General features: G+C 42.5%; 2 protein-coding genes across 5 annotated transcripts; one reads left to right on the top strand and one right to left on the bottom strand.

The window, feature by feature from the left end:
• Positions 1-51,770: 51,770 nt before the first annotated feature.
• Positions 51,771-100,995, top strand: LOC121283966 (porimin-like). Its single transcript, XM_041198814.1, has 5 exons — positions 51,771-51,950; positions 66,605-66,640; positions 81,718-81,897; positions 83,275-83,428; positions 99,751-100,995. The coding sequence occupies exons 1-5, from the start codon at positions 51,875-51,877 to the stop codon at positions 99,773-99,775; spliced, it is 471 nt and encodes a 156-aa protein (XP_041054748.1). The 5' UTR covers positions 51,771-51,874; the 3' UTR covers positions 99,776-100,995.
• An 8,212-nt stretch (positions 100,996-109,207) lies between these two features.
• Positions 109,208-143,807, bottom strand: birc2 (baculoviral IAP repeat containing 2). Of its 4 annotated transcripts, none has more exons than XM_041198812.1 (9): positions 143,678-143,807; positions 134,024-135,993; positions 132,294-132,393; positions 130,438-130,519; positions 130,289-130,334; positions 126,351-126,593; positions 124,693-124,947; positions 111,747-111,788; positions 109,208-111,447 (listed from the first exon to the last, which is right to left on the bottom strand). In XM_041198812.1, exons 2-9 carry the CDS (start codon positions 134,919-134,921, stop codon positions 111,254-111,256), a joined length of 1,860 nt encoding a protein of 619 aa, XP_041054746.1. In that variant the 5' UTR covers positions 134,922-135,993; positions 143,678-143,807; the 3' UTR covers positions 109,208-111,253. The 4 variants fall into 4 exon arrangements, with proteins under 4 accessions (XP_041054746.1, XP_041054747.1, XP_041054744.1 ...); XM_041198813.1 differs by having other exon boundaries at positions 134,024-135,272; positions 143,678-143,754; XM_041198810.1 differs by lacking the exon at positions 143,678-143,807 and adding an exon at positions 143,348-143,614.
• Between the last annotated feature and the right edge of the window lie 372 nt (positions 143,808-144,179).

Here is a 144,179-nt window from a genome sequence, read left to right as displayed (position 1 = left end):
GACTTCAAAGCTGAGGCGACTTTATTGGTTGGGATGGGTGGGGGGGGGGGGGGGGGGGGGGTGCGGGCGGTGTGGTGTGGGTTTGAGGGGGGAAAGGCTGCCCTGTGTTTGAAAATGGTGCACGTGCAGGGTGGGAGTGGAGGGGTTTGGCAATTTCCCCAGGACCAGGAGAGCCAGGATGCAAGAGCAATTGGATTTGCCCAGATCTCAAGTTTGTCACAGGTACAGGGTGCCATCAACCGCACTCACATGGTGCTCAGATCTCCGTCACAACACGTGGTCAACTATGTCAGCCGCAAGGAATTCCATTCGCTGAATGTTCAACTGATGTGCGACCACCACAAATGCATCCTGCAGGTCTGTGCACGGTTTCCAGGGAGTTTCCATGACTTCTACATTCCCAGTCAGTCACAGATCCCTGATGTCTTCCAGGGTCCAGGTAGGCTGCAGGGTTGGCTCCTCAGGGACAAGGGCTACCTGCGGAGGATGTGGCTGATGACACCCATGCAGCGGCCTCTGACTGTAGCAGAGCAAAGGTATAACGAGGCTCATGCAGCAGCTCACAACTCGGTAGAGCAAACCACCGGGATGTTGAAAATAAGGTTTTGGTGCCTGCACCCAGGGAGAACGAGGGAACTTTGTGGCACCTGCCCACAACGTTCTGGCAGCAATGACAAGCACCACAGAGGTGCAGGCATCACTGATGTGTACAGGGAATGAGAGGCCGGACCATCATTTTGGTCTAAAGGCTGCACAAAGCACAGGGAAGAGGCCCTGGACTGAGACACCTGTCTTTATCTTGTGCAGAAAGGTTTCACACCTGGGTAACACGAATGCTGTTCATCAGAACAAGGAGCCATAGGCAGGGAAACATTCTTGGGAGTTTAGTGACAATATTGTACAATATGTACAAGTGACTAACACGAGCGCCTAGGCTGTGCAACTTAACTTTTCTAACCCTGCAGCTACGTTTTGGCACTTGGTGTTCATAGATGCAATGTGAGGATCCTATGGTCTCCTCACTGCATCTCGTCATATCCTCCATAAATCTAGCAGCTATGAGGGCCTCCCAAGCATGCCTGCCTCATCTGGTCAGTGCAAGGGTCTCATCGCTGTCATTGTCACCTTCGAGGACCTCCTTACCCTCATCACCATCAACATCTGTGATGACCTTGACAGGCGTCTGCCGGAGGGCCGAGACCAGGAGGGCCCTGGCCTGCTTTCAGGGTCTTGCTCTGTTGCAATGGCACCCTCCTCGGCCTGTGAAGCTGGAGCTGCTAGGGTCACAGGAAGAGGGGACTCGATGGGCCGGAGGCTCCCCGAGTCACCTGGGTGGATGGCCCGAGGGTTTTCACCTGCTGATCCTCCTCCCTACGGGTGCCCAATGGCCCCTGGCTGACTCCTTGAGAAGGGGTAGTAGGAGTGAGGTCGAGCTGCCCCACACCCCTCTCGCATGCACACTGTTGGAGGCCAACTATGGCATCAGCGATGGAGTTAAGCCCGTGTAGCAGTGCAGGAATGACGTCCTGGACCAAGGTCTTCATGGCAGCCACCATCCTAGTTGACCTCAGTGCATTGGCATGCCGGTGCTATCACCTCAGCCTGAAGGTGGATGGACTCCTCCATCATGCCTTGCAATCTGAAGAGTGCAGGGGACATCCCTTCCTGATATTCCCAAGCTTGCCTTTGCAGCTCCAGCAATTGTGACATGACTGAGTCCAGAGGCTCGTCATCTGACTCAGACTCAGCAAATTTCTGGCCTCCAGCAGCCCTCTAAGTGTCAGAAGCCTAAGAAGTTCCTGCCGCCACCTGCTGTGGATCAGACAGTGCGATGTGCTCACCAGATTGTAATCCCAAGGCTACTCTAAAGCTAGGTCCCACTGGGGTGTATGTCTCTGCGCTGGTAGAGGGTCAGGGTGAGTGCTGTGACGGGACTTCAAGGAGGGTGGCTCCAGATTTCTTTTCAGAGGTTTCTTCAGGGCTTGATTGGAGGCCCCGGGTCGTGGATGCCATCAGCTGTTTGGCAGATGTGCCTGCAAAAGCAAGGGGAGATAATTAGTGCACGGCAGTGGCCTGTGAAAGAGGACTCATCACTCACAGCATGGTTGTCTGATGGATGTTGCACTGCTGGACTCTCAATTGGTAGAGAAACGCCGACTTCACCACCAGCACAGGAACAGCCCAGATCCTTGCCAGCCAGCTGGATGCCTCTGTTTGCAAAGTCTGGGAGGACCTTGATATCAGGCATTCCTCCACCAGTCTGCAACCTCTCCCTGTTGTTGTGTGCCAGCTTGTCCTGCGTGAATGGAGATGGGGAGAATGTAAGCAGGACACCTGCCAGGCCAGATGATAAGTGTGGCATGAATGGTGATGTCCCTTGAACTGGCAGTAAGGGCCCTGTGGATGTGTCATGGGTTTTGAGCGTGAGAGTGATGAGAAGAGTGATTTACCTTGGCAGAATGGAGGAGATCATTCATCCTCTTGCAGCACTGGGTGGCTGTCCTCTTTTGCAGGGCATTGGCACTGACCACCACTGCCAACGCCTCCCAAGCCAGATTATTGATGTTGCTGCCACCCATCCTGCAGCCAGAACAGGGGTAGAGGACATCACAACAAGCTTCCACTGCATCCAAACAGTGCTCGACGGATGCGTCACTGCATCAGGGGGCTGCAGTCTTCTTGCCCTTCAGGGCCATGTCTTCTGTGCAGCACTCCTGGGCTGGAAGCCCTGAGAGGTGTGCGTGTGGCTGCACTTTAAATATGGTGCCCGGCGTGATGCAGAAAATTTGAATAATTAATTTTTGTTGGACAGTCAAATAACTTATACTGTGAAACTCATCTGTTGATAGATGCTCTTATTTAGCCCCTCTGGTATCTCTGCCACATCTCAACACACCTTGCACTGTATATCCAGCATCTGCCACCTGACCGCTGGCTCCAGAGGCTTGTCATCAGTGTGGGGCTCAGCATCTGGGTCATCCTTAGCAATCTGACTGCCAGAGGCCTGATCCATCTCAGTCTCCAACAGCTGTTCGTGTGACTGTGATGTGCTATCACCAGTGTGTCTATCCATTACAGCTGAGTCACACATCCCCACCGGGGTCCGTGTAATCTGCACTGGTGCGGAGCAAGAGTATGACGCTGCACCCTCTGACATATCTTCCTCCTCCTCAGAGGTTAAAGTCGATCCCTCAGGGCTTTTCCCTGCAATTGCTGATATTGCACCTGTGGGGGAAGAAAACAGAAGAGTTAGGGAATCTTCATCCTTTGAGATGAGTTTGCTGAGACACACTTCCTCATTGCAAACACTGGAACCATTGGGAGATGTGAATCAGTGTTTGAACCTCACACCCTTCAACATAAAGGCACATCTTCCTCCCTGAATTCTACAAGCCTCCAAAGTCACAAACCATCAATGCTATCTTTCTGCCACCTTCCCTAGCTTCAAGCAGCCCCCCTCCCAAGCCCCTTCAGAATTGTTTGCCCGAATTATAAAATTGCGCCCTTGGAATCTCATGACCCCAGGGTCGTCTTCCTATTTTGCCTCAACCTATAGTCTGGCTCCATTCATTGGCAACCAACTCCAGGACATCCTCCTTGATGGGTGTCAGTATGGCCAAGTTTGGTGACCCCTTCCAGTCCTGGTCCTCTCTCAGGCACTGGGCACCCTCCTCCTGCAATTAAATAAATAAATTGCAATGATGATGCTGTGCTACCATCAGGCCTTCAAATGTATGGCCAACATGTACGTCCTCAGCAGCACACCTTTCTCAATGCTCTCCGCCAACTAACGTGTTACAGTTCCCCCATTCCACCCCCCGGCCTCTGATATGACCAGGTGAGAAGGGGTGAACTGGCTCACCTTTATGCAGCTTCCTCGGTTGGTCACAGCAAAGGTTTACGTTTATTTTCACGACGATATGCCTTTTCCAAATCAGAATGTGTTTAAGTATTTAAGCTGTGAGCAATAAAGAGCCAATCAAACAAGGTTTTCTTGAGTCAAAGAAAGAGCAAATTTACTAACCACTAAACCTGAGAAAAATAATAAAAGCGTGATGTCACACACACAGGTATCAAAAATAATGGAAATTAAAGTCCAATAAAACAAAGTTAAAAGAATATATGGTTAAGTGTCCTTTGTCTGTCCTTGAGGTGTAGCTATTAAGTGATGTGGCCAATTTGGATTAGCTGGTTTTGTGGATGTGGTCAGATGTAGAAGATGTTGCAATTATTATGAGATCTCAGTTCCCTGGTAGATTTCGAGTAAAGTTAGCTTCCAAATCGGGTCATACACTCATTCCAAAAGAGAGAGAGAGAGCCCAGCTTCTGTTGAAGTCTTTCTTGAAATCGCTCTGCAGTGGCTGTAGCCTGGCCTGTTATATGTCACCCATTATATTTCCAAGGGGTTTTGGGTGTATCTGTCTGTGGCAGCCATTGTTTCAATATCCAGCACTTTACATTGTAAAAGTAAAATACTGCGGATGCTGGAAATCTAGAACAAAAACAAAATACCTCGAAAAACTCAGCAGGTCTGACAGCATCTGTGGAGAGGGATACAGTTAACGTTTCGAGTCCGTAGGACCCTTCATCAAAACGTTTTAATGTCTCTTCCTTTGCACTCCTCTGAGGGTAATTTGTTTGTTTTTCACTTTCACCTTGGAAAGTGGCCTTGTATTTTTAAATAGTTTGTTCTGTCTCATTTCAAATTCCAAAATTTCCAGTCAGTTGAAAGTTTGCAAATCATTTTTCAAAAACAAGGGGCATAGCCTCTTGACACCCCTCATAATCCTGTTGCCATGCAGAGCAGCATATCTGCATCATGCCACCTTAGACATTTGGGGAACACACAAGACAATCCTATAATTGACCCACATTACACCTTTCCATATATGTCCCTCCCCAGAATGGTGACACACTCACCCTTGCAGATCTCAAAAGATCATTGAGCTTTTTGTGGCACTGTAGCCAGGTTCGCTGGATGACCCCAAGGTTGCTGACTTCCACTGCAACCTCTGTCCAGCCTGCCTTTGTCTGGCTAAGAGGTCTCCTCTTCCTATCAGCAGGCATGAGTACCTCCCACCTATCACTTACAGCCTCGAGGAGGACTCACAGAAAGTCATTGTCAAACCTTGGGCCATCCTGGTCTTGGGCCTTCCCCAGCTACTGGCTGCATTTTCTTGTCCACCTGCGGAGACACAAAGAAAGTTAAAGGGCTGATTTTGAATATCTCCCTAAACACTTGGGCCAGAGTTTTCCCGTTGGCAGGTGGGAACGGGGCCCACACGCCAACGGGTGAAATGACGTGCAGTGACATCGGGCGAGCGTCCCAACGTCATGGCACACCCTCGCGATTTTTAGGTGGGTGGGCACACGATGTTCTCAGATGTGCGCCCGCCATTAATTAATCAGCCAGCTAAGGCCCTTGAGGCAGCATCTGACTGCAGTTTTTCGGGTCCTATGTGATCTTCAGGACGTCTCAGGGGTGCAATGGGCAGGCGAGTAGGAGACATTTGTATAAGCCTCATTTGCGGGTGGGATAAGAGGGGTGAGTAGGGTTACGAATGTGATCTTCCAGGTATTTAAGTGTGAAAGTTACTTATACTTACCTGTGTTCAAAACTCATACCCGCTGCTTGGACAGGAATAACAGCCTTCAGGTCAGGACTCTATAGTAAAGGTCATTTTTGGGACCTGCAGCTTTCAGGAAGCCTTCCCTTAGCCTAGGAATGGGTGCTGTGCTCTCCACTGGAGGCACCTGCTCTGAGGAGGAAGGGAGGGCCAAAAGGGGGAGGAGGCCAGGAGTCCACATTCAGCCTCCAGGGGAGCCATCTTTGGGAGGAGAGGCGCAGGCACAAGGGCGCAGGGCCAACAAGGAGTGCAAGGCGGAAGGGGCCGCAGAAGACACTACTATCCTGCTGCCGGGGTTTACAGGCGGCGAAGCAGCTACCTCAATATATCTGAGGTGCAATGACGAAGGAGGCTTCATCTCTCAAGGGAGACAGTCACCTCCATTTGTCAAATGATAGGCCCTGAGATCTCCGTAAACTATGTGGGTGGGCATCCCATGCCAATGGCTCTGAAGGTCACAGCTGCCCTCAACTTCCATGCCTCCGGCTCTTTCCAGGGATTGGTGGGTGATCTCTGTGGAGTCTCCCAATCAGCTGTCCAACTTGTGTCAAGCAAGTGACAGATGCTCTGTTCAAGCGTGCATTGACTTTCATCCACTACCGCTGGGACGAGGCCAGCCAGACAGAGCGAGCCAGAGGCTTTGCAGTGATTGCTGGCTTCCCCCGCATCCAGGGTGCTATAGACTGCACACATGTGGCCATCAAGGTGCTAGCGGGTTAGCCCGGTGCCTTCGTCAACAGGAAGGGCTTCCACTCAATGAACGTGCAGATAGTGTGTGATCACAGGATGCAGATTCTGCAAGTGTGTGCAAGGTACCCAGGCAGCTCCCATGACACTTACATCCACAGACACTCCCAGGTGCCAGGGCTTTTCAGTGCACCAGCCCGGCTGAATGGATGGCTGCTGGGTGACAAGGGCTATCCCCTCAAAAGATGGCTCATGACGCCCCTCCGCCATCCAAGAGCAGAGGCTGAGCAGCGGTACAATAGGAGCTATGCCTCCACAAGGGCTGTGGTGGAGAGAACCATCGGCCTTCTCAAGATGCGTTTCTGATGGCTGGACCATTCAGAGGGCGCACTCCAATACTCCCCAGATTGTGTTTACTGATCGTGGTTGGATGCTGCGCTCTCCACAATCTGGCACTGAAAGGGGAGACACTGTGGACGAGGAAGACGTAGATGCAATTGATCCGGATGCACACGATAAGTCCAGCAGTGAGTCCGAGGATGAGCGTGCACAGGGAAATGCTGAGCGGCTAGATACTGACCCGGGTTTACTGCAGGAAGACAGGGACACCGGGAGGCTTTAATCCAAAGAACCTTCAGCTTGCCCACCATAGATGGACCTTCAACACACACCAGGGCTGCAGGTTCCACACTCGATACTTGAGGGCTAAATCTGCCTGGATGCTACCATTAACTAAGCCGCTTGTCAATAAAGCTCAATGTCAAACAACTCGCTCATAACATCATGGGTTCCTGTCCACTTACAGGAGTAAGGAATCACACTGAGCCATGGCAACATGTCAAAATTTATTGAGAGAACAAATGTAACTTCATAAGCCAAAAAAAAAAAGGTTCTGTCGAAGGGTCATGAGGACTCAAAATGTCAACTCTTTTCTTCTCCGCCAATGCTGCCAGACCTGCTGAGTTTTTCCAGGTAATTCTGTTTTTGTTTTTGTTTTGGATTTCCAGCATCCGCAGTTTTTTTGTTTTAAAAAAAGTGTTGGACATACACCAAGTCTTCAATAAACTACCATGGGCCACACAAAAGCACCAGTGAGAAACCGAGGTGTGCTTAAGATGCCTTAAATTTACACTTACCGGTGCTACGTCTAGGTGCTCCCCCCTCGCTGGCACCGGCATCTGAGACAGCTTGCTCACTGTGCTGTCCAGCTGGCCTCGATAACCTTGGCGGACATGCTCTGGCCCGTGAAGCCTTTGATGGCCCCGCCTGGGAGGGAGCAGCCAGTTCCACAGCTGGCATCTCCCCAGTCGCCGCAGCCTTATCGGATGCCATGGTCTCTGGCAGAGGGGCAGAAGAGATGCTGCCCTCATCTGGGGCGCCCTGAGAGGAGCCCGCAGAGACAGCAGGCAGCTCCTGCGCCAACGTGAGGTTGCTTCAGACCTCCCTGCTCACCGTAGATGGATGAGCACCAAGTTGGGATACATGGTGCCCAAACCATCCCCCACACGGCAATGACCAGCTGAGGTCAATGCTTCTGTGAGTGCTTGCAGGTTCCAGCGCAACCCCAGGAGGCCCTGAAAGGGATGACGCTGTGGACAAGGAAGACGTAGACGCAATTGCTTCGGATGCACATGATATGTCCAGCAGTGAGTACGAGGATGAGCGTGCACAGGGAAATGCTGAGGGGGTAGACACTGACCCGGGTTTACTGCAGGAAGACAGGGACACCGGGAGGCTTTAATCCAAAGAACCTTCAGCTTGCCCACCACAGATGGACCTTCAACACACGCCAGGGCTGCAGGCTCCACACTCGATACTTGAGGGCTAAATCTGCCTGGATGCTACCATTAACTAAGCCGCTTGTCAATAAAGCTCAATGTCAAACAACTCATTCATAACATCATGGGTTCCTGTCCACTTACAGGAGTAGGGATTCACTTTGAGCCATGGCAACATGTCAAAATTTATTGAGAGCACAAATGTAACTTCATAAGCCAAAAAAAGGGTTTTGGACATCACACCAAGTCTTCAATAAACTACCATGGACCAACACAAAAGCACCAGTGAGAAACCGGTGTGCCTAAGATGCCTTAAATTTATGCTTACTGGTGCCATGAAAGTCGCCATTCTCTCCATGGAGGAAGCATGGCACTTGGCTATGAGGCTCAATGCATCTTTGATGCTCCGCATGGACTCCTCAAGCATAGGCACCATGCCACACATTGTCTCATGTATCTCCGCCAGATCCTCCCGCATCCTGCTGCACTTCCAGCATTCGCTGCCTCACGGATGCCTCCAAAAGCACATCATCAGCCACTGACCGAGCATGTGCCTGGTTCCCAGCAGTCCTCCAACTGCCAGTGCTCTGGGCACTTTCTGTCTCCGCCCACACTTCAAGCGAGTGTGAAGTGCCCTCACCGCCGTGCCCCGGGACATTAGCCAAAGATCTAATTCCCACCGAGGTGCTAGTATCTGCGCTGGTGCCTGCCTGGCAGAGATGGTGTGATGCTGCTGAGTGGGTTTCCTCTGGGGCCTCAGGGGTGAGAGGTGGGGCCTCAGGGGTGAGAGGTGGGCCCTCTGCCTCCTCCTTCCGGCCCTGCTCCAGTGATGCTGAAAGGGAAAAAAGGACATTTGATTAATTACAGTGCAGACAATGTCAATGTGCATGCCTGTCCCCCGGATCACAATGCGCTCATCCTTCCATAATCAATGGTCAACCCATGTTGCTAACTTCAATCACTGAGCATTCAGCAGTGCCATGACTGCTGGGACACACATGGTGACCTCAGTGCTCAGCAAACATACTTCCCCGTGGCACCACAGCCTCACCGCCGATATAGCCCAGCTCTGAGTTGCAGGTGGCAGGTAATTAAAATGAGAGCTAGGAGATTGTTTCTATCTGATATCAAACCATTGCCAATTCACTGAAATGCCTGGTCATTCAGGAAGATACCATGCACATTTACATAGAAAAACATCTATGATTTCTGTGGATCAAAGAGAGAGGCCTTTAAAGAACCAAGTAAAGAGATCGCAAGCTGAATTTCATGTAGCTCGATGGTGAACGAGAGTCCGATCAGAAGTGCATGGATCTTTGACTCCCACTCCTGCCTTTAAAAAATGTCTCATAATACATGTCGTGTTCAATTAATGGCCACCTAACAGGAAGCTGGCCAATGGCAGCAAGCAATGGTGGGCAACGTGCACAATCAACTATGAAAGGCAGCAAGCTCATGGACAGAGGGGCCAGCTGTAACTGGAAGTGGGTCAGAACTGCCCATTGAAAGGCACTCCTGACACAGGACATGTGACAACTGTACCAGGAAGCATTCTTTGGATACTTAAGAATTTTGTGTTGAAGAATTTGAATTCCTGCAAATGACTGCAATATGCAATAGTTTGTTTATAAATGTAGACGACTGTTCTGCTAGCCTTTGTAAGCATTTAGGACTTTTGCCTGGGAAGAAATAACATTGGAATGCATCTGACCCATTCCCCATGGGGAGAATTTTACCCATGTCAGGCAGATCGAGCGGGAGTGGGTGGGGACCCGATCGCCACCTGCGATTGGGTCCATGCTGTCATTTTACACGGGCAGACCAATTAAGGCCTGCCCAGTGTATTTCACAACTCCTGAGGATAGCAGGAGTGGATGGGCAGCGGTGGGCGCGCTCAGCCCCTGCCGGGCCCAATGGCGACCCGGTGGCCTGTTTAAATGAAGGCCTGTCAGCCTTTGCAAGGCTGTTCGCAATGGCCAGGAGAATAGAACATCAGAGGCATAATATGCATCATGCAAGCCTGGAGGGTAGACCATTGGGGCAGGCCAGGCCGGAGGGTAGGCCATCGGGGCAGGGCAGCCTGGGGGGTAGGCCATTGGGGCAGGCCAGGCCAAAGGGCAGGGCAGCGGGGCAGTGTGCCACTCGTTTCTCTGACGAGTGCGTAGCTACCCTCCTGGCAGCGCGGCAGGAAGTCCTTCTTCCAAGGGATGGGAGGCAGAGACCTCCCCACCGGACCAAACGTGCGTGGGAGGAGAGGGCCGAGAGCTCCCATAATGTGGTGCATCAGGCATGGGTCCAGTGCCACAAAAGATTCAACGGCCTACTGCGCTTGGGTAGGGTGAGTATCATGTTGGCTCGGGTCACTTAATGCAGCCGTCATCCTTTCCCCCCATCACCCCCCCTGCCCCCCACCCCTTCCTCCCCTGCCCCCCTCCCCCACAACTCTGAGTACAGTAATGGCATTGAATCCTTCACGGCATGTATCCCTCGCTGGGTGGGCCAGCAGATATATCCCATGCCTAGTTCACCCTGAGAGGGTTGAGCTAGGATGAGTTCTGCATCTGCAGCATGTGTGACACTGACACCCAAATTATAGAATGGGGTTGAAGGGCAAGGATCTGCACCTAGGCATTGTGCTGGAATAGTGAAGCATGTCAAAGTCAGGGTGCTAACATGCGGGAGGGGGGAGTTTCCAGGTGGCGGGGCACCAATCCATCTGCTGGCCTTTGAGTTCCACGTGCTTGTGCTTCCTTGCTTAACAAAGTAACACCTTGTGGTGCCACATGTGAAGGAGGCAGCATTTGGACAAAGGGTGGGGAGGGGGGTGGTCAGCCCTGGCTTGTTTGAGTGAGTGTGTGGCAGCTGCAGGGTGATGAAGTACTGGAGTCCTGCAATGTCCCACTCTGGCAGGGAAGCAATGGGAATCCAGGTGCAGGCTGGACTAATCAATGCTCTTCTCTTCTTTTCAGGAGAAGACTTCACACAATTCCACCAAGGGGATGCGGACTGGCGGAGGCCAGGCCCAGTTGGCGATCCTAACACCTTACGAGCAGCAGGCCGTGCATCTGGAGAGGCGCCATGCAGGTCCACTTTGGCTCAGCACATATGCTGAAAGCAACTGGGGTTAATTTACACCTCTGCCATCTGAATGGCAACCTTGCAGAGTGGAATGCCCTCTTGCTGTAGGAATCAATTTAATGAAAACTGGGCTGTTTGTGTAAAACGTGGGCAACCCATTCTGCTAGGTAAGTATCCAGGCAGTGAAACTGAAAATTCCCCCCTCATATTCAAGGCCTTTTCCATAGAAATATGCCCAAGGAATCCTGAATTGTAACAATCCTCTTTTTTTCAGTCATGGTGACAGAATTCATAGTCTCCTAATGCCATGCACATTTTCTCTCTTTTATAATGGGCTGTCTTCTCTTATAACATGAGTCAAATGAATGAGGTTGCAACTGACATGAATCTCCACAGTGATACCCAAGTCAGCATGCTACCCAGCATGGGTATGATGATATATATGTGATGATATATGTGGGGGACAAATGACCTGGACTTTGTGGTCAGTAGAGAAGGAACAGCGTTGATCATTCTTTACACTTACACTTACCCATAGAATTTCTACAGGCTTTTACACTGGAACCTGGAGTTATTAGAAATCAAAAAAAGCCACGGTGCCCTTTAAAGGGGATCTGGGGCCTGTGCGAGCCAGGTGAGCAATTGTATGGCCCAGGTGTTCCAGTCAGTGGCCTTACCTTTTTCCGATGGAGGCTTATGCTGTTCCAATCCTGGCTGCTGGATTCACCCAATAATGAAAGCAGCCTCGAGGGGCATTGGCGAGGCACAGAAATGTCAAGCCATAACCCCTTTGACATCATATCGGAATGAAAGCTACTTGAGGTCGAGCAACTTTTCAGTCTTCCAGGGAGTTCTTTTTAACGTTCTTAATCATTTTATAACAATTTTCAATCCTTTAAAACTTTTATTTGCTGTTATGAGTTTGTATAACTCATAATTTAATGTAAGTAAATTGAATTTAGAAAGTTCTCCTGATGAGAGAAATGGTCAAGTGCATTAGGCATCTGAGCGCATTTTTTAAAAATTCATTCATTTAGCCAATGGAAAATAAGTGGATACAGCTGTACCCAAATGCATTTAGGTGAGGGGGTGGGTTGTTGCGAAGGTGATGAGTGGTGGAGTATCCTGAGTAAATTTCTGAGCAAGTTCAGGGATTCTTGCTCAAGTCTACAGTGGTGGGGTCAGTGTTGGGGGCAACCTTGGTCAGTTCAGTATTGGGGGAATCCTTGGTGGGGTCAGTGTTGGGGGCATCCTTGGTGGGGTCAGTGTTGGGGCCATCCTTGGTGGAGTCTGGGAAGCACAGCTCTGCACATGAGAAGTTTGGAATTCCTAGGTAAGTACTGTGCATGTGTGCACAATGGGAATGCCTCGGGGTCCCAAAGCTCAACAACAGTGAATGCCTGAAAGTTTGCCATTAATTCAATCCAAACATTTGGTCCTATATCTCCTTAACCAACTAGATTGAAGAATCCTTCCTAAGCTACGCAATGTTTGAATTAAGAAGCATAAGTTATGACAGTTAATTCAATGCCAAATCATTTACTGAAAGTACATAGCTAGATGAGAAATTTGGGCTGAATTCATGCAATGTCTGAGCAACTAAACAATTCCAGAGGAAGGCCAGCAGTGCTAAGTAAACACTGAAATATAACCAGGAAATGGCAGAGGAGCTGAATAAATATTTTGTCTCAGTTTTCATCGTAGAAGACACGAATAGCATTCCAAAAATATTAAACAATCAAGGGACAAAAAGAGGGGAGGAGATAAATACAATAACTATCACTAGAGACAAAATGCTAGGGGGAGGATTATCTCCTTTGTTGGGCAGATGCAAGTGTGCAGGCCCAGGAGTGGCTGCGAGGCTGACCGCTGCCCGCAATCGGGCTCTGACCACGATTTCACGCTGGCTGGCCAATTAACAGACAGCCAGCGTGAAAGGCACGCTAAGAGCCTCAGTGCTGCCAGGGTGGGAGTGGGAGTAGCACATGCATTGGGGAATGTGCACTGACAGCTCCCTGAAGGCAGAAAGCTGCCTCATGGAGCTGAAGGATTTTAAAATTAAAAATAAACTTTTTTTACATATGATATAAAAATGTCCCCTCATGTGACTTAGTCATATGAAGAGGGGCATGTAAAATAGGATGGTGAAAATTTTTTATTTTTTCTTAGCAACCATTGGAAACCTCATCCCACCTGTGGGTGAGGTTTTGTCACAAATGCAAAGGCCACCTGGCCTCTTCGCCCACCCGCAAACCGAACAGTTGAGCGGGCAGTGTGTTGGCGGTAGCATATTAGTATGGATATAAGATTGGCTAACTAATAGAAGACTGGGAGTTAGGATAACGGGGGCATTTTCAGGATTGCAACCCGTGACTAGTGGAGTGCCACAAGGATCATAACTGAGCCACAATTATTTACAATACATATTAATGATTTAGATGAGGGAAGTGAACGCACTAGTGCCAAGTTTGCGAATGACACAAAAATAGGTGGGAAGGCAAGTGGTGAGGATGACACAAAGAGTCTACAGAGGGATATAGACAGGTTAAGTGAGTGGGCAAAAACTTGGCTGATGGAATATAATGTGGAAAAATGTGAGGTTATGCACTTTGGCAGGAAGAATAGAGGAGCTGAATATTATTTAAACGGAGAAAGACTGAAGAAAGCTGCAGCACAGAGGGATGTGGGAGTCCTCATGCATGAATCCCAAAAAGCTAACATACAAGTTCAGCAGGTAATAGGGAACCAAATGGAATGTTGACCTTTAATTCAAAGGGAATGGAGTATAAAAATAAGGAAGTCTTGCTAAAACTATACAAGGCATTAGTTAGACAACACCTAGAATACTGTGAACAGTTTTGGTCCCCTTATCTAAAGAAAGATATACTGGCATTGGAGGCAGTCCAGAGAAGGTTCACGAGGTTGGTCCTGGGTATGGAGGGATTTTCTTATGAGGACAAGTTGAGTCGGATGGGCCTGTACCCACTGGAGTTTAGAAGAATGAGAGACGACCTTATTGAAACATATAAGATTCTTAGGGGGCTTGACAAGGTGGATGCTGATTATGGGAGAGTCTAGGACCACAGGGCATAATCTCAGAGTAAAGGGTCACCCATTTAAGACAGAGATGAGAAGGAATTTCTTCTTTCAGAGGGTGGTGAACCTGTGGAATTCTTTACCGCAGAGGACTGTAGAGGTTGGGTTGTTAAGTGTATTCAAAACTGAGATAGACAAATTTTTAATCAGTAAGGGAATCAAGGATTACGGGGAAAAGGCAAGAAAGCGGCATTGAGGATTCTCAGATCAGCCAAGTTCTCATTGAATGGCAGAGCAGACTCGATAGGCTGAATGGCCTACTTTTGCTCCTACATCTTATGGTCGTCTTACGTCCTACATTAACGGCCAACAATAAAAGTATTCTAAGGCAGTATTAGGGGAAGATAATCCTAAGTGCTATGTTGACTTAATACATTACATTCATGGAAGAAACTTTAACCTAGTAAGGTCATTAAACTTCACCCAACATTGCTTTCTGATGTGTGATTTATTTTCATGGTATTCACACTGGTAGCCAACTCCTAGAGTTCTTGTTGGGTAATAACCTGGAGAGTTCTGTAAAGAGTATACCTTTGAGTGCTTAACTTCCTATAGCAGAATTATTATTGCCTGGATGGAAAAAATGGGTGTTACTTGTGTACAGAATGTGTGTCGATTGTTGGAAATCATCAAAGAAACTCATAACCTCAGGAAGCCATGAACCATGAAGGCTGCTCCTCACATTTTGAGGCAGCAAGTGAGCATACAATGCTCAGCCAGGTGAAATCACAATGACAAGTATTTCCCATGCCAGATAAATGCAAGGGTCAGCATATGATGGATTGAGCTGATGCTTCTTTCACCTTAATACAGATTATGCAGGTTTACTGCTAATCAGAAAAGATAAATTGATGATAAACCTCAGTTGCTTTTATTTTGTGTAGTCTAAATCAGAAGAAGGATATTGACATGTAATAATGAAACAAACCCTCTGAAGCTGCAGGAATAATTCAGATACCTGAAGGCTAATGTAAATCTGAAAACTGTTAGGAGCATAAATCAAACTTACAACTTTCAGAAAAAAACTAGAATAGGTTGACTATGCAAAGAAAATATGATTTAGGTAGCTGTGATTTAGAAAATAATGGATTATAGGAAATAATGGCCCGAATTTTGCGGTCAATGGTGAAAGAAGAGTGGCAGCCATTCATTACATTTGCACTTACCGACAGACTTTCTATGGACTTCTGTGTTGGAACTTCCAGTTATTAGAAATCCAAAACATCATGGAGCCCTCTACAAAGGAACTGGAATCACTGTGAACAGTTTAAACCACTGTGTATCTTCTTAACTCATCAGATTGCAGAATATTTACTAAGCCATGCAGAATCTGAACCAGGACATGCAAGTTACAATAATTAATTCAATGTTGATTCAGGTACAGAAACAAAATGATGGGAATGAGAGAAAGAGGGGGTTAAAAGAAAGAGATAAAAGAGATGGGAAAAAATACTAAAACAATCATTTCAATCCTTTCTATAAATCTTAAAATCTGAAGGAATAAAAGTCCACACTTGTAAAAGTTCATTTTCAGTGCCACAGAGGTCGTTTGACAGTAATTAAGACTTTAAAAAATTACTTTAACTTCAGTGAACAAATTCTACTATTTTTAGCAGTTTCTAGTGGATAACTAGAGGGAAAGAATCGCAACATCATGCCCTCATAATAATTGCATGCTGAGCCTCTTGGCAAGATACTGTTTCAGAAAAAGCAGGACAACTGAGACAGCAACACCTTGATTCCTGGCCTTATCAGCACATGTATGGTCACTGGTGATTGTTGTCCAATTTACGCCTTAAAAATGGTGAGCCCTGATAGCCTCCCTGCTACTTTTACTGCAAATTCTGGGCTAATTACAGCTAAGTCATTTATAAACTGAGAAATGCTATTCTTAAAAAAGCTGACATTCAACCCCCTTGTTGCTATTGTAACAATGCATTAGCAATTGCTGTTGCTGTCTTTATCACTGCAGTACTTGTTCGTTTACATTTAAAAGTTTGCTCTTAATTATAATGGAACTAATTAAATCCCACTAAAATTAGGGTCTTCTAATTTGAACCTCAAGATTGCAAACAGGCTCATACAACCAATGTAGGGCCCCTAAGTGCAGATGCAAGCAACCACCTGCTTGAGAACTACAATAGATTTTTTAACAGCCTCTGCAATTTATTGTGTTATAAATTTACAGAACAAAGTATAATGAAACAAATTTAAATGTACCATTTTAGTAGCTTCATTTGAAGAATGAAACATAACATCTTATGAGGTACATACAAAAAATTTAATTAATGAAATTAATTTATGGCAGAAAACTGGTGCATTGTAATCTGAGTTTCAATGTTCTTCAAATGGAACACAGAAATAATTGGCTTGTCAAAACTAGCCAGAGCATATACTATTTAAGGCTGACCAGCAATATTCCCATTGAGTTGCATGGATGTGCAGCCATAGCACAGCCTTGAAGGTGCTGCACCAGTCTTGTTATGTGAAAATACCATCCGTGCCACACAAAAAAAGACGAAGGGACCGGGCCCTGAAAGATCTAGCCGCACACAACATTTTAAAGGAAACATAACTGATCAACCAACTCACAAGTAGTATAGACATGAATAAGTTAAGACTTCCGAACAAAAATGGTTTTAAATAGAAAGATAATTCTAGTCGGTATTATTGTAAGTCAAGAAAATCAATTAAATCTGCCTTAGGGACCACTTTGCCAAAGCTCTGCTCTACAAGAGAAAATATGAACTTCATGGAATAAAAGGGACAGTAGCAACATGGATACAAAATTGGCTGAGTGACAGGAAACCTAGAACAATGATGAGGTTAACAGTTGTTTTTCAAACTGCAGGGTCGTTTAACATGGAGTTCCCCAGGGGTCGGTGCTAGACCCCTGTTCTTCCTGATATGTATTAATGGCCTAGACCTTGGTGTACAGCACACAATTTCAACATTTGGAGATGATACAAAACTTGGAAATATTGTGAACTATGAGGAGGTTAGTATAGAATTTCATAACCACATAGGTTGATAGAATGGGCAGACAAGATATGAAATTTAATGCAGAGAGGTGTGAAGTGCTTTATTTTGGCAGGAAGAACACAGAGAGACAAAATAAAAGGATACAATTCTAAAGGAGGTGTAGGATGAGAGGGACCCATGTGCATAAATCATTGAAGGTGGCAGGACAAGTAGAGAACGCAATTAGTAAAACATACGGTATCCTGGATTTTATTAATAGGGGCATAGAATACAAAAGCAAGGAAGTTATGTTAAACCTGCAAAAATCACTGGTTCAGCCTCAACTGGAATATTGCATCCAGTTCTGGGCACCATGCTTTAGGAAAGGTGTGAAGACATTAGAGAGGGTGCAGAAAAAAAATCATGGCAATGGTTCCAGGGATGAGGAAATTCAATTATGTAGAAAGATTGGAGAGGTTGGGACTGTTCTCCTTGGAGAAGGGAAGGTTGAGAGGAGATTTGACAGAAGTAGTAAATATCATGAGGGGCCTGGAGAGTAGATATGGAGAAATTGTTCCCATTGGTAAGGGTCAAGCGCCAAACGGCACAGACTTAAGGTTAATTGTCAAAAGAAGCAATGGCGACATGAGGAAAAGCTTTTACACACAGAGAGTGGTTAGGATCTGGAATATAATACCTGAGAGTGTAATGGAGGCGGATTCAATTCAATTCAAGAGGAAATTGGATTGTTATGTGAGAAGGAAAAATGTGCAAAGCTACAGGAAAAAGACAGGAGATTTGGACTAGGCGGGTTGCTGTCATAGAGAGCTGGCATGGACACAAAAGGCTGAATGGCCTTGTATGCTATAACCATTTTATGATTCAACAACTTTTGGACACACAGTCGCCATCTTTCGGACATTAAATGACCTCTAAAACTGCCAATCTGACAGGCAGAGCACATTCATTACCAGTCAGAGGTACGCTGCCCACCATTATGGTGTGTGGTGTAAAGGCTTGAAACAAGCCCTTTATTCGCCCTTTATTTTTATATGTAAAGAGCTGAACACCTGCTTGAGTCTTTGGCTGCAAGATTAATTTGCACTGAAGCCGCCAACTTCAGTACCCAGGAGCACTAGGCTTAAATGTGGCCTAGAAACTGCCTGTAAGACCACAACTAATAATGCAAGTTTTCAAATATCAATCATTTTGCAGCAGGAGAGTGATGAAAATTGAAACAGGCTGAGTTACAAAAGCAGATGATAGGACCAAGTAGCTATTTGTATCAAGCAATTTCTTGCAGCAGGATAGGATACTATTAATTCCTCTACATGGGGGACCAAACGCAGATTGAGTGACTGCTTTGCAGAACACTTTCAGTCAATCTATAAACATGAACCTGAGCTTCCGGTTACTTGCCATTTTAATTCACCACCTTGCCCTCATGCTCACATTGCTGGCCTTGGACTAGTGCAGCGGTCCAGTGAAGCTCAATGGAAGCTCCAGGAACAGCAGCTCATCCTCCAATTAGACACTCTACAGCCCTCTCAAGAGAGCCATGCTAATTGTTATGCAAGCCCAGGTTGTTGCCATGCAGTCTCAGACTGCTGCCATCATGGCTCTGGATACCAGTGTTCAAAGGGAATTGCAGGGTCTCCAGCAGATTACTAGGGTTGTGGAGGTGCTGCCCCAGGTGAGTGCCAGGGGCTCAGTGGTGTATGATCATGCTGTCCTCTCTCAGGATGGCAGCAATTATCCTCCCTTCACCTCCTCTCGGCCAGTGCCCTTTCTGTTGCTTTTCAACCAGCCAGTCAAGGCTGCAGGCATCCAAGTCAAGGTGGTACAGTCCAAAGTCAGGTCTTCAAGGCCAAGAACTATTTGAGCTCATCCTACTATGTCTGTCCTTGGCTTGCTGCATTGTTCCAGTGAAGCCCAACGCAAACTGGAGGAACAGTACCTCATCTTCCAACTAGGCACTTTACAGCCTTCCGGACTGAATATTGAATTCAACAACTTTAGATCTTGAACTCCCTCCTCCACCCCCACGCCCTTTCTGTTTCTTCCCCCTTCCTTTTGTTTTTTTCCAATAATTTATATAGATTTTTCTTTTCCCACCTATTTCCATTATTTTTAAATCTTTTATGCCCCCCCACCCCCACTAGAGCTATACCTTGAGTGCCCTACCATCCATTCTTAATTAGCACATTTGTTTAGATAATATCACCAACTTCAACACCTGTGTTCTTTTGTTCTTTTGTCTGTGACATCTTTTGATTATCTGCTCCTATCACTGCTTGCTTGTCCCTACAACCACACCAACCTACCCCAACTTCTCTCCCCCACGCCCCACCTTAAACCAGCTTATATTTCACCCCTCTCCTTATATTCGTTCAGTTCTGTGAAAGGGTCATGAGGACTCGAAACTTCAACTCTTTTCTTCTCTGCCGATGCTGCCAGACCTGCTGAGTTTTTCCAAGATTCTGAGGGGGCTTGATAAGGTGGATGCTGAGAGATTGATTTTGCTGGTCGGGAAGTTTAAAACACGGGTGCACGGTCTCAGGATAAGAGGCTGATCATCTAGGGCTGAGAAGAGGAGAAATCTCTTCACTCAAAGGGCTGTAAATCTTTGGAATTCCCTACACATGTGGATTTGCAGACCACCTTATTGTATATATATTAATGGGGAAATGTGCCATAATCATTGCTAAGTTGGTGTGCAACCATGAGCAAAAGATCCTCTTGGGTTGTGGATGCTCTATCTTTGAACACATTATGGCTGGGATAAACAGATTTTGGTGTCTGAGGGAGTCAAGGAATACGGGGAGTAGACAGGAAAGTACAGTCGAAGCCCAAGGTCACATTGAATGGTGAAGCAGGATCGAAGGACCAAATGGTCTACTCCTGCTCCTATTTCTTGTGTTCTTGTGTCCATGCTAACTCCCTGATGGAAAGAGGGAGGAGTCCCGCATAGAGAGCCCTCCACCGGTGTCCCCAGCTCCTCTGGACATGGCTCTCAGCACTGTCCTCCTGTGGTCAGACAATGGAGGGCAGTCAATAGCTGGCGTACAGCAGGTGTATCCCTTGTCACCCAGCAGCCAGATTCTGAATTTTTACAGTGGCCCAAGGATGGTAAGTATGGCTGATTGACGCATGATGAAAGCACTGCGCTTGTTGGGATAGTTTGGCATTCAGCAAGAGGATCTTTTGCTCATGGTTGCACACCAACTTGGCAATGATTATGGCACATTTCCCCATTAATATATATACAATAAGGTGGTCTGCAAATCCACATGTGTACAGTTGATTGCACCCCTATGCCAATCGGAATCCTGTCAATCTGCTAAATCCACATGCTGTCTCCTTCTGCTTTCCAGTAAGACCATCAAGTTCCCTTTACTTCTACATAGGGCCTCTACCACCTTCCTGATGCAGCGTTCCTGTGAGATGCTGCTAATTTCACCTGCTGCTGCCTGGAAGGGTCCACTGGCATATAAATCTAGGGTGATGGTGACCTTTACAGCCACTGGCAGTGTCATCCTCATCTTGCTGTACAGCTTCAGATCGGGTTGTAGGAGGTGGCACAGTTTAGTAACTACTTCTTGATGAAATGCAGGTGCCTCAGGCACTGCGCCTGGCTGAGATGATTATGAGAAAAGCTCTCTGAAGACTCCTAGTGGATCGGGCAATTCTACTGACAGCCCTTCTTCTCCTCCTCCCTCTGCACACAGCTTCCCTTCTCTGCTGCCATTTCCAAATCATGCCATCCAAGAGGCACTTTAACTATAGCCGTCATTATTGAAACAGACTTTCTCTTGACACGCCAGCCAAATCTAATCTGCTTGAACAAGCGCCACCTCGAAGATCCAAAAATTTTGCAAAACTCCTCCAATAAGACAGATCACAGTGCTCCCACTAATTCAGCATCAGCAAAAGTAAGTAAAAAGTACTTCACCTGGAAGTTGGATTGTTGACTCACTAAACAATGCTACTGGAGAAATCCCTCAGCTGGAAGCGATTATAAGAGGGTGTCAAATAGATCAGTGCAATCTAAAACAGATGATCATGCGCTAAATCAATGTTACATCATGTAACACTGTTTGACATCATGATCTGCCATCCGCATTACATGCTTCTGGTGCACTTACGGATATCCCACACTAGCTCCGTGTCATTCAGGATGCATCACACAGACTGCACCAGAAGTGGCCAGGGGCTCTCTGTCCAACCTTTTTCCACTCAGGGTTTCCATGCGGCACTGGTACCAAAGGCACTACGGAGCCCAATTTCACAGCACTTTACCTTTTCCCTACAACTTGCATTTGTGCAGCATGTCTAAGATAGTAAAACATCCCAAGGTGCTTCGCTGCAGTATTTGCAAACACTGAGCCACAGAAGGAGAAATTGGGGCTCTGTAGTGTGTCCTTCCGGCAGCAGCCACGGCCTCCTCAGTGGCGCTGCTGAGTGCAAGATTTGCCAGCCTCTGATTGGTTGGCTTAGTCAACAACTTAGTCAAAGACGTCGACTTTGAGAAGCAGCTTAAAGGAGCAGAGTGAAATGAAGACTTGACTGAAGGGTTTAGGAAGGAGATTTTAGAGATTAGGGCCTGGATAGTTGGAGAGGTTTTCTGATTGCACCCAGTTTTTATAGGTTTGCCTTTTACTGTAGGTGAAGCTCTCAAAATTCACAGGTGAGTTAAACATGAGATTTTAATATGTCAATAATGTTGCATACACCAGTCTCATTTGTTTCAATAGTCTCATTATTTGGCCACAGATTGTAACTTGCAAAATCAACTGCTTAGAGAATCAGACCTGTACACATGAAGCCCTACCAGTGGAGCACTGCCTTACAAAATTTACTCTATATAATAGGGCCAGAAAACAGGAAATGTGTAAGTAACAAATGTTGAAATGTGTAAGCAACAAATGTTGAAATGTTAGCAAAAGTGGAGAAAGAAAGGGACTGGGGTGTGATTATTGGTTGCTCACTGAAAGTAACTTGTCAATGTGAAATATGTCAACAAAGCTAATCCAGTACCAGGACCCATCCTGCGTCAGTCTTAATATCTGGAGAGGTCCTTGCAGTGTTCCTGGCTTTTCTACTTTCTTCCTCCTCGATAAAAATTGAGGTTTCCAACTTTGTGCTCTTCCCTTACTCCCTCTGTCCCCCCAGGTAACCGTGCAGCTGCAACTGTTTTACTGGGCAAATCTTGTTGTGGTGTCAGGGGTCTCGCCTGTCAAGGGAGAGCAGGCGAGAGATCTGCAATGCATCTTTTCGGAAAGTCCCGCTGACTCACACAACAATCAGGTAGTAGTGAGGACACCGGCAGGCCTTCCTGGGAATCAAGACCACGGGGCAGAAGTCCCGCCTACAGAGGCTGACAGATCTTGCACTCAGCAGCGCCACTGAGGAGGCCGTGGCTGCTGCCGGAAGGACAGGCCACAGAGTCCTAGGATCACAGAAGCCCCAGGCTAGGGGCAAGAATGTGGGAGAGGTGGGTGGTCGTGGGGAGAAGGGGGCAGGGGGATTAGAAGCAAGGGTTGGGTGAGGTTCACATCAGGACCACCCTTTTCGATATCCAGTCTCTTGATTAGGCACTGGTTGCTTTTCATCGAGAGACCACCCTTATCCTCGAGGTGACATGTGGCCCACAATTTTCATCTGCTGTGCATGCTGCATGGTGTCTTTGAGTTCCTGGCCACACTCTTCCCTCCAGCCACAACATTAACATGACAGCCTTTACAGGGGCCTTCCCCATCCGACACACAGCCCAGAACTTTGGGGGGAGTTTTTCCAGGCAAGGGGAGGAAGTTTTGTGTCCGTGTGGGGAATCCCATCTGAGCTTCCCCATTCCCTTTAACCACTGATCTATTTTTCTTGTATTTGTAGCTCTCCATTCCTAACTCTGTTCTAACCTTGCTAAGAAGGCTTTCACTGTTTATGATGGAAAGGCCTAACTGCCTGAGGACAATTGCTAACCAACTCCCATAATATTCCAGACCATGACTCCACTACCGATGCCAAACTATTAACTCCCTGACCCTGGATCTCTGTTACATTGTCCCACTGGCCCCACAGGCTTGACATCACTGGATCTCTGTGCGTGCGTACTGGTCCACACATGCGCAGAAATCCAGTGATGTCAAGCCAGTCGGGTATCAGCAGCCATCTTGCACAGCCATCTTGTGTTGGCAGGAGACACGGTGTAGTAGAATAACCCAACCTGAAAGGAAATGGTCTGCAGGGACCTAGCCCAGATGGAGTCTAAATGTAGCTTTCAACATTAATTATTACAAAGGAACTTAAAAGAACTTAAACCAACAAAAACATGCACTAATATAATTTCCCTCCAAATTTTTCTCCTTTTCTGCTTTCCTCTCCTGAAAACACTGTATGTTAATAGGATATCATTAAATGGCACCAACAGCTCTCCAGTACCTTGCCCAAGTGTTCATTCTTTGTGTGTGAGTTTAAAGAGTGAAAGTTGTTCACCTATTGAAACATGGGAGGTGCTATAGTCAAGCTTGTGCTGTCCTTGGTTAGCATTTATGTTAGTCTTGAATCTCTACATTTCACATGTAGACTAAGTGCGCATCCAATGTCTGCATATGTGCACTTTCACCCAGCTACCAGGGGAACTACAAACATTCATGCAAAATATGCAACACGTCCTTATCTTCCAAAGTCCATGCGGCATTATTCTGTTTATGTACCTTTCAAACAAGGTTGCTGTAGAGCTTACAAAGCAAACAGATATTATTTAAAGACCAAATTCCCACTAACCTCCGTACAATAATGACATCACCATTCTCCAGTCAGTTAAACTTTCAAAGTTCTTTAGTAGCATCCAGTGCAATGTTTTAAAATCATTCAGAAGAAACACAGCATGCTATGACAAGTGTGATCAAGTACATAAGCACTAAGTAAAAGGCATAAGAATAGCAAGGTCAGGCAGAGGGGGAAATCCTAATAGCTCTAATAATCTTTATAAACATTTTCTAATGTAAAACACTCACTCACATTAAACCAGTTCTGCAGAGTAAGTGGAGTTAAATGAAGCACAGGTCGGGATCAGAGCCTAATAACAGTCATTACTCGCTAACATTTTGTGGGAACAGACAAATATGTACGAGTGGTAAGGCCAGATAGTCAGGAGACAACATGAAATACAAAGACTGAATAGCCCCGAAAGAAGATAAGGAAATGAAGGCCACACCATGCATTTTCATGCAAAGGGAACAATGAACAGAGAAATGGTACTGTACAACTGCATTTAAGGGGGAAACTAGGAACATTACTTGAAGGGTGACTCAATAGGTTAGCATACTCATCAGTTATCTAGACGTAATTAGGATACGTTGATATAATAGCTTCACATTAGGAGGACACTATTAAGCTGATAAAAGATAGAACATGTTGCGGCTAGCAGGGACTCATCCCAATCTTGCTTGGTCTAGCAGGACTTCTCAAGACAATACATTCAGGACAGCCTGTTGCAGGTGAACTACTATCGGCACTAGGCTCATGGATAGGGCATCTAATGGGCGTTATCATTGGCTTAATGAATAAAAGATATTCATTAGAAATCACAATATTTCCTAATCCTCAAATTTGCTTGAAGGGTAAAAACAATATCCTGCTTTTTATTCGCCTGACTGGGGAAGCAGTTATGGTTTGATGTCAAGGTTAACTAACATTCCATCCAGGGGCTTTAGCTGACTCAATGTGAATGGTTGTGATGCCACCAGGAATAGATCTCTCAGGCCAGAAGTTCAGTATGTGGGTGATGGTCTGACTTGTTTTTTTCATATTTTCTCATTATTTATTATCATTACTACTTATGGAGCAAGTGACCATATCTTATCTGTCCCACCCTCAAGAGTTGTACAGATATTCCCTGGAAGATTGAAACCTAGGACTTCACTACTCAGGCTATTTACTGGGTTCTGGGTGGTGACATTTGCAGTCAACCAGGAGGTCTGCCATTGAGAATTGGGGCTGTCGTCAGTTTGCTGGCTGTGGAGTGTGTTCTAGTAGGGACTATGGGATTTCAGATGAGTGCGTAGGTTTTTTTTTTGAGATCCTATATAAATGGGAATGCTTTGTTAGTAGCCAGCACATGGTGTTTTTTGAGGAGGATGTTATCCTTACAGACCATAGAACCATAGAAAAGTTACAGCACAGAAGGAGGCCATTCGGCCCATCTTGTCCATGTCAGCTCGAGGACACCCAGGTGCCCTTTCTAATCCCACCTTTCTGCACCCAGCCCATAGCCCTGCGGCTTACAGCACTTAAGGTGCAGATCCAGGTACTTTTTAAAAGAGTTTAAAGTTTCTGCCTCTACCACCAACTTGGGCAGCAAATTCCAGACACCCACTATCCTCTGCATAAAAAAGTTCTTCCTCATGTCCCCCCTACACCTTCTGCCACTTGTGTTGAATCTATGTCCCCTGGTTCTAGAATTCTCCATCAAAGGAAACAATTTTATCCTGTCCACTCTATCTATTCCCCTCATAATTTTGTAACCTTCAAGAACTTCAATATGTGCTAGCACAGGAAGCCACTTGAGCTGTGTTGGTCTCATTATCCCAGAAATAATCCTCATAGCTTCCCAGAGATGGATATCTATCATGTTTGTGTGGCTGCTCCTGAACCAGATAAAGCAGCAGTATTCTGCTGTTGGATAGACCAGGGTGAATGAAGCAGTATGTAGTGTGTTAGCCCTGCTGCCCCAGTTGGTACCCATCAGTTTTCATATGAGATTTGCTCTTGTCTTGATCTTGGCTTCTGTGTTCTGCAGGGGTTGCCGGTAGGTCAACGTATGGTCAAGAGTGATGCAAAGGCATTTTGCCATTGGGCATGGGTGAGTGGTTGGCCACACAGCTGGACATCAAGCTCTTCCCTGTCCTTTGAGTTGTTCAGGTGGAAGGCTGAAATGACAGTCTTCGCAGTGTTTGATTGAACTTTCCATTTTCTTAAGTAGGCTTCCAGAGAACATTGATCTTCAGTGAGTGTTTTCTCAATAACCTGAAGTTCTTTAGCCTGGAAACCCAGGGCCAAATCATGAGCAAAAATGAAGAGCCATTACTTTGTGGGACGGAGGTGACTGGTATATATATTGAAAAGAGCCAGTGTGAGGACTAATACTGTGGGAGCCCATTGTTGGTATTGCGTGGGAAGCTGTTTTCATCTCCAAGATGCAAACAGAACTGTCGGTTGCTGACCGTGGAGTTGATCAGTTGTAGGATTTTCACACCGATGATTTTGGAGAGTTTCAGCAACATGCCTGTGCACTAGGACATAGACACAGGATAAGTCAACAAAGGTGGTTCCTGTCTTCAGGCCTTTCCGGAAATCAGCCTCAATATGTGAGGTCAGTGTCAGGATCTGCTTGGAATAATTGAGGTCTGTACGTTAACCTGCCAGTTGGGGGTGTTTCCATGGTGGGACAAAGTCTGTTTAGCAGGAGACATTCCAGAACCTTCTATCTTACTGAAAGCAGAATGATGGAGCAGTAGCTGTGTGGGTCGTCAAGTACTTCCCTTGCTTGACAAAGGCCACTATCCTATAAAAGCCAACAAAAGAGTCTTCAGCTTCTTCTGGACAAAGCTAGATACTAACCGTTGTAATACTATACAAAAACAGAATTACCTGGAAAAACTGAGCAGGTCTGGCAGCATCGGTGGAGAAGAAAAGAGTTGACGTTTCGAGTCCTCATGACCCTTCAACAGAACAGTTCTGTGGAAGGGTCATGAGGTCTCGAAACGTCAACTCTTTTCTTCTCCGCCGATGCTGCCAAACCTGCTGAGTTTTTCCAGGTAATTCTGTTTTTGTTTTGGATTTCCAGCATCCGCAGATTTTTGTTTTTATCGTTGTAATTCTATGTTTGCCTAATTCAAATTTATCAATCTCACACAGAACTGGTAAACTAAATGCTGGTTCAGGTTAATGATGTAGTAAAGAATTGCTCAGTGGAAAAATTCCTTTAAATATTCAACAACTATTGTTAACAGGAAAGTAGATCTGCAATTCCTTTGCACCACATGCTGTTAGCTAAACTGAAAGCTACTTTGAAGAATGTCTGCTGGTCACATGGTTTAAAACCTGGCTATTTACTCATTAGCATATTCTCTCTTAAAGCAATATCACAACACTTAAATTACTGCGCCCCAGCATTGTTAAACATGATCAAAGTCTTAATGCTACCTATAATTTTATCTGACAGATCAGTCACCATTGTATTGACAATTGTCCTTTCTATCCATCAATTACTATCAGGAATTCATACCAGCAAGAGTCTGGTCCCTTACATCAGTCCCTTATATCAATATATAGCACATGACCATTGGCGAAGTTTCACAACGAGGTACTTAGCACAGGTTCCCCTAACTCCTATCATGAACTTAACTTCTAGAATTGACAAACCCAGATTCACATATTCTGCTTTGGGTGCAGGGTTGTCTTCCAAATGCCTCCCAGCTATTCCTGGATATGATTAATATTTCCTTCCTGCCATGTTAATCATCAAATTTCCAAAAAAAATGTGCAAAGGTAAGAGGCCCAAGTTCACCTCTTATCTCTGTTCATTTTTTTGGAAACTTGACAGTTAACATAAGGAAATATTAATCATCTCACTGTCATCCAGTTAACTTTTTTTAACTCTTTCATGGGATGTGAGTGCTGCTGGCAAGACCAGCATTTGTTGTTCATCCCTAATTGCCCTTGAGAATACACTAACTCTTCACTTTAAGTCTCTACAATTAACGCCATTTTGTTTTAAAGTCATTTATTCTTTAGGGCCTCTTTTTCCACTTTGCATTGCCATTTTTGTTTTTATGTCATTCACTTGGGTAACCATCTGTGACACAGATTAAATGTTTTCTTCTATGGGTGAAGAATGCTCAGGAAGAAAATCATTAGGGCAACTATACCAAATGTGCAGAAATAAAAGACGTGATAATGTAATGTAATGGGTGTGATTGACTGCTTGCGTGTGCCCATCAAGGCTCCCCAAGACCAGGCAGTAGTTTCCACTCATTCAGTGTACAATTAGTCTACGACCAGCACAGATGGATCCGTCAGGTGTGTGCACGGTTCCCAGGAAGCAGTCACAATGCCTATATATTTTGACATTGCCAGGTGGCACAGCTTTTCTGGCCCTCTGCATGTCTTCAGGGATGGATACTTGAAGCCAAGGGCTATCCACTGAGGACATGGCTACTCAAGCCTGTGGGGAACCCATACATGCTTGTAGAGGAGAGATACAGCACCTACTATGGGCAATCCGAACAGCCATAGAGCAAACCAAATGTCTCCTGAAGATGCGATTCAGGTGCCTCATTGATCCGGTGAAGCCCTTCAATATGCCCAGCAAGGGTCTCAGGTATCGTGGTGGTCCGCTGTGCACTATCAACCTGGTGCTGCAGAGGAGGGAGGCGATGTACGATGAGGATGTCACAGATTTCAATGCCTCCTCCAACAATGAGGATGTGAACAATGAGACAGAAACATTTGGAATGTAGGTGCAGGCCATAGATGGAGTTCTTAGCACCTATTCAGGACATCCTTGTGCAAAAACAACTGGCACTGGGCAATATGCTGTTTGAGACCAAAATTGCTGCTGTGAAAAACTCCTACAACAAATACCACCATCCTATGTGTTTAGTAATGTAATCCAATAATTCCAGAAAAGCCTGACTAAGGTCTTGCAAAAGTTCAAAATAACCTTTGTGCTTTTGTGTTCTTTACCGCTGGATACTTTCTCATGGTCTTATCCACTGTCATGTCACAATATGTGAACCTGGGCACTGTCAGGAAGATATAATAATTCTCATAACGTTATTGGAATTTATTGTAAAATAGTGGTCTCTGTGCCTTGTAGGTGTGTGTGTGTGTGTGTGTGTGTGTGTATGTGTGTGTGTGCGCGAGACTTAATTGGATTAAAGGCAGCTGGTCTGAAGGCTTTGATGTAAACATGGGGTAAGTTTAGAATGTGAGGTGTAAAAGGACATTTGCATTTTTAAATAAACCAGACTAGATTGTTTCAAAGAAGGGGTGAAATGTGTCACCAAATCAGGTGAAGTTTAGAACTGGCCAGAAATTTTCCCTCATTGGGTGGGCTCAGCAGGTGCAGGCGGGGGCAGTCAGGAAGCCGACCACCACCTGCGATCGGATCCACTCCACAATTAAGGCCCGCCCTGTGTGGATCGCGAGCTGCAGCGCTCAATGCTACCTGTGCAGGTGGGGGGAAGAGGGAGAGCGGGCCTGGCGTGCAGTTCGCACATGCACGTGAAAGAGTGCTTCAATCTCCCTGAGGCAGCACCATGCCTCAGGGAGATTGAAGCATTCTTTTAAAAAATTAATAAAGACAGTAAAATTTCACATGAGCTGGGACATGTTTTTAAGTTAAAAATAAAGTTTTTGTTTAATGTTTATTTGCTTTAGGAAACCTCATCCCGCTTGTGGATGAGATTTCCTAAAAAATGTAAAGGCAGCTGGGCCTTTTCACCTTCCCGCCAACCGTATGGTTGGACGAGCAGCATAAATTTGATTTTAATTAGCTTGCTAATGGCCCTAATAGCCTTTCAATTATCAGCGGGCGTGCAGCCAACTCCGGCACATGCCCGCCAAATGAAGTGATGATGTCAGACACTCGCCTGACGTTATCACGCGTCATTTTACACTCGGGCATGTCTGGTACGCATCCGCACACTGAGCGTAAAATTCTGCCCAGTGTGTTTATTTTTCCCAAGGATACTGGTAAAACTTAATGCTATGAGAGATTTTTATTATCAGAAAGCTAAAGTCCAAAGACAGATCGAAACAATGGTAATTTGCATTCAAAGGGGACATTATGTATAAAGGAATGAAGGCTGTGTATAAGGCTAGGCATTTTAAGATCTTACAAATGTGAAAAGCCATCAGCATCTGTGCCTCAAGCTGCTGCTTTCAAAGGACTGAAGTTAAGAAAACACATTTTGAATTTGACTGGTTCAGGGTATTGTGTGTCACGTTGCCTGGGTCTTTTAAAATCTATGTATCTTACTGTTGCCTTAATGAAAGTGTAACTGGAAGTCAAATTAACTAGGGGATTTAGAAGTTATCAGTAGTAATTTATAGATCTATGTATGTGTTTAAACTCATTTATTTTATTAATAAATGTTTAATCTACTTTTGTAAAATCCTATAAGACTTGGTGGTCTTATTACTATTGAATTCAAGGCACGCATCTCGAAATTTATACAAATTGCAAAACAAGTTGTGGCAGTTGTTTCAAGTTTCCCTTTGGGTTTTGAACAATTCAGCAGTTACCAACAGCGGTGCCATAAAAAGCACCAAATCCCTCTGCTTCAAAACACCATTTGAAATGTTACCATTTAAGTTATGTTTCCTTTCTTTACTCTTATTTATAAAATGTCTTATCTCATACTTTTCTACATTGAAATGAAATTACATATCCCTGCCCCGACTTTCAAACCTTTGTCAGCGTTTACTATACATCTCCAATTTGCTGTCATCACAAAATGTTGATGTTATTTCCTAAATTCCTAAATCCAAATCAGTTCTACATGAATGTGGAAGCCTACCACAACCTCAAGAACTATTAGAGTTGGGCAATAAATGCTAGCCTTGCTAGCAATACCCACATCCTGTGAATGAATAAACATAATTGTATGTAGAAGAAATTCCAACGCAGACACTCACTGTAACTTCTGTTTATTTCCTTTTATATTGACCTTTCCAATCTGTTTTCCAACTATTTTCTATCAATATATTCCTCTTATTTCTATGTGAAATTATCTTTGCTATAAGTTGTATAATCTTTAGAAAGATGTTGGAAATGCCAAAGCATTTACTCAATGCAATACTATCACCAGGAATATTCAAAGCCTGCTGACCAGATGTGTAACCAATCATAATTAGTATTTTAACACTCATCCAACAGTGAAATATTGTGGATGCTGGAAATCTGATGAAAGATCACGACCTGAAATGTTAACTCTGTTTCTCACTCCACAGGTGCTGCCAGACATATTGAGTATTTCCAGCATTTTCAGTTTTTATTAGCATTTTCACATTGCGTTGAATTTCTATATTATACATTAAAATTGTTGTGCGGGTCAAAACAATTATTTCCTAAATAATAACAAAAAATGCTGGAATGTGTTCAACAGGTCTGGCAGAATCTGTGGAGAGGCAAAGTTAACAGTTCAGGTCGACGGCCTTTTGTCAGATGCTGCCAGACCTGCTGAGTATCTCCAGCATTTTCTGTTTTTATTTCCATCTACAGTATTTTGCTTTTGAATCATTTCATCAAATTATATTGAAAAGTTATATGGCAAGCTCTGATAATAAAAAATGTTCACAGGAAATCTGTCAAGCCTAAAAAATCAAATTGTCCACAATAATGAATGAGGGGATCTCGACGTGCAATTAACCTGTGCCTGTTTAAAGTTATGCAGGCAACATGCAAATTACTTGCTGAAAAAGAGACAGGGGCAGAAATTTTCACTCGGTGGGCGGGTGCATGCCTGACCCGCTTGAGCAAAAAATGACGCGCGTTGACGTCGGCCAAGTGTGCTAACGTCAACGTGCAGCCACGATAGTTCAGTCGGTGAGCACGCGTCGGAGTCAGCAGGGTGCCTGCCAATAATTAAAAGGGCTGTTCAGGCCATGAAGTAATCAATTAAATTAAAGTTTTCACTGCCCATCCAATCTAACGGTTGGCAGGCAAGCGAAAAGGCCAAGTGCCTTTGCATTTTTTTGGAAACCTCATCCAGGGGTGGGGTGAGGGTTCCATAATGATATAAAAATAAAAACTTTAATTTTTCATTAATAACATGTCCCTCTTCATATGACAGAGTCACATGAAGGGACGTTTCATTACAGTTTTTCATATTTCTTCATCTCTCTGAGGCAGCTCTGTGCCTCAGGGAGATTACGAAGTGCTCACTCAGGCGCATGCGCGAACTTTGTGTTCAGCCCATTCACCCTCCTCCCCCGCCACACAGGCAGCGCTCAGCGCTGCTGCTCACGTTTCACGCTGGGTGGGCCTTAATTGGCCCACCAGCATGAAATCGCGGTTGGGTGCCGATCGTGGGCAGCCCCCGCCAAGGGCAAAATTCTGCCCATGGTGTCAAAGCTTTTCACCTTGACCTCATCAGGACTGACACAAGAATGCCAAATTTAAAAGGGAGCAGCAATTTATACTGCATGAGAAAAGAGTACTAAATGGTTGGCAAGTAAACTCTGACTGGAGAATGTACCATGGAACTAAAAGCTGAAGGGACGTGCTATTTGATATGATCCACTAGTCTGGACATACGGTCTACATACCTGGCATTGCACCAGCATTACCACATTGCTTATCTGTGGGGTCATATGCCAACTTCTAGCATGGGAGTGGTGATCAACTCCATGAAAACAATTTCAGACCTAATTACGATGCAGAGTCTGATTGCCAGTATCTCAGCTTCCACTGCAGCCCATATTGAAGCCACGCAAGTTTGAGTACCGCAGTGGAAGCTCAACTGAAGTCATGAAATCTCAGACTGCTGCCAACACAACTATGGGTACCAGGATAGGTTGCAAGCTCTGCACAAAGCCCTGTGCCGAGTTGGAACTGGACTCCTTCCTACTCATTGACAGTCACAGTAGGCTTTCTGGCAGGCCTACCAATGCATCATGCATTTTGGTGCCCAAAGGAGGTTTTTAGGCTCTCATAGCGTTCCAGAAATCTCTGCTTTAGCAGACTCTTCTTGTTCATCCTTTGAGGCGGATGGTTGATTGGGTACATAGGGGACTGCTAAGGCCGATCTGAGCCCGGAAGGCTCTGCTGCAATTATGACTGAATACTGCAGAAGATTGAGTTTTGGACCAGTTGCAGGTTCAGGATTTCCTCTCCTTGCATTTTCTCTCTGCCTTTGATATACACTTGCTTTCGGAGGAGGCCACACCATTTTTATTTTGTTGTGCCAGTTGCAGTGGTCCTAAGTGAGCTTCTCCATGGACTTGAAGTGGATGGGTGGAATTTTCCATTCTGGAGGCTAAGTGCGGTGGTGGATGGGAGAGTCAGTGCAGCTCCCGCTGACAGGCGTGGTAGGTTTCAGTGCCAGATCATCTGCTTTTCACCTCATCATGCACGCATAAACGAGAAGCACGTCATAGCTCATGGCGGGGCAGGGCAGGCAGGGTTTCACCCCACCACCCCACTGGAATTCATCTATCCCGCTGTGACCTCATTGGCTCATGTTCCCGGGCGCCATATTTAAACAGCATGCGCTCACACGATCACTTACTGCAGCCCTGGACTTGCCACGGCAAGTGATGGTCCCGAGAAGAGACAAACACTGTGCGCCCAAGTTCAGTGAGAAGGCACTGGCAAAACTCCTCCAGGCAGTCAAGGACCGGCAGGAGATCCTTTACTCCGGTGATGGGTCGGCCAACTTCACTCCCAAGGCTTGGGAGCAGAGCACCAGAGCAGTCAGCGCCTGTGCTCCTCAGAAGAGGACCACAATCCAGTCCTCTGGATTCTGGCAGAGAAAGGATGAATGATCTCATCTGCTCCACCAGGGTAAGCCAACCTTCTCACTCTCAACTCACACTCTCACAAGGCCATCAGGCATTCGCAGGGTTACCGTCCACAGGGATCTCACACCCTACCAGCACAAGGGGCATCATCACTGATTCTCTCACGCACACTTTTACATCTTCATCTCTTGTCACATGCTGCACTAGTCACATCTTCAGCACTTACATAGATCAACTCAGCACACACAGAAGGCATGCATGCTTATCAACTCCTTTGGCATTTGTCCTGCTCACAGTCTGTCCATCTGTCTTAACGCAGGTAAAGATCACCCAGAATAACAAGGAGAGATCCCAGACTAGAGGGGGGGATTCCGGAGCTCAGGCCACTCACCACCTTTGAGGAGCAGGCGGCAGAGCTGGCTGGCTAGGATGGAGATCATTTTGGCACTGAGGGCGAGATTGATGACTCTAAGCAAGCCAGTGAGGGTCCCTGCAGTCATTATCAGCCACCCGCAGCCACTGTGAGTGCTCTTTAATATAGGTGACAATCCAGCAAATCACTAATTTTCTCTTTTCTCTATTACAGCCACCAGCAAGAAAAGGAGGAGGCACACCAGCCCTTCAGCCCCAGCCCCCAGACCACCTCTGATGAGGATCCAGAGGGCCCACTAGATGTAGAGCTGTCACTGCGTTCACCTGCACCCTCCACCAGTGCAGAGACACACATCTTGGTGGGACCTAGTTTTAAAGCAGGCTTGAGGTCACAATCCAGTGAGGACAGCACAGATTCAGGCCCATGGCAGGTGGAAGCAGTGGCAGCCAACACTTGGAGGGCTGCTGGGTGGTGCTCCTGCTGAATCCGATGACGAGTCTCTGGAATCAGCCCTCAGAGAGATGTTGGAGCTCCTAAGGCAGGCAGGGTTGTCAGAAGCCATCGCCAGATTAGAACGGAGTATGGAAGAGTCCGTCCATGGACAGTCTGATGTTATGGCACTGACATGCCAGTGAATCAAGGTCACCATTGACGACTGCCATAGAGACCGTGGCCTAGCAGTTTCTGCCGGATATGCTCTCGCACTTGCACACCATCACTATAGCCATTTGTGGGATGCATCAGTGGCTATGTATGAGGGGGAAGGAACACCTCTAAGGTGACTAACTCCTCGAGGAGTTAGGGAAGGGCCCTCGGGCACCCACAGTCAGGAGAAGCGTCAGCCAGACACCCCCGGAGCATTCCAATCAGGACTCTCCTGGGTTGTCCAGTTGTTTGAAGTCCCATCTGCCCTAACCCCAGCAACTCAAGCTGCTCAAGCCAAGGAGGGTGCACTTGCCCCTGAGCAGGAGACCCAAAGAAGGCTGAGGTCCTCCTGGCCTTGGTCCTCCAGAGGGTGCCAAGGTCATCACAGACAACAGGGCGTAACAGTCAACAGGCTGCCTCCACCTCTGCTGCAGTTGTCAGGGAAGAACCTAGATGTAGTTGCAGGATAAGAAAAAATAAGAAATATTGAGAGCACAAAGGAGACACAGGTGTTCACTCACTGTATACTTTTTAAAATTAATTTATGGGATGTGGGCATCACTGGCTAGGCCAGCATTTATTGCCCATCCCTAGTTGCCCTTAAGAAGGTGGTGGTGAGCTGCCTTCTTGAACTCACAGTACTTTGCATTTCTGTAAATATATCTTGCCTATTGGAAATTCTCATCTAGTGAATGGTTCTTCTATCTGACGCAATGCTCCGAGGTCATGCAAGTGTAACAGATGCTTCCCCTCCAAACATATCTCTAATCATGTCCCTCAGGTCTATGGTGTCTTGCACAATCTCAGTACAGTGAGTCACCTTTCTCTCAACAGCAGTGACATGAGCAATGGCTCTTGCTGTATCAACTTGGCGATTGGGTAATGCATATTTTAGACTTGCATCGGAGGATCATATCATGTGGCCTCATGAGTATAGATTTTGCAGTTTGATTTCTTCTGATGCTGCTGCGCTGAAGACTGGCCTGTGTGGATCTTCTAGGTTTAGGCATTGGAGTCAATCTAATTTTGTGCATTTTTCAATGGCTTCCATTTATGTCTGTCAGGCTTGGGTGTGGTTTACACTTCAACTGATAGGGATCTTAGGCGCTCATGGTGGCTTGTAGCGTGTACAGCTAGACATCACCCCTGTAGTTCTTCCCATTCGCCATCTGCATGATGCAGAGCTATGGACTGAACTTGCACTTAGCGACTCCTGAAATGTCTGCTAAGTGGCAATGACTATGTGGGATCAGAGGTGTGTGTCACGAGAGTATGCCACTCTGTACCTGAAGGTCTGGCTAGCATGGTTTGACAAAATCCCTGAGCCAGCTCTCTGACGGGAAATCAGCATGGTTATCTAAACATCATGATACCATCAGGGTGCCAGGTTTCCTTGTGTTTATCTAAAACTGTTGGAATGAAAATATGGAGGCCTCAAATGGGATCAAAGAAAAGCTACCTTACATTTGATGTGTGTGCTTTATTATCAATGAAGTTACTAAGTACTGCCTAAATGCAGTGTTGACATTTTCTGGCCAACAGATGCCAAGGCATTGCTGGACAGGAACTTGGGAAAGTCCAAAGGAAGGCTTGTCAACGATCAAACGATGTTGCAACTGAAGCTCTCTCTGTGCACACAATCCTGACTCACAGTCTGGCATCCATGACTGAGAGTGACAGATCACTGTCCTGAAGAAAGATCTCATGCTGGAGACTCAGTATGAGGATGAGGTCAGAATATTATTCTGTTGAATATTGTTCTGTTGAAGGGTCATGACGACTCAAAACGTCAACTCTTTTCTTCTCCGCCGATGCTGCCAGACCTGCTGAGTTTTTCCAGGTAATTCTGTTTTTGTTCAGGATATTATTCTTGCATGAGGGATGGCCTGTGGAGAGGAGCCACAGTCTGGATTCAGATCAATCCTCAGATGTTCATGTGAGAACCAGGGATTGATGATTGCCTTCCTTTGGGGTAGATTAGAGCCCAGCTTTGCACTAATGTAATGACTGCAGTCATTGAGGCGTGTAAAGCCTGAACCTCTCAGCTGTGAAGTGAAGAGGCCTTTGGAGCTTTTTGCATTTGCACTTTAGCCGTTGCGCCTGTACAGGTTTACCCTTGAGACCTTTGCACGTTCTTATGAGAGGGACAAATGGTCATTCAAACCCAATCAACATTTGAACTCAAGCCGCTATGAATTCTTGCAAGAATGCACACCATGAGTGAAGGCGCCCAAATGCTTCAATTGGCGCTTGAGTATTCCAAATATGTCTCAGCTGAGTCTTGCTCTCTATGTCTCTGAAGGGGAAATTATTAGGATTCTCTATTAATCAGCCCAAAAGTGCAGTAGTTGACTCCTCCCACAAGCCCCCTGGAGATTTTTTACCTCCTAGCTTATTTTTCAACTGCGTCATTCCATCTGTTGACAAAATAGTACTGCTCCAGTTCTATTACGAGACCATCTTCCAAAACTGCCACCCCCCACTCCCCCAACACACCCCATGACCATCCAAATCCCTCCTATCATCCTGGAAGAGCATCATGCGCGAGCTTCCCTCTCTCCGATCACTCTCCTGCCTCCCCCTCTAATCATGGAGCCCATTGTAATTCTTGTAGATGTCCCCATCCTCCCCTCGAACCAGTTTGTGTCCATGCACATGTCAACCTGACCCCTCCCCATCTTGAGGTCCTATGCACGGTGACCTACCAAGGCCCCCACCCCCGCCATGAGATCAAGTGCCCCCCTCTTAGTTAGCAGTTCCCCATTTACAGGCTGCAGATGCCTCCCCTGGCTGACTGTGCCTTCTGCAGCCCAGAACCAAGCCTCCAACCCCTAGGACTGAAATGTCTGAGGGACTGACCACTCCATGCACACCATGCTGTGAAGGACTGATACAAGACGAACAGGCCCTCCTGCTCCCTGGACTGGGACCAAGACATGTCTGCCAGGCACAGCCTTGTAACATGGTGTGCACAGCCCCAGCACTGTTGCTTTCTGGCCCTGACTATCTATTGTACATAGCCCCAGCAATGTCTTTGCTTTCTGGCCCTGACTATCTGGTGTGTACAACCCCAGGACTGTCTTTCACTTATGCCTCCTCTTCCTTTCCTCCCTCCCAGTCATGTGTCTCTGTCCACCCCATCCCTCCTGTGCTCCAGTCAGTCACCAGTCCCCCATTATGTGCCTCTGTTAGCCCTTTCCCTTGCCTCTGTCAGCCCTTTCCCTTGCCTCTGTCCTGTCTAACCCCGACCCCTCATCCCTAGTCAAACATGTGCCTTCCAGCTCCTTCCCTTGCCTCTGTTTTGTCTCACCCAGCCCCCAGTCAAGTATGTGCCTTATAAACTTTCCTACTGGTTTTGCCTGAGCAGCCTTGGCATAGAGTTAGAGCAGCTGCAAACGCAGCACAGTGAAAGGTAGGAAAGCTCTGCGCACACAAGCCTCGAAGTTGTGAGTGAAGAGCTGTTCTCCAGGTGCATGCCTACTTCATCCAGTCATGATTCACGCCGCTCTGATTAACTGCTGGCCTGGCCATTTGATTTGGATTGGAGGTGTGATTCCAGCGAGCTGTGTTTTTAATGAGCATTCATGAGATGCAAAGGCATGCAAATTATGGTTCCCACATGGCATGGCAGGCAACCCAACCTGCCATGAAACTCAGGAATGGAAAATTGTGAACCATTCTCACACCACCGGGAAACAGATTTTTGGCCACACTCCGAAATTTCCAGTCCTGTCTGCCACGATGCCCACTGCTGGTGGAACCAGAAAATCCCACCAAATATCAAAACTCCTAAATGAAGCCTTTGGAGGGTTCTTGTAGGGTTTCCTTTGATCACCATGAGAGTGCACCCAGACTCAAGCTCTCCATTGGAGTTTCACTTTGGTAAGTGAGTGTCAGGCATTCTGGCTACATGACCAGCTCAGCTCAGTTGTGACTGTCTCAATATGGTGTTGGTGTGGCACACCAACTCAGGCGAACACCTCAGTGTCTGGTATTTTGTCCTGCCATCTGGTCCTCAGAAGCTTCCAAAGGCAGCTCAAGTGAAAGGGATTGACATTCTCTGCATGACATTGGTGCACAGTCCAAGTCTCACATGTGTTGAGCAAAGTGGGAAGGACTACTGCTCTATAGACTTTCAGTTTGGCAGGGAGACTTAGTCCTCTTCATCCCCAGACTGATATTCAAAGTCACTTGAAGGCCATACTTGGTTTGGCAATTCTTGCATGTGTCTCATTGTCAACATAGACAGCTCAAGAGAGTTTACTGCTGAGATAAGTGAACTTATCCACTGCTGGCAGGTTCTGGTCATGGACTGAAACCTTGGATTTGCCACAGGGCTTTCCTGGAGCAGGCTGGTATATGTCTTCAGTTGTCTTTGTATTGATTGTAAAGTCGAAGTTGTCACATGTATTGGAGAACAAGTCCATGCTACATTGCATGTCCAGCTCTGATCCAGCAGCTTGGGCACGGTCATTGGCAAACAGGAAAACGCAACATATGTCCTTAAAGACCTTGGTCTATGCCTGGAGGCATCTCAGATTGAGCAACTTCCTGTGCATGCGATATCTGATTCTGATGCGAAGATCACCATCATGGAAGGCATCAGAGAGCATGGTGGAGAAAAATATGCTGAAGAGAGTTAGCGCTAGCACACAGTCCTGTTTAACTCCACTAGTGACTGAGAATGAGTCAAAAGATTCATCATCATCCAAGACACGGGCAAGTATGCTGTCATGGAACTGTCAAATCATTGTGATGAATTTCTCAGGGCAGCTGAATTTCTCAATTACCTTTCAAAGGCCCTCACAGCTGACTGTTATGTTCTTGGCATTTATCCTGGAGCTGTCTAACTGCAAACACCATATCAGTGGTTCCTCGACCTTTTTTGAAACTGCACTGATTCTCCAGCAGATTTCTAGGATTGCTGAGAGGCCGCCCAAGAAGAGTGGCAGTGGTTCATGAAGCACAAACTTGCTAACCCCTCTCAGGCAAACAGCTCATACCACTGCCACTTCGCCGGTGCCCTTGCTGTTGCCTGTCAGCCGGCCAGCTCAAACAGTTGCTGTCCATGCCAAAGTGGTGCAGTGTGAAGCCAGGCCATCTAGGCCCAGAGTTTTGTCAAGGGTATCCTGCAAGACAATTGCAGTCTGCCTCAAAGAAACTCAGCAGCCTTTCACCAGCAATGTTGCTGCTTCTTGGTGATTCAGGGGTGAAAATTGGAAGCAAAATTGATCAATTTTTCCAGGTCCAGACAAGACATGAAGCGGCACTGAAACAGTCATTGACGTACTGAAAAAAAGAGTTGTGGGAGGGGGCCTGAGTTGGACTGGAGCAAGGAATGTTCCACATACCCCATAAAGAGACAGGTATAACTGGGGCCCAAGCGGGTACCCATAACCACAACTTTTATTTGGAGGGAGTGAGACACGTTTAAGGAGAAATTGTTCAGTGAGAGAACAAGTTCATCCAGACGGAGGAGAGTAGTGGTGGATGGGATTGTTCGGACCTCTGTTCAAGGAAGAAGCAGAGAGCACTCTGACCATCTTGGTGGGGGATGGAGGTGTAGAGGGATTGGACATCCATGATGAAGAGGAGGCAGTTAGGGCCAAGGAACTGGAAATTGTTGATATGACGCAGGGCATCAAAGAAATCATGGAAGTAGGTGGAAAGAGATTGGTCAAGGGGAGAGAGAACAGAGTCAAGATAGCAAGGAATGAGTTCCATGGGGCAGGAACAGGCTGACATGATCGGTCTACCAGGTCAGTCCTGTTTGTGGATTTTGGGAAGGAGGTAGAAGCGGGCTGTTTGAGGTTGGGAGACTATGAGGTTGGAAGCTGTGGAGGGAAGATCTCCAGAGGAGATGAGGTCAGTGACAGTCCTGGAAACAATGGCTTAATGTTTGGTGATGCGGTCATGGTCCAGGGAGAGTTAGGAAGAAGTGTCTGAGAGTTGGCGCTCAGCCTCTGCGGGGTAGAGGAAAGTACCCCAGACAACAACAGCACCACCCTTGTCAGCAGGCTTGATAACAAAGTCAGGGTTGGACCTAAGGGAATGGATGTAGCAAGTTCAGAAGGAGACAGGTTAGAGTGGGTGAGAAGGGCAGAGAAATTGTGATGGCCAATATCAAGCCGGCAGTTCTCAATGAAAAGATTGAGAGCAAGTAAGTGGCCAGAGGCGGGTGGGTCCAGGTAGAGGGAGAATACTGGAGGCGGGTGAAAGGATCAGTGGAATGGGGGGAGGACTCCTGCCCAAAGAAGTGAGCACAGAGATAAAGGCAGCGGAAGAAGAGCTCAGCATCGTACCGAGCTGGAAATTCATTGAGATGAGGGCATAAGGGCATGAAACTGAGTCCTTTGCTAAGTACTGAATGTTCAGCATCAGAGAGGGGAAGGTCAGAGTGTATGGTGAATACACGGCAAGGGCTGGGATTAAAAGATGGGATGGGATCTGAGGGACAGGAAGGGGTGGAGGGTCCTGGATGGACGTTGGTATCAATAAGTTGTTGGAGCTTGCATGCCTTAGCATCTGAAAGGAAGAGAAAAAATTTCTTGTTAAGGCGTCGGATGAGTCAAAGAATAAAATGAAACTGGGGACAAGGACAACTTTGAGATAGGATGAGTTGGTGCTGCCGGAGGGAGAGATCAAGTGTGTTAATATGGCGGCACATGGCACTGAGTGTGAATCTCAAGATGCGACGAAAACAGCAGTCCGAGGAACGCTGTATGTTCCGGAGTTACCTGTAATCCTGGGTGGATTCAAAATGTGAGGGATGGAACAACCGTTGGAATCCACGTGGAGTAAATCGGAGATGTCCTTGATGCCATCAGGACAAAGCAGCCCACTTGATTGGCATCCGATCCACAAACATTCATTCCTTCCACGACCGACACACAGTAGCAGCAGTGTGTACCATCTACAAAATGCACTACTGGAGCTCATCAAAGCTCCTTTGACAGCACCTTCCAAACCCACAACCACTACCATCTAGAAAGACAAGGGCAGCAGATGCATTGGAACACCATCACCTGGAAGTTCCCTTCCAAGCCACTCGCCATCCTGACTTAGAAATATATCACGTTCCTTCATTGTTGCTGGATCAAAATCCTGTACCTACACCACAGGTTTGACAGTAGTTCAAGAAGGCAGTTCACCATCACCTTCTCAAGGGCAATTAGGGATGGATAATAAATGTTAGCCTAGGCAGCGACATCCACATCCCATGAAGAGTAAAAAAAATGAAAGTTCCTTCTTTTATATAGGCTGGGATTTCCCATGCCTGCCAGTGTCGGGTGTGTTCGGTGGCGTGAGCGGACAATATGGCGCGATCAGTTTCACAACGGTATGAAACCAGTTTGCAATCATCCACTCAGCCCGCTAATGGCAGACCACCTTTCCCGCCATTGGGCGTCAGGAACCTAATGGTAATATATTAGCCACCGGACTCATCACCCCAACACCACCGCTGGATCGTCCATTTCAGTGGGAAAACACGCTGATGAGTTTCCCATAAGCAAATAAGTGACATGCACCTGGCGGGCTGCACTTGCTCAGGACTTTGAAGTTTGTTTGCCTATCTTGCTTCGGTCAGCACTTGCAGTCATCAGCACAAGGCTTCACAGACAGCACCACATCACTTTTAGGGGGGGGTGCCACAGATAGGTCTCTACCTACCAAATCAGCCATATGTCGGTAGCTTTTCAATGGCTGCAGGGCATTGTCTTGCTTGGGGAAGGGGGAGAAGTGGCCTCAGGCAAGGGAAGAGACTGCAGTACGTGAGCTGTATTGGGGAAGGAGGATATCCCAGTGTGTGTGGGGCCACATGTTCATCTGTGCAAATGGCCTCAAGATGGTGAGGGCTGAGGAGGTAGTCTCCAGAGGAGATGAGACCAGATGGACATGTAAGGGTGTGTGTGAGAGTGAGTGGTGATGTCTCTTGAGCTGGCAGTGAGTGAGATGCCAGTGAATGTGTGATGGGCTTGAATGTATGCGTTTAGAGTGATGAGATGGATGCCAGACCCTGTCTGCAAAGATGAGATCATTCATCCTCTATCTGCATTGGATGGCCAACCTGTTCTGTGCAGCATTGGCACTGATCACTGCTGCCACTGCCTGCCATGCTGGATTGGTGATACTGCTGCCCATCCTGCAGCCAGAGTGGGGGTAGAGGACATCACGATGGGCCTCCACAGCATTCAAATGGCATTCCAGTGACATGTCATTAAGCCTGGGGGCTACAGTCTTCTTGCCTTTCATGGACATCTTCCCTTCGGTAGTTGTGGGCTGGAAGAACTGAGATGCGTGCATGCGGCTGGACTTTAAATATGGCGCCAAACGTGATGAAGTGGCATGGCAGGAGAATGACAGCACACCCGCCATGGAAACGGTAATGCGGCAGGTTTGGGACGATACGGCACGAAAACCTGCCATCCCAGCCGATGGGTAAAATGTTATTTTACCTGCCCACCACCGCACTTAGTGCAAATTTGGGATGATTCTGCCCATTATTAGTTCTTAATATGTTTTTCATTGCTGCCACACATCATTTTACCTCTTATGTTATTGCTTCTTTTGCTGATTAGTCGAATATTTAGGAAGCTGGTTGTTTTGTGGCTGAGGCAGTAGACCCCTGAATCTGCCCAATCAGTTTTTTAAAACCGTACTGCATCTGTTCATTTGGCCTGTTTTAATGCTGTGCTGTCTCTAGACATTCCGCAATTTTTGCAATTTAAGAAAACTATTTGTTTGAATCAGTTTGCAATCTACATCAACCGATTGATCACAACGGGCAAAAAGAAATAAGGAGGGAGGGAGATCATCAGGACTATAAACCTTGGCATAGATCTGGTCAGTTGTATGGTCTGTTTCTGTGCTGTAGGAAACTATGTAAATGCCATGCCTAATATTTTCCCAATGCTGATAACTCTGTTTTTGTGCTATGGCACTGCCTGTCTTTTCTAAATGTTACCCAACATTCAGGTGCTTCCTTAAAAGCTATATCTTCAACCATTACTGTATTAACCCATGAATTGTTCTACCACTATTGCAAAGCATATATTTCTCCTTATTGAAGGACCTTGGTATATTTTTCATGTTAAAGGCATGATGTCAATGCAAAGCGTTTCTTCATTTTGTTATTCAGGTCAAATCATCACTTAATTTTATGAAACTACTGGTTGCAGCTATGGCCAGTCAAAGATGAAAAGAAAACCTATGGCAATATCTAGTTTTATTTCCTTGACTTCCCTCTGTGCAGATAGGAGATCAGGTACACAAAATAATTATTTTTTTCTTGGGATAGAGACTGCCCTTTTCCTATTGGGCCATGTGCACTATATTGGCATGTCCTCCTGCTTTCTCCTTTTACTAGGACCCTGATCTACTTTGCCATTTCTTCATACTTCTTTTTTTGCCTGTCTACATCCCAAACCCTCAGCCATTCACACACTCCCTGCGTCTCACTGCATATTCAATTACTCTCATTTTATCTCCTATTGTCAAATGCTAACATCAATTCTATTATCTAATTATCTCCTAGTTTCCATTTGAGCACTTTGCAGGTCATTCTAATTGTTTTGCTATGTGCAGTTTTCATTTCCACCCTTCTCCTTCCTCTTTCCTTTTGTAACCTTTTTCAATCCTGTTCACCTTTAACATTTTCCAGTTCTGGGGAAGGATCCTTACCAAAAAGATTTTATCAATTCTGTCCACAAATGCTGCCTGAACAGCTAGTTATTTCCAGTGTTTTCTATGTTTATTTCAGATATCCAGCATTTGCAGTATTTTGCTTTATGTTCAGATCAGAACAGGTATTGGTTTTCAGTGGCACAGAAGTTTGTTTCAACCTCCCTTACTTATTTTCTTCCCTTTTCTTTATTTCCCCCTTTGAAAACTGAGAGGGAAGGCTGGTGAACTTCTGTTACCTGCTACTCAATACAATACATACTGAGAATCAATCTAACACCAAAGCAGAAGAAGCTTTATAGGAATTGTTATGGTGCGCTATGATATTACAATTTTTAGAAAACTATTTTAAGGTTACATTTAAATAAAAACCTGGACTGAGTTTAAAGACAGTTTCAAAATGGCACCAGCACACAGAATAGTGGATTTCAGATTGGGACTCCTCTTCCAAAAGGACAAAAGACAACTCTTAATTTAATTATGGTTCACCATGGTCTCGTCCAGGAGATAAAGTTTTGTTGATGCCTTATTGTAAGAAATGTTAATTATACCTTGGCCAGGACAAAAGCTAAGAGCTACAGGTAAGAGAAGGACTATTTGAAGTGTTAATGCCTCAATTGGCAGGTCACATGATAACAGCAGCCATCTTAGTTTAACTGCAAAAAAGGTATTGAAAAGAGCAGGAAGTTGTCAGATAACATAGAAATCAATCTTGAAGAAGCTTCCATTCAGGGAGAGACAGAGAAAGGCATCTAAAAACAGCTAATAGTCTCCTGTAAAGTAACTAGGCCACTAAAAGTAAGGAACCTTCTCTCTTCCCTATAAACCTGATTCCACCTAGTAAGCTCAGCTGTTAAAGCAACCTCTGGCAGTTCAACAGTGGAAGCTATCGCAGCTGCAGAAACAGCTCTACAACCTCAAGACCTTCAGTTTAGACAACGCAACACCTTGTCTTCAAAAATATCAGGCCTGCAGCAAAAATGGACTAATTTTGATTTATGTTTATAATTATCGTTTTATCTTCATTTGTAACTATGTTTGTGTATGTTTAGTAACTTTATCTTTTCTTAAGTAACTTCAGAGCAATAGAGTGAAGTAAACTAACCTTTTCTTTCCTAAGTAAAAAGGTTTTGGGTTATTTTAAATTGAATTCCTCACTCCACGGATAAGAAAATACACATACACATATATTGTTCACGGCAACTTTGGGGAAACATCTTTTAAAGCGTCCGTGACAACTGGGGACTCGAGTCTGGAATTGAATCCATTTGCAAACCTGGCAAATTTGAACTTTAACGAAATTAGAAATAGGAGGGGAAAATAACATAGAGCCAAAATCAAATTAGAACCTGCAGCAACAAGCCTTTGAAAGTGCTAACAATAGAATTGAGTTGGCTATTTTAGATGCACAGATGTTTGTAGACCAGGAGGACTTATATGTGGCAAAAATTAGTGTCCTTAAACATGGACGAACTAAAATCCATAACTAACAGGTAGGACCCAAACTACCCAATAAGACAAAGGCACATGAATTTCCCAAGATGCTGGCCCAGCATTTTGGACTCAGTCCAGAGTTGGAACAAGCAGAATAAGCTGAATTGCGACCAGACCAGATTATTTTAGCCAAATGCAGCTGAAAAAACTGAGAATAGAGCAAGAGTTTCAGGAAGAGAAAAAGAGAGGAAAGCCTGAGAGAGAGAAGGCATTTTCCCACTCTGAAAATTGGAGTTGCAAGCACAGAGAGAAACCTAAGACAGCTTGAGACTACCAGGGAATATCTCACTCTGTCTTTAGTAACAGTCTAAGCCTCCATAACCCAGAAACAGGTTTTTAGGGCCTAAAGTTCTCCAAATTTGTTCCCAAGTTGTAGGATCCTTTTTACCACTTTGAGAAAGTAGCCAATCAGCTACATTGGCCAAAAGAATTGTGGACACTCATAATAGAGCGTCAGCTATCAGGAAAGGCCCAGGAGATCTATTCTGCACTGTCCCCTGAAGTTAATTACAAATAGACCAAAGCCACAATTTTTAGTGCTTATGAGTTGGTCCCAGAGGCCAAATAATAACAATTCTGGAATTCCCATAAGAAACCTGCACAGACTTATTTGGAATTAACAAGAATTAAATAGATTGCATTTGACCAGTGGATCCTTGCTTTAGAAATAGAGCATACCGATGAAGGGATAAGGGAATTGGTACTGTTACAAGAGTTTAAAACTTGCCCCCTCTATAACATAAAATTGCACCTCAAGGGACAAAGGGTTACCCTCAGCAAGGGCAGCCGCAATTATGGCTGAGGACTATGAACTGACTCACAAACCACTGATCAGGTACTTCATATCAGCAAGGAAGAGATGAAAGGGGGATAGAAGGGACAGAAGTAGATCCCAAGGAAAAGGAGAGCAGAGGAGACAGGGCAAACCATTCTCTAATTTTTAAAAGGAGTCTGGAAAACAAACCAACTGGGCCATGCTCTGCCTGCTTTCATTGTGGCAAGCCAGGACATGTCAAGGAGAATGACTGGCATGCCCAGAGAACTGCAGGAAACATTACAGTAGAGTTTGTGTTTATAGTCATGAAGGTTGTAAGTCTCTGTGCAAACACAACAAAGGGTGCAGATACCTATCAGGATTTTGTATTCAAGTGGAAGATGGCCCCTAGTGTTTTGAAGGAACTGAAGAAGTATATTAACATTCTCTGAGATACCACGTACTTACAGATGCTGCTAGCAGGGAAAAGCGCAGGTTCCCACACAGAGGCAGAGTAATTTCCAGTGTATTAGCCAAAGGACTCACTGGAGAATGTATTGACGTGTTACCATTAATAAAAATTCACTTTGAGCTTGTTGAGGGACTGTTAACAGTGGGTGTGATCTCAAGCTTACCCATGGAAGGCATCAACCTTTTATTGGGGAATGATCTAACAGACTGGTGGGTTTTACCCCAAAAATTCAAGGACTGTCCAAAGAGGCTGCAGAGGCCATAGGAAAACAGCAGAATTCTGCAGGAATGCAGAAAGCTGGAAATGATTCAGAGGCCCTGCAGGGGGCAATGGAACTTGTGAGGGTTGAAGTGGCTCAGGAGAGGCCACGTGAGTCTAAACAGGCCGAGACCAGGCCAACATAATTAGAAAAGGTCAAGAAAGGTCCCACAGAATTTAAAAGAGATGAAAGGAGTGACCCAGGAATCAGACATTTCCTTCTCAGAATTAAACAGGGAACAGGGAAGAGCCAAAACAGGTAAAAAGGTAGTGAGGGAGATTCCCCACTTAGTCGGAGAGCCTGAGAGAAGTCAAACTGTTAAAACAGGAAAGATAAAGGTTGAAGATCTGCTTGCAGTATGGCTCATAAAAATCTTCTTTCCAGATTTAGAGAAGGATGATGGGAGTTCCCAAACAAATAGATAGTGAGGGAAACATCTCACCCAGCTGAAGAACTGCAGAGCAGTGCAGCAGGAACTAGCGAACAACCATCTGTGAGCAAGAATGTCCCAAAGAAATGGGACAGATTGGGGAATCCCCACATTGGCTGAACTAGGGAAATCATTATTCCTTAAGCCAAACCGCGCTTGTAACAGCCCAAAAGGAAGTTCAGGTGCTGCTGATGTCTCCCGGAGCCCAAAACAAATGTAACCATACACCATTACCCTAGAAATTAAAATTCTCAGTGAGCTGACATCTGAGGAAACAGGCTCCTGGATTTTGGACACAGCCAGGCAGAGTTTAACAGTTTTAACTCCTTTCTCCAGGCAGGCAACTTAATTTGCACATTAAAAGCCTTTGTATCCAAGCCAACCTAGTGAAACCTGGCCTATCTCTAGGAACCATCATATAGTCTAAACCTTTCTCAAATGCTAAGTACTTTAAGAGGCTTATGCTTGATAATGTCACCAGGTCTGAACTTCCATACACTGTCAGCCAAAACCCTCCACCAGATAATACATACATGGAAAATATTAGGAGAGAACGAATGCAAAGGAAACTGTATTGCATCAGTCAACTGTGTGTGTGTGTGTGTGTGTGTGTGTGTGTGTGTGTGTGTGTGAAACAAACATTTCCAGAGTGTATGTGTTTCTTTTATCTTATGTTACATGAGAAAATAATATGTTAAAAAATGAAAATGGAATTTCATTTTGTCCTCGCAGGGATGCGGAATGTTATGGTGCACAGTTATGATGTAACAAACTTTTAGAAAACTTTTTTGAAGGTTACATTTTTTACAAAAGCTTGTGCAGATTATAAAGACTGTTTCAAAATGGCTCCAAGGTACCATACAGAATTGTGGATTTCAGACTGCAGAGTCTCATCTTCCAAAAGGATTAAAGACAACCCTTAATTTAATGATGGTGGTCTCCTCCAGAAGTTAACAAAGTTTTGTTGATGCCTTATTGTCAGAAAGTAAATTGTGCCTTGGCCGGGGTAAAAGCTAAGAGCCATACACATACAAACACATTATTCACAGATGACGTTAGGGAGACACTTTTCAAAGTGCCCATGACAGAATGTTGATTTAGCAAGAAAATAGTAGGAGAAAGGCCATTTGAAGCATCGCTGCTTTATTTGGGAGATGACTTGACCTTTTTTTACAGGTCACATGATAACAGCTTACGAGCAAAAAATCATTGAAAAGGGCAGGAAGCTAACAGACAGCACAGAAAACTATCCTAAAGAAACTTCAACTCAGGGAGAGACAGAGAAAGACAATTAAAAACAACTACTGGTCTGCTGTAAAGTAACTAGGCAGCTAAAAATACCACACCTGCAGAACAGAAGTGAGGAACCTTCTTTCCTCCCTGTAAACCTGATTCCACCTGCTAAGCTCACCTGTTAAAGCAACCTCTGGCAATTCAACAGTGGAAGCCATCATAACTGCGGATACAACTCTACAAGCTCAAGACCTTCAGTTCAGACAACACAACACCTCAACTTCAAAACATATCAGGCCTGCACCGAGTATGGACTAATCTTGATTTACATTTATTAATATCATTTTATTTTAATTTGTAACCAAATTTTGTGTGTGTATGCTTGGTAACTTTATCTTTTGTTATGTAACTTCCAAAGCATTAGACTGAAATAAACTAACCTTTTCTTTTCAAGTAAAAGTATTTTGTTGCTGGGTTATTTTACATTGAATGTCTTACCCCATGAGTATGATAATGCATATACATACAAACACATTATTCACAGATGACGTTGGGGAGACACTTTTCAAAGTGCCCATGACAGAATATTGATTTAGCAAGAAAACAAGAGGCAAACCTTTTTTTGCTGCTTTATAGCCACATTTTCCCAAGAACATAGTTGTCATTTCTCTGATTTTTTCTTTGTCTCATAAATAGATAAAAATTCTTGTTGTCCATAACTTTATAAAAAAAATCAGAGTGAGCACTCCAAATCTTTCAGTAAAATTATAAACTTGAAGATTTCACCTCCCCAGTTTCAACTCATCCCTATTACAAGTTGACAAAGGAGAGATTCATGGGAGCAAATTTATGCTGTAACACTGAAAATTATAGTGTTCATCAATGTATTGTGCATCTAAAACAAATTAACTTAATATTTCCCAAAGCTTTATTTGTTTTTTAAATTGATTTATGATTGTGTGGTAAAGTGAGGTACCCTGTCCCTTTAAGGGAATGCAAGCACACTGATCATGTGACAGTACTGATGAATCACTGTACAGCATGGGTAACTGGAAATTGTAAGTTTATTTCTGGAAGTTTCTGAGTGAGCACGTATGATCTGGTGCTCTGTTGTATGTCTCAATGAACCATCATTGTTTATTCTTACATCAGTCTCTCTCCGTTATTGATTGCAAGCAGCAATTGATGCGTACATAGGAAGGCATCAGTTAGAGTTTCGTTAGCCAATGAACTCATTTACCCAGGTCATAAAAGTGGCAACGAGAATAAAAACATTGCTAGACCCCTGAGTGTGAGTCCACAAGACAGGTGAGCAAAGCATTGAAAAGAGCATCTGTACTTATCTTGTAAAAAGGCGATAGCCGGCAATCAGAGCAGAAAGCAGTGCTGCAGTTTAAAATTAAAAAACCTTCATAATTGCAATCATGGGGATCCTGCCAAACCTCAAAAAGAGAGTGAAACCCAGCACAGAAAAGCCAACAGCTGTAGAGACGGTTTAAAAAAGTGACGGTTCTTAAAGGGGCATTACATTTAAAAGGGTAAATACATGAAAAATGGCTATGGACAGAAAATTATAAGAGACCCCAGACAGAGGGCGACTCTGTGGTAAGCCAAATGCCTGGGCCAGGATTTTCCCGTTGGCGTGTGGGGGCGGGCCCCGCACTGCGAAACATAAAATGACGCACAGTGATGTCGGGCGAGCATTCCAACGTCACCGCGCGCCATTGCAATATTTAGGTAGGCGGGTGCACTATGTTCTCGGATGCACACTCGCCATTAATCAGCCAGTTAAGGCCTTTGAGGCAGCAATTGACTGCAATTTTTCAGGGCCCGTACGAACTTCAGGACATCGCTGGGTGCAACGGGCAGGTGGGTAGGAGACATTTGTATAAAACTCATCCACGGGTGAGATAAGGAGTGAGCAGGGTTGCGAATGTTATCTGTCAGATATTCAATTGTGAAAGAAACTGATACTTACCTGTGTGAGCAGGAGTACTTCAAACTCACACCAGCTGCTTGGACAAGAGTAACAGGTCCCAGTGAGGGGAGTGTGGGCCAGATTTCAGAGGCCAGGTGGGATGGTTAAGTGGGATATGACCCCAATAGACAGATGGTGCTCCCTAAAGGTGGTCTCCCCATTCTTGGTCACCGACAGGTCTCTGAGCAAAACCTGCCAGGCTACCTGCTTTCCCTGGGCCTCCCGCTCCCCGCTATTTGGCCCAAGGAAAGCAGGTAACCTGGCAGGTTTTGCTCAGAGACCTGTCGGTGACCAAGAATAGGGAGACCACCTTTGGCGAGCCCCATCTGCCCATTGGAGGCATCCCTTAAAAGGCCCAAGGGCAAGTGAAAGCAGCCCAATTCCTCCACCACACACGGTAAAATGAGACACAGGTTAAGAGTGGACAGGCAGGCTGACCAGGCGCTGCATTTTACGAGCTCCCCTCTTCAAATACAGTTAAAATCTAGCCTATTCCAACATAACGCTTCTCTCACCTCCTGTGCTCTCAATTAGTCTTGCTCCGGATGGCTAACCATGCCCGCACATTGCAATTTGGATTTGGCAGTTAGGCTAAGTTGGTGCTGTGCTTAGAGATAACTAGCTTGTCCCCAGCACTCTCAGCAGCAGAGACAGGCACGCGCCTGTGCGTGTCACGTGGCTTTCCGAAACTCGGAGGGAGCGCGCTTGACTTTGGGCATCTTGTGTGAGGGCAGCGAGCGAGCGAGCGAGCGGGCAGGCGGCGTTGGGGCACATTTTTCCGGCTGAAGCGGCCACACTATGAACCCAGCGCCGTTTTCTGTTTGTGTAGTGCTGCTGCTGGCTCTAACTGCTTTCACCTCGTCTTCGGCGTCTGGTGAGTGGCTGTTTTGTTCGTTAGATTAATAACGTTTCCGAGAGGAACGAGAATCTTCATTTCAGGACAGTTGACTGTATAGCGGAAAGTTTTAATTTTAACTGCGATAAAAAGGTACAGGACGTGTTTTTATTGGGAAGGTGGAAGGACATTGTGATACCAGTGCTGACAAGACATTGATAGTGAAGGATTCCTGTCTTTTTGATAAAGTGTTATCCAGCTTTTTGAGGGAGGGAAGGCCACCGTCGCGTTGTCATGATATGTCATCTTCTAACGTTTATAGCATTGCTTCGTTTATCAATTTACATACCGACAGGCAGATGGATTACAGGCATTGGCCCATTTATCCAGTTCAGTTCTAGTTTACAGTGTTAGTAAATGTATTATTTGTCGCACGAAGGATTGTATGCTTGTACTGTTCATTTATGCACCCAATTTTCAAATTGTGTTTCAAAGTGATAACATTTCATACCAAGACTAAGATCACACACAAGCTACTTGCAGTGCACATCTAAGGTTATATTAAAAAAGATCATTCACTTTATTTTTTGACAAACTTGATTTTGGATATGAACTCATGAATGTTATGAAAGCCTCTTTATTTTCAGCGTAAACAAAGAATGCTATTTATACCATAACTATTTGCCAAATTATTTGGAAAATATTTAACTATTTGCTGAACTATCAGATGCACTGGACAATAAACATCAGGATTTTAAAGGAAATATTTGGACATAACATTGAGACCATTGGGTGCATGGACAATTTTAGTTGTTTTTTTCCAGGAAAAAGTGTGTCTTAGGTTCAGCTTATACAGTAGTCATTTTGAATCCATGCTAATATAATTGTGTCTGTGCTAAGGCTCTCTGAGAGAACAATCCGTTAGTTCCACTTAACTTTTTCCCCATAGCCTGCAATTTTCTCCAAAAGTAGAGATCTAGTTCCCCTTTGAAAGTTCCTATTGAGTCTGCTTTCCACTCTTTTGACTGCATTCCAGATCATAACAATTTGCAGAGTTTAAAGAAAGTCTAGTTTTCCACTGGCTTTTTGAAGATTTAAATAAACCAGAGGAAATAATTTTCCTCTATCTACCTCAATTTTGAACATCTCTATAAATCATCTATTTTTTAATGATTCTTTCTAATATCCTCTTCTGAGGAGAAAAATCTCAACTTTTCTAGTTTCTCGAGATAATTGAAGCCCCTCATCCCTGGTACCATTCTAGTAAATCTCGCTAAGGCCAGGAGCTGAATGTCTTTATTATTTCAAGTAAGTTTCTTTTCCTCTTTGCGTTATACCACAATCTTGGAACCTGGTAAATTATTAGGTATAGATTTATTCAGTGTAGAAAATAACATGTTTTGATACTAGAATTTTGGGTATGAACAGCGCACAAAATTACATTTTAGAAATGTCCTAGTTTTCATTTCAGGTTCCATGGTTAATTATAAACAGACATGATTATAGATTATTGTAATTGTGTTATGTAATTTTATGCATACTGCTATCTATGTTAACTATACAAAATGAAATATGTTTAGTACAAATGTATACAAATTCATAGTTTTCAGGAAATTAAAAAATTAAAACCAGTCTTACCAGTAAGTACTCATAAGGCAAAAAATCCTATTCCTATTCTAGATTCAAGTTGTTTACTCTCAAGCATAAAGTAGAATTAACATTATTTGGTTACCTAGCTAGTAGGATTGCAGTGTCAATAACAGTAGATCACCGAGCCAGATATCTAAACCTGGCAAATTATTAAAAGCTATTATGTTTGTTATTTTGATGTATTTATACTATTTTGTATCAACAGATTTTGATCTGGTTTTTGTAGTTGAATAAACAGTACTACTTAGATGCTATGGAGTAGCATTGATTTATTCTCTGTTTGGGCCTTTAAGCCTTAGCTGTGAGGCCCATGAAACCTTAAAAGCTCTCTTCTGAAGTCTGTCTTCTCCCTGTGTCTATTGTGTTTCTATTGGTTTTATTTTTAATGTTGCTAGTTTCCTGTGTGAATTTGGCACAGGTGGCTGTTAGCAAAGGTCTGTTTTAAGATAAATCCTAAATAGACCATGGAAAAGTGCTGAGTACAGAACTTAATGAAATGACAATCCTGCTAATTTTAAGCAGCTCAAGACAATGACACAAAAATATAACTAGCATTTGGATTGGAACCTGTTTAAATAGAAATACATTGCATAAATAGGTGCACCTCTGAAGCTAATAATTATGTTTGCAAAAAAAAACACATTGAAAAACATTTTGAATGAAAAAGTTGTTTTAACGGGATTGCAGGAACAGAGACCTGGGGTATATGTACACAAGTTTTTGAAGGTGCCTGGACAAGTTGAGAAGGCTGTTGGGATCCTTGACTTTGTAAATAGAGGCATAGAGTACACAAGCAATGAAGTTATGCTATTTTTATAAAACATTGGTTAAGCCCAGCTGCAGTATTGTAGCCAATTCTAAGCACCACACTTTAGGAAATACATCAAGGCCTTGAAGAAGGTGCAGAGAAGATTTGCTAGAATGATACCAGATATGAAAGACTTCAGTTACGTGGAAAGATTAGAGAAACTGAGGTTGTTCTTCTCAGAGCAGAGAAGGTTAAGGAGAAATTTGATAGAGATGTTCAAAATCAAGAAAGGTTTTGATAAAGTAAGAAGAAAAAACCGGTTTCGGTGGCTGAAGGGTCAGCAATCGGATGACAGATTTAAGGTGTTTGGCAAAAGAACCAGAGGTGACATGAGAAAATCTTTTTACACAGTAAGTTATGATGATTTGGAGTGAACTGCCTGAAAGGATGTTTGAAGTAGATCCAATTACTTTTAAAAGGGAATTGGATAAGTACTTTAAGGGAAAATATTTACAGGCGATGTGGGGAAAGAGCTGGTGGGATCAATTAGATAGCTCTTTCAAGGAGCTGGCACAAGCGCAATGGGCCAAATGGGAGCTTCTTTTGCTCTGTCATTCTATGATTTACACACATAATGTGCCTTTATTGTAGAAAAATATCCCAGAAAGCTTTTTGAGTATAGATCCACGTGACCCACCACAAGCCTGAGTTTGAGAAAACATATCTGGGGTTTTCATCAAAAGGATGCCATTGCAACACTGACGTATTTTAATATTTTTCTAAAAGCAAAATCATACTTTTTTTCTGACAATTTGTTAGTTTAAAGGAAACTGTCTTTGAAAAGTCTAGGAGCACTTTTTTTTGTTTGTCAAGTGAGAGCTGATGTTTATGCCAAGATGATGCTCTGTGCAAGTGATCTCAAAACATTTTTATTGTAAGCAAGCAAAGAGTTTATGAAACATACTTGCAAAACAATATACCATTTTTGTGAGGCCTTTACTAAGCTGTACTTCCAGATTTGTAAACCAAGTGGACAACGACTAATCCAACAAGTCTTGTATGGATTCTGGTCATTATTGGCACACGTCCAACTCCTCACCTTGTTACTTTTACTTAGCAAAAACCTGGGTTGATAAATGAAAGTCAACATAAATGTGTAAAGGCAAATAGTGCCTGACAAACATGATTGGGTTCTTTGATGAAGTAATGGAGAGGATTTATGTTGTGTAATTGGCCTTTTAAAAGGTATTTGATAAAGTTCCACATGATAGACTTACCAGTAAAGTTGAAACCCATGGGAATAGGGAGGCAGTGACAGTGTAGATACAAAATTGACTAAGGGACAAAAAGATAAGATTAGTGATGAACGTTGTTTTTTCAGAAAGGAGGGCAGTATGCACTGGTGCCCCCAGTCTTTTTAATATATATGAATTACCTAGATAGGGGGGTGGGGTGAAACAAGTTTTCACTTTGTGTAACTTTTATTTTAATGCGAATCAGAACCAACGTAAATCAAATATTATGTAACAGGTAAATGATATTTCATATAAAAAGATAAATTTCACTTTAAATAGCCAATACATTGAAGATGTGTCTTACACAACCACAGCCATTCACATCACTCTCTGTAGAGATGTGGCAGTACATAGCTACATATTTCCACAATATGCTGCCCTTTATTCGTGCAGAGTAGGTCAGGAGTCCTATCCGACAACAGCTTTCATCTTTTGAGTTTCATGAGTATGATTATCATCAGCAAGACACACTTCTATGAACCCTCTCTCCCTTGGGTCACAACAGTCCTGATGGTGTAGCTTTCCAGACTTCCTTTTCAACCGACTGCCAATAACAATTTGGTTCACAGTGGTTTGGCCACTTCTGGTAAAACCCTTTACCAATTCCAAGCTACTTACACACCCTTCCAGGCTTTAGACCTTTTTAGCCTACTCACACAGTACCTCCAAGAGCTCCTGTCTCCCTTTCCTCCAAACAGAAAAATTGATTGGGTGACCGCTTTGCAAACACCTTCGGTCTGTCTGCAAGCATGACCCAGACCTCCCTGCCGCTTGCCATTTCAACACACCACCCTGCTCTCACACCCACATGTCCGTCCTTGGCCTGCTGCAATGTTCCAGTGAAGTTCAACACAAACTGGGGGAACAGCACCTCAAATTCCGATTAGGCACTTTACAACCTTCCGGACTTAACACTGAGTTCAACAACTTGAGATCATGAACTCTCTCCTCCATCCCCACCCCCTTTCCGATCCACTTTATTCTAATAATTAATATATTTTTTAAATATATTTTTCTTTTCCCACCTATTTCTATTATTTTTAAATTTACTTCCATCCATTGTTTTACCTTTCAGCCTATTTCGATCCCTTCCCTCCACCCCCACTAGGGCCATCTGTCACTTGCTCATCCTGCATTCTACCCTTAATGACACCATTAGCACATCCTTTAGCTAATATCACTACCATCAACACCCCTTTTGATCTTTTGTCTATGACATCTTTGGTAATCTCCCCTTTGCCTCCACCTATCACTGGCCCTTTATCCAGCTCCACCTATCCCAGCCCCTTAAACAGCTTATTTCACCTCATTTCTATTTCTCTTTAATTTTGATGAAGAGTCATTCGGACTCGAAGCATTAACTCCGTCTTCTCCACAGATGCTGTTAGACCTGCTGAGCTTTTCCAGCTATTTTTGTTTTTGTTTAAGAAAAATTGACCTCTTCCTGGGAGAGATTTGCTTCTTCTCCTCACAATAATTCAGTGTGTTCCCCTTTTTCTTTTCTGTCTGCTTTTGCTTTGTTTGCTGATCACCTTCTGCCTACAGCAGTATCTTCTTTGTCAGTCTTAATCTGTATCTAGCTGCTTTTTGTATCTTAACTGCCTGTCGGTACTACTTCCAGGTCAAGGGTCCCCAGGCCACATGGACCAGTATTTTTTCTTCAAAGAAATCACAATTGATCCCTTTACAATTAATGTAAATTCTTAAAAGTCCTTTCCAAACATTCATAAAACAAATACAGATTCCACAGATTTTTTTTAAGTCACAAATTTTCATTACTGTACTGCTTCTGGGTCAAGGGTTGTCACAATGTTATTTGTGACTGGTTATAACAGTTTTTGTGTTGTGACAGGTGAGAAAAGATATTAGGGAGATTCAAGCATGATATTGCAGGAAAACTGGATAGGGATTTGGGAGATGGCAAGATCGCATTTGAGTACTTCAGAGAAGTTAGAGATGGGGTGATAGTTTGTAAGGATAGAGAGATTCAGGGGTTTTTTTTGAGGACTCGAACATTATCACAATTTGGAACTAGGTTGGAACAGTACCTGAGGAGAAAAATGCATTTACAGTGTCGGCCAGTAAGTGCCAAAAATTAAATGGTTAGCAGTTTATGACATGCCAATTTTGACATCTTGAGGGAAAGGCTGACTTCATGTGCAAGCATAAATATTGGGCAGAATCATCCAATGGCAATAACAACAAGTGCTGAGACCTTGGCTGCTGTTGTGCTTTGGCACCCTGTGGAGGTCCAAACCTGTGCACATGTGGCATTTACCCCAGAACTTTAGGACTTCCACTGGGTAGAATTACACAGCCCAGGATCCTTGCTGAATGTCTCCAACACTGTTCTTTGGAGTCAGAGCTTTAACTTCTTGCTCTATACTTAAGTAGACATTTATCCTAGGATTCTCCTGTCATTAATCTGAGGTGTAGAACAGATACTAAAAGTGGGAGCTTTAGAAAAGCCTAAAAAAGCAGACCCCCACACCCCCCGCACCTCAACATTGCTCACAGCCCTTCCACATTTCCCGACAATGCTCATCCCCTCCTGCATCTTGACAATGCTCAAACCCTCCCCCAACACTGACGATGCTCACCTCCTTCAGCACCCATCCTCACAATGCTTGGCCCTTCTTAACGGTGCCAGGCTCACACCCCCCCACCCCGGCACCCCCAACGGTGCTCGGCTCAGCACCCCCTCCCCCCCCCCCAACATCCACGGCCCCAACAATATTTGGCCCCCTCCTTCATCTTCAATGGTGCTCATTCCATTCCCCCTCCCTAGCACAGCTCTCCCCTCTCCCCAGTGGTTCTAGCTATAATTGCAACAGGGCAATGCTGTTGAATTCTGAGCCCTGGGTAACAAGCTGAGGCGAATTCAACTTGAATTTTCCTGTGAACCCTTCGCCCTCTACCTGCACTTCCCCATGTTGAAAGTGCGTTGGTTGAGGGAGATTCGAGATTTTGTACCACAACATAGGCAGAGGAGGAGGTAATTTACCCCCTCTGAATCTCTGTCAATGTTTGGTCAGATTACAGCAGATCTGTAGCTTGGCTCCATTTACCTGCAATTGCTCCACCTACCTCGATACTCTTACCCAACAAATGTCTAATCGATTTCAGTCTTGAAAGCTCAAGTTGACTCCCAGCATCGACAATTTTTTTGAGAAGACAGTTTTGAATTTTCACTATCCTTTGTGTGAAGATGTATTTCCTGACACCACCCTGAATGGCCCAGCTCTAATTTTAAGGTTATGCCTCTTTGGCCATGACTCCCCCTCCACCATTGGAAATAGTTTCTCTCTTTCTACCCCATCAATTACGTTTAATCATCTTAAACCACCAATGCACTTTGGCAGCAGTGTGTACCATCTACACAATGCACTGCAGCAAATTCACCAAGGCTTCCTCAACAGCACCTTCCAAAACCCCTAGCATCTACTAACTAGAAAGACAAGGGAGCAGATGAATTGGAACACCACCACCTGCAAGTCCCCCTTCAAACCACGCACCAACCTGACTTGGAACTATATTGCCATTCTTTCACTGTCACTGGGTTAATTCCTGAACTCCCTTCCTAACTGAAAGGAAAAAAATTTCAGGACTCCAGGAAAAGGGTAGGGTGGATACTAGCTAAATTGTTCTTGGAGACAGCCAGCACAGGCATGATGGGCTGAATGGCCTCCTCCTGTGCTGTAACAATTCTGTGATTTCCCCCCCCCCCCCCAACACCCTGATAATGCTCATCCCACCTCTGCATTGCCCCTCCCGGTTCATCTTCCGGAATCCCTGGCTTCTGTACAGCCAATGTCGGCAGAGTCAGTATTAGTTGGGGGGGTGGGGGATGAGCATTGTCGGGGGATGAGAGTGAGAGGGAAGGTAAACATTGTTGACAGCTGAGGGTTGAGTATTGTTGGGACCGAGGTGAGGATGAGCTGTGTTGGCGAGTTTGGGGAATTGATGAGCAGTGTTCAGGGTGACAGAGACATTTAAAAACTCGTAAGTCAACGAACTGAAGACAGAACTTAAGGGTATGTCTTCAGATCGTGATGAGAAAGGATCATAGCTTTGCTTTAGTTATGCTTCACTACTCGGCTTCCCCAGACTGCTCATCAGTCGATTGAATCTAAAGCTGGGACAAGAAGGTCCAAAGACTCCAAGGTAAAAAGGTTAGGGGGTAGTTTAAATTACAGTCAGTGGCGTGCTCTCCAGCTCCACTGCTGACCAGAAGATCTGGGCTATTAAACTTGAGATTTGATAGGAACATAAGAAATAGGAGTAGGTCATTTCTCCCCTCAAGCTGCTCCACCATTCCATAAGATCATGACTGATCTGATTGTGCCCTTAACTTCACTTTCCTGCCAGCCTCTCATAATCTTTGACTCCCTTTGTAGATCAAAAATCTGTCTGACTCAAACCTTGAATACATTCATTGTCTCAATTTCCACTGCTTTCTGAAATGAAAGCCAAAGATTAGCAACCCTCTGAGAGAAGAAATTACTCCCCATCTTTGTCTTAAATGGGAGATCCCTTATTTTTAAATTGCATCCCTAAGTTCCAGATTCATCTATGAAGGAAAACATCCTCTCAGTTTCTACCCTGTCACGGTCCTTCAGATTCATGTATATTTCAGTAAGAACACCACTCATTCTTCTAAATTCCAATCAATAAGTATGGACCCAACCTGCTCAACCTTTGCTTGTAAGATAACCTCTTTAACCCAGAAACCAACTGTGAGGAGGATAATGATAAACTTCAAGAGGACATAGGCTGGTGGAATGGGTGGACAAATGGCAGATGAAATTTAATGCAGAGAAGTGTGAAGGAATACTTTTGGCAGGAAGAATGAGAAAAGGCAATCGAAAATAAAGAATATAATTTTAAAGGGGATGCAGGAGCAGAGGGACCTTGGAGTACATGTGCACATATTGTTGAAGTGGCAGGGCAGATTGAGAAAGTGATTATTAAGGCATACAGGATGCTAAACTTTATAAATAGGGGCATTGAGTACAAAAGCAAGGAAGTTATAGTGAAGCTTTATAAAACACTAGTTCGGCTCAACTGGAGTCCAATTCTGGGCACTACAGGTTAGGAAGGAGCATTGGAGAGGGTGTGCTGAAACAATTTACAAGAAGGCTTTCAGGGATGAGAGACTTTGCTTACACAGATGGATTCACAAAGATGGGGTGGTTCTCCTTGGAGAAAATAAGGTTGAGAAGAGATTTGCTAGAGGTGTTCAAAATCATGAAGGGCCTGGACAGAGTAGACAGGAGAAACTGTTCCCATTGGCAGAAGCGTTGAGAGCCAGAGCACACAGATTTTAAAATGATTGGCAGAAGAACCCAAGGTGATGTAAGGAAAACATTTCACACAACGAGTGGTTGGTATCTAGAATGCACTATTTGGGAACATGGTGGTGGCAGATTTAATTGTGGCTTTCAAATGGGAACCGGATGATAATCTGAAGAGAAAAAATTGCAGGACTATGGCCCAGCTAAACTGCTCTTGCAGAGAGCCAGAGTGGACACAATGAGCTAAATAGCCTCCTTCTGTGCAATAACAAGTCTATGACTCTGATGCTACAGAAGAGGAGATGCAATATTTCTGCTGACCTACCCACTTCATGTCTTTATTGCTTATTCATCAGTTGTAACTAATTGTGAATTGTTTGGTTCATTTAGTTCAATGTCTAGTTGGATCTTTTGATCACAAGTGTAAACACTATGCATCAAAATATTAATTTTTTTGGGTCTTCAGCTGCAGTTGTATTTGAAAATGAATACTTTGGACTTGTAACAGGTCCTATAAGGACTGCCAGCACTCTGCAAAAAAAGAGCACTTCCAACTAATAATGGCTTTGTATCTGATATAGTGGATGAAATTTGCTGACTCTCAGTGGCTTGTTTGATCTGTTACAAGGTGACAGAAACAATTTTTAGAGCTACCATGATGGAAAATAAACTATTGGGAAACATATTAAAGCAATGCTATTGTGTCAGTTAAAACCAACTCGGAGTCACCCTTAACCTTTATACATTGACCTCAAAGTACATCAACTTTACAGTAAAATTTTAGACTGGATTCTGTAGCTTTCTAAAACATTATGTTCTCCGCTTGAGGGCTATGCTGGCAATGGTGCATTTCTTGCCCTGAGAATATTGTAGCGATTGCCTTCTTGATCAGCTTCCTTCGCACAAAAAATTCTGGTTTTGGCAAGGGAAGTTGAGAGTGGTGGTGAGTTGCTCTCCCTGAAAGAGGAACGGAAAGTCAACACCCCAACCAACTTTATCTCTCTTCCGCACCTTTTATGTAGAACAGTTCAGAGTTGAAAAACATGGGGCCATTTTTTTTTTTTTGCTTGCATATCCTACAACAGGATAATGTTTGAATTTTTTTTAAGAGGACTAGGAACAATTGGGGGGGTGGGTGGAATTAACGTTATGAAAGCTGGTTGGTGTAAAAACCTTTCATATCTGTACTAATGCCTTAAACTAATTTCAGATGCATCTGCAAAATAAGAAATGTTGAAAACCTTTTGGAATATCTGTCTGTTCCCCATTAATAAATCACTTTTATTTGTTGTGGTTTCATCATTTTCTTCTAAAACGTTCATAATTTTGTTGTTTATGAAGTTAATTGATCATAAAACCTTTCCAATAACAAAATTACATTTTTTGTGTTGTGATTTTAGATTTTAGGACATAGTTTAATTAAGTAATGCAATATAATTTTGTTATTGCATTTCCATAGAAAAAGTTGATTTTTGAAAGCAGATCATACTTAGTATTTTCAAGGCACTGGGATGTGTGGACTAGAAGGAGAGGAAAAATTGCACTCCATCTAGCTGGTTCCAATGCCTGGGAAATATCCCTCCATGTGTGGCATACTCCTATTTTTCTTTCAAGTTCTTATTCATTTCTGTCTTCCTACTGCCTGTCTTGGCAGTCTATTCCTATTTCATACCTTTGTTTAAAGTAGTTAAATCTGTCTCTTCTATTTTCAAGGCTGTTCTACCTTGCATATAATCTGTATCCATATGGACGTATTGACTTTTAACTTGTCTATTAAGAACTTAAGTATTTCTGTAAGTTTACCCCTGGACCTTCCCATTTAGAGTATAAACAATACTTGTAATTCAGGTGCCTACTCCAGCTATCTGTTTAATTGGCCTCTCTGCCTCCTTTCCAACGCCTGGATGTTTATCTCCATACACTGATCTCATTTTGTATGTAGAGAGCAGGCATGTATGGTGGGACCCTACAGTATTTCCATTGTATATACCAATTGTAAAAGGGTTGCTCCATAATTTTACCTCTGCCGCTCCGAACCCCCAGCCAACTACCAGCAATAAATTTCTGTTCTTCATCCAGCCCCTCTTTTTTTTTTCTTGGAATCAATTTCTCTTGCCCCCAACCTGTAAAGAACACATTTCTTTGTGAGGACTGTTGTAGTGATGCAAGTTGCTTTATATTTGATATAACAGTCATAGCACACTATTTGTATCAATGTGAAGTGTCAATGCAAAATTTATGATTTAAAGTGCACTGGGGCCATGTCATGAAGAGATATTAATGCCTATAATGTTATTGGAAATTATTTATTTAAATAGAGTTTAGTGGTGTCGGTGTGTGTCTTAATTGGATTAAAGCCAGCTAGTCTGAGTGCTTTGATGTATAGTAGTTTGAGATGTTAATTAGATAAACGTAAGGAGTGAAAGGTAAAGTGCAACTTGCATTTGTTAAATAAACCATTCAAAATAATCAGTAAAATCTTGCACCTAGCTGAGAGACACCAAGCATTGTGTTTATATTACTAACAAAATTGGTGGAATGTAAGGATTCTTGTTAGGAAAGGTAAAAAATTCTTAAAACCTAGTAAAACAATGGAAAATATACATTCTCGGGGGAAGCTAGGTATAAACAGTTGAGTTTGTGTGTGCCAAAGGCATTTAAGATCTAACCAGCCTGTAAGCCTACAACTGTGTCTGCAAAGAAAACCAATTGAAGGGAACCTCATTTTGAATTTAAGTTTTATGACACAGCAGTTGGTAAAGCTGAGTTATTTAAAAATCCCAGAGGGAAACCTTAAACAGCTATCATAACCTATAATTTTAAGTGTTATGTTATGCACCTCTAAATTCAGGAATCATACCACCAGTTCTCGAGAGGTTTTTTATTAAGCTAAATGAAACATTTTATTAATTTACACAAGTTAAATATATACACATGGCTATAAATTACTACGATCATAACTTTTAAATTCCCAAACTAATCTCTGTTAAGGCAACAGCAACCCATAGACTCAACCAGACAGGCAAAGCATTTTCACCTTATGAATTCAAAATGAGGTTCTTTCCACTTTGGTTCTTCGGGAGACAGTTGGAAGCTTACACATTGATGTCACATTGCCTCTGCTCTACATTGTCTTGTTGCCTTGTTATACCTAGCATAGCCCATTGAATGGAAATTCTCATTGTATCACCAGCCTCTTCTAACAATAAAACCCCTTTCATAGTACCAATTTTATTAGCAATATAAACATATTGCATGGTCTCTGCTCGCTAGGTACCAGAATTCACCCCACTTCTTGAATGCTCTATTCAAAAAATGCAAATGCACTCTATCTCTCTTACATATCAAAGCTAGTACACATCAAAGCACCCAGACTAGGTGGCTTTAATCCAATTAAGACACATCCACAGACTAAACCTCCATTTTAAAAGAAAAATATATTCCAATAATTATACATTAATGGCTTCATGATAGTAAGGTCAAATGTGCATTGCCTGGTGTCTATTTAAAGTCTATGGGTTACTATTGCCTTGGTGAAGATTTACCAGGGAGTAATTAATTTGGGGACTTGTTTAAAAGTTATTATGGTAGTAATTTATAGACATGTATATGTGTTTAATTTGTTGTTAAATTAATAAATGTTTAAAGTAGTTTTATATAAAAACCCTCTTGAGGCTTGTTGGTCTTATTCCTGAATTCTGAACTACATCTCAAACATACCAGTTGAAAATATAGGTTATGACAGTTGTTCAAGTTTCTCTCTGGGATTTAAACAACTCAGCCTTTACCAACTGCTGTGTCATAACAGGCCATCTTATTCATTTTGCCTACAACTTCACTACAGTACAACCCTCTTAACATTTAAAATTCAGCTGGCATTCAGATGCTGGGTATCTAAGCTCTGAATGTGTGAATAAGGAACCTCTGAGCTTTTTTTTTTAACCAGGGCTTTGAAATTTGTTATGACACAGCATGAATGCTCCCAAAATTGGTAAAACTGGCACTAATCTCAGATATGTGCAATCACAGTATCACCAGTTTCAACTCCATCTATTACAAAGTCTAAGTGTTGTAACTTTTTAATGTTATGAAGTATAAAGTTTATACAGTTTGCTTCAGCTAATATGTTGATGGTTTGGCTTGAAATGTTCAAAAATGTTTTCAATAGAATTGTTTTATGAATAAATACAATGTGCTATCTGTAAGTTTGCAGTTCTCTTCGAGAACCTTTTTAATCTAGATTGGTTTGTGCAGTGAATTTAATTTCACCTAGGTTTTTGTGACTCGAAGCTGCAGAAAATTTGCACAAGGCATTATTGAAAAAAATAGACAGCTGCTTCATATGATAATTACAATCTATAGATGACCATTCATAACTACACAATTTTTAAAGCCAAATTCATTGTAATCTTTTTATTTTCTAGTTATTAAAATAAGTGCATTGGGTACATTCATGGTTTGACTTTAGAGAGACAGAAATTATTTGAGAAAGGCTGTTAATTTTTTAACTTTTTATATTATAACTTCAGTTACAACCAAGTAATTGAAACTTTATTATGCACTAAAGTCTAGGATTTCTTTTAAAGTGAATTGTCTCAAGATGCAGGAAATATAGCAAGTATTGCGTAGACAACTTTAATATCTGGTAAGAAATCTAGTACAAGAAGACATTGTAAATGGATTTTAAAATAAATTTAATAATGTGATTATGCAATACTGTAGTTAGAGAGTTGCATTTTGATGCAGGGACGTTGTACAAGGATGTAGTTATTTAAGGGAATAAAAGACCCATCATTGCTTCCAAAATCAAAGAAATTGAGCCTATAGTAAGGTGACTGATTCCTGAACAGATTAATACGAATTTAATTTCAAGCTTCACAGAATTGTAAACAAATTAATATAGAAAGTTGTGCATTGTTCCAATTTCACCCACTCCACTTTAACTGTCCCCAGCTTGCTGAAGCTGGGCTGAGGGACAATTAATCTGTTCCCACCCAGCTCAGATTTTTACTTGCGTGGTTTTTTCAGGCCTGTGAAGTAATGCTAAGTCTGGAGTGTCATATATACTTGCGAATTGGGGTCTTGTTACATCAATAGGACCTTGATGGCATTTTCTCCTGGTTAGGAGCTGCCCTAACAGCAACAACCTGGCCGAAACAACAAAGAGGTCTTGCAAGGTAAATGTAAAACTCACCTTTTTGAGGCTGGAAGGAGGTGCAGGATTATTTTTCTTGGCTTTTCAGGGGTGTGCAGGCATCCCCTACCTTTCTTTCTTCCTCAAAAGTTCATCCATCTTTTCCCTCTGCTTAACTTAAATATAGTGGGCAGTCTCTAGACTTTTTGACTTTTCACAGCTTTCTGCCAACTTCTGGCCACATGTAAATGAGGCCAGGCTATTAAAATTGCCTGGACTATATCCACTAGACTGTTTTCCTGCCTGGGAGTTGAATTTTCTTAAAAGGTTATATACTAACTGCAACTTAGATGGCCTACATTTTGTTACCACTGAAGTATGTTGTTGAGTGTCCTGGGATAATTGTGCCCATTGCACAGGCAATTCAACAAAAGTGGGGGAGGCATGAGTAATTAAATTGGTCTATCAACACTTCACAGAGCTGTACATTGTGTTACCATATCATATTATCCTGAATTGTCACTTCTTAAATTTAAATGATTTATGCATACTTTGTTCTTTTTATGTTCTAGATGCAACTGCAAATAATTCAAGCCAAACCCCAAATGGTAAGCAAAAAACTAACTTTAGGATAATATCTATGCATGTAAAATTAGTCACATTTTACCCACTTTCAGATTTTTGCTGCGACTCCTGATGGGAAAACTTATGATTTGTTTTGCAGTGAATGATTGTAATCTTTCTTTCTTGTGGATGAAAAGTCTTGTGTGGGTAAATAACATCCTAATAATTGGTAGACTGTAGCAATTTCTCAACAACAGATGTTAGGATAACTAATCTACAATTCTCTGGTTTACCTCGCCTGCCTTTCTTAAATATTGGAGTAATGTTCAATATTCAATCTGAGGGAATGATTCCCAAGTCGATTGGAGTTTGGAAAATTATAGTTAGGGCACCTAGAATGTTCTCAGCTACTTCAGCTACTGGTCCAGGGGATTTGTAACTCGTTAGCTGCATTATTTTCATCATTCCTGTTCTTTACTTGCATTAATTTTGGCGAGTCCCTGTCCCTGATTCAAAATTAGTTTCCTTGGGATGTCTGGCATGATGATCGACATAGGCACATACGACTTAGGAGCAGGAGTAGGCCACTTGGCCCTTCAAGCCTGCTGCACCATTCGATAAGATCATGGCTGATCTGGTTGTGCTCACAAGTCCACTTTCCTGCCTGACCTCCCTAACCCTGGACTCCCTTGTCTATCAAACATCTATTCGACACAACCTTGAATAAATTCAATGACCCAGCCTCCACTACTTTCTGGGGAACAGAATTCCACAGATTAGTAACCCTCTGAGAGAAAAAAAAAATCTCCTTATCTCTGCCTCATTCTTAAACTATGATCCCTAGTTCCAGTCTCCCTGATGAGAGGAAACGTCCTCCTGGTATCCATCCTGTCATAGTCCCTTAAGAGCTTATATGTTTCAATAAGATAACCTCATATTTTTATAAACTCCAATGGGTATAGGCCCAACTTGTTCAATATTTCTTCATAGGATAATCCCTTTATCCCAGGAATGAGTTGAGTGAATCTTCTCTGACCTGATTCTAACACAATTATATCCTTTTTTCAAATAAGGGGACCAAAACTGTACACAGTACTAGCTACAACTGGGATGGTAGGAGTGTGCAGTTTATCTAGCTCCACTACTCTGCAGGTCACACTGTTAGTTGAAAGGTTTAATTCACTCACCAAAATGGCCAATTATTTACCAATTTTCCACAACTCTTTCTCCGGTACATCAATGATTACTTCGGTGCCGCTTCATGCTCTCGTCAGGACTTGGAAAAATTTATTAATTTTGCTTCCAATCTCCACCCCTCCATCATTTTCACGTGGTCCATCTCTGACACTTCCCTTCCCTTCCTTGACCTCTCTGTCTCAATCTCTGGTGATAGACTGTCCACCAATATCCATTACAAACCCACCGACTCCCACAGCTATCTCGACTACAGCTCCTCACACCCTGCTTCCTGTAAGGACTCCATCCCATTCTCTCAGTTCCTTCGCCTCCGTCGCATCTGTTCCGATGATGCTACATTCAAAAACAGTTCCTCTGACATGTCCTCCTTCTTCCTTAACCGAGGTTTTCCACCCACGGTCGTTGACAGGGCCCTCAACCGTGTCCGGCCCATCTCCCGCGCATCCGCCCTCACGCCTTCTCCTCCCTCCCAGAAACATGATAGGGTCCCCCTTGTCCTCACTTATCACCCCACCAGCCTCCGCATTCAAAGGATCATCCTCCGCCATTTCCGCCAACTCCAGCATGATGCCACCACCAAACACATCTTCCCTTCACCCCCCTTATCGGCATTCCGTAGGGATCGCTCCCTCCGGGACACCCTGGTCCACTCCTCCATCACCCCCTACTCCTCAACCCCCTCCTATGGCACCACCCCATGCCCACGCAAAAGATGCAACACCTGCCCCTTCACTTCCTCTCTCCTCACCGTCCAAGGACCCAAACACTCCTCTCAAGTGAAGCAGCATTTCACTTGCATTTCCCCCAACTTAGTCTACTGCATCCGTTGCTCCCAATGTGGTCTCCTCTACATTGGAGAGACCAAACGTAAACTGGGCAACCGCTTTGCAGAACACCTGCGGTCTGTCCGCAAGAATGACCCAAACCTCCCTGTCGCTTGCCATTTCAACACTCCACCCTGCTCTCTTGCCCACATGTCTGTCCTTGGCTTGCTGCATTGTTCCAGTGAAGCCCAACGCAAACTGGAGGAACAACACCTCATCTTCCGACTAGGGACTTTACAGCCTTCTGGACTGAATATTGAATTCAACAACTTTAAGTCATAAGCTCCCTCCCCCATCCCCACCCCCTTTCTGTTTCCCCCTTCCCTTTTTTTTTCCAATAAATTATAAAGATTTTCCTTTTCCCACCTATTTCCATTATATATATAAAAAAAACCCACTAGAGCTATACCTTGAGTGCCCTACCATCCATTCTTAATTAGCACATTCGTTTAGATAATATCACCAACTTTAATTTTAACACCTATGTGTTCTATTGTACTATTGTCGTTGACATCTTTTGATGATCTGCTTCTATCACTGCTTGTTTGTCCCTACAACCACACACCCCCACCCCCCCCCCCCCCACCTCTTTGTCTCTCTATCTCTCCGCCCCCCACACACACACCTTAAACCAGCTTATATTTCAACTCTTTCTTGGACTCGAACGCAAGTTCTGTCGAAGGGTCATGAGGACTCGAAACGTCAACTCTTTTCTTCTCCGCCGATGCTGCCAGACCTGCTGAGTTTTTCCAGGTAATTCTGTTTTTGTTTTAATTATTTACCTTTGCTGCTAGTGTTAGACCCAGAATAAATGAGACTTTAACCAGGCTTTTTCAATAAACTCAGAATGATTGATTTATTATAAACAAAAGTGTTTTTAAAAACAAGAACTGGTTAACGCACAATTGTACTCTGGAATATAACTATCGCTTTTAAAAATACCCTAGCACGCATGCATACAAACAAACAAAGCACAAACGGATAAGGTGTCTCTGCAGAGATGGACTTTAGAGGATAAGAATTATAAGAATAGAGGATAAGCGTTATAAAAACAAGGGATAAAGTTCACGGTCTCAATGCTGTCAATCTGGAGCTCCCTCATGTGAAGAGGTTCTCGCCAACAGAGCTTCGTTGTCAGGTTAATCCCTCTTCTCAGCCTCTCGGGCTTCCAAAAAACAGACAAGCTTCACAGAGCTGAGGATTCTTAGCTGGATACTGCCAACAACTTTATTTCAGGCAAGGCAAGGCGAAAAGGTGAGCTGAGCAGCTTTTACTTTCTCAGTTCAGTCCCAACTGAACTCAAAAACACAAGTCCAAAACTTGTGCAAAAAGTTGTGCAAAAAAACTTGTCCAAAAGCTCATTCCTGCCATGTGATTTCCAGTAACTCACTAGCTTTCTGTCTTTAAACCAGTTTTTTTTTCTCATCAATTAGAGTAATTGCAATGCAAACAAGCTCCCCGCCTCAAGTACCATTCTGAGAAGACGATTTCTTGGCAAAGGCATGTTTGTTGACAGTTCCTAGGTGAACTCATGACCCTTTTTAAAAAGAACTCCAGGTCAGCATCCAAATGTCCAGATAATGCAATGTCTTTCCAAATTTTAAATGTAAAATCCAGTTCGTAAAGATGTAGTTTTCCCAACACCTCCATCCTTAAGGAATGAAACACTATTTCCAAATGCGTTTCATTACAAAGTGTACATGAAAGATATATACCATATATAAACAAAACTCAAACATGCACTCACTCAGCCATTCACTCCTTATATAGAATCTGTACAGTTTTCTCTGACTTTCTTGCTTTCCAGATAATTTTACAAAATTTACATTCTTGATAAATCATCAACGATTATATTATCATTTCCAGCAATATGAATAATCTTTTAAGTTATAAGGCTGCATTAGCAAACTCTATTGGAACAGTCTGTTATTCTGAGTTTTATTTTATTCTGCAAAGGCCAAGGGATTATGTTCAGTATATACTAGTGTTTCTCTATAGCCATGACAGATTATATACCTCAATGTTTAAGAGCCAATAACAATCCCAGGGTTTCCTTTACTACCATAGAGTTTCTCTTTTGATGCTGATTTCTTAGAGAAGCTAGTGGGATACTTTTCTATGCCTAATTTATCTTCCTGCAATAAGACTGCACCCATCCCCAAGTCACTAGCATTGATTGCCAGCTTGAAGGGTTTAGCCAAGTTAGGGGAGGCTAATACTGGTTCATTAGTTCAGAACACCTTTAGATTCTCAAAAGCTGTCTGGCACTCAACCATACCATCTTTGCTTTCTTCTGCAATAAATCCATTATTGGCTATTGTGCTGAAGTTTGGCAGAAATTTATGATGGAAGCCGCACATCTCTAAAAATCTCATGATTTCCCGTTTAGTTTTAGGGACAGGAAATTCCATCGAAGCCCATACTTTCGCTGTTCTTGGCAACACTTGCCCCTTCGCTACGATATACCCTAGATAAGTTACTTGTACTTTCATGAACTCACTCTGAGCAAGGTTTATTACTAGGTCTGCCAACTGTAATTGTTTAAATAAGGTTTCTAACTGTTTCACATGATCTTTCCAAATGCTGCCATAAACCAATACATCATCCAAATAAACTAAACAATTAGGAACGTTAATTACTACCTGATTCGTTAGTCTTTGGAAAGTGGCTGGAGCATTTTTCTAGCCGAGTGGCATTGGTATAGCCTATTTGGCATGACAAAAGTCGATATCTCCTCAGCCCATGACATTAAAGACACTTGCTAGTATCCTTTCAACAAATCTATCTTATTGAGGAGAATGGCATTGCCAACCCTGTCAATACAATCTTCTAAATGAGGGATTGGATAGGAATCTATTTTTGTTACCGTATTAACCTTTCTATAGCCTATGGTTGACCCATCAGGTTTAGGCACTAACATTACTGGAGAACTCCAACTGCTTTAACTAGGCTCAATTAGGTGATCTTCTAACATATATTGAATTTCTACTGTCACTTGAGATTGTTTCTCCGAAATTAAACGATAAGGATATTGTTTTTATAGGAGAAAATTCCCCTGCATTCACACCCTGCATGGCTACAGTTGTACACTCTGGTTTATCCCTACAGATCCCTTTAAATTCTTTAAGTGACCTTACTAGATCCTCTCATTGTCCTACCTCTAAGTACAAAAATATGGTGCCTAACTGTCCTAATATTTCAGTGTTAGCTAACGGATAGTAGGAGGTTCAATGTCCTTCCAAATTTTAAAAGAAAAATCTAGTTCGTGAAGATATAGTTTTCCCAACATACTCCAGATGTGGTATCACAAAGGCGCTGTACAGCTGCAGTAAAACTTCCGTTCTTTTATATTCCATTCACCTTTGCAATAAATTCCAACATTGTATTTGTCTTCCAAATCACTTGCTATATCTGCATACTAACTTTTTTGTGATTCACGTACCAGGACACCCAGATACCACTGTACCACAGAGTTCTGCAATCTCTCTCAATTTAAATAGTAAACTGCTTTTCGATTCTTCCTGCCAAAATGGACAAATTAACATTTTCCCACATTATATGCCATCTGCCAAATTTTTTTCCCAATCACTTAACCTATCTATATCCCTTTTGTAGATTCTCTACCTCATTCTGACAACTTACTTTCCTACCTATCTTGGTGTCATTGGACAATTTAGCTACAAACATTTGGTCCCTTAGATTGTAAATAGTTGAGGCCCCAGCACTGATCCCTGTGACGTTCCACTAGTTACAGCTTGCCAACCTGAAAAAGATCCAGTTATTCCTACTCCACATCTTGTTAGCTAACCAATCCTTCATCCATACCAATTTGTTACCCCCTAGACGATATGCTCTTATTTTGTGTAATAACCTTTGATGTCACACCTTATCAAATGTCTTTGGGAAATACAAGTACACCACGCCTACAGGTTCCCCTTTATTCACCTTGTTACTTCCTCAAAGAACTCTAATAAATTAGTTAAACATGATTTCTTTTCACAAAACCATGTTGACTCTGCCTGATCCCATTATGATTTTTCCAAATATCTTGTTATAATCTCCTTAGGGAAATTGCTAGAAGCCATTACTATGTCAAATGTTAGGGTAACTGGCCTATAGTTTCCTGCTTTCTGCCTCCTTCCTTTTGGAATTAAGACCCTAAGATGCAGGGCATCTGGTCCTGGGGACTTGTAAGCTGTTAGGTCTAATAGTTTTCCTAGCACCTTTTCCCTGATGATGGTGATTGTTTTATATTCCTCCCTCCCTTTCACTTCTTGATTTTCAAGCATCTTTGGAAAGTTTCTGAGTCTTCGACAGTGAAGACAGACATAAGCTACCTGTTCAATACCTCCACCATTTCCTTGCTTTCTATTATCGATCCCCCACACTCACTTTCTAGAGGGCCAACACTAGCTTTGGTTACTCTTTTCCTATTTAAATACTTGTAGAAACTCTTACTGTTTTATATTACTAGCTAACTTACTCTCATACTCTGCTTTCTTCCTCTATTATTTTTTAGTCATTCTTTGCTGGTTCTTAAAATCGGTCCAATCTTCTGACCTACCAATAATCTCTGCAAATTTGTTCAATGTTTCTTTCAATTTGATACTATCCTTAACTTCCTTAGTTAGTCACGGATTATGCATTCTTTTCAGAGTCTTTCTTTCTCAATGGATAAATCTTTGCTGAGAGTTATTAAATATCTCCTTGAAGGGCTGCACTGCATCTCTACTGCCCTACCCTTTAACATGGTTTCCCAGTTCACTTTAACCTGCTCTGCCTTCATACCCTTTATTCAGGTTTGAAACACTGGTATAACTGTTGGGGGCCTATAAGCTACTCCCACAAATGACCTCTTAGCTTTCCTATTGCCTATCTCTATTAAAACTGATTCTATGGGAAAAATTTCCCCCCCCCCTGTTGTGGGGGGAAGAGCGGGTGTGGGAGGGCATGCCCCCAATCGGCGCCCCCAATTAAGGCCCGCCCAGTGTGATGTCTGCCAGGAAGCTTATGCATTCCCTGTATGGGTGGGGGGGTTTCCTTCAGCCGGGAGTGCGCTCTTTTGTGCGGATCTCCCTGAGGCTAAGTGCTGCTTCAGAGATCGGTTCTGAATTAAAATTTGCAATACAAATGATAGAAAAATTTCCCTGACATGTCGCCTCATGTGACACTGTCACATGAGTTTGGACATGTCCTTAACTTTAGCTGAAACCTTTATTAAAAATTTAAATACCCTCATGAAACCTCGCCCCTCCTGTGGATGAGGTTTCATGCTTTATCTGAAGCCCGCCAGGGTTCCTGGCCTGCCCGCCAACCTTAAGGTTGGACGGGCAGGTCCATTAATGATTTTATTTAGTTTCTCAATGGCCTCAATAAGCAGTTGACAGGTCAGCGGGTGCGCAGCTGACTCGGCTGTGCCCCCATCAACCTGAAAATGGAAATGACGCAAAGTGACGTCGAGAGTTACACCCGATGTCATCCTGCATCATTTTACGCGTCGGCAAGCGAGCCCTGCCCCTGCTCGCCGACCGGAAGATCCTGCCCTATATCTTGCTCTTTCAAGCTAAGGTCACCTCTCACTATAGTACTAATTACATCTGTAATTTACAGCGCTATCCCACCAGCTTTCCTAGCTGCCTGTCTTTTTGAAATGTCAGACGTCCTTCAATATTCAGGGCCAAGCCTTGGTCACCCTGCAACCATGTGTCTCTAATGGTTATCAGGCCATACATATTTATTTCTATCTGTGCTAACAATTTATCCATTTTGTCATCAATGCTACACACATTCAGATATAGAGCCCATAACTTTCTTTTTACCATTTTTGCAATCCCTGACTTTATCTGCTGATGCACTCTTAAATTTGTATGCTCTTTCCCTTCTGCCACACTCTGGTTATCATTATCCTTATTTGCTACCTTGTTCTGTTACCCTGTCCTCTTCCTTTAATTTACCACATCTCCTCTCACATGATCCCTGGCCCCACTATTTACTTTGAAGCCCACTCTACTGCCCTAGTTACACAACTCACCAGAACACTGGTCCCAGCACGGTTCAGGTGAAAACCATCATAACAGTACAGCTCCTACTTTCCCCAGTATTGATACCAGTGCCCCATGAATCAAAACTCATTTCTCCCACACCAGACTTTGAGCCATGCATTCATCTCTCTAATCTTATTTACCCTACGTCAATTTGCTCATGGCTTGGGTAATAACCCAGCGATCATTACCTTTGAGGTTCTGTTTTTTTTTTAATTTATCCGCTAGCTGCTCATAATCCCTGCATGGAACTTATTTCCTGGTCCTATCTGTTTCATTGGTATCCACACAGACCATGGCAACTGGATCCTCCCCCTCTCACTGCAAGTTCCTCTCCAGGCCCGAGCACATGTCCTGAACCCTGGCACCGGGCAGGCAACAAGCCCTCTGGAATCTCACTTGCAGCTGCAGAGAAGTGTGTCTATCCACCTGACTGTACTGTCCCCATCTACCACAACATCTCCATTTACTCCTGTACCATGGTCAGTTCACTCATTCACCTTGCAGCTCCCACTCTCATCCATATAAGCTGCAAGAACCTCGGACCTGTTGGACACTTGCAAGGACTGAGGCTGCTCCACTTCTACCTTCTCGATCCCCTTATTTACCTCACTCACTACCTCTTCCTCTATTGTAAATGCTGATGCAAAGTGTCATGAAAATATAGTAATTTTCATAATATTATTGTGATTTATTGTAAAGATAGGTTTGTAGTGGAGTTCGGATTTGTCTGTGTGTGTGTGAGGGGGGGTGGGATTTAATTGAATTAGAGACTGCTAGTCTGGAGGTTTTGAGTTATTAAAAGAGAAGCTAGGTTGGAAATGCTAAATACGTAAACTTGGCTGAAGTTTTAGCATGTGAGATGTGAGGAAATTTTCCATTTTTAGATAAACCAGAATAGCTTGAATTTCAAAGAGATGGTAAGATGTTATAGTTAGCCATAAGAAGTTAAGCGTGTTTATTGTTCTCAAAGGTTACTGATAATATGAGAAAAGTAAAGTTGCTAAGACATATTGGAACAATGAAATTTACATTTAAAAAGGAGGAAAATGTGTAAAGGAGATGAGGTTATGTGTAAGGAGGAAGGCATTTTAAGATCTAACAAGTGTGAAAAGCCTCCAGCCTCTATGCCTCAAGTTGCTGTCTATAGGAACCAAAGCTAAGAAAACTCACTGTGAATATCACTGTCCAGGGTCTGTTGAAATGTATTTGTTTTTATTGTTGCCTTAATGGAGGTGTAACTGGGAGTCAAATTAATTCAGGAAGCTGGGAGTTCAAATGTTTAATTTATTTTTGTACAAAAACCTTTAAGTCTTGGTGGGTTCATTACTACTGAATTCAAGGCACGCATCTCAAAATAAAATACAAATTGCAAAACCAATTGCGGTAGCTGTTTCAAGTTTCCCCCTGAGATTTGAGCTGCTCAACATTTACCATCCGCTGTGCCATAACAAAAGTAATTATTCAGCATGTCTGCCAGTTTTTTATTTTGATTGACTGACTCTATCAGTTTTAAAGAGACTCACATTGCTCCTAACCCCACATTCTCTTTCCACTTCGGGGAGGGGATGGCGTAGAGGTTTTGTCGCTGGACTAATAATCCAGAGACCCAGGATAATGCTCTGGGGAGTTGGGTTCGAATCCTGCCACAGCAGATGGTGGAATTTGAATTCAGTAGAAATCTGGAATTAAAATTCTAATGATGACCATGAAACTATCATCAATTGTTGTAAAAACCCATCTGGTTCACTAATGTCCTTTAGGGAAGGAAATCTGCTGACCTTATCTGGTCTAGCCTACATGTGACTCCAGACCCACTGCAGTGTGGTTGACTCTTAAAATGCCCTCTGAACTAAGGCAACTAGGGATGGGTAATAAATGCTGGTCTGGCCCATATCCTGTGAATAAATGAAAAAAAAACATATGTTTTGGTGTTCAATTTCATATCCTTTGCAAGTTTCTCTTCATACATTTTGTGTCTCTTACTGTCTGTTTCATCACCCTTTGCTGCTCATTATATCTTTCCTAGCCACCAGGATCTGCAGCCAGAAACTGCCTTAAAGGTTTTCCTTTGTACGGAAATGGCAGCTTCACTAGGACTGAAATCTCCACTTGTCCATCCATCCTGACCAGCTGTTCTCATTTTCTGTTCCTTTCCTTTCCCATCCCCCACCAACTCCTTCTATCTTGTGGACCTGGCCACTGCCCCACAATTGCCACTGGAAAATACAACCTCTGACAATCTCTCTCTTCTCCCACCCCACCTCCAACCCAAAAAATACCCTGCCCTGTAGCATCAGCCTGTTTCCTCCACTGTCCGCACATTTCATCCATCACCAATAAACGCTGCTTTCACCACTTCACCATCTGAAAAGACACAAGAGAGAACAGTAGAAAGGTAGACTAGAGTATGAAAAGTACTCTGCTGACCGAATGTGCAGGGGAGGATTTTCCCCATGGGGCGGGCCCAGGAGCAGCTGCGAAGCAGTTTGCCATCCGCAGTCAGGCGCCAGCCATGATTTCACATTGGCTGGCCAATTAACTGCCAGCCAGTGCTGCTGGGGTGGAAACAGGAAGAGCATGAGCGCTGAAGTTTGCACGTGCACTGGGTGCACACACTGAAAGCTCCCTGAAGGCACAGAGCTGTCTCAGGGAGCTGAAGATTTTTAAAAACAAAATTAAAGATATTAAAAATCCAGAAAAATTGACCGCTCAGCGGACTCGCGCGCCTTTACGTATTGATTATTAAAATCCTGCCCAAACATTTTTTTTAAATGTAATTATAGAAACCTCATCCTGCTCACAAAAGAGCCTTCGCAAAAAATGCACAGGCCACCTGGCCTATTTGCCCATCTGCCAAATGTAAGGTTGGACAGGCAGTGAAAAATTCAACTTAATTACCAGCTTAAGGACCTTAATAGGCCTCCTAATTGTCAGCCGTTGTGCCACCGAATCTCGCACGAGCCCGCCAATCGAAATATTGCACAAGTGTGCAATGATGCTCACCCAATCTCATCGCGCGCTATTTCCCACTCAAGGGTGTCGGGCATGTGCCTGCATGCCAAGCTGAAAATCTTGCCCACAGCATTATTAAAATATATATGTTGATGCTCATTGTCTTGTAACATTTTTAAAAAGTGACCATCACAGAAACAGAAATCTGTTTACCAATATAAGGCCAATCTTGCCAGCTATGATTAGTAATCAACTACAATTGGTCTTGGGGCTTGGCCTGAATAGCCAAGTGGTTATGGTACTGGGTTTGTAACTCTAAGATTAAGAGTTCAAATCTCACAATGGCAAACTATGAAACAATGTAACTTCATCTGAAACAGATGGAAACGGGTTTGTACTCGAAAGAGTTACAATTGGTCTTGGGTTGCAATCATTCTACATTATTGGTCTCAGTCCATGTCTGCAGATAAGTAAATATTCTTTTCTATTTTTAAACCTTACTTTCTTGTGGAATGAAAATGACCTTGAAACTAATGTAACTTCAAACTGTCAAATGTGAAAATGCATTTTAAAAGAGCTGTAGAAATATAATATAAATCAACCTATGTGTCACCATGAGTAATAAATGGATTCTTTCAGACTGAGAACTCTGAAAATGGTATTTACCAATATAAAGAGAAGGAAACTCTGAGGACACAATTTTAGCCCCTGATGGGGGCGGGCAGGCACGAAGATTGTGTTAGCGCCTTGGCTTCATCCTGCCTCCGAGCCACTTTCCCAGAGGCAGGATTGGCAGGGGAGGCGGCAGAACTATCTAGCCGCAAGCAGTGAGATTGCCAACTCACCTAATTAAGGGCCTATTATCCGAGGTCATCTGGAATTTTCCAGTGGACCTCCAGGTTCTTGGAAGCGCTGGGGAACAACGCACTGCCCGAAGGTAGCCTTCTGGTAGCAGGCCAAGAAGGCAGCATGCAGGCAGGCTTAGAGGTCCTCCTCTCTCTGTCTGGGTTCAGCTGCAGCTGCAGGCCATTCTGTGAAGGGCACCGCCCCCATATTTCCCCTCCTCCCACCACCTCTACCCTCCCAATCCCCCACAATGATAGCTCAGTACTTTCTGTTTTAATTCTGTTTCATACTTAAAATGTTAGAGACAACCTCACTTACCTTCACTTAGAAGCAGCAGCTTTTGCAGGTGAGCTAGAGGCCCTTCTGCTGATATAAAAGCAACATACTGCGGATGCTGGAACTCTGAAATAAAAACAGAAAATGCTGGAAAAACTCAGCATGTCTGACGGCATCTGTGGAGAGAGAAAGAGTTAATATTTCGAGTCTACATGACTCTTCTTCAGAGCTTCTACTGAGTCTGCCTTCTGGCCAATATTTAGCCAGTTTAGGTAAAATCACAGATGAGTGCGTCCTGAAGCCCACAGGGAAAATCCTGCTCAAATAATTTAGGTGGAGAGAAAGTCCACTGAGTCAAATGACCATGTTGTGAAAAATGAAAGGCTAGATGCGACAAAGAGAACCAAAGAAAAGATAATGTGGGGAACTGGACAGGAATGCCAGTTCTCCTTGCATTTCAGCAGCACATGACACATAGTATTGGAGCAGAATCATGTGCATGGCTGTTTGACATGAGGATGATATTTGGGAAAGAGCTGCTCCCTTCTCAAGGCACTGATTCTTGCAGAGTACAATTCCATCATTGCCAGCAGCACTGCAGTGTTTGTCAAAATAACCATGTGGGATATGTAGTGATGCAAGATATTACCATGAATACCAATCCTGACCTTGCCCATCCATGCTGTACTTTCCAGCAAGATAGCAGGGTAAAACACAAGGGCCTCTTTAAGTCAGGAACATTCGAGCAGATTCCAGCACCCTGCAGCCTTCTGGCTGAGACCAATTAACAACCCTGACTGACGATCAGACCTGAGATCTTTATTCTGGTCTGCATGGCTCATTATCATGCCACATGGTACATTTATCACTGAACCATTAGGGGCATTCAGTCTGTTGTTTGCCGTTGAAAGGAAAAGGCTATCGACAGTTGATGCAGCCACTGACCTTACCGGCAGAGAAAGTAGCAGTACCCAGCTAGTAGATGCTTTCCTGTGGAAGGGATTGGTTCCAAGATTGGTCTGAAGCTACCATTCCCATTTGAAATGAAAGGAGCTGTCCTGGGCCTTGACTTGTCATCACTAACTCCAGTTGTGACTTTGAAAGTACTAAAAGCTCTACCTTCCATGCAGCATAGAAACCAATGGTTTCCAAATGTGCTCCAAGAGTGTGTGTTTACTATTCTTTAAACATCAAGAATATTTTATTTGGTGCCAGCAGTTGGTCAATGTCTACTGACTGCCTGTTGCACCATGATTTAGCACATGAGATGGCCATCATTTCATCAGTTCCCAAAGGTATGGCCAGATCTAGCTAGGAGAGCATTTGGTGTCGATTGTTCCTTCACCACATGCCAAATTGAAACCCAGCGAGCTTGCCTTTCTGCAAGAGAAGAATAAACTATAAACACGCAAATTGCTCCCTTCATTTTGCTTACCATTACCAAAAATATTATTTTTCTTCTTCTATATTAGTAAGCTTAGTCTATCAAGTAAATATTTACCTGTGGTCTGTCCGCAAGAATGACCCAAACCTCCCTGTCGCTTGCCATTTTAACATTCCACCCTGCTCTCTTGCCCACATGTCTGTCCTTGGCTTGCTGCATTGTTCCAGTGAAGCCCAACGCAAACTGGAAGAACAGCACCTTATCTTCCGACTAGGCACTTTACAGCCTTCCAGACTGAATATTGAATTCAACAACTTTAGATCTTGAACTCCCTCCTCCATCCCCACCCCCTTTCTGTTTATTCCCACTTCCTTTTGTTTTTTCCAATAATTTATATAGAATTTTCTTTTCCCACCTATTTCCATTACTTTTAAATCTTTTATGCCCCCCCACCCCCACTAGAGCTATACCTTGAGTGCCCTACCATCCATTCTTAATTAGCACATTCGTTTAGATAATATCACCAACTTCAACACCCCTGTGTTCTTTTGTCTGTGACATCTTTTGATTATCTACTTCTATCACTGCTTGCTTGTCCCTACAGCCACACCACCCCACTCCACTTCTCTCTCCCCCACCCCCCCCCCCCCCCCCCCCCCCGCCCCCCCCCAACCTTAAACCAGCTTATATTTCACCCCTCTCCTTGGATTCACCCAGTTCTGTTGAAGGGTCATGAGGACTCGAAATGTCAACTCTTTTCTTCTCCGCCGACGCTGCCAGACCTGCTGAGTTTTTCCAGGTAATTCTGTTTTTGTTTTAAATGTTGATCATGGGTTTCTTCTTTCTAATTTAACTAACGTTGTAGGGGACAGTTTCCTCCTCTATCTAGTCTAAATATTGTGTGCAGAACACAAAGGAAAAGACTTCTATGCTGTAGCAGTAGTATCAGAAAATGTGGACATCAAAAATGGTTACTACATCCAAAACAAAATGTTTCTTTTGTAACAAAGGAAACCACACTTGGAATAAAAGAGTAAATATGTGATGGTGTTCCCAGTAACTGAGCAACTAAGCAACTCATCATAGCTAACTTTTTTTCTGTATAACTTGATACTTTAGAGTTACAGCTATTACAATTCTTTAGTTGATCAGAAAGAATTCAGAATATCAAGAGTTTTGCTCACTTCTTCCATTTTTCCTTCCTCTCTAGCTCTATTTGTTCTCCACCCCTCAATTGTCAAGTAATAGTTTATGAAGTACAAGAAGATTGATAACAAATCACTATCAATTTGTCAACAGTTATAACTCTGACTCATGTTTGGCCAGAAATCTATTGTCAATGAGGTTCAAGCCTAAGAAGAATATTTTGTAAACATACCCTCAGTGACTTTGTCAAAAAACAGTTTTATTTTAAAATAACTTTGGGTTACTTTTAAATTTCTCTGGGCACAATTATTTTGCAGTACTTAATACTATAGCTACTTCTGGGTCAGTTTCTAATATGTATAGTGTTGATGTGTATTTTCTATAATGCCTGAAGGAGATCTTTCTGTGTAATCCATTTATGACCCATTGATTTTTTTTCTCTCTGCTACCAGCTACTTCTAACCCAACTACTGTGAAAGCAACCATTCAACTTCCTCACACAATAGCTACTATGCAAACAACCAACAATACTGGGAACACAACAACTATGCATATAACCAGCAGGCCAGCTCCCACCAAATCTGGGAATAGCACTGCAACTACTACCACAGCAACTTCTGCTAATAATACAAGTATGTATTTTTAAAGAGGATGAGGAAATGTTAGGGTTAATCTATTTTTCTTTGTCTAATTAGAATGTGTGATCATATAATAAATTTATAAGTTATTGCCATTTTTAACGTTCAATTTTGCCTAGTTTGTCAGAAATTATTTCTTAGATTTTTTTAAAGTTGCTGGAGAATTGTAGGGTGAGGGGAGGAAATGAAAGTGAAGATCTCATTTACGATTTAAACCTGCTGATTAGATGTGAGTTCAGCAGCATATTTAATAGCAGGATTACCTGGAAAAACTCAGCAGGTCTGGCAGCATCGGCGGAGAAGAAAAGAGTTGACGTTTCGAGTCCTCATGGACTCGAAACGTCAACTCTTTTCTTCTCCGCCGATGCTGCCAGACCTGCTGAGTTTTTCCAGGTAAATCTGTTTTTGTTTTGGATTTCCAGCATCCGCAGTTTTTTTGTTTTTATTTAATAGCAGGGTTGAATTAGGTCATAGTGATAATTGTAGATACTTGTTAGACATTCGAGTGTAGTGGGATCTGGTGAATGAGATGCCCCAATCAAGCGAAGCAGCAAGTGCTTACATGAGATGAGTGCAGGAAGATCAGGCCGCTGCTATCAAAGGCTAGCAGGGGAAGAAATTGGAGGTAGGGGAACAGGTTGAAGTCTGGGTCTGGAGGGGAAGGGGAACAGCAGAGGCTGTCTTCTTTTAAATGTAGGGTTGAGGGAAGCAATGCAGCTTCTTCCAGCTCCATACACAGGCAAGTACATATCAAAAACTTGCTATATTGGTTGAGGTCAGTGGGTGGTCCCAAGACCTCATTTTCCTGCGCCGACTGCCTCAGCAAACCAGTCTTGCAGTGTGAGCCTCATGAGTTCAGCCATTTATATTACAAAAGACTTAACATTTGCTTCAGGAATGGACAGTAAACAACATTTTTTTTTTGTCTTTTTTCAATGAGGCAGGTGGTACAATTTCTGTTGGGAATGTGTCTCTGCTTCCTACCCTACCACCCACTCCCTTCCCATACTGGAGGCTTGTTAGTGCTAGAAACGGGCACTGCACAGTCTAATTTCCAGGCCAAGATCTACCTTTGATAATAATTAGAAATTTAGGATAATTCAACGGGTGCACATCCCTTTTAAATAATAAACTAGAGATTAAAAGCTATTACAGCACCATTTTATTGCTAGACTGTATCAGCAGCCTCTAGAACAGGATCTTGAAGTTGTGCTGTAGTATTCTGCACAAGCTGGATTTATTGACTTGAGTCACTTTCTCAGTGTTTGCTTTATGATCAGCCTTATAATTATCGGTTTGTTCACAAAGATACACATTCCATCTCTATTAAGCATCCTCATTATTGTTTTCATTACGTTTCTCCTTTTTCAGGTGCTGGCATTCCTACAACCGCGTTGCCTATTGTTTCACATTTTGATGTTGGAAGTTTTGTAGGTGGTATTGTGTTGACTTTGGGTGTCATAGCTGTTTTCTACTTTGGACGAAGATTTTGCGTTTCCAGAAGTGGCACTCGGTACAGAACCATGTAAGAAATCTGCATCACTTACCATGCAAGTCTCCCACCTTAGCGTTGTTAAAAGTTCCATCCTTAAGACTCCTTGAAAGCTTAACTAGTTAAAGCAGTGAACAGCTGAGCCATACAGACCAGGATAGTTGCAGGTGCATTCCTTATCTATGCTGAACTGGCTAGGCAGTAGTGGACAAATTGGTCTCATTGCCCTTGATCATGGAGAGGAGCTTTCCTAACTTTTCTGTCTTTGATCTCAGGTCAGTGATAGACTGTACTACCAATGCAGACTGATGTCTATTTGTAACTGTACAAAGAGAGGAGAAAGCTAGAACAGAAAAGGGAATTAAAAGATCAAAAATCATGATTTCCAACTTGCTTTTTAAACTTTAATAAAAGTAAGGTTTGCAACAGGCTTGGTGCTGTAGAAGAGCAGAGGGATTGAGGGGTTCAGATGCAAAGGCAGCATCTTGCTTTATAAGACTGCTTCAGAAGGAAGCTAATGGATTCTAGGTTTTAAAAATCAAAGAGGTAACAATAATCCTCAAGGCAAAATCGTAGTTATAATATTATGTGCAGTATTGGGCTGCACATTCTGCAAAGGATCTTGAGGCTTTAGAGACAATACAAAGCAGATTCACTCAGATAAAGAATTGAAAAAATTTGGGGTAGGATTTTCCCCCCGTCAGGTTGAAGTGCGGGCGCACGGAGGCGGCCTCTGATCGGCAACCCCCCCTGCCATTTTACGTGGGCGAGCCAATTAAAGCCCGTGCAGCATGACGTCTGCTTGGAAGCACAATGTGCTACCTGTATGGGCGGGGGGGGTTCCCTAAACCTGAGAGTGCACTCTTTCGCGCATGCACACGAAAGAGCGCACTTATCTCCCTGAGGCTAGGTGCTGCCTCAGGGAGACCATCTTCACAGTAAAAAATATTTAAAAATGAGAAAGAAAAATTCCCTGACATGTCCCCTCATGTGACATCCTGTCACATGAGTTGGGACATGTCCATAACTTTTCAAAAACTTGAATTAAATTTTTTAAAACCTACATGAAACCTCATCCCACACGTGGATGAGGTTTCATACTTTTTCTAATTCCCGCCTAGGCTCCCAGCCTGCCCATCAACCTAAAGGTTGGACAGATAGGTCCATTAATTGCTTCAATGACTCTGTCAATGGCCTCAATTAGCCATTGACAGGTCAGCGGGCGCACAGCTGATTTTGCTGCACCCCCGCCTATCTGAAAATTTAAATGGGGCGCGGTGGCATCAAGAGTTCTGCGGCCCCACCCCCCACTCACTGACGGGAAAATCCTGCCCTTGGTCTTTTTGATTAGAACTCAGATTGCAGGATGCTATGATAAAAATGTTTAAAATTATGAAAGGCTGGAACAAGAACATGAAGACCGGGAAGAAAGAGGACCAGTACTTACCTTTGGGAGATGGAATTTGAATTTTTTTTTAAAAAGCTGGGATTAAAAGTCTAATGATGACCATGAAACCATTGTTTGTTGTAAAAACCTATGTGGTTCACTAACGTCCTTTAGGGAAGGAAATTTGCTGTCCTTACCTGGTCTGGCCTACATATGACTCCAGACCCACAGTAAAGTGGTTGACTCTTAAATGCCTTCTGAGCAAGGGCAATTTGGGATGGGCAATAAATGCTGGCCTAGCCAGTGACGCCCACATCCCATGAATGAATTTTTAAAAAGAGGCGGAGGTGTGGGAGGAAAGAGGAAAGGAGAAACGCCGGGAGAGGATAACTAAAACCCAAGGAGTGACGCCTAGAGCAATTAGCTTTGGGAGCGAGCTGGACCTGCAGGAAGAACACAGCTGGGAGCGGATAAATAAAGCCCAAGGAGCGAGGCTTAGAGCGCTTACCTTCAGGAGAGAGGCAGAGAGGGGCAGGAGCACCGAGTTTGGAAAAAAGTGAACAGTGACATCACAGGAAAGTCATAAAAATGGCTGGTGAGTATTGCTGCTTAGGGTCTGAGTCTAAACAATTGGGAGTATAAAAACATTTAAAAATATTAACAAGTGAGGAGCTGGTGAATCTTATCTTTTATTCTTAAGGTTTATTACCACAGGTTAGGTGCACCAAGTGTTGATGGGGTTTATCAGTCAGGTTTATTAACAGTAATTTTTATTAGTATTAATAAGCTTTATTATCAATAGTAAGGTTTATCCACAGTAACAAGGTTATTAGTTAATACATAGAGAAATGATGGGCTGCTGCAACATCAAGGCCAAAATTGTTAGGTCATCAGGCAGGCACGGTGCGTGGGCCCAGGAGTGGCCGGGAAACGGCCCACCGCTCGCCATCAGCCCCCAACCTCAAAGGTCAGCACTGCAAGGGTGGGGGCAGGAGGAGGGTGAGCACCAAAGTTGGCATGGGGAAATGTGCAATGAAAGCTCCCTGAAAGCAGAGAGCTGCCTCAGGAAGTTGAAGAGTTTGAACCCATCAAATAAAGATTTTAAAATGCAGAAAAAAATGTCCACACATCGGGCAGAATTTTGCCCTCGGATGGCGTGCGGGCTCCACTGGTTCAGCGGTGGGCGGACAATCGACCCCTGCCACTGAAACGGGGCCTGCTGCTATTTTGAGTGGGCGGGCCATTTAAGGCCTGCCCAGCGGCCTGCCGGACACTTCCTGTGCGGGGGAGGGAGGGATTCCCCTTCTGTCAAAGTGCGCTCTTTCGCACATGCGATAAATATTGAAATTATTAACATGTCCCCCTCATGTAACAATGTAGCACGAGATGGGACAATGTTAATAATAAACACATAAAATTTATTAAATGTTTAAAAAACGGACATGAAACTTCATCCCACCAGTGGATGAAGTTTCATGAATAATCTGGAGCCCACTGGGGCTCCTGGCCTGCCCGCCAGCCTTAAGCATGGTTGAACAGGTCTTTAATTATCTTAATGAGCCTGCCAATGGCCTCAGTTGGCCATTGACAGGTTGGCGGGCGGACAGCTGGTTTCGCTGTCTGCCTGCCTGCCTTCCTAAAAATTTAAAGGGACCGGGATGACATTGGGGATTCCTCCCGACTTCATCCCGCGTCATTTTCTCCTCGGCGATTTGGGGGCGGGGCCAGCCTCTAAATCACCGAGGGGAAAATCCTGCCCATCAGATTCACTCATCTAAACATAGATTATAAAAATTTTGCCCAAACATTTTTTTTACTTATTATCAGAAACCGTATCCTGCCCTTGGATGTGGTTTCCTCAAAAATCCAAAGGCTGCCTGGCCGATTTGCCCGTCCACCAACCATAAAATTGGACGGGCAATGAAAAATCATGACTAATTAATACGTTAATGGCCTTAGCAAGCCTAATTGTCAGCGAGCGCACTGCCGACTCTCGTGGGCGCCTGCAGCCCAAAATATCACACGAGTGTGCGATGACATCGGGACGCTCGCCCATCATCATCACACGTTATTTTACACTCTGGCATGTCAGGCACACACCTGCATGCTGAGTGAAAAATCCTGCCCTAAGCGTGCAGATGCAGTTCCATGTGGGAACTGCAGCACCCTTCCCATGTCCTGGATAACCATTTGTGCAGGAAGTGTAGTCAGTTGCTTGAGCTCTGGGTTTCAGAACTTGAGTAGCAGCTGGTGTCACTGTGGTGCAGCCGTGAGGTTGAGAGTTACGTGGATAGCACATTTTATAGATATGGTCACCCTGCAGCTTAGGAGGGAGAGAGGGAATGGGTGACCACCAGACAATCAGAAAAAACAGGCAGGTCATGTAGGAGTCCCTTGAATGCATCCCACTCTCAAACCAGTATTATACTGATGAGAGTGATGGTTCATCTGGGAAGTGCAGCCAGAGCCAAGACCTAAGGTGGCTCAGCTGTACAGGGACATAAAAGGAAGACTGGAAGAGCCATAGTGATAGGTGACTCTATAGTTTGGGAAATAGTGTAGTGTTTTGGTGGCCGCAGACATGAATCCAGGACAGTGTGTTGACATCCTGCTGCTAGGGTCAAGGATGTCACTGAGAGGCTGCAGAGTATTCTGAGGGGGGAGGGTGAACAGCCAGCAGCCATGGTCCATATACAAATGACGTAAGTAGAAAGAGGGAAGTAGTCCTGCGGTCAGAATTTAGGGAACTAGGTAGGGAATTAGCAAGCAGGACTTCAAAAGTAGTAACCTCCAGATTATTCCCAGTGCCACACGCTAGTGAACATAGAAATAGAAGGTTAGAGCAGATGAATGCGTGGCTGGAGAGATGGTTCAGGAGGGAGGGCTTTAGATTCCTGGGGCATTGAGACCGGTTCTGGGGGAGGTGGGACCTGACAAGCTTGACGGTCTGCATCTCAACAGGGCCAGAACAAATATATTTGCAGGGAGGTCTGCTAGTGTTGTTGGGAAGGGTTTAAGTTAGTTTGACATGGGGTGAGAACCTGAGGATGAATTCAGATGGGGGAAAAACCAGAAATTGAAGGCTGAAGGTTAGTGAAAGAGTCTGGAACTGAGAGGAAACAAAGGCTAGAAATTTTTTTAAAAGAGTTTGGCAGTGCTCAGTGGTATATACTTCAATGCAAGGAGTAAAGCAAATAAAACAGATGAACTGAGGCAGAAATGTGGCAGTATGATATCATTGCTGTTACAGAAACATGGTTTAAGGAGCTGCCATGCCAACATTCCTAGTTAGAGTTTTCGGACAAGACAGAGAGCAGGATAAAAAAGGAGAGGGGGTGGAAATTTTGGTCGAAGGAACAATTACAGCTGTGAGGGAGGGATGATATGTTAGAAGGATCATCAAATGAGGCCATGTGAATTGAGCTTAGGAACAAAAAAGGGCATCACTGCTGGGAGTTGTGGACCCCCAAACAGCCAGTGGGAGATAGAAGAACAAATATTTAGACAAATCCCTGAGAAGTGCAAAAACAAAAGGGCAGTAAAAGTAGAGGATTTGAACTACCCCAATATTAACTGGGATCATTTTAGTGTGAAAGGAATGGAGGGAACAGAATTCTTAAAGTGCATTCAGGAGAACCTTTTTGGCCAATATGTCAGTTTGGCAAGTCAAACAACAGAGGGTGTGGTTCTGGACTTACTTTTAGGAAATGGAGCTGGCCAGATGGAAGGAGAGACAGTGGGAGAGCATTTTGGTGTAGTGATCATAATTCAGTTAGTTTTAACATAATTATGGAAAAGGACTAAGAACAGAAGTTAAAGTTAATGTAAGACCAATTTTACCAAGCTGAGTGATTTAGCAAAAGTGGACTGGAACCAGCTACTTGAAGGTCAATCATTGTTAGAGCTGTAGGAGGCATTCAAAGGGGAAGATTCAAGTGATTCCGAGTAAACAGAGTTCCCACAAAGTAAAAGAGTGGGCTGGCCAAATCTAGAGCCCCCAGATGTCAAGGAGCAAACAGGGTAAGATAAGGCAGAAAAGGAAAGTTTATGTTAGACACCGAGATCTCAACACTACAGAAAGCTGAGAGCAGTATAGAAAGAGAAGGGGTGAAATCAAAAAGGAAATTAGGAAAGCAAAGAGAGGGCATGAAAGCATATTGGCAAGCAAAATCAAGGAGAACTCAAAGATATTCTATCAATACATTGAGTAAGAGGATAACTAAGGAAAAGAGTAGGGCCCATAAAAGATCAAAAAGATTAACCTATGAGGAGAATCTTCGGCTCAGCGAGCGGGCCCCGCCCCCGCTCGCCGAGGCATAAAATGACATGGGGTGATGTCGGACAATGCCTCAATTGGCCATTGACAGGTCGGCGGGCACCCAGCTGATTTTGCCGCGCCCCTGCCTTCCTGAAAATTTAAATGGGGCGCAGTGACGTCGGGAGTTCCACCCGATGTCACTGCATGTCATTCCACGCATTGGCGAGCAGGCCCCGCCCCTGCTTGCCAGCGGTAAAATCCAGCCCCATGAGACAGTTTCACATGAGAGGACATGTCATCAAAAATTTTCAACACTTTATTGAACTATTAAAACTTAAAACTAATCTCCCTGAGGCACCCCTGTACCTCTGGGAGATTTCTGCGCTCTTCCGTGCACATGTGCAAAAGAGTGCACTCCCTACTCAGGGAACCTCCCCTGCCCGCACAGGGAGCGCACAGCGCTTCCGCAAGCGCATCACACTGGCTGGGCCTTAATTGGCCCGCCCAGGTAAAATGGCAGCGTGGACCCAATTGGGGGCACCAATCAAGTCTGCGCCCACTCCCACATAACCATCCCCCCCACCCCCCCGACGGTGGGAAAATTCTACCCTATGTAGAGGCAGAAGGTACGGGTATGATTCTTAATTAATACTTTGCATCTGTCTTCATAAAAGAGGGGACCATGCAGACATTGTGGTTAAGGTGGAGGGGTGTAGAATATGAGATGTGATAAACATTGGGAGAGAGGAAGTCTTAAGGGGTTAGCATCCTTAAAAGTGAATGCGTCACCAGGGCCAGATGAAATGTCCCCCAGGCTGTTAAAAGAAGCCAAGGAGGAAATAGAGTATGTTTTGACCATCATTTTCCAATCCTTACTGGATGTAGGTGTGGTGTTGGAGGATTGGAGGTCTACTAATGTACCTTTGTTCAAAAGTGGAATGACGAATAGACCAAATAATTACAGGCCTGTCAGTCCAACCTTGGTAATAGGTAAATTATTGGAATCAATTCTGAAAGACAGGATAAACTGTCACTTTTGTTAAGGGAAGATTATGGCTGACTAACTTGATTGAATTTTTTTGAGGAGGTAACAAGGAAGATTGATGAGGGCAGTGCAGGTGATGGGGTTTACATGGATTTTAGCAAAGCTTTTGACAAGGTCCCATATGCAGACTGGTTTTAAAAAAAAAAGAAAGCCCATGAGAATCAGGGGAATGTAGAAAGCTGGATACAAAAATAGCTCAGTGGCATGAAACAAAGGGTAATGGTTGACAGGTGTTTTGACTGTTTTCAGTGGGGTTCTACAGGGCTCAGTACTAGATCCTCTGCTTTTTGTGGTGTTTCTTAATGGTTTGGGCTTAAATGTAGGGGGCATAATCAAGAAGTTTGCAGGCAACACAAAAGTTGGCTGCGTAGTTGATAGCAAGGAGGATGGCTGTAGACTGCAGTAAGATATTAATGGACTGGTCAGATGGGCAGAAAAGTGGCAAATGAAATTCAACCCAGAGAAGTGAGTTGATGCATTTGGGAAGTCAAACAAGGCAAAGGTATACACAATACATGGGAGGATACTGAAAGGTGTAGAGGAAGTGAGGGATCCTGGAGTGCATTTCCACAAATACCCTGAAGGTAACAGGACAGTTTGATAAGGTGGTTAAGAAGGCATATTGAATCCTTTCATTTCTTAACTGAGGATTTAATATAGGAGCTGGGAAGTTAGGCTGGAGATATATAAAACACTAGATAGGCCACACCTTGAGCATTGCATGCAGTTCTGGTCACTTCATTACAGAAAGGACATAACTGCATCAGAGAGGGTACAGAGGAGATTTACAAGGATGTTGCCAGGACTGGAAGATTGCAGCTATGAGGAAAGATTGGATAGGCTGGGGTTGTTCTCCTTGGAACAGAGGAGACTGAGGGGAGATTTGATTGTTATGGGCCTGGATAGAGTGGATGGGAAGGACCTGTTTCCCTTAGCAGAGAGGTCAGTGACTAGGCGGCATAGATTTAAAGTGATTGGTAGAAGGAGGAAGATGAGGAAAAGTCTTCACTCAGAGAGTGGTAAGGATCTGGAACTCTGCTTGAAAGGGTAGTAGAGGCAGAAACCCCCAACTCACTTAAAGGGTGTCTGGATATGCACCTAAACTCCTGTAACCTCCAGGGTTATGGACCAAGTGATGGAAAATGGGATTAGACCAGGTGACTCATTATTCGCCTAGCGCAGACACATTGGGCAGAGCGGCCTCCTTCTGTGCTGTAAGTCTTTCTACGTTTCCTGAATTTTCTAAATATCTGAGGGGAAAGAATATGGGGAGAGGGTGGGGGTGTGGCAGGACGTGGGTTGCTCCTTGGGAGGGCCAGCACAGACACAGTGGGCCAAATGTCTTCCTTCTATGCTGTAATGATTCCATAAGATAGAAAGAAGTATAAAAAAGAGTGGGAAAAGGCCATATGGCTCATTAAGCCTGCTCTGCAATTCAATAAGATCATGGCTGAATTTCTACATTAACTCCACTTTCCCACCCTATCTTCATATCCCCTGATTCCTCAAATGTCAAAAATCTATCAAACTCAGTCATGAATACGTTCATCGATTGAGCATCCAGAGCCCTCGGGCAGAGAATTCCAAAGATTCACAAATCTGGGTGAAGAAATTTGTCCTCATCTCAGTTTTAAATGATTGGCTCCTTATATTTTGACACTTTCTATTGCTGTAGATTCCAGCCAGGGAAAACAGTCTATAAGACCATAAGGCCATAAGACATGGGAGCAGTAGTAGCCATTCATCCCATCAAGTCTGCTCTGCCATTCAGTGAGATCATGACTGATCTGATAATCCTCAACTCCACTTTCCTGCCTTTTCCCCATAACCCTTGATTCCCTTACTGATTAAAAATCTGTCTATCTCAGCCTTGAATATACCTAACGACCCAGCCTCTATAGCCGTCTGCGGTAAAGAATTCCACAGATTGACCACTCTCTGAGAGAAGAAATTTCTCCTCATCTCTGTCTTAAATGGGCAATCCCTTATTCTGAGATTATGCCCTCTGGTCCTAGACTCTCCCATAAAGGGAAACAACCTCTCAGCATCTACCCTATCAAGCCCCCTAAGAATCTTAAATGTTTCAATAAGGTCGTCTCATTCTTCTAGACTCCAGTGAGCACAAGCCCAACCGACTCAACCTCTCCTCATAAGAAAATCCCTCCATCCCCAGGATCAACTTAGTGAACCTCCCTGGACTGCCTCCAATGCCAGTATATCTTTCTTTAGATAAGGGGACCAAAACTGTTCACAGTATTCTAGGTGTGGTCTAACCAGTGCCTTGTATAGTTTTAGCAAGACTTCCCTATTTTTATACTCCATTCCCTTTGAAATAAAGGCCAATGTTACATTTGCCTTCCCTAATACATGCTGAACTTGTCTGCTAGCTTTTTGGGATTCATGCACGAAGACCCCCAAATCCCTCTGTGCTGCAGCTTTCTTCAGTCTTTCTCCATCTAAATAACATTCAACTCCTCTATTCTTCCTGCCAAGGTGCATAACCTCACAATTTCACACATTGGACGGGATTTTACATGTCGGCGAGGGGGCAGGACTTGTTTTGTTTTTTGTCTCCCTCCCTTTTTGAATAAGGGTGCTACATTGGCAGTTTTCCAATCTTCTGGGACTTTCCAGAATCTAGAGACTCTTAGAAGATTACTGTCAATGCATCCACTATCTCTGCAGCTATTTCGTTTAATATCCTAGGATGCAACCCATCAGGTGCAGGGGACTTGTCTGCCTTTAGCCTCATTAGTTTCACCAGTACTTTTTCTCTAGTGATGGTTATTGTGTTTATTTATTTCCTCCCCCCCCCAACCCCCTTTTGCCTCGTGATTATTTAGTATTTTTGGAATGCTATTAGTGTCTTCTACCGTGAAGTATTTATTCAACTCCTCTGCCATTTCCTGGTTCCCCATTATTATTTCCCTGGCCTCATTCTCTAAGAGGCTTATATTGACTTTGGCCTCGCTCTTCCTTTTTATATATTTAAAGAAGCTCTTACTGTCTTTTTATATTACTTGCTAGTTTACCCTCAAAGTTTATTTTCTCCCTCTTTATTATTTTTTTCGTCATCTTCTGTTGGTTTTTAAAACTTTCCCAATCCTCTGGTTTACCAGTAATCTTTGCCACATTGTATGCTTTTTCTTTCACTTTGATACTATCCTTAATTTCCTTGGTTAACCATGGTTGGTTTATCCCCTTGCTACAGTCCTTCTTCCTTACTAGGATATATCTTCGTTGTGAGTCATGAACTATTTTCTTAAACGTCTGCCATTGTTCATCAGCCATCTTATCTGCTAAATTCCTTTCCCAGTCCACTCCAGCCAACTCTGCCCCCATTTCTTTATAATTACCCTTATTTTAAGTTTAGCACAGATGTTTCCGACCCATGTTTCTCACTCTCAAACTGAATGCTAAATTCCATCATGTTATTGTCACTGTTTCCGAGGGGATCTTTTACTCTGAGGTCATTTATTAAACCTGCCTCATTACACATTACCAGATCCAAAATAGCTTGATCCCTGGTTGGATCCACGATATATTGTTCTAGGAAACTGTCCCGAATACACTCTATGAATTCTTGCTCGTGGCTACCACTGCCAATTTGATTTTCCCAGTCTACATGGAGATTAAAGTCACCTATGATTAATATACTGCCTTTTTTACATGCTGTCCTTATTTACTGATTTATTCTCTGTCCAACAGCATAGCTACTGTTAGGAGGCCTATGGACTACTCCCACCAGTGTCACCTTCCCCTTGTTATTTCTTACCTCCACCTATATGGATTCCACATCTTCCAATCCAAGATCATTTCTTGCTATCGTACTTATTCCATCTCGTACTAACAAAGCTACCCCATCACCCTTTCCTTCCTGCCGGTCCTTTCGAAAAGTCACATACCCCTGAATAATTAGTTCCCAGCTTTGATCTCCTTGTAACCATGTCTCCGTAATGGCTATAAGATCATACTCATTAATCTCTATTTATTTTGTTCCGAATGCTATGTGCATTTAAGAGCCATTCATTTGCCTTTTTACTATTTTTTCCCCCTTTGACCCTATTTGCTGCTTTTTTTTAATGTTTTGTACACTCTATCCCTTCCTGTCATACTCTGGGTATCATTACCCAAGTAGCTGCCCTGCAATGCCGCCATATCCTTTTGCTTCATAAGCCTACTTATCCCCTCTCCAGAACGCGCACACCCCCCCCAACCCCACTATTTAGTTTAAAGCCCTCTCTACAGCCCTAGTTACTTGATTCGCCAGGACACTGGTCCCAGCACTGTTCAGGTGAAGTCCATACCACCGGAACAGCTCCCAAGTATTCCAGTACTGATGCCAGTGCCCCATGAACTGAAACCCATATCTCCCGCACCAATCTTTGAGCCACACATTTAACTCTTTGACTTTATTTACCCTATGCCAGTTTGCCTGTGGTTCAGGTAGTAATTCTGAGATTATTACCTTGGAGGTTCTTCATTTTAATTGAGCTCCTAACTGTTCAAATTCTTTCAGCAGAACCTCCTTTCTGGTCCTATCAATGTCATTGGTACCAACATGGACGACGACAACTGGATCCCTCCCCTCCCACTCCAAGTTCCTCTCCAGCCCTGAGGAGATGTCCTTAACCCTGGCACCGGGCAGGCAACACAGCCTTCGGGACTCACACTCATGGCTGCAGAGAACTGTATCTCTTCCCCCTAATCATACTGTCCCCTACCACTACTATTTCCATTTCAATGGCTCCCTGTACCACGGTGCCGTTGTCAGTTCGTTAATCTTTCCTGCAGTCCCTGCTCTCGTCCACACAGCTTGCAAGAACCTTTGTAACTGCTGGACAATTTCAGGGGCTGAGGCTCCTCAAACACTACCCCCTGGGTCCCCATACCTGCCTCACCTGCAGTCACACCCTCCTGTCCCTGATCACAGAGCAAATTCGAATTATCTAACCTATGGGGTGTGACCGCCTCCTGGAGCAAAGTGTCCAGGTAACTTTCCCCTTCCCTGATGTGGCGCAATGTCTCCAGCTCCTTAACTCAGATCTGAAGTTCCTTCAGCTGCACTTACTATGGATGTGTTTGCTCCGGATCACCTTGGTTGCTAGCAACTCCCACGTGCCACAGCAGCAACACATCGTCCGTCCTGCCATCGCTATCTTCTTTCATTAGTTACTCTAGTATCCCTGCTCTTTACACTTTATTGAATTTAAGTATCGATCTTATACTTAACAGGCTATTTTTAAGAAAGACAAAAAAAAACTAGAGATCGAAGCACTAACTATAGACCTTAATTTTAATCTAAAGACTAGAAATGCTCACCAATCAGCTGCTCTCCATGCTCTTTTTAAATGAAGTCTCCCTGTTCTGTTTTAAATGAAGTCCACCCGCTCATCCACAATCTGTTTCAAATAGAGCCCACGAGCGCTGTCTCTGTAAATGGCCCTGCTGCTTTTCACAAGTGCTCTGACTGTAAATGGCCCTGCTGCTTTTCTCAAGCACTCTGACTGTAAATGGCCCCACTGCTTTTCATAAGCGCTGTCTCTGTAAATGGCCCTGCTTCTTTTCACAAGTGCTCTGGCTGTAAATGGCCCCGCTGCTTTTCACAAGTGCTCTCTCTGTAAAAAGTCTCTCACCATCTACACTATCAAACCTTGTAGAATTTTATACATTCCAATTGCATGACCTCTTGCTCTTCTGCACTCCAGAGAATATAAACCCATTCTGCTCAATCTCTCCTGTAAGACAGCCCTCTCATTCCTGGTAGACCGTTTCCAGTGGTTAATGGGTTTCGAACAAAGACCCATAGAGACAAGATTAAATGTAAGAGTTTTAGAACAGAGGGCAGGAGAAACCTCTTTAGACCAAGAGTTGTGAGGATTGAATTCACTTCTGGAATTAGTGGTTAATCTAGACACTAGTCAACATTCAAGATTAGATTGGATAGGTGCTTGAAGGAATATGGGAAGAGGGTGTATCAGTGTGATTACAGTTATTTGGTTGAGAGGGTAAATGCCAACATGAACTGGTTGAACAAAATGGTCTGTTTCCTTGTATGTTCATGTATAAAATAATGAGGAATGAGTATACCTTAAACTCCTCAGTGAGTCCTAGATTGGAGTCAGGGAAAAATCTTTCAGTTTCAAAGGTGGGGGGAGGAAAAATTGGAAGCTGAATTAATTACAGAATAGCAGTGGAAAGGGGCCTGGATTTGGGTCACTTTCACAATACTTTGGAATGTTGTGTGGCACCAGTGGAACAGAGAGGAGCAGAAATAACCAGTAACTTCATATTTAATATCACTATTTAAACATATTTCCAGATGTGCATGTTCAGTCACAAATGCATTGTGATTAGGTCACTCTGCAAGAAGCACAAGAACAGTGATATCATTCTTTTTCCTAATGGATGACTGCCTCAAAGGGTCAGTGACTTCTCATTTCAAACATTAATACTACAAGATATTTCCATTTTAAGGAAGGAAAATTATTTCTTAATTATATTCATTATTGTTTTGTGATCAGACAACAGCCAAATTTTTACTGTACTGTAACAACTTATATTTATATAGCACCTTTAAAGTAATAAAATGTCTCAAAGTGCTTCACAGCTGAGTTATAAAGCAAAATTAAGACACCGAGCCACATAGGGTGATATTAGGACAGATGGCCAAAGACTTGGTCAAAGAGGTAGATTTTAAGGAGTTTCTTAAAGGAAGAAAGAGAGCGAGGTGAGGATGTTTAATGATGGAATTCCAGAGTTCAAGTCTGAGGTAGCTAAAAGCCTGGCCACCAATGGTGGAGTAATTAAAATTGGGGATGCTCAAGACAGAACAGATGATGGATGAGATTATGAATTATTCTCTTTTTAGTGGTAGTTGAGGAATGGATGTGAAATTCTCTGTTTTTCTTGAAAAAAAAGTGTCATGAGATCTTACACGTGGACTTTGATTTAAAGCCTCATCCAGAAAATGAGTGCTCTGGAATTAGTGGTTAATCTAGACACTAGTCAACATTCAAGATTAGATTGGACAGGTGCTTGAAGGAATATGGGAAGAGGGTGTATCAGTGTGATTACAGTTATTTGGTTGAGTGGGTAAATGCCAACATGAACTGGTTGAACAAAATGGTCTGTTTCCTTGTATGTTCATGTATAAAATAATGAGGAATGAGTATACCTTAAACTCCTCAGTGAGTCCTAGATTGGAGTCAGGGAAAAATCTTTCAGTTTCAAAGGTGGGGGGAGGAAAAATTGGAAGCTGAATTAATTACAGAATAGCAGTGGGAAGAACAATGAGGTATCAGCCTGAAATAGCTTTGAACTAAACTTTCTGACTCTCATATGGGGCTAATTTTACAGCCCATTGCAGCAGGGGCAAGGCTGTAAAATGTGGCAAACTGGTCAAGTCCATTGACTTGAGCGGGACTGTAAAATCCTGCCAGTGTTAAATTCCACCCGAGAGTGTTACCACTGACACTAAATTTCTGGTCATTTGTCATCAGTGGGCAGAACTTGTAGCCCGAAAACCACTTATTTTGAGAATGTATGAATCATTCTAGGTAAAATTGTAGACTGTCTGCTAATTTGTAAAAAAAGGATTTTTGTGATGTTAACAAAAACAGAGCTTTGCTAATTTGTAAAAGAAGAATCTTTGTGGTGTTAACAAAAACAGAGCATTATCTGTCAGTAAAGCGGTATTCTTCACTAGGAGGAAACACCAAGGGTGCAAGAGCACAGAATGTACTCTGGGTGGAGGACTTCAATGTCCATCACCAAGGGTGGCTCGTTAGCACTACTACTGATCAAGCTGGCCGAGTCTTAAAAGACAAAGCTGCTAGACTAGGTCTGCGACAGGTGGTGAGGGAACCAACAAGAGGGAAAAATATACTTGACCTCATTCCTCGCCACCTGCCTGCCACAGATGCATCTCTCCATGACTGTCAGTAGGAGTGACACCAGTCCCTTGCGAGACACTCCTGTCTTCACATTGAGGATATCCTCCATCATGTTGTGTGGCACTCCCATCGTGCTAAATGGGATAGATTTCGAACAGATCTAGCATCTCAAAGCTGGGCACCCATGAGGCACTGTAGGGCATCAGCAGCAGCAGAATTGCACTCAACCACAACCTGTAACCTCATAGTCTGGCATATCCCCCACTCTACCATTACCATCAAGCCAGGGAATCAACGCTGGTTCAATGAAGATTGCAGGAGGGCATGCCAGGAGCAGCACTAACCATACCTAAAAATGAGGTGTCAACCTGGTGAAGCTACAACATAGGACTGCTTGCGTGCCAGACAGCATAGACAGTAAGCAATTCCACAACCAACGGATCAGATATAAGCTCTGCAGTCCTGCCACGTCCAGTCGTGAATGGTGGTGGACAATTAAACAACTCACTTGAGGAGGCTCCACAAATATCTCTGTCCTCAATGATGGGGGAGCCCAGCACATCAGTGCAAAAGATAAAGCTGAAGCATTTGCAACAATCTTCAGCCAGAAGTGCTGAGTGGATGCTCCATCTCAGCCTCCTCCAGAGATCCCAGCATTACAAATGCCAGTCTTCAGCCAATTCAATTCACTCTACGTGATATCAAGAAACAGCTGAAGGCACTGGATACTGCAAAAGCTATGGGTCCTTGCTATATTATGGCAATAATACTTAAGGCTTGTGCTCCAGAACTTGCCGCACCCCTAGCTGAGCTGTTCCAGTACAGCTACAACACTGGCACTGGCTACGTGGAAAATTGCCCAGCTATGTCCTGTACACAAAAAGCAACCTGGCCAATTACCGCCCCATCAGTCTACTCTCGATCATCAGTAAAGTGATGTAAGAGGTTATCAACAAGCGGCACTTGCTTATCAATAGTCTGCACGCTTATGCTCCGTTTGGGTTCTTCCAGTGACATTCAGCTCCTGACCTCATTACAGCCTTGGTTTAAACATGGACAAAAGAGTTGAACTCCAGAAGTGAGGTGAGAGTGACTGCCCTTGACAGCAAGGCAGCATTTGACCGAGTCCAGCGTCAAGGAGCCCTAACAAAATTGTAGTCAATGGGAATCAGGGGAAAACTCTCCACTGGTTGGAGTCATAGCTAGCAATAAGGAAGATGATTCTGGTCGCTGGAGGTCAATCATCTTAGTTCCAGGACACCACTGCAGCAGTTCCTCTTAGGCCTAACCATCTTCAGCTGCTTCATCAATGACCTTCCTTCCATCATAAGGTCAGAAGTGTGGATGTTCGCTGATGATTGCGCAATGTTCGGCATTTGAGGCTGAGAGTCCATGTCTAAATGTAGTAAGATCTGGACAATATCCAGACTTGGGCTGACAAGTGGTAATTCACCCCACACAAGTGCCAGGCAATGACCATCTCCAACAAGAGAGAATCTAACCATTGCCCCTTGGCATTCAATGGCATTGCCTTTGCTGAATTCCCCACTATCAACATCTTGGGAGTTACCATTGTCCAGAAACTGGACTAGCCATATAAATACTGTGGTAGAGTTCACTGCCAAGATTGTAAGTCCCACTCATCCCAAAATGTGGATCTAAACTTATCCAGAACTTGTAGTGCTTCAACTTGTCGATTTTAATTTGCACTTCAAAATATAGTTTACTTCTTAATTGCAAAAATACTAACTTATTTTTTATGCATTCTAGTGAAGAAACTGAAGCAATAATCTAAACACCATCAAATAAGACAACGCCTCAACAGATTGTATTGCTTTTTCCATGAACTAGAATCTACAATTGCAACACTTATGTTTTTTTATTAAAAAGTCTATGTTCCGATTTCGGCATCATTAAAATGCTATCCTTTTGTAGAAGTTTTTCTACCTAAAAGCACTGTTGCATTGGATTAATGTTTTTACATTTTAAAGCATGCAATATATTTTTAAAATCTGAATGTGCCTTTTGAGCTTAACTGGCAGCTGGTGACCTGGTGTCAGAGTCTGATGACTTAATGTCATGAGTAACAATGCACTGAGTATAGAAATTCTCAGGGATCCAGAGATTATCATTCAAAGTTAGCTTTGGATATAATCTAAATGGTACAAAGCCAAACTTTACCCCTTCAAGATTCAGATTTTCTCAACTGGTTGAAATGTCCAAAGCTAAGCTTTAGTTCTTCAGAAATCCAAACTATTCAGCCTTGATCATCCAAGACCAAAATCTCAAATGTTCAACTCAACTGATCAATCAGAATGTCAACATCATAACTTGATGTGCAGAGAAAAAGACTCGATATCTAAACTGTAACTGCATAGTAATAGATTACATATTTTATTACTGTTAATATTAGTGGATAAATGCTTAATGAGTTTGTAAAATATTACTTTGCTATTTTAATGGTTGTCAACTCACTTAAAATGCATTGTATGTTTTGTTGTGAAAGACACCAATAGTAATTTCTAGGTTGCCAACTATATTTTACTGAGTTATGTTTGTTTTATTGTTTAAAATGTATTTTTAAACTTAATTAAATATAATTTTGCTTTCTGTACTGATCACTTAAGGTAGAGTTCAACTGGCCCTTAAAACATTTCTGCTTTTTTAAAATAAAGGCTTTAACTGCCAAATCTGTAACCTGTGCAGCACCCTCTTTGAGCTTTTTGAGGTAGTGTGTGGTTAGAAATTACAATAGTTTAGATGCCAGCTGCCTTCTCTGTTTGTTGTCCTGCTGAAGTTGCATAGTTGCATTTTATAAAACCTGTACAGGACTTGTTAAAATTTGATTCACTTTAGTAATGTGTGTTCCTAATGACTTGATTCCAGCAATTTTGAATTCCACTTATTTGGTTAAGAAAAAGGATTATCCATAAAATGGGATGAACTTTTATTCAATATGAATAGTTAATGTCACACATTTTGCAATTTAAAAATAATAAACATTACAAACCAGAACTTTGCTCTTTGTTTTGTATGAACACTGAACTTGAGTTTACAAATTTCTTGTAAAGCAGCCAATTTTTCCATAATTAATGTTAAATATCTGGAGATTACTCTGGAGAGTGTGGCGAAGATTTACAAGAATGCTGCCAGGGCTTGAAAATTGCAGCTATGAGGAAAGATTGGATAGGCTAGGGTTGTTTTCCTTAGAACAGAGGAGGCTGAGGGGTCACCTAATTGAGGTATACAAAATTATGAGGGACCTAGATGGGGTAGACAGTAAAGACTTGCTTCCCCTAGCTGTGGGGTCAATTACCAGGGGGCTTGGATTTAAGGTGATTGGTAAAAGGATTAGATGGGACATGAGGAAAAAAATTTTCACCCAGAGAGCAGTGGGATTCTGGAATTCACTGCTTAAATCGGTGGTTGAGGCTGAAATGCTCAACTCATTTAAAAGGGACTTGGATCTGCATCTGAAGTGCTGGAGCCTGCAAGGCTATGGACCAGGTGCTGGAAATTGGGATTAAAATGAGCAATTAGTTTCTTTTCATCTTTTTCTGGCCAGCACAGAAATGATGGGCTGAATGGACTTCTTCCAAGCCATAACTTTTCTATAGTCCTATCTTTGTATGAGCTAAGGTGCTGTAGCCAGTATCAAAAATCAAATTCGAAGCATCACGCAATGGTAGCACTCTTACAAGAATGACTTTATAGTTTTAGGAATTTTTTTTAAATTATAGATTCTTTCACCTATGATTCTGAGGCTGCCATCTTTAACTCTGTTGTGGTACTACAGACTGATCACTATGTTTCAAACACAATATCTTTCCTAACTTGCAATTGTTCTGAGAACGTCTGCTGTCATTCTTCTTCATGACCATCCTCTTGCCAATTGAAACCAATGTCCAGCACCTCCAATTCTAGCCAAGGACATTCCCCTAGATTCTCCTTCATAGTTTGTTAGCACCCATCTAATGACTTCATTTTCCAATTGGTAGTCAATCTGACACCAACCAGGACAAAGCAACCTGCTTGACTGGCACCCCATCCACAAACACTCACTCCCTCAATCATCAATGCACAGTGACAGCAGTGTGGACCAGCTACAAAATGCACTGCAGGAACTCACCAAGATTCCTTAGACAGCACTTTCAAAACCCCACAACCGCTACCATCTAGAAGGACAAGGGCAGCAGATACATGGGAACATGACTTTCCCCTCTAGCCGCTCACCATCCTGTCTTGGAAATCTATCGCTGTTCCTGGATCAAAGTCCTGGAACTCCCTCCCTAACAGCATTGTGGGTGTACCTACACCACATAGACTGCAGCAGCTCAAGAAGGCAGCTCACTGCCACCTTCTCAAGAACAGTTAGGGATGGGAAATAAATGCTAGCCTAGCCAGCGATGCCCATATCCCATTGAATGAATTTTTTAAAATCTGCAGGCTTCTAAGAGCCTGTTTCCGTTTTTGGTTAGTAAGGAGCCATTCAAGGGCTGATCAGAAAAACTGGTCAAGCCAATCCCTTCGTAGAAGTTGTAAGTGCACGTTGGATTGTCACAAAGCGGAGCTGAAATATTTTCGGAAAGAAAATTAAGTCTACTTAAAACAATGTCCAATAGAAGTTTCTGGCCAGTGTTATAAAACCAGGCATTCGTAAATAGACCATCTGGCAAAATAAATGTCTGGCCTCAGGATCCCTTGAAACAAGTTGGGTGGGACCTGATTCTGGGATTCCTGTTTTCCTGCACTCGGCATAACCAGCCTTGCTGGCTCCATTGTGCAGGTGGACATCCCAAACACACATCCTCCCCTACAATATTTGAGGAGTGGGGTCCCTCTGTGAAAATACATGGTTTTGAACCACAGGTGAACTCCAGCCCAAGTGAGGAACCAAAAGAAAATGGTCACCTGCTCCTGGAAGTCTTTTTTGACAGGCTTTGAAATAAAAGTAATTTATTCTTTTAATTTCAATAGTTATATGCTGTATCATAAGTTAGATGTGTTTTCATTCGTGATTAATCATAGGGCTCTGTCCTGTAAAGATAAGTTGACCATTGCATTGATCAGCATCATGTTAAGTGTTGAGATGCAATTAATGTATTTACGGAAAAGGGATATTATGCATTCAAAGCTGAAGAAAACAGTGCTTTGGAACTCACAGTACTTTACACTTGAAAAAATGGTTGTATGGCTTTGCCTTCGAGAGGAAAACAAAATGTATATCTGCTTCTGGCGTGGATTGTTTGACAGGCCAACCAGTATAAATTAGAAAAACGATAGCCATCTCTTTTTTCAATTTAAATAGACTTCATTGTTTGCATTTGTAATGGTTTGTTTTGATAGCTAGGACCATTATGAATGCTGGCTTAGTTTCAAGCTCCAAACCACTTATTTCAACAAGGAGCTGCATAGACAGTTTGATTGAGTTTTAAGAGGTTATTAGTCTTTGAATAAACGATTGCTTTTACAGCAGATTGACCACTTGAAAGGGTTTAACTTTTTTGTTTGGATGTTTTGAATGAGTGTTTTTTTCACTATGAAGTGTGGCTGATTGACAGCTTTATTAAATTGTTAATTATTTTTTTCATGTCCAATTGAAAGACATGGCTCCTGAGGTCTGCCCATAGTAGATATCGGGCGAATGATTTTGGAGGATACAGGGGTGGGGGTGGGGCATGGGGGTGTTGTCAGGGCATATTGGGTTGGGTGGGGGGGGGGTGAGAATTTGAGGTGCTGACATTCATCACAACTGGGCTGATGGCCCAGAAAACAGAGGCAGGTGTTGTAGCCTGATGGCCTCGTCATCTGCCTGCTCCCTTGTCAATTTGGGCCTGCCTCTAGAGGCGGTGGATGTGACCATCCTGCCCCTACCTCCCCAAAATGAAAATATGGCAGGCAGCGGCCTTTTCAAAGGAGGAGAAGTGTGCTGAGCCAGGAAGTTTCCCAACTCAACTTTCCTGCCTGCTCTATTAAAATCCAGCCCATCTCAAATTTACATAGAAACGCTGGTGTTCATGCTCCATATAAGACTTTGCTAATCTACTTCATCTCATCCTATCAACATATCCATTTCTCTCCCTCATGGACTTTAGATAATGTACCTATGATTTAAACTTTACTTAATAAAGCAGAAAAAATTGCTAATTATAAATTGCAAAGATGTTATTAAATGGCATAAAACTAAAACTCAAGTAGATTAGCTGCAGATGAGTCAAATTATGCTAAGTTAAAAAGGCCCAGCATAGAAAAATGAAGTGGGCCAGAAATAATTTGTTAGGTCATTGAAGCAATGGCAAAAGTCTTGAGTGAAGCCCCGGTGAATATTTTCAACATCTCAGAGAATCATCATAAAGGCATGATGATTAGGGAAAAACACACCTCTCTCACTTAAAGATATCTGTGACATATCCTGGAAACAATAGACCAGCGAGTCTAATTTCTATAGTACAGAAATTAATGGAAAACTTTGGTTGATAATTTGACACTAGCTGCTGCAAAATATTCAGAGGAGACTGAAAGTAAAAGTTTATTTTGACCCTGAAAGGTTTTGATATTGTTTCATGAGGAATTGTGTACAAAGTTTATCTTCCATGGTATGAAAAGACAAAATGTATAATTACATAGATATGTAACTGTGAACAAAGGGTGATTTTGAATGGAAGAGTTTCCCAGTAGGTCTGGTTGCAAATTAAGTGCCCAGGAAATTCCATGTATGAACTGGAAGGGATCACTGTCAATACAGTAATTAAGTTTGTAGGTTTCACCATGAGTGAATTTTCTCAAAGCTGTTCCTAATCTGCCACTGTAAGTTGACTAGAGGGGTGATGGAAACCCCTTTTGCTGGCTCTGATCATGCCATCACCTTCTAAGTCTGTGCCCATTTTTCCAGGAACCTTATTTTAATTCCTCTAGGTTTCCACCCCTGCCACAGTATCAAATGGCTCTCATCAGGATCATACATGACATCTGTGTGATTGTAACAAACGTAAACTATTCTTCCTCATCTTTCTCGGCATGGCTACAACCATTGACACAGTTGATCTTACCATGCTGCTGCAAAACCTCTCCAGTTGGCCAGCTAGGTGGGATTGCAATTGCTTGGTTCCATTCTTATCTATCCAGTCATAGCATGGTTAGCTCTGGTGCCCCACAAGGATCTATATGCTTATGACACCCAGGTCTACCACCACCTTTCTCTTAATTCCTCCACTGTTGCTAAATTACTGCTTTCCAACATCCAGTACCAAACAAGGAAAATCTTCCTCCAACTAAATATTGGGAAGACCGAAGTCATCATCTTCGTTCCCCGCCAAACTCTTCTTTCTAGCCACTGACTCACTTTTTCTTCCTGGCAAACATCTGAGGCTGAACTAGACTGTTCACAACCACTGGCACACAGATGCAAATGATTGGGAAGTAGAACATAGCACAAGTGGATGTAACTTAAAAGGCAATTTGTAAAGGAAGACATATGATTGAGCATTCTCACTAAAAATTCAAGCAGAGTCAGGAAGCCATACCCAAAGCAAACAAGGTTCAATTTTGCAATAGCAAGATTGTTCAATATAAATTTGGACAATAATTAAACTATAATGGCTTTAGTAGACTAAAGGAGATCAAACAAATTGCTACGGATAAATGGTATTTAATCCTCTAATTCTGAAGATGACTGGGGAGATGATTTGTGAAGTTCAACTTTGAAAAGGAATCACTGGGCATGACATACCAGTAGATTAAAACCAAGCCAACACGGTACACATTTTCTAGAAGGGGGATTGAACAGAGACAACTATAGACTCAACTTCTAACTAATTCGAGACTTTATTAAAAATCATTTTGGCACTCCATTCACACCGAAAAACAACAGTGGGCCCACAGACTTGAATGGATGAGACATTGAAAATGCATAAAGTATAGACTACATACATGTATTTGTCTGGTAAGATGGGGGTCCGGTGTAAATTGTTTGGGGCTTACATATTTACTGGCTCCTTCGCTAATTAAACTTTGAAATGGCATATAAGCCCAAATCAGGATGGAGAAGAGCTTGCAGCTTAGTGTTGTTATTTCTCTGGTCCTTCTCAGTAATCTAGGTCAGGAATCTGAGAGGTGCTTCAAGGAATCCCTGCCAAGTTGTTGCAGTGCACTCTGCAGGCGTTGCATATCACAGCTGTAAACTTAAGTTTCTTTTGCTAAGTTCAGAGAAGTGCTATAGTCTAGTTTGGGACGGTAAACAGAGTGGCATGGCCATTTAATTTTGAAAAGTGTTAGTCAGCAGGTTACAGGTGGCAAGCATATGAAACTTCAAAAGTTAAGTTTCTGTGGCACACGCAAGAGCTTTGAAGAAAATCCTTGGGATTGGTGCCTCAGTTTATCCCACTGCAACAGTTGTCTAAAGGTGGAGGAGGGAGTTCTTTAACAGAGTGGTGAGCAGTTCTGGACTCCACAAATGCAATTGTTACATCAGGACAGTTGTAGTCCATTTAGATTTTTGTTTTTGCTTGTAGTCTCCTTGGTTGTGTACTGCTTTGAGCTGCATGATGGTATAGAGGTGGGGAGATTGCCAGCAGGGATTGTTAAGAGTATGGTAATGTATGGATCATTATTGGACTATTACTCAGTCCAACACTAAAGGAGAATGTAAATTCAAATTGTATTGCTACAGATTGGAAATTAAACAAAGTTGAAAAGTCACCACAAAAGTTGGTGGATTGTCATAAAAGCCCAATTCATTCACTACTGTCCTTTAGGGAAACAAAAATTGCCATCATCTGGCCTGGCCAATATGTGACTTCAGCCCCATAGCTGAAGGACTGTTATGCCTTTTTACAACCAAAATGAATAACTTCACACTTCCCTATACTATATCCACTCCCTAGAAGTCCAGAACCACTCCCTCACTTGGGTTTGGTACATACTGGCTAAAATAGTTCTTAAAATGCATTTTAAGGATTCTGCTCCATGCCTTTCATTCTATCCCAGTTAATATTAGGGTGGTTGAAATTCCTCCCCAACCACCATTAGGTTTGCCTATTTGTTTAATCTCCCTTTGTTTGTCTATAATCTATTACCATAGTGTAATTACCCATTGTTTATTCTTCCAATTCAAACCATATATTTCCACATTTTATGATCCTTCTGCCATCTCATCCTCCTCGCAACTACAGTGTTTGCTTTAGTAAATAAAGTCTTACATTTATATGGTGCTTTTCATAACAACTAGATGCCTCAAAGCATTTTATAGCCAGAGGTACTTTTTGAAATGCAGTTGCTTTTGTAATATCAGAAACATGGCTGTCAGTACATACACAGCAAGCGCTCTCAATGTGATAATGCCCAAATAATGTGTTGTGATATTGATTGACCAGGACATGTGATAACTCCCCTACTCTTCAAAATAGCACTGCCAGATCTTTTACATCCATCTGAGCAAGGGGCCTTGGTTTAACATCTCATACACAAGATGGCACCTCCACCAGTGCAACAATAAAGTGTCAGCCTTGATTTTTGTACTCACACCCATAATTTTGCAACTCAAAAGACCAACTGACCCCCAGCTGCCATTTCCTGTTAGCAAGATGTGATGAGTGTCTCAGCAATCAATGCTGTCGCCGCAACTATTTACAATTTATATTAATGAATGTATGGTTGCTAAATTTGCTGATATAGATAGATAGGAAAGTAAATAGTGAAGAGGATGCAAGGAATCTGGAGATATAGATAGGTTAAGTGAGTGGGCAAGAATTTGACAGACGGAGTATAATGTGGGAAAATGTGAAATTGTCCATTTTGGTAAAAAGAAAAGCAGTATATTATTTAAATAGAGATTACCTGAGCTCTGTAAAGGGGAATCTGGTGTCCTGCTACACGAATCAAAAATTAGTATGCAGGTACAGCAAGTGATTTTGAAGGCAAATGGAATGTTGCCATTTATTGCAAGGGGAATAGTATAAAAGTAGGGATATTTCCCTACCATTTTATAGCACATTGCTGAGACATCTGGAGTGCTGTATACAGTTTTGGTCTCATTTTAAAAATGAATTAAATGTGTTAGAAGCAGTTCAGACAAGATTTCTTCAACCGATCACAATCTTTACAATGTAGGAGGCCATCGAGTCGGCTCCTTCAAGCCAGTGAATTCTAACTAGTCCCACTCCCCTGCCTTATCCCTGTAACCTTGCACATTCTCTCTTTTCAGGTAGCAATCCAATTCCCTTTTGAATATCTCAATCAAATCTGCTTCCACTATCCTCTCAGGAAGTTCGTTTCAGACTCCAACCAGCCTCTGAGTGAATTAAAAATCTCTCCACTTTTATTCCTCTTAGCAAATATTTTGAATCTGTGCCCTTTAGATTTTGATGCTTCCTTGAGTGGGAACAGTTTCTCACCCGTCTATACCCAAGATCTTGAATACCTCGATAAAGTCTCCTCACTGCCTTCTTTTCTCCAAGGAAAACAGTCCCAACCTCTCCACTCTATCCTCATAGATACAGTTTTTCATCTCTGGGATCATTCCTGTGAATCTCCTCTGTACTCTCTAATTATTTCACATCCTTCCTGAAGTAGTGCCCAGAATTTGACAGTACTCCAGATGAGGTCTAACTAGTGTCATATGATTTCAACACAACCTCCTTCTCTTGCACTCGATGCCCCTATTAATAAAGCCCACGTTACTTTATGCTTCATAAACTGCTCTCCCAACCTGTCCTACCATCTACAATGACTTAAGTATACACCGAGGTCCCTCAGTTACTGCATCTCCTTTGGAGTTTCTCCCTGTATTTTATACTGTCTATCCATATTCTTCCTGTCAAAATGAATCCTCACCTTCTCTGCATTGAACTTAATATGCCACTTGTCTGCCCAATCCACCAACATCTCTATGTGCTTTTGAAGTTCAAGACTATCCTCATAGTTGACGCTTCCAATCTTAGTATCATCCGCAAATTTTGAAATCATGCCCTGCACACCAGTCTAGGTCATTGATATAGATCAGGAAGAGCAAGGATCCCAACACTGGCCCCGAGTGAACTCCACTACAAACCTTCCTCCAATTTGAAAAACAGATTACCCACTACCGTTTCCTGTTACTCAGCCAATTTCTTATCCAAGTACCTACTTTCCCTTTTATTTCATGAGCTAGGATTTTGCTCAAGTCTGTGTGTGGTACAATATCAAATGCCTTTTTGAAAATCCATAAACAGCATTGCCCTTATCAACCTTCTTTGTTGCAATATTTTATTATTCAAAATCTTACATCTACAAAAATAGTTTCTCATAATTTGCACCAACTTCCTTATTATGAATTCTTTTATCCACATTTATAATTGGTTTTATGTAACTTACAGAGCGACCGGTTTATGAGTCCAGTCACCAAGCCGAGAAATTACGTAAAATGTTTTGAAATATATTCTCCCCAGAAAGAGGGGACACACAGACGGAGAGAATGAATGAAGGATATACTAATTACACACAACTTTTCAAAAGTACACTTCAAAGTCTAAACTGTCACATCTTGAAACTGTTAGTCAAGTGAGATGTGGTAGAATGGCTCCCCTCTTTCTCCACTCCTTACTGACTACAACTGGTAGCCAATTCATTAAGTGCTTAACTGTTTAAGTGCTATGACTGTAAACAACGCACACATATAGGTTTTCTTGTAAGTTTTTTTAAAAAGGATTTATTATACTTGACTCCCAAATTCAAAAAATAAAACTGTTCCAACTCTCTCTCACACATGCATTCTAGAGTTCACACACACGTAAGTCACAAAGTGAAGGGGTAGGGTTAAATTGTTTAAGAATCCAAAAAAAAGTCAGTTGGTATATAGATCCTGTAGATGGATGCCTTGCTTGGTTTCAGATTGGGCTCGATGGTCTTTCCAGATTTTGTTGTGAGACAATTTAAAGATGTTGATGGACGACTTTATCTTTACTTCCAATGTCAGAAACTGCTGGGTTGATTTTTTAAGACATGTCTAGTGTGTAGCTGGTCAAACAACAAGCAGGGCATAGGCTTGCAGGATGGCTGGATTGAGAGAGAATGTATACTCAGGGTCTTTCTGGTCTCACACAACGAATGCCTCTCTTCAGACTTACCTGGAGAAAACCAGTTTCTTAAACACAAAGAGGGTTAGTCTGCCCCATCACGTGATCTCCTCTGACAAACTGACCAGTTATCCAAACATGGTCATAGCAATCTGATTCCAGGTCCATGGTTTAGAAATGATTAGATTCGGGCTGGACAAGTTCCCTTCTCAGCCAGGGTACAAAGTGATTAAGTCTAATGCCTTGTTCCATATCCAACTCAATACATAGGTGATGTCTAGTTGTTTTGTGAATGGTTCAGGAGATGGGTCATTTACATTCATCCAAGTTGTCGCTGGTGGGCTAATTTTAGGTAGCCCAACTCTGATTTAATGGCTTTGGAGTTTGTAGGGTACTATTACGCAAATGTTCTTAGAAGTTGCTGTTTAAATGCTTTTGTTTATCTTATCCGATAGTTTCACCTACTCAGTAAGCAGTCATTTTCAATATAAAACATGGGTTTTATAACAAAACCAAGTAATTATTGTGCTTTGCTGGCTGTTAGAAGATTTATAATATTCTAATACTTGACACCAACATGGTAAAAGCAGTGTCATCATCATTTTAAATTAATTTAAAAAAAGGTTTCTTTCCATCAAATAGCTGATAGTTTATAATTTGTACAATAGTAAATCTGCATGTATCATTTGGACAATATTAAATCTGCATGTATCATTTGTAGATAAGAGGATCAAAAATTCCTTCAGACCATTATACCATTGCTGAAATGTATTTTTCTAGTCAATAGCAAATACAAGAAAAAATTAGTTTCCTTTCAACTCCTTGTCCAAGATTGCATCCAGGCAGATTTTTATCTGATGCCTGCAATATAATCATGCATGAATTATGTGGAACTATTAGATTCAGTCAGGTACAATGGCATTATTTTGCACTCCAAATCAAGACTTTTCCTATGATTTTCTATAGTTCATTAACATATGTGTTCAATAAAAAAGAAAACTGAAGTATGCATTATAATTAACCCAATTACTTTATCAGAAATTCTAATTGACGTTTTACTTTTTAAGCTCTTTACATAAAAAAGTTGTTTACTTTGCCTTATAGAATGTAATTTGGGTCACACCATTTCTATGAACAAGCTGATCAGAATTCTGATGTTCTCAATGAATAGGGTATTCATTCTAGGCTGAATGTATTTTGCATCATTAAGTTAGTTAGGAGGACTAGGACAAGAATGTTCTAACTGTTCCTTTGATCGTACCACGGCAGATTGGGCACTTCCTAAGGGAAGGTGCACAGTCTGTACAAACAACCAAATGACCACACATTATAAACACAACCGAGACCTCCTTGTCCATACACACTTTACAGGTTCTTTCTTCCTGTAACCTTCGTAATTGCTCTTCCATGGTCAAGCCTAAAGAAAATAAAAGTTTTGTTAGCTCTGAAAGCTCAGTGGTCCACTAGCAATTTGTTGTCTGAACATTACAAAAGTTAACAGCACAAGTATTTTCATACTGAAGAAATTAGTTAATCCGGGAACATGAGACATCTTCAGAAGAACATTTTTCCCTCCACCCCCCCCCCCCCGTCTTAATACAGCTGTTATAATAGATTTAAAAATATGTTTTGCTTATAAATTCAGTTTATAATTAGATAAAACTATATTTATGCACCAACAGGAAGGGGGTGGTATAGAAGGAAGAAATAACTTACCCATCATATCTGATGATGCTGAATAAGGCAAACTTTTTTGAACTGAAACATAAAATAGATTAGAGACTATTATATATAGTAAACAGTGCAACAACAAATTTGCACACAAACTTGATATACAAGATAAATATAGAGATGCGTTATTTTCATAATGCAGAAAGCATCCCAAAAGTTTCTTATATGCAGTTTGAGGAGTGAGGGAGGTGGCGAGGGGGAAGCTGATCCTGATCTGTGGTGGGAGAGTTAAAAAAGTGACTGCAAGTTTGTTCTTCCAAAAATGAGCAACAAAAGAGGGGTTTTAAAGGTATAGAAAGGCATCAGGGGTTCGGGAATGCAGCAGAGTTAGCTGAAGGCCCTGCAAAATGTGTGGGGAGAATTGGGATGTATGTTAAGAGAAGGATGCATAAGACTGGAACATATTGGAGGAAGTTGCAGAGGTAGGGTATGATAAGAAAATGGAGGGAGTTGAAGAACAAGGGGATTTCAAAATCTAATACTTTGATGAGGGGTAAAACTCCAGAGTAGATCAGAAAGATTTGGACAGGGACAGAGCAGAAAAGGATCCTTAAAAAAATGAGACACTAGCTTTTCTGCCTGTTGTTGCACATCGATAAAAATGCATTTCCTACATGTTGACAGCTAGGATTAGAACTTTACAAGGCAGTACCATGGAGCTGAGCAATAGGAGAGTCAGCCAAGAATGATGGAGAACTGCATGAACTTATTTCATAAGTGCAATTTTAAGCAGTTATTGTATGATGAGTTCCAAATGCCATCTCTTCCTATCCCTTGAATGATTTAAAGCATGCTGTGAAAACAAGGGGCAATTCTTCTAATGAGTTAATACAGTGAGCATCAATTTAGGGGAACGGAGGGTGGGAAAAATACATCACATTCTGGAATGATCCATACCTACAATGTCTTTTTAAGTACATGAGTAAGAAAAATCATTAATAAAGAAAAGACAAAACAAAAACAGAATTACCTGGAAAAACTCAGGTCTGGCAGCATCGGCAGAGAAGAAAAGAGTTGACGTTTCAAGTCCTCATGACCCTTCGACAGAACTTGAGTTCGAGTCCAAGAAAGAGTTGAAATATAAGCTGGTTTAAGGTGTGTGGGGGAGGTGTGGAGAGAGAGAGAGAGAGAGAGAGAGAGAGAGAGAGAGAAAGTGGAGGGGGTTGGTGTGGTTGTAGGGACAAACAAGCAGTGATAGAAGCAGATCATCAAAAGATGTCACCAACAATAGAACAAAAGAACACATAGGTGTTAAAGTTGGTGATATTATCTAAACGAATGTGCTAATTAAGAATGGATGGTAGGGCACTCAAGGTATAGCTCTAGTGGGGGTGGAGAGAGCATAAAATATTTTAAAATATTTAAAAATAATGGAAATAAGTGGGAAAAGAAAAATCTATATAATTTATTGGAAAAAAACAAAAGGAAGGGGGAAACAGAAAGGGGGTGGGGATGGAGGAGGGAGCTCAAGACCTAAAGTTGTTGAATTCAATATTCAGTCCGGAAGGCTGTAAAGTGCCTAGTCGGAAGATGAGGTGTTGTTCCTCCAGTTTGCGTTGGGCTTCACTGGAACAATGCAGCAAGCCAAGGACAGACATGTGGGCAAGAGAGCAGGGTGGAATGTTAAAATGGCAAGCGACAGGGAGGTTTGGGTCATTCTTGAGGACAGACCACAGGTGTTCTGCAAAGCAGTTGCCCAGTTTACGTTTGGTCTCTCCAATGTAGAGGAGACCACATTGGGAGCAACGAATGCAGTAGACTAAGTTGGGGGAAATGCAAGTGAAATGCTGCTTCACTTGAAAGGAGTGTTTGGGCCCTTGGACGGTGAGGAGAGAGGAAGTGAAGGGGCAGGTGTTGCATCTTTTGTGTGGGCATGGGGTGGTGCCATAGGAGGGGGTTGAGGAGTGGACCAGGGTGTCCCGGAGGGAGCGATCCCTACGGAATGCCGATAGGAGGGTGAATGGAAGATGTGTTTGGTGGTGGCATCATGCTGGAGTTGGCGGAAATGGCGGAGGATGATCCTTTGAATGCGGAGGCTGGTGGGGTGATAAGTGAGGACAAAGGGGACCCTATCATGTTTCTGGGAGGGAGGAGAAGGCATGAGGGCGGATGCGCGGGAGATGGGCCGGACACGGTTGAGGGCCCTGTCAACGACCGTGGGTGGAAAACCTCGGTTAAGGAAGAAAGAGGACATGTCCGAGGAACTGTTTTTGAATGTAGCATCATCGGAACAGATGCGACGGAGGCGAAGGAACTGAGAGAATGGGATGGAGTCCTTACAGGAAGCGGGGTGTGAGGAGCTGTAGTCGAGGTAGCTGTGGGAGTCGGTGGGTTTGTAATGGATATTGGTGGACAGTCTATCACCAGAGATTGAGACAGGAAGGTCAAGGAAGGGAAGGGAAGTGTCAGAGATGGACCACGTGAAAATGATGGAAGGGTGGAGATTGGTAGCAAAATTAATAAATTTTTCCAAGTCCCGACAAGAGCATGAAGCAGCACCGAAGTAATCATCGATGTACCGGAGAAAGAGTTGTGGAAGGGGGCCGGAGTAGGACTGGAACAAGGAATGTTCCACATACCCCATAAAGAGACAGGCATAGCTGGGGCCCATGCGGGTACCCATAGCCACACCTTTTATTTGGAGGAGGTGAGAGGAGTTGAAGGAGAAATTGTTCAGCGTGAGAACAAGTTCAGCCAGACGGAGGACAGTAGTGGTGGATGGGGATTGTTCGGGCCTCTGTTCGAGGAAGAAGCTAAGGGCCCTCAGACCATCCTGGTGGGGGATGGAGGTGTAGAGGGATTGGACGTCCATGGTGAAGAGGAAGCGGTTGGGGCCAGGGAACTGCCAGGAACAAACAGAACTGCCCCGGTAGACCAATCGTCTCAGCTTGCTCCTGCCCCACAGAACTCATTTCTCGTTATCTTTACTCCCTTCTCTCTCCCCTTGTCCGGTCCCTTCCCACCTACATCCGTGATTCCTCTGACACCTTACGTCACATCAACAATTTCCAATTCCCTGGCCCCAACCGCTTCCTCTTCACCATGGACGTCCAATCCCTCTACACCTCCATCCCCCACCAGGATGGTCTGAGGGCCCTTAGCTTCTTCCTTGAACAGAGGCCCGAACAATCCCCATCCACCACTACTCTCCTCCGTCTGGCTGAACTTGTTCTCACGCTGAACAATTTCTCCTTCAACTCCTCTCACTTCCTCCAAATAAAAGGTGTGGCTATGGGTACCCGCATGGGCCCCAGCTATGCCTGTCTCTTTATGGGGTATGTGGAACATTCCTTGTTCCAGTCCTACTCCGGCCCCCTTCCACAACTCTTTCTCCGGTACATCGATGATTACTTCGGTGCTGCTTCATGCTCTCGTCGGGACTTGGAAAAATTTATTAATTTTGCTTCCAATCTCCACCCCTCCATCATTTTCACGTGGTCCATCTCTGACACTTCCCTTCCCTTCCTTGACCTTCCTGTCTCAATCTCTGGTGATAGACTGTCCACCAATATCCATTACAAACCCACCGACTCCCACAGCTACCTCGACTACAGCTCCTCACACCCCGCTTCCTGTAAGGACTCCATCCCATTCTCTCAGTTCCTTCGCCTCCGTCGCATCTGTTCCGATGATGCTACATTCAAAAACAGTTCCTCGGACATGTCCTCCTTCTTCCTTAACCGAGGTTTTCCACCCACGGTCGTTGACAGGGCCCTCAACCGTGTCCGGCCCATCTCCCGCGCATCCGCCCTCACGCCTTCTCCTCCCTCCCAGAAACATGATAGGGTCCCCTTTGTCCTCACTTATCACCCCACCAGCCTCCGCATTCAAAGGATCATCCTCCGCCATTTCTGCCAACTCCAGCATGATGCCACCACCAAACACATTTTCCATTCACCCTCCTATCGGCAGGGTGATCGCTCCCTCTGGGACACCCTGGTCCACTCCTCCATCACCCCCTACTCCTCAACCCCCTCCTACGGCACCACCCCATGCCCACACAAAAGATGCAACACCTGCCCCTTCACTTCCTCTCTCCTCACCGTCCAAGGACCCAAACACTCCTTTCAAGTGAAGCAGCATTTCACTTGCATTTCCCCCAACTTAGTCTACTGCATTCGTTGTTCCCAATGTGGTCTCCTCTACATTGGAGAGACCAAACGTAAACTGGGCAACCACTTTGCAGAACACCTGCGGTCTGTCCGCAAGAATGACCCAAACCTCCCTGTCGCTTGCCATTTTAACACTCCACCCTGCTCTCTTGCCCACATGTCTGTCCTTGGCTTGCTGCATTGTTCCAGTGAAGCCCAACGCAAACTGGAGGAACAACACCTCATCTTCCGACTAGGCACTTTACAGCCTTCCGGACTGAATATTGAATTCAACAACTTTAGGTCTTGAGCTCCCTCCTCCATCCCCACCCCCTTTCTGTTTCCCCCTTCCTTTTGTTTTTTTCCAATAAATTATATAGATTTTTCTTTTCCCACTTATTTCCATTATTTTTAAATATTTTAAAATCTTTTATGCTCTCCCCACCCCCACTAGAGCTATACCTTGAGTGCCCTACCATCCATTCTTAATTAGCACATTCGTTTAGATAATATCACCAACTTTAACACCTATGTGTTCTTTTGTTCTATTGTTGGTGACATCTTTTGATGATCTGCTTCTATCACTGCTTGTTTGTCCCTACAACCACACCAAACCCCTCCACTTCTCTCTCTCTGCTCCCCCCCACACACCTTAAACCAGCTTATATTTCAACTCTTTCTTGGACTCGAACTCAAGTTCTGTCGAAGGGTCATGAGGACTCGAAACGTCAACTCTTTTCTTCTCCGCCGATGCTGCCAGACCTGCTGAGTTTTTCCAGGTAATTCTGTTTTTGTTTTGGATTTCCAGCATCCGCAGTTTTTTTTGTTTTTATTTTTGTTTTTATCATGTTTCTTTGCCTGAGTCTTTTAAAATCTGTGTGTTACTGTTGTCTTAACAAAAGTGTAACTGGGAGTTAGATTGATTAAGGGGATTTAGAGGTTTTCAGTCATAAATATAGACAAAGATCTACATAAATTAAAACAATTTCTCTATTAATAAGTGTTTAATATAATTTTATAAAACCATAAGACTTGGTGGTCTTATTACTACTGATTTCAAAGCACACATCTTGAAAGTTATACAAATTGAATATTAGTTGTGACAGCTATTTCAAGTTTCCCTCTAGGATTTGAGCAGCTCAGCATTAACCATTGGCTGTGTCATAACACAAGGCACTGAACAACTGAATTATTTTTCAAATAAACAATTATACTAAATTCTCAGTTGCAATGACCACTGTCTAGGAACAAGGAAAATACCTCAAAAGTAACTGTTAACGTTGCACATAGTGAAGCCCCACCCCAAGGACAAGATATAAATCTGGATGAAAATTTGGATCAAGTCAGATTCACAGGATTGATTTGAACTAAATACTCCAACTTGAAACTGAATTGCCTATATTTTTTCTAAAAGCTATGAGAAGAGAGTCAAATGATTATCCTACATGTACTTAGTTCTTTAAACTACATGCATGATAGACATCTTAAATAAAAACTCAACTATTAAGATTTTATGTTGAAACACAGCAATATTGCTTGGTGTCATGAAGTTGCTATGACATTTAGCGTTGGAATAAATGCTCGGATACAAGCTTAAAGCAAAGGGAAGCACAGGAATGCTTTCAGTATGCAGATACTTATTTAACACAGCACCTCCCCCCTCTTTCATTTCAATTTTTTTCCCTGCCATCCAGAATGATCCAGCCAATACTAATTTTTGTCTTCAGATCATTCTTCATCTAAGTTTGAAATCCTGATTTCCACATTCCCAAATTAAGCTGCTCAAGAATGCTTCAGAATGCCTTGCAAAAAAGCAACTCAGGTGAGTAGAGAGCCAATTTCTGCTACATCATACCACCTCAATCAAGAGAGGGGAATGAATTACTTGAAACAATTCATTACCCATCCACCTATCCCCACAAAAACTAAAATGGGTGTACTGATGAACTCCCCCAAAACGCAGGAACAATATAGTGACTAGATGAAAACATAGCAGAAACATTATACATTACATTGAATAATCAAAGAAATTAAAGGAGGAATTGCTTTAGAGTGATACGAATGTAGAGCTCACTGTCACATGGAATGGTTGAAATAAACAATACTGATGCAGGCTTGATGTGTAAATCAAGGCAAGGGGCACAATGGTGAGAAATATTTAGAGTGGGAAGGGGCTTGCATGGATTACAGGCACCAGTATGGACCACTTAGAACAAAAGAGCTGTTTCTGTGTTATAGGTTCCACATAACAATGCAACAGACACACTAAACAGAGTAGCAAACAGAAGAGAAAAAGGTTTCTAGAAACCTGGATGATCAAGAACCCAAAAATGTGGAATGGGTGGTGGAAGAATTTCAGTTACCCAAATAGTGCACAAGAGTATGTTAAAACACTAATGGGACTGCATGTCTCTAGATATGCAAAATTATGTCATGTCAGTTTATCAAAGAGCTAACAGTCAGAGGGTGCTCTAGATAGTGATTAGCAATCCAGTTCAAAATAATTATAGAATTGAGATGTTAAAGTGAAAACTTAAATATACAGTGTAGCAACAGATTAGACTAGGGAAATTAGAACTAAAGCCATTATTTTATTCCAGAGTGCAAAATACTTATGAATAATAAACAGAAAATACTGTAAACACTACAGATCTTGCAGCCTCTCTGGAGAGAGAAACAGAGTTAACATTTCACGTTTTTGACCTTTCATCAGAACTGGGAAAAGTTAGAAATGCAAGACTTTGTGTGAACGAAAAGGGAGGATGGACCAGGATACTGAGAGAATGGAACGTTGAAAGGGGAGAGGAAGATGTGTTTGGTGTTGACATTGTGTAGGATGAAACGTTGAATATGGAGGCTGGTGGGGTGGCAGGTGAGGACAAGGGGAACCTTATCATGGTTCTAAGAGGAAGTGGATGAGAACATAAAAGTGAGAGAAACTGAAACGGACACAGCTGAGGACCCTGTCAACCACGGTTGGGGAAAAAAGATGACATATCGGAAGCACTGACATGAAAGCTTTCATCATCCAAACAGATGTGATGGAGAAACTGGGAGAATGGGAGTGTCTTCACAAGAAACAGCATGAAGAACTTTAAGGTAGCTGTAGGTGTCAGTGGCTTATAGTGAATATTGGTCGACGGTCTATTCCCAGAAATGGAGACAGAAGTTGAGGATCAGAGGAAGAGTGGCAGATGGACTGTGTAAAGTGAGAGAAGGGTGGAAATTGGAAGTCAATGAACTCTGGCTTCAGAGCAAGTGCAAGAAATGCCACAGGCACAATCAGTGTACTGGAGAAGAGGTGGGGGAGGGGACCCTCCAAGTAGAACCGGAACAAAGAATGTTCCAATCACCCCACAAAAAGCCAAGCAGAGGTAGGACCCACAGGGGTACCCATGGTAACACCTTTTATTTGGAAGAAGTGAGTGGAGCTGATGGAGAATTTGTTGAATGAGAGAACAAGTTGTCAGGTGAGAAGGTTGGTGGGAGATGGAGACCAGTTAGGTCCCTATACAAGGAATAAGTGGAGAGCTCTCAGACCATCCTGGTGGGGTATGAAGATGAAGAGAGATTGGATGTGATTAGGACCAGGAAACTGGAAACTGACTCAGGGCATCAGAGGAGTCACAGTTGTATGCAGGAAGAGATTGGACAGGGGGAGAAACAAATTGTTCAGTGAGGCAGGAACAGGCTCAAAAAACTTAATTTTAAACTTTCCCCTGTTCTGTTGAAAGGTCACAGACTGAAACATTAACTCAGTTTCTCTCTCCATAGATGCTGCCAGATGTGTATTTCCAGCATTCTGTTTTTATTTTACATTTCAAGCATTCAAGTAATTAATATTCTGGCCAAATCAAACCAACTAAAAAAGGGGGAAAAGGAAAAGGAAGTGGTAATTTTCATAGAATGTTACAACACAGGAGGGTGGCATTGGTTCATCGTGCCTGGTCTGGCTCTTTGAAAAAGCTATGCAATTAGTTCCACTCCTATGCTTTTTACCAATAACCATGCAAACTTTTCCTTTAAGTATTTATCCCTTTTGAAAGTTGGAATTGAATCTGCTTCCTTCACACTTTGTCAGTACATTTCAGATCCTAACAACTCACTGTCTGAAATTCCCCCCCCCCGCCCAACAATGTTGCCTCTGATTCTTTTACCAGTGACCTTAAATCTGTGTCCTCTGGTTACCAAACCTTTTACCATTGGATACAGTTTCCTTACTTATTCTTACCAAATCCCTTCAAGATTTTGAACACTTATCAAATTTCCTTTTAACTTCTCTGCTCGAAGAGCAACCCAGATTCTCAGATCTCTCCAGATAACAGAAGAATTTATTGTCTGGCATCATTTTCGTAAATCTCCTCTTTACCCTCTGAAGCCTTCCCAAAATGTGGTGCCCAGAATTATTCTCAATGCTACAGCTGTGATTTATAAACATTTCTTCCTTGCTTTTGTATTCTACTCCCGTTTATAAAGCCTGTATACCTTTTCACAGGCTTCTCAACTTATGTATGTACCTCCTCAGGTCTCTTGGTTCCTAGATCCACACCAAAATTGTACCATTTAGTTCATATTGCCTCTTTTCATTCTTCCTGCCAAAACAACTCAATTCATCTTTCTCTGCAATAAATTTTATCTGCCATGTGTCTACACACTTCCATCAGTTTACATTCTCCTGAAGTCTGTTATAATCTTCTTCATTGTTGCTACATAACACATTTTAGGTCATTGAAGTTATGGCCAGAATTCTTACCTTGATGGGCGGGCCCCACCAGCTCAGCGGCAGGTGGGCAGCCGAACTCCTCCGCCGAAATGGGGCCCGCCCAGCAGCCTGCCCGACAGGAAGCGCTTTGGGGAGGGGGGGGGGGGCGTTTAAGAGGGATTTCCCATCCGAAGTGCGCTCTTTCGCGCATGTGTGTGAAAGAGCGCACTGCTCCCTGATACTAAGTAGTGTCTCAGGTAGATCACTGATAATGTAAAAAAAATTTTAAAAATTGAACAATATAAAAATTAACATGTCCCCCTCATGTGACAATGTCACACAAGATGGGACATGTTAATAAAAAGGACAAACTTTATTAAACTTTTTAAAAACGGACATGAAACCTCATCCCGCCAGTGGAAGAGGTTTCACGTATTATCAAGAGCCCGCTGGGGCTCCTGGTTTGCCCGCCAACCTTAAGGTTGGATGGGCAGGGTCTTTAATGATCTTAATTAGCCTGTCAATGGCCTTAATTGGCCATTGATAGGTCGGCAGGCAGACAGGTGATTTCGCTGTCTGCCCGCCTTCCTCAATATTTAAATAAACCAGGGTGATGTCGGGGGTTCCTCCTGACGTCATCCTGCCTCATTTTCCTGTCGATGAGTGGGCCCCGCCCCCAAATCGCAGACAGGAAAATTCTGGCCTATAAATTTTACTTGGGCGTAAAAGATATTTGTTTTTTTTTTTAAAAAGGTAGTGGTCCCAAAACCAGCCCCTAGGCGACACAACTTTACATTTCCCTCCAATCTGAAACAGTTACCGCAACATTTTGCAATCACTTATCCAATTTTGCGTCCACATAGCCCCTGGCCCTTTATTCACTTGGAAGGAGTGTTCAGTCTGGCACAAACCTCACTTAAAAAAAAAAACAAAAATATACATATTCTGGTACTATCAGTTATACAAGCAAACATCTTGATGGCCCTATATAGTCAACTTCTCACTAGTTAAAAATTATAACTGCCAGGAATATCCACGGTCCATTTTGGTACTCCAATGTATTATAATGCACATTGGAAGCAAAGTCAATGGATCCTGACTTCAGGGTGAGAGCAGGAAATGGCACTGACAATCAATGTACTGGAAAGAGATGGGAGGGAGGGGCTTGAGTAGGACTGGAACAAAGAACGTTCCATACATCCCACAAAACAGTAAGGATAGGACCCATGAGGGTACCCATAATAACACCTTTTATTTGGAAGGAGTGAGTGGAGTTGAAGGAGAATCTGTTCAAAGAGGACAACATAGCCATGATTCTCCAAAGAACTGGATTATTCACCCTTTTTCTCAGCAGCAGGAATTGGCCATAAGACGTAGGAACAGAAGTAGGCCATTCGGCTCATTGAGTCTGCACTACCATTCAATGAGATCATGGCTGATCTGATAACCCTCAACTCCACTTTCCTGCCTTTTCCCATAACCCTCGATTCCCTTACTAATTAAAAAAAAATCAGTCTATCTCAGCCTTGAATATACTTAACCCAGCCTCTACAGCCCTCTACTGTAAAGAATTCCACAGATTCATTACCCTCCGAGAGAAGAAATTCCTCATCTGTCTTAAATGGATGACCCCTTACTCTGGGATTATGCCCTCCGGTCCTAAACACTGTCTCCCACAAGGGGAAACAACCTCTCAGCATCTACCGTGTCAAGTCCCCTAAGAATCTTAAATGTTTCAATAAGCTCAACTCTCATTCTTCTAAACTTCAATGAGCACAGGCCCAACCTACTCAACCTCTCCTCATTAGAAAATCCCTCCATACCCAGGATCAACTTAGTGAACCTCCTCAGGACTGCCTCCAATGCAGATAAGGTAACTAATACTGTTCACAGTACTTTAGATGTGGTCTAACTAGTGCTTTGTATAGTTTTTATCCCCCATTCACTTTGAAATAAAGGCCAACATTCCATTTGCCTTACCTATTGCCTGCTGAACTTGTAGGCTAGCTTTGTGATTCATGAACAAAGACTCCCAAATCTCAATGCTGCAGATTTCTTTAGTCTTTTTCCATTTAAATAATATTCAACTCCTCTATTCTTCCTGTCAGAATGCATAACCCCACATTTCCCACATTATATTCCATCTGTGAAGTTTTTGCCCACTTACTTAACCCATCTATAATCCTCTGTAGACTCTGTCATCCTCACTGCTTGCCTTCCCACTTATTTTTGGGTCATCTGCAAACTTGGCAATAGTATATTCACTTCCTATATCCAAGTCATTAACATATATTGTAAATAAATGTGGCTGCAGCACTGATCCCTGTGGCACTCCACTAGTTACATGTTGCCATCCTGAAAATGCCCCCTTATCCCAACTCTGTCTTCTATTAATTAGCCAATCCTCTATCCATGCTAATTTACTACCCCCAACACCATGAGCTCTTATCTTATTCAGTGTCCTTATGTGCAGTATCTTATCAAGCGTCTTTTGGAAATCCAAATATATTACAACTAATGATTCGCTTTTATCTATCCTGCTTGTTACCTCCTCAAAGGATTCTAATAAACTTGCCAGGCATGATCTCCCCTTCATAAAGCCATGCTAACCAACATTTTCCAATGACTGATGTTAAGCTAACTGGCCTATAGTTACCTGCTTTTTTGTCTCCCTCCCTTTTTGAATAAGGGTGTTACATTGGCAGTTTTCCAATCCTCCGGGACTTTACCAGAATCTAAAGGATTCTTGGAAGATTACTACTCGTGTATCCACTATTTCTGTAGCTACTTCCTTTAATATTCTAGGATGCAACCCATCAGGTCCAGGGGATTTGTCAGCCTTTAGCCCCATTAGTTTCTCTAATTATAGTATTGTAATTATAACCTCCGTGCACCCCCAACCCCTTGATTATTTAGTATTTTTGGAATGCTATTAGTGTCTTCTACGGTGAAGACTGACACACAGTATTTATTCAACTCCTCTGCCATTTCCTGGTTCCCCATTATTTCCCCAGCCTCATTCTCTAAGGGGCCTATGTTCATTTTTACCTCTTTTTTAAAGATATTTAAAGAAGCTCTTACTGTCCGTTTTTATATTACTTACTAGTTCACCCTCAGTTTATTTTCTCCCTCTATTATTTTTTTGGTCATCCTGTGTTGGTTTTTAAAACTCTCTCAATCCTCTGGCTTACCACTAATCTTTGCCACATTGTATGTCTTTTCTTTCAACATGATACTATTCCTTAAATTCCTTGGTTAACCATGGTTTGTTTATCCCCTTCCTAGAATCCTTCTTCCTCACTGGGATATATCTTTGTTATGAGACATGAACTACTTTCCTAAACGTCTACCATTGTTCATCAACGGTTTTCTGCTAAACTCCTTTCCCAGTCCACTCCAGCCAACACTGCCCTCATTCCTTTGTAATTACCTTTATTTAAGTTTAGCAATGTTCTTTCTGACCCACATTTCTCACTCTCAAACTGAACACTAAATTCTACCAGGTTATGGTCCCTGTTTTCTAAGGGATCTTTTCCTCAGATCATTTATTAAATCTGCCTCATTACACATTACCAGACCCAAAATGGCCTGATCCCTTGTTGAATCCACAACATTGTTCAAGGAAACTGTGCCAAATACACTATGAATTCTTATTCATGGCTACCTCTGCCAATTTCATTTTCCCAATCTACATGAAGGCTAAAGTCACCCATGATTAATGTACTGCCTTTTTTACATGCCCCTCCTTATCTTCCGATTTATTCTCTGTCCTACAGAGAGCCTATAGACTATTCCCGCCTTCTTCCCCTTGTTATTTTTTAACTCTACCATATGGGCTGTGCATAATTTGCAAGAAGAAAAAGCCAATGTACCCTCAGAACATAGTTTGGAATGTGAATTAAAGCATTAAATAATGTTTAAAAACTAAGCTGATTAAAGTTGTACTAGATGCATTTTAAATTCCTATTTACAACTGCCATCGGTTAATGGTTATATGTTTCATGTATAATTTAAGTCTTCAGACAACATAAGCCACTAATACACAAAAAACCTATCTGCTGGCAGTTTTGCTATTTCAATGAAGGTCCTAGTTTGACATGTGATTGAACAATACTAAAAAAGACAGTGAATTACTTACCATATAATTTTTCATGCAATTCTGGTTCATGTACCAACAGGACATCTCTAAATGCTTCAGCTACTGCATTTCCCTTGCGAATTACTGTATCAAGTAGTTCTCTGGCTTGTTCATGCGTCTGAGGCTTTTGTTTGATCATTTCACTTTCCATTTTATTTAGTAAGGATCGTGTTTCTAGATCGTCAAGCAAGGGTGCTATATTTGTCAAATTCTGACTCAAAGCAACACTATTTTTCTTCAGTAGCAATACATCACCTGCAAAGGGGAAAGGGTTATTCAGAATTTGCAGATTTTTCATTAATTTGTTCTAGAAAGTGGAAGGGGAAGCATTGATAATTAGTTTACTGAAACCTCGTTTGCAATAAATTCCAGTGAGTCATATTGCAATTTGGCAACAACACAATAAATTCTTTCAACTGCTTTGAATGGGAACTGTGCGTCATGCAAATAATCCATTCCTTTGAAAAATAAGGAGTCTTCAAAATACTAGAAATCAGTTTCTGCACCCACCTCCAACAGTATAGTAAGAAAGTTAATGGAACTGAAGGAATACATCTATTGACTTTGTACCAATGCAAATAACATTTTGAAAGAAATAAAAATTAAGATTTCTAAATACACCATAACATATGCAAACAAATGTTAGGTTACTAAAAGCAAGTATTGTATCCCCCAATAAAACTTTATAGATACATACAAAAGAATACTCATTCAATTGATAGAGGCACTATCTCCTGATATTAATTTCATAATAGATGGAGCTTTCTTAGTCAGACACATTCCTTTGTGTGTTCTGAATAACATGTAAATTCTCTGACTGAAGAGACAGCATAGAACAGAAAAACTTAGACCCAAATGCAACAGGGAAAAAACAATCAAAGCTCCAATTTACCAAGACGAGAAAGATAACTGAAAATATAGGAAGCTTTGTAGATAAATTCTCAACTATAATCAAATGCACAATTTTTGGTAGGACCCTTCTTTGGCACTGTAAAGGAGCAAGCATTTTATATAAATGAGAGAAAAGCAATGGGGAGAAAAAAAACAATACCTGAAGAGGCAATTGGAGTATGTTTCCCCCTGTATCCATTTATCCATTTTCCAGTTCTGCCAGGGATGCTCACCAAAATTTCAGCATGTACTTCAAACCTTAAAGGCTGACTAATCTAAATTTCCATCAAGTTCAGTTTTTTGTTTTAGATTTCCAGCAATTACATTTTTTCAAAAAAATGTATTTACAAATTAGTAGGTTGTTGCCTAAAAACAAAAGCCAGATTTTTCAAATGGCTGTATCAAACTCAACCACTCAATTTTCTGCACCAGAACACCAATGACTTCGTGACTGGTTAGTTGACAGCTCCCAAAGACCAAAATATGTCATATGCAGTGCACAGAACTGAACAGCTTGCAATATTTAATCCCAACACTCGAAAACAATTATTTTGTTTCTCCTGCTCTTACCCATATTCCTTCCTCATTTTCTGAAGGAGTTACTTCCTTACTGAAGTACATTTTTATAGTTGCCAGCCACTCTTACTCAACAACTGGTCATTATTAAAGCTTGAGTCTGGATTGACGTCCAGGAGGATAACGGGAATTTCACAGCCAAGACCAAACCTGCCTTTGCTCTTATCCATATGCATATTATTAATACATACCTTCAGCCACTTCTTCCAGTTTTCTTTCTCTGTTTTCTTGCCTTTCTTCATCTTCAGCATTCAGCAAGTCAGTCACAAGCTCTATAACAGATTTGTAATTCTCTCCACTTGTAAGGATTTTTCTTTGGACAGTCTGCTTCACGAGTCTTCGATCAAAACCCATTTCCATAGCACCTTTAACCACTGGTGTATTCATCATGATTGCATCTTCAGATCGATTTTCCCCAGGTCCAAACTGAACAACTACATGAATTGAAAATAGTTAAGTGCAATTTTCAGTCAAGAACTATAAAAACTCCAAAAAAACCTCAAGTGAATACAAATTAGGAGCAGCAGTAGGCCATTCGACCCCTTGAGTCTGTTCTGCCATTCAATAAGATCAAGGCTGATCAGGGTGTGGACTCAACTCCACATTCCCAATTATCCCCGATAACCAATGACTCCTTTGTTAGTCGAGAATATATGTACCTCTGCCCAAAAATATTCAATGACCCTGCCTTAACCGCTCTCTAGGGAAGGGTGTTCAAAGCTTCTCAGCCCTCAAAATTTCTGCTCATCAGTATTAAATGGGAGATGCCTTATTTTAAAAAACTGTGTCCCCTAGTTCTAGTCTCTACTAGAAGGGGAACATCCTTTCAGCATCCACCCAGTCAAATCCCCTCAGGATCAATAAGGTCACCTTTCAGTCTTCTAAACTCCAATGGATACAGCGCAACCCATCCAACCTTTCCTCATAACATCCCCATCCCAGGTATCAGTCGAGTGAACCTTCTCTGAACTGCTTCTAACAAACTTATATCCTGTCTTAAATAAGGAGACCAAACTGTACACAGTCCTCCAGATGTGGTCTCACTAAACCCCTCTCCTGGACTTCCATAGCAAGACACCCCTACTTTAATATTCTATTCCTCTTGCAATAAACAACATTCCATTTGCCTTCCTAATCACTTGCTGTACCTGCATACTAACTTATGATTCATGTACCAGGACACCCAGATCCCTCTGTATTGCAGAGTTCTGTAATCATTCTCCATTTAAATAATATGCTGCTTTTCTATTCTGCCTACCAAAGTGGACAATTTCACATTTTTCCACTTTATACTCCATCTGCCAAATTTTTGTCCACTCACTTAACCTAACCATACCCCTTTGCAGATTCCTTACCTCCTCTTCAAAACTTACTTTCCTACCTCTCTATGTTATCAGTAAATTTAGCAACCATACATTTGGTCCCTTCATCCAAGTCATTGACATATATTAAAAATTGTCAAGACCTCAACACCAATCCCTATGGCACTCTACTCGTCACATCTTGCCAACGGGAAAATAACCCATTTATGCTCACTGTTTCTTATTAGCTAACCAATCCTCTAACGATGCTAATATGTTACTCCCTACACCATGAGCTCCTATTTTGTGTGGTAACCTTTGATGTGGCACCTGGTCAAATGCTCTCTGGAGCAAATCCAAAGGCTTCCTTTCATCTGAATTGTTTGTTACTTCCTCAAAAGAACTCCAATAAATTAGTCAAACATGATTTCCCTTTCACAAAACCATGCTGACTCTGCCTGATAGCACTGAGATTTTCTAAGTGCCCTGCTAAGACCTCAATAATAGACTCCACCATTTTCCTTATGACAGATGTTAAGCTAACAGGCCTATAGTTTCCTGCTTTCTGTCTCCATCCTTTCTTGACAAAGGGAGTCACATTCAGTGTTTTCCAATCTGATGGAACCTTTCCAGAATATAGGGTATCTTGGAAAATTAAAACCATTGCATATGCTATCCCAGCAGCCACTTCTTTTAAGACCCCAAGAGTGAAGTCCATAAGGAGCTGGGGACTTGTCAGCTTTTAGTTCTAATTTTTTTTTCAAGTACCCTTTCCCTGGCAATTGATTGTTTTTAGTTCCTCCCTCCTTCCCACCACCTGAGTCACAATTATTTCTGGGATGTTACTTGTATCCTCTACAGGGAAGACAGAAAATCTCTGTTCAATTCATCCACCATTTCCTCACTTTCCATTATTAATCAGGAATCAGCCTAGTGAACCTTATTTGAATTGCCTCTAATACAAGTATACTCTCCTTAACAAGGAAACCAAAAACTGTAGAGTACCTCTAGGTTTCATCTCACCATTGCCCTTTTCCATTCTTTTACACTCAATCCCCTTCCATTCCATTTACCTTCCTAATTATTTGCTGTCCCTGAATGCTAACCTTTCGTGATTCATTTACAAGGAACCCAGATCCCTCTATACCATATTATCTGTACTAATATATTACCCCCAACACCATGAGATCTTAGCTAAAAGCAAAATACTGCAGATGCTGGAAATCTGAAGCAAAAACAAAAATTGCAGGAAAAACTCAGTTCTTACAGCATCTGTGGAGAGAAAGAGAGAGTTAATATTTCGAGTCCTTATGACTTGTCTTCAGAACTTATGAGATCTTATCTTGTGCAGTAACCTTGTATTTGGCATCTTATCAAATGCCTTTTGGAAATCCAAATATTATATGGCATGGACTTAATGGGCCAAATATTCTCCTTCTGTGCCAAAATGACAATGACTCTACAACATCTACAGAGCTCCCCTTGTTTCCCTCCCCTCCCCCACTTCTTCCTACCTCAAACAACTCTAATGAATTTTTCCAACACAGTTTTCTAATTCAATCATCTGCTTGAATTACATTATGGATTTTCTAGATATCCTGCTATTATTTCCTTAATAATAAATTCTAGCATTTTCCCCCATTAGGCTAACTGGTCTAGTTTCCTGCCTCCCTCCTTTACTGAATACAGGTGTTACAATTTCCAAAGACCCTGCCAGAATCTAGGGAATTTTGGAACATTACAACAAAGGCATCCACTTTTTCTGCAACCACTATGCAGACCAACAGGTTCAAGAGACTAGTCTCCATAAGATGCACTGGTTTGCTGAATTTATCTGCTCAAAGACTCTGTCATTATTAACTCCCTTGTCTCATCCTCTAAGGGTCCAACGTTTACTTTAGCTACTCTCATCCTTTTCATATTCTCGTAGCTCTTACAGTCTGTTTTTGACATTTTTTTTTTACAATTTTACTCAATCTATTTAGTCAGTCTATTATTTCTGTAGTCAATGTTAGTTTCTAAAACTTTCCTAATCTTTTAGCCTATCACTAATCTTCATCTTTCCTTTCAATTTAATATTATTCACAACTTCCTTAGTTAGCTATAATTGGTTCATTTTTTTCCAGAGTCTCTCTCAATGGAGTATACCTTTGTTGAGAATTACAATACATCTCCTTAAGTGTCTGCCACTGCTTATCTATCATCTTTCCCATTAACCTAGCTTCCTTGTCCACTGTAGCCAACTCTATCTTCATACCTTCGTATTTAATTTAACGTTATTTAAGTTTCAGACCTATATTTTCACCCTCAAACGGAATTTCTATCATGTTATGATCACCCTTATCTATAGAATCCTTTACTAAAAGATAATTAATCCTGTCTTATTACACATTACCAGGTCTAATATAGCCTGTACCCTGGTTGGCTCCACAACTTGTTACACACACTATGAACTTGTCCTCAAGGTCAGCTTTAGTAATGTGTGCACTGCAATGAAACAAATGACACGTTCAATTATTCATAATTAAATGATCATTTTTACAGTACTTTAACTGTAAAATAGTTTGTGTTAATGCTAGTTAAACTGATGAAAGAACGAACAGTTAAATGAATAAAGTACACAAGATTCCAAATTCATCAGGAGCAGCCAAAGAGAAACTAGGCACTTTCTCCAAGGAAGAAAGTCTCATACTTCTTCCAATAAAGGATTCCAAAATAGTTTGGCCTTATAAAAAGTCAGTCAGCTAGAGATGGTGAAGAACTAAATCGTAACAAACTTTTTTTTACTTTCTCTGTATTCACAAGGTTTTATAGGATTACCAACTTACCTGGCATCTGAATTTCCTCCAAGATGTCTTCTGAATTGGAATGCAGCTTTAAAAAAAAATGGGAAAAATTAATATAAAGTTGAAAGAGATACACAGATAAATTAGACTGCATGTGCTATTCTGCAGCAGTTGTAGAGAAATGCTGTTACCTGGAGATCAAATAGATTTGGAAACCTTGTCTGGATCTGATTTACAAATGTCTGTCCCTTTTCTTGAAGAAGATATTCACACCTAAAGTGAAAAATATTAGCAAATTAAAGCCACATTTAAGATGTATGTCAAATAAGGGATAGGAAGGGAGAGCAGAGATTGCGATCATAAAATTTCTAGATTAAAATATGTCAAAATAATTCCTATAAATCACTAGGAATAGATGTACACTATACCTTGTCCCCACTGCAGATGTGTTTTTAAATCCATATATATTTCAGACATTAAAGTATGGTGTTGAAATCGCTTTTAGGATCTACCTATAGCACCTTTAATATTAAAGAAATTTGTTCCAAAGTGCTTCACTACAAAACAGACACTGAGTCACATATGGAGATATTGGGTCAGATTTTTTTTTTTTTATTCTTTCAAAAGCTGAGGTCAAAGAACGCAGATTTTAAGAAGGGTCCTGAAGGGGGAAAGCAAGTGAGAGAGGTGAATAGGTGTATGGAGTTTAATTACAGAGTATACAGCCTACATGACTGAAGGCACAGCCACCAGTGGTGCAGCCCAGTAAAATGAGTGCTCAAGTGGCTAGAATTAGATTTGCACAGATATTTTGCAGGATTGTGGGGATGGAGGAGATTACAGAAATAGGCAGGAGTGATGTCATGGAGGGATTTGAAAACAAGGATGAGAATTTTAAAATCAAGATATGGTTTGACTGGGAGCCACTGCAGGTCACTGAGCAGAGAGGTGATAGGTGAACAGAACTTGATGCAAGTTAAGACACAGGCAGCAGCTTTGGATGACCTCAAACTTAGAGGGCAGAATATGAGACAGAGTGTTGAAATTATTAAGTTTACTAGCAATGAAGCCATGAATGGGGGTTTCTGCAGCAGTTAAGCTGGGACAGAGGTGAAGTTGGGTGATGTTAGGAGGTTGGAAAAAAAAGGTCTTAGTGGTTGCACGAAAATGAAGTTGGAAACTCTTCTCTAGGTCAAAAATGACACCAAGGTTGAGAATAGACTGGCTTAATCTCAGATTGTTGTCAGGGATAAAGATGGGGTCAGTGGAGCAGGTATTGAAAACGATGGCTTTAGTCTTCCCAAAATTCAAGGAAATTTCTGTTTGTCCACTACTGAATGTCAGATAAGCAGTCTTATTGTTTAGCAACAGTGGAAGAATGGAAAGAGTGATGGTATGGTAGAGCTGGGTATCATCAATGTACACATGAAAAATGACACTGTGCTTTCAGATATAACCAAGAGGCAATATGGATATGAGAAACAGGAGGGAGCCAAGAATTGATCGTTGGGGGACATCAATGTAACAGTGTGGGAGCAGGAAGAGAACAACTGCAAGTGATTCTCTGGCTACAATTGGATAGGTAAGAACAGAACCAGGGGAGAGTAGCCCCGCCCAGCTGGACAATAGAGGACAGGCTATTGCAATCAACTGTTCAAAGGCTACACACAAGTTGAAAGGGCAAGGAGGTTCAGTTTACCCTTGTCACGGACACACAGATGTCAGTTGTGACTTTTATAAAAGCCGTTTCAGTACATGTGCATAACGTTGTGACACAGGTTTATCACCATAAAATCTCAGGCTTTAAGATTGTATTTCTAGTTGAGCTAACAAAAGAAAACCAGCTATTAAATGGGTGAACTTGTACCCAAAGTAATTTTGTTTTCCAAGTTTGGTCTCATCATGAACATAATACAAATTTAAGCTTAGGCAATAATTCATGAAGGACTTGCAATCAGATATGAAGTAGCAAAATCATTTATTCCGCAAAGGTATTGATCTGTGCACTTGAAGCACATCCTGTTATACGCTTATCTGAACAATTTACCTCGGAAACCATTTTGCATGTTCCACCCATGGATCATCTCCAGCCTCCCAGCTCCTCAGGCCACCATCACAATAAAAACACTTCACATCATCATTTTGTCCTAAGGTTAACAAAATACACAGTCAATTCTCCACTTAATTATGTTGTAGAATATTTTGCACTGCCCGCAAATTAAGTTCCTTAAGGAAACTTTTAAATAAAAAGGGATATGAAAAACAAAAGATATATTACTAAGATGAAAGCAGCTTATTGAATGGACTGGTTAGCTCATTGAACACTTCCATTTATCCGTGCACACTTAGGGCTGAGTTATATGAGGCGCTGTGATACTCAACCCTCCGACCCCAGCTAAAAAACAAAGTGGATCCCGTGCAGGGAAAGAATGGCTGTCTCACAGCCACTTAACACCATTTGCCCATTAATAGACTGGAAAGGCTCCCCCCACCCACGGGACAGGAATCCTGCCTCAGAATTTCTGGCCAGAGGCCGCAGTTCTCATACCGGCAGCACCATCGTGAGCAATAGTCACTGGTGCTACTGCACTCAGGGCTTGAGGAGGCATTCAAAGATGGATTGGAACATTGTAAGTGCCTGGGGATCATGAGGGATTGTGGGTGATGAGAGGTCAGCAAAAGGATTGGGGGCCAGGGTTTCAGAGGTCTGGAGGGAACCTGGGAGGGTTCAACCAATGGGCTGAGGGGCCAGTTAAGAAGGGATCACCAGCGCTCAGAAGGGAAATCTCCTGAGCTAGATGCTTAATGTGGGCCTCTTGCACCACAGGTTTTATCCCAGTGGCAGCAAGATGAGATCCTTAAGTGGGTATTAACTGCCCACTTAAGGAGCACAATTGGCCCACTGGTAGGCAGGCCACCCAACTTCACCCACACTGTTGGTAATACTGCAGTAGGGAAAGGGGCAGGCAGTTCAATGGATTTAATGTCCCCCCCCCCCACGACCACTGCCCAACTCCCTATCCCCCAACTCCCCCCAAACCCTCAAACCAACTGATAGGCCAGTGTTAACAACTTAAGATTGGATTCAGTGCAGTGTAATGGGGTGCAGAAACTTTTTTCAGCTGTCCAAATCTTATAACAGATGAAACTGGATAACCCTATTTCAATTCTAACTGTGCATAAGATTATAGCACAATCAATCAATCACATTTAGAAAGAACATAAGATGGCTAGCAAGCAAATGTGAGCAAAAGAAAAATCATCTCACTCATGTAACAGAAGTGTGTTGGGGGAAAATGGACTCCTACTCTGCACCTGGCCATATGACACCCAATCTGTGACTAGTCAATGTTGAAATTGGGCATCGAAAACAAAAAAAAATGTTCAATTCCATAATACTTGAGCCTTATGCAGTACTATTTTATTTTATTTTTTTAAATTATCCTCAAACATAACTAATAAGGGCAGATAATTTCCTACATGACAGGTTCCAGTTAGTCAATATGTCCAGAAGTGGAAAACGGATTTGTAGTACACTTGGACAAATTTAGAAATCTACCTAGAAGAACAATTGAGTCACATTTTTAAAGATGTTGCATCCTCTTTACCACACCTCACTACCAGCCGCACCACCCCCCACCCACACCAAATGACCCAATAATCCATTCAGCTCTAAACATTTGTAAACAGTTTTGGTGCTTGTCTCACATTTGAATGCTTTAGTTACAATTTTAAACAATCTTCAGGAGAGAAGAAAAATAAAATAAAAAATATTACCAACATAGTAGAATCCAGCTCTAGATAGCTGTTCAGGTTGAATAAAATTCCTGACTGGCCATCTCAAAAACGTTTGTAGCCGAGTATCATAAGATTGCATCTCAGGGTGTCGTGGATGCATAGCTCGGACCACTGCACTTCCCTCATCTGTTCTTTGAGATTCTGTATCACTCATTGGAATGTTACCCATCTGATTCCCCAGAACAAATGGGCACGAAGGAAAGTGCCTTCTATGTTCAGACGTTGCACGATCTCCAGGTTCCCAGTTACTTAACTTTCCACCACAGACAAAACACGCAACCCTATCTTCTTCCCCAGTATAGTAAAATCCAGCTTTGGCTAGTTCGGCAGGGATTAAAGAAGAATAGGTGGGCCAATTCTGAAAAGTTTGCAGTCTCATTTCTTCACTACACATAGCTGCACTGTACTGCGGGTATCTCAATTGATGAGAAATATTTTCCATACTTCTGGAGACCACTGGATCACCAGGAATGCTGCGGTCCAGGCCAATCTGTGCTTCATTTTCGTGAAAAGATGACTGAAAAAAGCAAGCTGCATTTGGTGGAGAAAACGCAGAGTGATTTGAAGAATGATCAACACTTGAAGGCAGGCTATGAATGAAACTACAGCTCGGGTTGCATCTCTTGTGTCTTTCAACAGCATTATCACCTGGTTGCCAGTTATCAACTGTGCCTCCACAGCTGAAACACTTCACTCTATCATTTACACCAGTGTAATAGAATCCAGCACGTGCAAGATTCCTTTCAGACACCAAAACATTTGAAGGGAAGTGAGCAAATGTCGAAATTCGGTAAAGTTCTGAAGACAGATCATACTGCAGTTCTTGATCTCTGCCAATTCTGAAGTGGCCAAAACTCTGATTTTGCAATATATTCATGAAGAATATTGTATATAATAAGGGCTTACCTTTTTTGAAAGGAGCTTTGTTACTTGTTTTTAAAAACAGAAATGCTTAATTTTAAGTCGGGTTGGGACCAGTACATGTGGGAGTGGGCAAACGATAAACTTGCATGCCAGATGTTAGTGTCGTAACCTGACAGGTTCCAGATAGGGACTCTGTGACATCATCAGAACCTGACCTACATATTTAAAGAGGAACCCCCCACCCCCACATCCATCTGCATGTTAAACAGTAACTTCTATATGTCCAGTGTTTGGTTTCCTCCAGGTGAGGCAAGTTAAAAATCAGGGTTGTTGATTCTCTTAGAGAACCTTAATAAAGAAAATTCTGTGAAAGAAAGAAAAAGAAAGCATTTCATTAATTACGAAGCATTTTAGAATCTTCTAAGTACTTCCGAAGCGTTGTCACTTGTAATGTTGGAAACATAGCAGCCAATTTTCAAACAGCAAGGTCCCACAGTGTTAATATAGTGACCAGATGATCTGCTTTAGTGATGTTGGCTGAAGGATTAAGAAACTCAAAACAATTTTAAGTTTTCTTTTCTCCATTCCTAGCTCATTTTTGTCTCTTCAAATTGCACAAAAATCCTGTCATACGGAACAGCGTATTAAGTTATAACAGTTAACTTAAGTCTTTGCTCATGTAATTGAATTTAAATCCAAGAGCAAATAAATTTCTTTGTTGATACAGATCAATGTCTTAATTTTCATTCTTACTTGCTATTAATATGTTTCCACAAACATTTAGGAGGTTATTGTTCAACATGCAGCTGAATGTTGCATTTTAAAAAAAAGGATTATAGGGGGCAGGAATTTCAAAATTATGCTCAATTTCAACAGTGGTCTTCCTAAAAAGGATTAAATTATGGTAGCGAACAGAAACAAAGCTCCTTCCAAAAAAGGTAATGTGCCCATTTAAGCTTAACACTCCATTATGAAGTTAAAACTTCAGATTAAGAAACTGGTACATTTTCATAGTTGGAGCAATTTATGTCACAAAGGAAATAGTGTAACCAATAGGCAATTCTGTCAAAGTCTTCCAAAAAAGCCTGAAAATGAAGAACAAAAATCAGCAAAAAGTTAATTTCACTGCAAAAATATTCTTACAACTATTACACTTCAATCCACATATACTTTTGTCAGCAGTAATGTCATTATATTTATTTATCTGCACAAAAGCCAGATGCTCTAACATTGTCCAATTACTATCTATGGCAAATCTGTTAACCACTTGGGGAGGAATGTAAACAAATTGATTATCTGTACTTCAAGTTAACAAAATGATTAAGTAAAGAACTACCGCGCACAGAAGAAATCTATTCCCCCTTTTCCTCACCTCAGCCTCAATCCCAAGTGTTAGATAGTTCTAGTGTTCTCTCAAGACAACTAAAGTTCAGAAAGAGGTTAGAGGTTTTTACAAATAGACAACATGCATCATTAAAATCAGAGTTGCTGATGCTGTGTGTCGATGTGAAATTTTCATACCAAAGATTACTAAAAGCCTTATAACATCACAGTATCTACTGCAAGGCATTCATTACCATACAGCCTCTTGAACAATTGCAAATTTAGTTTTTCTTTTCAGAGGATCTAAAATGTATCAAAATGTTTACAAGAAACCTCTAAACAAACATTAGTTTGATACCTTTCAATGCTCCATTTCCTAGACAAAATAATTTAAAATGTTTAATTATCACAGCATATGCGTAGTGTACTAAAGATGACTTGGTTTTGTTTTGACTGGAATTATGGTGCAGCACTATAAACTGTAATAAGGGACCATTTCCTAGAGATAGCTTCATACTACTTTTAGCACATTTAGCATCAGATTTGGACTGGTCACCCTGATCTTTGCTAAGCCACATTCACTCCATAATGCAAACATATTTAAAGCCTTCTTTTGAAGAATCTTTTAGTCACCTTTCCGAAAATATGTCTATAAAAAGTCTGCCGTGTTAGCTACCAATCTCTTCTCTCACTTTAACTTGCTTTCCTTATTCTTTTTCTCATTTCAACTCTGAACTTTCTGTAGTTAGCCCAGTTCTCAGGAGTATTGTCAACCTGACATGTGCCATATTCACCCTATATCTGCTTCATCTTACAATCTCTCTCATTATCCAGGGAGCTCTGGATTTATTTGTCCTATCTTCTCCCTTGTGAAAATGCACCTCAACTGTACCCAAACCATCTTTTTAAAGTAAACCCATCTTCCGCTATAGTTTTGCATGCCAATCTTTTGTTCCAGTTTACTTGGGCTTGATCTGTTCTCAGCCCATTGAAAATGATCCTTGTCCAATTAATTATTTTTAGGCAGGATAGCTCCTTGTCCTTTTCAATAGTTAACCTAAACCTTATATTATATTGCTTATTAATGCACCCCTACTGACACTTGATCCACACCGTTTGAGAACCAAATCCAACAATGCCTCCTTCCTTGTCAGACCAGGAACGTACTGATTTAGAAAATTCTCCTGAACATTCATCAGAAATCTAACTTCAAAAAGAAATCCTGGCATTGGAAACAAAAAATTGTTTCAGCTAACCATTTCTGATGATAAGTGAACAACAGTTTACATCTCACCAAATATTGAAAGCAATATTAGAGTGAAGCAAAAGAGCTGTAGTTTTGATCAGTAACAAGAGCATTGCGTTTTCAAACTGACAAAGGTAATAGTTCTTCAGAAGTAATTACAGTTTTTAACCCATTGCATACTTTTCTCTCTACATAAGATCTAAGAGGAGTAGGCAATTCAGCCCCTCGAGCCTGCCCCGCCATTAAATACAATCATGGCTGATCTTATTTCAGCCTGAACTGCAATTTCCTGCCCTCTCCCCATAACCTTTTAACCCTTTACTAATTAAAAATCTGTCCATCTCCTCAAATTTATTCAGCGTCCCTGCTTCCACTGCACTGAGGTAGTGAATTCCACAGATTCACAACCCTTTGAGAAAAGTAATTCCTCATCTGATTTAAATTTACTGCCCTTTAGCCTAAAATTATGGCCTCTCGTTCTAGAATGCCCAACAAGGGGAAACATCCGCTCCACGTCCACTTTGTCTGACCCCTTTAGCATCTTATATACCTCAATTAGTTCTCCTCTCACCCTTCTAAACTCTAGCAAATATAGGCCTAAACTGCTCAATCTCTCCTCAGAAGACAAGCCCTGCATCTCTGGAACCAATCTAGCGAACCTCCTCTGAACCACCTCCAATGTAACTACATCCTTCCTCACAGAATGCAGAAGAGGCCCTTCGGCCCATCGAGTCTGCACTGACACGTGAGAAACACCTGACCTACCTACCTAATCCCATTTACCAGCACTTGGCCCATAGCCTTGAATGTTATGATGTGCCAAGTGCTCATCCAGGTACTTTTTAAAAGGATGTGAGGCAATCCGCCTCTACTACCCTCCCAGGCAGTGCATTCCTGACCATTACCACGCTCTGGGTAAAAACGTTTTTCCTCATATCCCCCCCTAAACCTCCTGCCCCTCACCTTGAACCTGTGTCCCCTCGTGAGTGACCCCTCAACTAAGGGGAACAGCTGCTCCCTATCCACCCTGTCCATGCCCCTCAATCAGGTCACCCCTCAGACTTCTCTGCTCTAATGAAAACAACCCAAGTCTATCCAGCCTCTCTTCATAACTTAAATATTTCATCCCAGGCAACATCCTGGTGAATCTCCTCTGCGCCCCCTCCAGTGCAATCACATCCTTCCTATAAATGTGGCGACCAGAACTGCACACAGTACTCCAGCTGTGGCCTCAAGGTTCTATACAACTCTACTTATGTAATCTATGCCTCGATTGATAAAGGCAAATGTCCCACATGCCTTTTTCACCACCCCACTCCACCTTCAGAGATCTTTGGACACACATGCCAAGGTCCCTTTGCTCCTCAGAACTTCCTACTGTCATGCCGTTCATTGAATACTTCCTTGTCAAATTATTCCTTCCAAAGCGTATCACCTGTCACTTTACAGGGTTAAATTCCATCTGCCATTTGACCAACCCATCTATATCTTCCTATAGCCCAAGACACTCAACCTCACTGTTAACCACCCGACCAATCTTTGTGTCATCCACAAATTTACTAATCCTACCTCCCACACAGGCATCTATGCCATTTATATAAATGACAAATAACAAGGGACCCAGCACAGATCCCTGTGATACGCCACGGCACACTGGCTTCTGGTCATTGAAGCAGCTTTCTGTCATCATCCTCTGTCTCCTACAACTAAGCCAATTTTGAATCCACCTTATCAAATTACCCTGTATCCCATGTGCATTTGCCTTCTTTATAAGTCTCTCATGTGTGACCTTCTCAAAGGCTTTGCTGAAATCCACATAAACCACATCAACAGCTCTACCCTCAACTACACACCTGGTCACTTCCTCAAAAAATTCAATCAAGTGTGTTAAGCATGACCTCCCTCTGACAAAGCCATGCTGACTATCCCTGATCAAACCTTGCTTCACCAAGTGGAGATAGATTCTCTCCTTCAGAATTTTCTCCAATAGTTTCCCTACCATTGATGTGAGACTCACTGGCCTGTAATTCGGTGGCTTATCTCTACAACCCTTCTTAAATAGCGGAATGACATTAGTTGTTCTCCAGTCCCCTGGTACCTCCCCCGTGGCCAGAGAGGAATTAAAACTTTGGGTCAGAGCCCCTGCAATCTCCTCCCTTGCCTCCCTCAGCAGTCTGGGGCACAAATCATCTGGACCTGCAAGTAAGGGGTCCAAAACTGCACAGTACTCCAGGTGCAGTCTCACCAATGCCTTGTGTTCTATTTCAGTTTACAAGCAAGTCTTTCATGACCTGTCTCAGAAAGGGCTAGCTACATGCTTTATTACAGTCAGATTACACCACATAACTCTGACAGTTTAAATGTTTACCAGCAATACCCGGTTCTACCTTTCCACTATCTCATCGGCTCCTTCTCTGCCAAAGCTCCTGGTTGGGATCTCAAACTTCAGTTGCCCACATCGTGTCCTGCAACATGTTCTACTCACCCATCATTCCAGTTCTTACTGACCTGCACTAACTCCCAGTCCCAATTTTAATTTCTTATCCTCCTGTTTATTCCATTAAGAGATTGAGATACTAAAAAAAATTGTAGTTTGAACAAAATCTAAGCATCAATAATTAGAATATCATTGGATTTAGTATTGTGACAATATTGAAAACAAGGAAAATAAAACAAAGACATTTAATATTTCAGGTGACCTTACTTAGAAGGAATGATAAATTGGGAAATTTTGGAGATGGGTGGAAAACTAAGTTATTTGAGAGTACATTGAAGAACAGTCAAAGATTGGTAAATAGATAAAACAAAACCAAAAACTGTCCTTGCGATTAGGGATGTGCAACAAATGCTCACCTCACCAGCAACGCCCACATACCATGAAAGAATAACAAAAATCTCAATTTTTTGATATGATTATTGAGGGGAGCACTAACACGAAGATAGAGATTTATTTGAATCTGTTAGCTACAGATAATATTCAGAAAAGTAAGGCCACATTCAAAGTTCAAGAGAATAATGAATTTGTCATTTGCAAATGGTTATTATACTGTGCACCAAAACCATATACATTTAAAGCACAGCAGGAAGCCTTAAAGAGTTTACAATGTATTCACCAGGATGACAACAGGGCTGGAAAATGATAGTTACAAATAGCTAGAACTGTTCTTCAGGGAACTAAGATTAGGATGAGACCTAATAGGAATTTTCAGAATAATGAAAGGTTTTGATAAGAGTAGATAGAGGAAAATTATTCTATTATTTACAGCTAGTGGATCATTAACTATAAGTCATAGATTCTAAACCATTGACAAAGATCTAGAGAGTAGATGAGAATATTTTCAGATCTTGGGATCTGAAACACTATTTAAAAAGTGGTAGAAGCTAATTCCATAAACACCTTTAAAAAGTTGAAAATTTACTTGAGGATGGGGAACCTATCGGGTTATGCAGATAAAGTGGTTAGGTGGAACCAGAATTCCTCTTGCAAAGAGCCTGCACAAACATGACAAGCTGAATGGCCTCCACCTATGCTGTTGTGAATTTCCATGATTCCTGGTATTGCCCCTCCCAATCTCTCATATCCACTAGCCCAATACAATCCTCCCATGCTCCCAAATATCTCATGACTCACTCTGTCCTTTTGTGTATTTCCCCCTCCCTACCACTGCCAGACATGTTTTCAGCCATGTTGCCCCCACTCTCTGCAATTCCCCATGGCTCTCTCTATCTCCAAAATCCTCCTAAAAACCTACTTCTTTGGCAAAGCATTTGGTCACTCATCCTAATATATTCTTTGTCTTGGTGTCCATTTTTGTTTACTATGAAGTATTTTGGAATGTTTTTCTAGTTCAAGATGCTACTCATATGCAAGCTGTTCTATTACAGGGACGATTATGCTTTGATAGCTTTTTGTTAAAAGGCCTCAAGGACCTGATTTAAGGAAAGCTGGCCTTAACTTGTCCTTTTAGGATCACAAAGGATAACTGCATCTAAGCAGAAACAATGGGATTGAATTTCTATTAGTTATATCAGTGCAAATTGACCAAACCAGCACAAAAAAAGAGAAGTTTTAAACACGTGAGTTACATGCAAAACCATTTACACTCATGGTTTCCATGATCTTGTATACTGGTTCGCTACCAATTTACATCTGTCAGATCCCATTCAAAAAAAAACTGCCACACCACCATGTCAAAATAACAAGATTCCACTGGTCTGGGAAGGCAATTATTTCCTAAGTACACAGGTATTAGTAGTTTTGATCCCATATAAAAAAAAGAACTTACTAAAGAGGCTGATAAGTGCACACCAATTTAACTATCAAATGGTTCAATACAGTTCATATAATTGCTTTGTCATTTTAAAATCAGACTACCCACAGGTGAAAGACTAGACATCCTTATTAAAAATGTTTACTTTTGGTGATAAATCCATTTTCAACTGCACTTGGTTACCACGCTTAAATATAAAAGGAAAGTAAAAGCTATTACATTCCATTACACTACCCGATTGCACAGGTCAACCTATGACCAAGGAGCAAGAGTAGGCCATTCAGCCCCTTGAGCTTGTTCTGCCATTTAATATCATGGCTGATCTGATTGTGCCTGAAATCTGCATCCCACCTACCCCTGATGACCTATCACTCCCTTACTTATCAAGAATTTATCCAGCTCTTCCTTAAAAATATCAAAGGCTCTGCTTCAACCACCTTTTCGCAAAGAGTTCTGTAGACTCACGGCCCTGAATGAAAAAAATTCACCTCATTTGTTTTAAATGGGTGACTCCTTATTTTTAAACAGTGACCCCTTAGTTCTAGATTTTTCCACAAGAGGAAACATCCTCTCCACACCTACCCTGTCAAGACACTCAGGATCTTAAAGGTTTCAATTAAGTCACCCGTTACTCTTCTAAACTCCAGCAGACCCAAGCCTAGTCCGCCAACCTTTCCTCATAAGACAACCCACCAGGGTATTAGTCTGGTAAACATTCTCTGAACTACTTCCAATGCACTTACATTTGAATTATACAAAGAGGCTTTAGCAGGAAGTGTAACCTAACCAGGCACTGAATGCAGCCTACATAATGGAAATTCTACCCTTGATCATTTATTTGATCAGCTACTACCATCTTTCACCTACACTTACTCATCTCTTTTGCCTCCTCTTACAAACCCCATTTGCAGTTCCATTTAAGCTAACTGTTAGAAAGTATACTGAAACAAATTTACTGATTAGCCTCTTCAGAGCTCCAGGATTCAGCAACATACCCAAGTCTATCTAGACCAACATTTTAAACATTGTAAATGAACCAGCCTTTAAAATATTTTGTAAGTAATTTTATGTTTGTAAACTACATTTTCAAAACTGGGAATTCATTTTTGTCTTAATTTTGTCCATGTAACACAAACTTCCACAAAATGCCACCTTGGTTTAAAAGTGCTGAAATACTGTGAAAATAAGCTAATGATCAAATAGGTAAACAACAGGATTGTTTTCAAATTCAATTGCGTCTCAGGCGTTTCCCGTTCGGGCAGCCATTGTGCCTTTACTTGAAAGATCAACCCCAACATATGTTCTGTTGAAGGGTCATTCGGACTCGAAACGTTAACTTTGTTCTTCTCCGCAGATGCTGCCAGACCTGCTGAGTTTTTCCAGGTATTTTTGTTTTGGATTTGGATTTCCAGCATCCGCAGTTTTTTGCCTTTACCAACGTATATCTTATGTTCTAACCTATCTTATCATTAATTTCTCTCCCTCACCACCACTCCAAAAATAAAACAGATTGAAACGGATCTTGAGCAGAGCTGCGCTCCAAATCTCCACATCTAAAGATGAAAGAACTGAAAACATTTTAAGACTTCGAAGACTTACCTGAAATGTGATAGTTAGTCTTCTGGTCAAACAAAACTACCCTTTTTTTTTCAATTGTTGGGGGGCGGGGGGAGGTAGTGGACAGGAAAAGTCATCAGCAAACTAATAACTCAAAAACGTTTTGCTTCTGAATCAGGAATCACACGGTGTCTTTCGGATTGAGTCAGCAACTTCCTGCCGAGCAGCCGAGGACTTAATATGGCAAATGCCGCATTGCAGCTTAGGCGGGGCAATTCCCAACAACAGAGTCACCTTCAGCCCTAGAGCGAAGGCGGCTGCCCACTCCCCTCGCCGCCATTTTGTAAAGGCAGAATAAAAATCATCACTTACCCACTTCAGGCGATCAGCTGCTGGAAATTACACACTCTCGCCGCCTCCCACCCCCGAGAATCACTCGATCCCCGATTCCCTCAAAATCCCTCCATTCTAGATTCCCCCACCCCCCACCGCGCGCGCTAACACAGCGCAACAACCTACCCCCCCCCCTTCCTACCTTCCCATTGGTCCGTTTCAAACAGGTGGCAGCCGCTGATTGGCCGCAGACGGGACTTTCCGAGTTTGCTTGTCAGAGAGGTTTGGTTTTAATTTCAAATACTCCCTTTGTGCTGTTTCAAGTTCCTTTTATAACTTCTGATCCAAGCTCTTTTAACAGTGAACAGTGTTTGCAGCCATCTTCAGTCTGAGAAGGGTTGAGTGGATGATCACTTCAACCAAATTGATTCACTGCACCAAAAGGAAGGGTTAGAACCCATGTAAAACCCCTCTGGTTGTATGCATCAGCGATTATTTGAGATGGAATATAAATATAACCTGTAATAATAAGTGTAGGCAG

This window comes from Carcharodon carcharias, chromosome 11 (genome assembly GCF_017639515.1).
Source record: "Carcharodon carcharias isolate sCarCar2 chromosome 11, sCarCar2.pri, whole genome shotgun sequence".
In the NCBI taxonomy this organism is placed as follows: Eukaryota; Metazoa; Chordata; class Chondrichthyes; order Lamniformes; family Lamnidae; genus Carcharodon; species Carcharodon carcharias.
Note: the sequence above shows the minus strand (reverse complement) of the source record. Positions and strands in the feature narration are given on the sequence as shown.

Excerpts from the sequence above, each read along its gene's own strand:
- birc2 (XM_041198812.1), bottom strand. The coding sequence starts at position 134,921 with ATGAATATATTGCAAAATCAGAGTTTTGGCCACTTCAGAATTGGCAGA. Across the intron at positions 132,394-134,023 it reads AGCTGGATTCTACTATGTTG|GACAAAATGATGATGTGAAG; the intron begins GTAATATTTTTT and ends TGTTAACCTTAG. Across the intron at positions 126,594-130,288 it reads GGAGGAAATTCAGATGCCAG|TTGTTCAGTTTGGACCTGGG; the intron begins GTAAGTTGGTAA and ends CAATTCATGTAG.
- LOC121283966 (XM_041198814.1), top strand. The coding sequence starts at position 51,875 with ATGAACCCAGCGCCGTTTTCTGTTTGTGTAGTGCTGCTGCTGGCTCTA. Across the intron at positions 81,898-83,274 it reads AACTTCTGCTAATAATACAA|GTGCTGGCATTCCTACAACC; the intron begins GTATGTATTTTT and ends CTCCTTTTTCAG. Across the intron at positions 83,429-99,750 it reads GGCACTCGGTACAGAACCAT|TGAAGAAACTGAAGCAATAA; the intron begins GTAAGAAATCTG and ends TATGCATTCTAG.